This window comes from Glycine soja, chromosome 9 (assembly GCF_004193775.1).
Source record: "Glycine soja cultivar W05 chromosome 9, ASM419377v2, whole genome shotgun sequence".
Classification (NCBI taxonomy): Eukaryota; Viridiplantae; Streptophyta; class Magnoliopsida; order Fabales; family Fabaceae; genus Glycine; species Glycine soja.
Genome location: NC_041010.1, coordinates 46187836 through 46309731, shown reverse-complemented (window position 1 = coordinate 46309731; position 121896 = coordinate 46187836). Strand labels below are relative to the sequence as shown.

At 31.7% G+C, this 121896-nt stretch overlaps 11 protein-coding genes, 1 non-coding gene and 1 pseudogene across 16 annotated transcripts; 7 read left to right on the top strand and 6 right to left on the bottom strand.

Annotated features, from left to right (window-relative positions):
* Positions 1-627: 627 nt before the first annotated feature.
* LOC114425263 (polygalacturonate 4-alpha-galacturonosyltransferase-like) lies at positions 628-5615 on the bottom strand. Of its 2 annotated transcripts, none has more exons than XM_028392113.1 (10): positions 5284-5615; positions 4961-4995; positions 4552-4614; positions 4318-4443; positions 4144-4207; positions 4019-4065; positions 2842-3176; positions 2386-2743; positions 1606-2187; positions 628-1276 (listed from the first exon to the last, which is right to left on the bottom strand). In XM_028392113.1, the coding sequence occupies exons 1-10, from the start codon at positions 5393-5395 to the stop codon at positions 1001-1003; spliced, it is 1998 nt and encodes a 665-aa protein (XP_028247914.1). In that variant the 5' UTR covers positions 5396-5615; the 3' UTR covers positions 628-1000. The 2 variants fall into 2 exon arrangements, with proteins under 2 accessions (XP_028247914.1, XP_028247916.1); XM_028392115.1 differs by having other exon boundaries at positions 4552-4611.
* An 8106-nt stretch (positions 5616-13721) lies between these two features.
* On the top strand, positions 13722-18599 carry LOC114368559 (truncated transcription factor CAULIFLOWER A-like). The gene is made up of 8 exons (XM_028325778.1): positions 13722-13930; positions 15787-15856; positions 16385-16446; positions 16606-16705; positions 17068-17109; positions 17268-17360; positions 17441-17565; positions 18521-18599. Exons 1-8 carry the CDS (start codon positions 13743-13745, stop codon positions 18597-18599), a joined length of 759 nt encoding a protein of 252 aa, XP_028181579.1. The 5' UTR covers positions 13722-13742.
* Positions 18600-19934: 1335 nt separating this feature from the next.
* On the top strand, positions 19935-25864 carry LOC114367649 (probable fructokinase-7). The gene is made up of 7 exons (XM_028324833.1): positions 19935-20208; positions 22740-22942; positions 23628-23840; positions 24079-24276; positions 24570-24710; positions 25158-25274; positions 25545-25864. The coding sequence occupies exons 1-7, from the start codon at positions 20124-20126 to the stop codon at positions 25671-25673; spliced, it is 1086 nt and encodes a 361-aa protein (XP_028180634.1). The 5' UTR covers positions 19935-20123; the 3' UTR covers positions 25674-25864.
* Positions 25865-26262: 398 nt separating this feature from the next.
* LOC114425260 (MADS-box protein SOC1-like) lies at positions 26263-43464 on the bottom strand. Of its 3 annotated transcripts, none has more exons than XM_028392111.1 (9): positions 43377-43464; positions 42556-42652; positions 42232-42423; positions 35188-35269; positions 27929-27990; positions 27721-27820; positions 27596-27637; positions 26920-26961; positions 26263-26558 (listed from the first exon to the last, which is right to left on the bottom strand). In XM_028392111.1, the coding sequence occupies exons 3-9, from the start codon at positions 42411-42413 to the stop codon at positions 26433-26435; spliced, it is 636 nt and encodes a 211-aa protein (XP_028247912.1). In that variant the 5' UTR covers positions 42414-42423; positions 42556-42652; positions 43377-43464; the 3' UTR covers positions 26263-26432. The 3 variants fall into 3 exon arrangements, with proteins under 3 accessions (XP_028247912.1, XP_028247910.1, XP_028247911.1); XM_028392109.1 differs by lacking the exon at positions 43377-43464 and adding an exon at positions 43192-43349; XM_028392110.1 differs by lacking the exon at positions 43377-43464 and adding an exon at positions 42983-43182.
* A 13426-nt stretch (positions 43465-56890) lies between these two features.
* Positions 56891-64018, top strand: LOC114366979 (subtilisin-like protease SBT4.14). Its single transcript, XM_028324038.1, has 11 exons — positions 56891-57066; positions 57208-57299; positions 57509-57606; positions 57694-57837; positions 57965-58070; positions 60835-61348; positions 61804-61901; positions 61978-62202; positions 62335-62443; positions 62782-62995; positions 63326-64018. Exons 1-11 carry the CDS (start codon positions 56953-56955, stop codon positions 63856-63858), a joined length of 2247 nt encoding a protein of 748 aa, XP_028179839.1. The 5' UTR covers positions 56891-56952; the 3' UTR covers positions 63859-64018.
* LOC114369022 lies at positions 58842-58958 on the bottom strand. Its single transcript, XR_003657484.1, has one exon. It is a non-coding gene; the product is annotated as a U5 spliceosomal RNA (small nuclear RNA).
* On the bottom strand, positions 59720-59831 carry LOC114369034 (annotated as a pseudogene).
* Positions 64019-78523: 14505 nt separating the features above from the next.
* Positions 78524-85248, top strand: LOC114367509. Its single transcript, XM_028324699.1, has 8 exons — positions 78524-78590; positions 78750-79147; positions 79395-80053; positions 80137-80295; positions 82608-82709; positions 83132-83197; positions 83445-83872; positions 84443-85248. The coding sequence occupies exons 2-8, from the start codon at positions 78756-78758 to the stop codon at positions 85064-85066; spliced, it is 2430 nt and encodes an 809-aa protein (XP_028180500.1). The 5' UTR covers positions 78524-78590; positions 78750-78755; the 3' UTR covers positions 85067-85248.
* Positions 85249-87886: 2638 nt separating this feature from the next.
* Positions 87887-92353, top strand: LOC114367142 (putative disease resistance protein RGA4). Of its 2 annotated transcripts, none has more exons than XM_028324246.1 (3): positions 87887-91090; positions 91198-91262; positions 91989-92353. In XM_028324246.1, exon 1 carries the CDS (start codon positions 87929-87931, stop codon positions 90956-90958), a length of 3030 nt encoding a protein of 1009 aa, XP_028180047.1. In that variant the 5' UTR covers positions 87887-87928; the 3' UTR covers positions 90959-91090; positions 91198-91262; positions 91989-92353. The 2 variants fall into 2 exon arrangements, with proteins under 2 accessions (XP_028180047.1, XP_028180048.1); XM_028324247.1 differs by lacking the exon at positions 91989-92353 and adding an exon at positions 91616-91936.
* Positions 92354-93561: 1208 nt separating this feature from the next.
* LOC114368557 lies at positions 93562-95703 on the top strand. Its single transcript, XM_028325777.1, has 2 exons — positions 93562-93703; positions 95261-95703. Exons 1-2 carry the CDS (start codon positions 93562-93564, stop codon positions 95701-95703), a joined length of 585 nt encoding a protein of 194 aa, XP_028181578.1.
* A 2445-nt stretch (positions 95704-98148) lies between these two features.
* LOC114368556 lies at positions 98149-98954 on the top strand. The gene is made up of 2 exons (XM_028325776.1): positions 98149-98197; positions 98536-98954. The coding sequence occupies exons 1-2, from the start codon at positions 98149-98151 to the stop codon at positions 98952-98954; spliced, it is 468 nt and encodes a 155-aa protein (XP_028181577.1).
* Positions 98955-105887: 6933 nt separating this feature from the next.
* Positions 105888-111047, bottom strand: LOC114425733 (E3 ubiquitin-protein ligase At1g12760-like). The gene is made up of 5 exons (XM_028392684.1): positions 110350-111047; positions 109495-109614; positions 109258-109390; positions 107555-107716; positions 105888-106428 (listed from the first exon to the last, which is right to left on the bottom strand). Exons 1-5 carry the CDS (start codon positions 110868-110870, stop codon positions 106258-106260), a joined length of 1107 nt encoding a protein of 368 aa, XP_028248485.1. The 5' UTR covers positions 110871-111047; the 3' UTR covers positions 105888-106257.
* Positions 111048-114618: 3571 nt separating this feature from the next.
* On the bottom strand, positions 114619-119294 carry LOC114425258 (shaggy-related protein kinase theta-like). The gene is made up of 13 exons (XM_028392107.1): positions 119021-119294; positions 118258-118482; positions 117978-118070; positions 117664-117723; positions 117271-117543; positions 117049-117123; positions 116553-116609; positions 116329-116469; positions 115900-115950; positions 115699-115794; positions 115518-115601; positions 115217-115319; positions 114619-115140 (listed from the first exon to the last, which is right to left on the bottom strand). The coding sequence occupies exons 1-13, from the start codon at positions 119081-119083 to the stop codon at positions 115079-115081; spliced, it is 1383 nt and encodes a 460-aa protein (XP_028247908.1). The 5' UTR covers positions 119084-119294; the 3' UTR covers positions 114619-115078.
* Between the last annotated feature and the right edge of the window lie 2602 nt (positions 119295-121896).

Genomic DNA, 121896 nt, shown 5'->3' with positions numbered 1-121896 from the left:
TATATATATATATATATATATATATATATATATTAATAAAAGAGAGGGAAAACTGATAATTATAAATAATTAAATAAAAAGAGAGAGATGCAATGCATAAAGGAGAAAAAAAATGGTACCTTTTTATGAGGTAGGAATTAGGAGAACATAAGCAAAATCAAATTACAACAAAATGTATGGAATAGAATGGAAAAAGAAGGGAGAAATAAAGCATGGGAAGTAATAGATATAGTATGAGGAGCAAATGCTTAACAAAAAGAAAATTTTAAAAATGTCAAGAGAGCAAAAATAAGAACAAAAGAAATCAATTGAAGCAGATATGATTAATTATATCACTAAGCTACAATTCCTTTTCATAAATAATTATATTTAGTTTATGTAATATAACCCCTCACCCAGAAGTTTGATTAATTCTATTGAATTCCGTTTTCATCGCCTAATTAATTTCGGTTTGCTTAATTTTCTTCCTAATTTAATTAACTTTAGTTGCTCATTTTATCATGAACTAAGATAATTAAATAATCACACGATTATTGTGAGAGCAAATACTTGTCATTTTATCAATTCCTTATGACTCGTGCACTTGAAGAAAATTCAATACAATATGCAAACATAAAACATCAAATAGGTCTCGAAACTAAACAAGAAAGCTATTTGTGAAAGAATACATAAAAATTGTTATTCTATTTCTAGTCCAGTCTTACTATCAGAGTATTGTATACAATGAAGGGATTTTATAATAGCAAACAAGGTATACTACTTATGTACCTTGTTCCAAATCAGTGAGGGTAGTGTAAACAAATAAAATGAATTAAAGGCAAAAATAGTGACGGGGGAAAGACATGATGTAGGGGTAACCACTAAACAAGCATTGACCCAATCGCTTATACATTAGATCATAGCAAGGCACTTCACTTGAAATTGCCAAGATAGAAAGGAGATGGAGAGGGTATTGTGCAGAGAAAATGAGTGTTCTCTGCTTATGACTTAGTTGTGAGGATCATTCACGTAGCTTACAATTCTGAAGATAGGGATGATTAAATTTGACATATTTGGTCCAGTAAGACCGATACTTTGTCATGGCTATCTCTAACCACGGTTTCATATTACCATTGTAGTGTACGACTGCTGCATTATCAATCTCCGAGCGATCTACACTTGGATTGTAACCCAGACCGAGTACGTGCCATGATTTATTAAGTGGATGTGTTAATCCATAGAATGTCATCAGCCCTGGAGGCAATGTCCCCAGCTTCCACAGCACCCTGTCTTCATTCTGGAATCAAACAGGAAGAAAAGGGTCAGTGAAAGATCATTTGAAGTGGATTTGGCACCTCTAAAGAGTCTCACTTTAGAAAATAAAGTGGGTTATAACCATATACTGTAACATCAATGGTTGATGATGTAATAAGATGCATGGGCACATAATAACAAACTATGGAAGTTGTTAACATTACAACCGTCAATTTTTCAATCAATGGTTGTAATAGCACTTTATCATCTAAAGGGTAACTCTCCCTTTAGAGGAGTTAAATCTGTCTGTAGTCATCTTATTATGTAAGAACAGACATGTGATGTAAACCAATGTTATGTTCAACTGCTCACCAAATTCTGCCACTTGTGATATATGCCAGTGATGTCCTTCTTTTTCCACACCTTCAAATCAAACATGTTCATCCCGTATGCCCAACCACAAGCATTTGGATCAAAATTTTTTGCAATATGCGGATTTGAAAAGTTAAGGTACTTGTCAAATCGGTGAAAACTCTCTCCGCATGTTAAAACAGCACCATTTACTTTTCCATTAAGATTCACAGCCCATAATCCAGTCAAATCCTTCTGGACAACAATGTCATCATCAAGAAAAAGAATCTTATCCAACTTTGGATAAACTTGTGGAAGATAGAATCTCAGGTGGTTGAGCATTGACAGATATTTTGGATTTCTGTACTTGAGATTTGAAGCACCAGTAGTAGTTGGATGGCCTGCCTTGAAATAATACTCTTTCATTGTTGCAGATTCAAGCTGCCTCAAGACTGGGCAGTAGGATGAGTTCAACCACTTAAATTCATCAACATTTTCAACATTGATTGTAGCTTTTCCAGGAGGATTCAACAAAAACCACATGTTCATGGCTCCAAAATTTAGTTTATCAGTAACAAGGTGAAACACATGCTTCGAAGGATCCTGCAATGTTGAAGACACAAACATAAGATAATGAAGGCAAAGTTTAATTATATTATTTACTGAGTCAGGGATGCACTGCACAAACAAAATATGTCCGGGTTGTACAGTGCAAGCACAAATTATTCATCATCTATATAAAAGAATATCTATATAGACATGCACATACACACTGGTATGGTAAAAGACTGTTTAAGTCACCTTTGCATTCACAATAGTTGAGTTGACAACAACAGATGCAGCCAAGACATTGTCCGAGAACAGGGCATAATGATAGAGACTAGGATTCTCCAAATTCTCACTTCTGGGGAATTTTCTCTTTTCAAGAGGAAGGAGGTAGTAATCTATGGTAAGGCGCATAGATAAGCAGTGAATTCCATCCGGTATGGTCTTGGCAGCCAACTGACTAAGGAATGTGCTTTGTTTCTTCAATCCCCTAACCTGCTCATCAGCTGTTTGTAGCATTGCCCTCAATTTCCCAGTAACCAACTTGCAGTCATACAATTGCTCTTTTGCCTTGGAAAGAACTTGGCCCATAGTTTTGATTTTTTCATGATCACTACAGATAATTAAATATTTGATTAGTAAAGTTGGTTAATGGCTTAATGCAAAGCAAATGGATATCACTTTAGAGAAAATTGCTCATAGCTTTCATACCTGTGACGCATGTCAGCATCAGAAGTTGCCTCACCTAAAGCACGTTGACTTTCTTTAAGCTGAGATTCCAGTTCTTGGTACAGTTGAAGCTTGTTCTTCATCTTTGCTATACTCAAGTAAACCTTAGCCATAATGATTTGGTCTCGCATCAACCGTACTGTAGAATCAGCATTTTCATTCTCATTTTCTTTCCTCCAAATGTTGTATTTACCTAGAACTGCCGAATCAACAGATTTTGAGTGTTCAATAGCTGAATCTTCAAGTTTTACAATTACTTCATCATCCTGTTTTACCAACTCAGCAGCACGCTTTTCCTTCCTTTTCTCTACTAATTGCTGTAGAAGATATATACAAAGAACAAAACAAAGTTTATTTCCAGAATTGTTCTGTTGTTTCCAAAATAGAGTATCACTCCACAGTACAGACAAGACAACATTGAACTTTACACAAATCTTAGGGTTATTGGTATGCAGTTGCTTACTTGCTTTCAAGTCAAATGTATTTTGGAAGAATTACTTTAGGAAGAATAAGCTTTACATTTGGGAATAATCAGCCACAAGTTATAAGAATGAATTATTAGGATAGTCTTGGGTTAAATTACTTGAGTATAGATTTAATAGAGTTAACAAAATTTAATTTGAGATAACATTTTTGTTGGGTTGCAAGGAAAGCCTAATACCACAAAGATCTTTCATCAACAGACCAAATGAAAATCACACAAGTCATCTAATATAACCCAAAACCTTAAGGTATTAGGTGTACAAGTCATTGCAACTTATATGATACTCAAGTAACTCAACTTGGACATTCTTATTCCATGTGGAACTTTTTTCTTAAAATTGGCAGTCCAACAACTTATATTGTATGTATGGACAAAATGGTAATATTGCAATATGTCAAAGTATATTCTGGCACAACTTCATTTCAGCCGGAAGTAAAAAATGTCAGTCCGGCATGTTTGCCTACCATCATGTCAGGTTGGGGTTTGGGAAGGATTATATATATCAGCAGTGACTAGTGAGGTTGTTTCCATAACAGCCACAAACTCTGTGCCCCCCATGATACAAGGTGTGGCAAACTACCCCAGAATTCAAACTTACATATGTAAATGGTTTCCAAAAAAGCTGTATGCAAGTTAAAACAAGAAAAATATTCACGAATGATTAATGGTGCTTACCCTTCTTGATAGCTGAACAGGACTGTCAGTCCACTGAGCACGACCAACTGCATTCATAAAAAGTATTCAATAAGAAATTAAACCAAAATACACCATAGGCACATTACCCGACAATACGATACCACCTGAAAATCTTCCTTCCTTCCCATTTTGCTTCTCTTGTCTAAAATTGTCTGCTGGTTGGTTTAGCTATAATTAAAAATTAAAAAAGAAATGGATTATCACAGAGCAAAAGAATGCCATTTTTTCTTTAAACAGGAAATGAAAGCTTCTAGCAGAAGCATATCAGTTTTCCAAACCTGATTCATAGCATTTGAAGTCCTTAATCCAGCAACTCTCCATGAAGCAGACAGATTATTTTTTCTGAAACTCTCAAGACTCAAAGGCCCCACATCATTTGTATTGGACACAATAACATCAAGAACCTGAAACATAACATTTATTAGAATCCCAGGATGCAAATGAACTCTTACATAATAACATTACATGAAATACAGAACCAGGGTATAATGTAAATATCATCTTTCACTTGCCTCTTTCGAAAAAAGCGATTTAAGATCCTGCAGTGCCTGCCATTCTTTCAATTTGGCAACCTGCTACAGCCAACAAAATTAAAACAGACATAAAAAACAGCCAGAAGCTATATATATATATGTGGTCCTGTTTGGGTCAACTTCTCCATAAGCACTCATAGGAGAAGAAAATCAGAAAAGTAAAATGCACTGAGCTTTTTTATAAGCTAAAATCAACTTATGCACCTCAAATAAATAAATAAAAAAACGTCTACAAAATTAAGTGCATAAGTTGATTTTAGCTTATGCAAGAAGTTAAATTCATTTTACCTTTTTATTGTCTCCTTCTATAAGTGCTAATGAAGAATTGTATCCAAACAAGATCCTAATTATAAAACCAATAAACCCCAAAATGTACAACAGAGGCTACCTTTTCAATCGAAACAGCTGAATTATCACTTCGATCTGCAGAATGCATTTGAAGTAAGTAATTAAATTAAACCAACTTAAAACTTATAGGCATACGCATGGAACAAAAGCTCAAATGCAAATTAATCACAATAAATTAACATTATAACACCTCATTTCCGACAATTAGAAAGTCCCTAAGAAACAAAAATGGAGAATCCAAGCATGTAATATAGAATTCCTGTAAATCTGATTTATTGTTTGACACTCTACGTGGATGTGCCAACACTAGAAACAAAACTAATAATTGAAAACAAGTGAGATTTGAGAATGAGAGAATGAGACCGTGAAGGGGCGATACGAAGAAGAAGAAGAGAAGGGGCGCGAGGAGGCAGAGAAAGAGGAAAGCGAGAAGAGGGAAATGGGATCCCTTGGTTCTGTTGTTGTTCGGTGCCATTGCGGATCTCAATCCAAATCCAAATGCTTGCTTTCTTGCTTTTACTCCCTCGAATCCATCAGAGAGAGAGAGAGAGAGAGAGAGTAGTATGTGTGTGTGTGTGAAATGTGAATGTATGCTTTCCTTTTCTCTTCTGTTAGGAATTTCGGATGCGATTTTGGGTGGGTCTATTTCCAACTTGCCCTCGCTTTCCCCAGCTGTTTCTTTCTGTCTCTCACCTTCTCTCTTTCAAATTTTATTTTAAGGATCATAAAATAGTTCTGTGTAACTAAGATCTAAATTATAATTGTATCACTTATTCTATCACTTTTTTTAATTAATATATAAATGGTATGAAATTATAAATTCTAACATTAGATAAATGGTTGGTTTGAATGATAATAAATTTTATTTTTTAACTAAAGTTACATATTTGAATTATGTGTTATTGGTTAGGTTTTTAGGTAAGAATTAGTTTTTCATAGATATTCCGTATCAATATCATGAGTAAAAAATACATGCATCTTATTTAACCAATTAAGATAAATTTTATTTTTTAGATTATAAATATTGATACAAAGTAATCTCACAAGAAATGATGAGTAATTTTGATTAAAAATCATGAATATAAGATGGATATTTCTGGTTAAAGTAAATTTATTTCATACTTTTTATTATAAACCATCAGCATTTATTGAAAAAAGTTTGTGAATATTTTAAAATTAAACTTTATTTTATACCCTTTTAAACCATTTTAGGGCCCATCATTTTAAATGGTTGAATCTCCTTTATAAATCAAATGATATTCATAAAAAAAAAAAAAAAAACCCAAAAACATGAATATGCATGATTCCTAGTCCCCCACCCGCAAATTTACCATCAATTTGTGTAAGCAACGCTACTATGTGTTAATCTTGCACGACTGCATCATTGTTTGTGATTTTGATAAACTTGTAAAATTGATTTAGTTTATAAATAAATATTTTGAAATAAAATATATTTTAATTTTAATGATTTTACTAAATCCTCAATTAAGAAAATAAATGATAATCAAATACAAACACATAATTTAATATATTGAAAATTACATTTACAATAATTAAAAATTTGAAAAATAAATTACTCAATATTTATTATAACGAACGGTATTTTATTTTAATGTATTATAACAAATATTTTAAAAACATTCTTAGAAACTTTTATTTTAATTATGTACAATACCTGATTTTTAATTTTTTTTTTTGGTGAGATGGATTAAGAAGAGCGGCACACATAAAAAGTCTAATAACGCGTAGTGACAATCTTAATTACTACCCTGACATCAACAATGGAGTAGTAAAAGTCTGTGTGGTTCTTGACGTAATAACCAGTCCAATAAATAAACCAACAATTGCAACGGTGTTTTCTAATTTATTGACTTGTATGTAAAGCCACGGATACGTCTGAAGACAATATTGTTTTGATATAGTACTTTGTGATATGTAACTCGTTTCAATTTTAATTTTTATATTATTCTGTATATAGCTAAACAACACAAATAATTAAGAAATAACTACAAATATCAATTAACGTAGCAGGGAAGTTAGTGTCAATTCTGTGGCGTATAGACTTGCCAATGTGGGAGCTCGACTTCAAAATGCAAATGGAGGAATTCATATTATTCCCCCCTCTTATGTTTTAGATGCTTTTTTACGTGATCTAATTAACTTTTGTCAGCTGATTCTGCTTGTGCTTTAATTTTTTCATTCTACCAAAAAAATTCAATACCGTAAAATAATTTTATATTATCAATTAATTATAAAGTATTATTGATGTATGAAACATAGTAAAATAAATTAAAAAGGATTTTATTTAAAAATAAATAAAGTTTTAAAAAAATAATGAAAATTTTGTAATTAAATAAATAAAGAAATTTTTTATTAATTAAAATAATGTTTTTAAGTATAAAAAAATAAATATATTTCTTAGAAAATAAAAATGATATTTTATTTATTCATTTGATTTGAAGTAAAATAAAGTTTTTGTTTATAAAATAATAAAATAAAGAAAAATGAGTAAATAATAGACTAAAAGTATTCTAATTATAAATAGACATTTTAGGTCAATTTTTATATTTACATATATTTTTACAATCTCTTCCTCTCAAATTCATTTTTCCTTTATCTCTCAAAACCTTCTTTTTTTTTTTTTGCATATATTCAAATCTGTTCCAATAAAACCAGGATATTGGACTCGTTAATCGTTGGATCGTTATGCAATTTGAACACCAAGTTTGGAACTCATTTCAAAACATTTCGACCGTTGGGCTTTGCAAGGTGAGAGAAATGTCCATCGCATGTAACTTTCATTTTCCCATATATACCCAAACTTGTTCTAATAAAACTAAGATCCTGAACTTGTTAACTGTTAGATTATCATGAAATTTGAACACTAGGTTTAAAATTCATTTTCACACATATCCACCATTGGAATTTCAAAAGTAATATCTATGGAGGGAGAAATGATCATCGCAAGCAGATAGTGCAATTAAGGCTCTAATCTTTTCTCCTCTCTAACACTTGAAAACCCTAATAAAGAACCCAGAGCAAAAGCATGAGAAATCTTAGAAAACGCTAATGATGCCGCTATCACTATCGGACTACATAAGTGAACCCACTTAGAGGTAAGAGATGAGTTTATCGCAATTGAGATTAGAATGAACAGGTGTAGGAATCCTCAGAGGATCAAATTATGATTTATTTTAGGATGTTTATTGTATTATAATTCTTCATGTATGATTATAATTAAGAGATTGTAATATTAAAATCATGAAATTGTGATTAAAATTGTGTGTAAGTGATAAATTGAATATTTGATTAATTGTGAAATAACATATTGCTTTGAGATCATAACTTTATTATTGAAATTGAGTATAAGTGCAAAGTTGAACATGCATTAATTTGTGAGATACACGTAAACATGTGATGATGAATTCTGACATTATGAGATATTAAATTATGGACATAAGATATGATTGTGAATAAGTGTGTGGTTAATACCTGATGTGACAATATTTGTGTTATGGGTTGTGAGTTGTGAATTATACAATAACCGAATTGGTGTTTATCTTGAGAAAAGTGTTTATGCGCAAACTATTAAAGGAAAAATGTAGGGTTCCAGGTTACGAATCTAAAGTGTTAAATTTTAGCGCAATGTATTAAACGTGTTTAAAACACAAGTGTAAGATCGTGAGTATTGTATAATTCATGAGCAGTGTATGCATACAAAAGTTGTTTTAAGGGTTGGACCTGAATCAGGAAGGTGAGACCCTAACAGATTCTTCGGAGTCTAGGCCTTAGGGATAAAAACACTCAGTTTGAGTGCTCCTTTAAGCCTATGTTGATCCCATATGGTTGGGGCATTCTCGCAAAACAGAGTGACCCTGACTAGTCACCTTATGATTTTACTTAATGAGAGTGACCTGACATACCCATTGTGTGGTGTGTCTTGTTGTGTACTCCTAAGCGTCCCAGTATGATTTTTCACTGACATGATACCACATTATATATAGGCTTGAGTTTCAGTATAATTGTTGCATAATGCATATAAATTGTTTATTATGAAATTTGTGAGTGTTGTTACGTCTTGCTCGAGTGAGTGATTCATGTATAATGTGATTGATGATTTCTATAATGAAATTTAAATGATGAGGTAGTGAAGTGACGTGGATTGTATTAAGTTGAGTTATGTTATAAATAATTCTATAATGTATTTTGATTATATCTTTGTTTATTTGTATTTTATTTAGAAATGTGATAACTCACTTCCCATGTGTTGTTTGTGTTTAGATCATGTGATGATCTCAAACCTTGTATTTGTGGAAGCAAATGGCTAGGTGGATGACTTAAAAGAACATCATTCTAGAGGACGTTGTAACACAATGTTCTGATAGAATGTGACATTGAAGCATGAGTTTCTGTTACAATTGCATGATGTTTTGAATATGTTGTTTTATCTTATTTTATTTTGCTGCTTAACTTGCTTCCTTTTGTAAACTTGGACGGTCTTGTTTGAGCCGAATATGTTTTGAATAAGTTTTATCTGATAAAAGTGAAGTGAATGTGATCATTTTTTTCACGTGAATTTGTTTATGTGATTTGAATAAAATTGATTTAATTAAATTTTAAATTTTTATATATTTTTCTTAATTATATGTATGCCGGGATAAAGAGTGTCAAAATATAACTTTTAAGATATTTATCATAAAAGTTAATAAATTTATCATACATAGGAATATAAAATTCGATGATTATGCAAAGATATTTTGTATTATCAATATAAAATAGGGTAAATAGCTAATTTAACTCAACACTACATGTCTAAACCAGCTATGATGGATTGAAAATGGGATAAATAACCAAATTCATTCATGAAATTATAAGACACTGATATTCTTGAAAAATAAAAAAAAATCAAATTTAGTTTATTAATATGTAAAAAGTGTGATGAATTAATCTTGTAGATAATTTAATGACAAATTAGTTCATAAACTTATAACTTAATGTTAAATTGATCTTAAAAAATATAATTTATTATCAAATTAATTCTTGAACATTACAATTTAATAATAAAATAATCTTACAAATTTAACAACATAATTAATTTATTACATTTTTTGTATATTAAAAATTAATTTGTTGTGATGCTTTTTCATTGTCTTAATTTCAATCAACCTTTCTAGCCCAATCATTCTCAGGTCTAAAAGAATTTTAGAATTTTATAAAAAAACAGAAAGTCTTGGTAGAAGTTAAAATGATGGAAGGAGAAAGCGTTATCAAAATGATCAAATTATGTTTTCTTGACTTTATCACTTTAATTTATCTACATTGTAATAACAAAACGATCGGATCTTATTAAACATCTCTATAAAAAGCATATGATTTTTATAAGCAAAAGAAGAATTATATAAAAAAAAAAAAGCATATGGAATACTCCGACCCATACATAAAACAAGGTGGTCGAAATTAACCAAAATATTTTTATAAGCTAGAGAATCAATTGTACTAGTATGAGAATGTAAATTTTTTCCTAACAACCTTGCCTGAAAACCAAAACCAGAAACCGAACTTGACCATATTTAAGATGACAAGCACATCATATCCTTGAACACATTAGAAATTGACTTTTCTGTTATCCTTATTTTAACTGTCTTTATGTTGTTCATGTAGTTATATTAATATTTAATGTTGTGATTCAATTTTAAAATTATGTAATTTTCAAAGGATTTTAAAATTATGTAATTTTCAAAGGGTAACACAGATATGCTTAAAAAAGAGACAACAGAAAAACCAGATCTAAACACAAAACACACTATTCATTTCTTGTGAGTCAAATAGAGTATACCAGTACCACCGCATGTCATAAAATATAGAAGAATCTTTTGGTTTTCTTTCCCTGCATACACATGAAGTATACCTCATACCTCACGTAACACTGACCAAGAGGTAATAACTGCTTACATTAATAAATGACTTAATATCAATTAATTTTTAAATTATTTTAAATAATTCAATTTAATTTTTAAAAGATCCAATTTGATCCTTAAATTTTTTAAAATAAATTAATTTAATCTTAAAATTTTAAAAATATTTAATTTGATCATCAAATTTTTAAAAATGAATCAATTTGATCTCTAAATTATGTTAAATGGTTCAATTTGGTTCTTAAATTCTTAAAAATTTTGAGAACCAAATTGATTTATTTTAAGATTTTGAAAATTAAATTGATTTATTTTTATGAATTTAAGGATCAAATTAAAAAATATTAAAATTTAGGGATCAAATTAAACTTTTTAAAATACTATAAAAATGAAATTGATAATTAAGCTTTAATATCCGTCTTATGATAACTATGTTTAAGGTTTTTTTCTCACTGGTCAAGAAAACAAATATTCCAAGAGAATTATTATTTGTTAGAGAAAATTTTTACTAAAACATTATTGTTCTCTCTCTTGATTTCATATTAAGATTTTTAAGATAACATTTTTTATTACATGATAAAATTGGAATAGATATTTTAATATTTTATTGAAAAATAAAAATATCAGTCGATTTAAATTCTTTTTCAAATGTTAAAACTGCAATTATTTTAGGACTAGTAATGCTTTTTATTTTGCATAGTCTTCAATACCATTGTTGCAAAAAGGACAAAATGTCTTTAGGAAAATCAATAATCCCCCTCTTGTGCAGAGCTAATACCTATCTAACATTATTAATCTCTGAGAGAATGACAAGACCTTTAACGACACAGTACATTTCCAAAACTTATTGAAAGTAAAAAATCAATGCATATGGGCATATGATCGTTGAGTCTTGTGCACAGCCATATATGAAATGAAAGTTTGTTAACTCAAAAAAATATCACTATATATGTAAACATGTTTGTTTTAATTATGCTTTTGCACTTAATTGAACATTTTACAAACTTTGTGCAATTGTGGTTGCTTTCTGTGAGGATTGATGGAGTTGAAGTGAAAATCAATGACTTCCCACAGATTCCCTTGCCTATCTGGCTATCTCTGAAAGAAGGCCTGGTTAATTTGTCTTTCCATGACAGTGTTAAAGTAGCATTTATTTGCATTTTAGCCAAAATACTAACATTTCAAAATTGGGATCCAGGAACCTCTATTAATCGTTTTTTCCCAAAGAGTTAATTATTTGTTGTATGTTTGTCTCTTTGGAGTTGTTCAAATTCCAACCTTCTCTGTTGGAAAAAAAAAAGTCCAACCTTATCTACAATGACACACGGGTGAGGTTTTTTTATACTTTGCTGATCACACTCCTCATTTTTTCATTCTTTTATTAATTCCCACTTTCCAAATTTATCTTAATTTAAGAGTCTTTTCTAAAAGAAGTCAAAATTATGAATTATCTATGTTTGTTTGTACGCACAATGAAAGCTGAATGACAAAATAAAAGTGATTACTTTTTTTAATCAAGGACAAAATATAAAAGTTGAGTAAAAGTCACAGTTCAGCAAAAGAATTTCTCTGGCCTTCTCACATCTAATTGGAGCAAAAAAATTATTAGTTGCAAGCACTATAAAAAATTAAAAATTAGTCATGCAATTTAGTGATAAATTAAAATTGCTTTTTCTTCGTTAGAGTCACAGAAAATTTAGTGATGATTTTTTAAAATTTATATATAAATTGTTTCATCTCTAATGTTATTTTTTTTCTTGTAGCTAGCTAATAAATGAGAATCAGTTCCTATATATAAATGAATTATGTGAAGCTGAATATAGATGCAAGTTGTATGGGAAATTAATATTCGTTCCTACATTGGTTTTGCTAGGGTCTCTGATTAAATATCACAGTTGAATGGTTCTTTCGGTTAATTGGTTTTTCAAGCTTATTAGATGCATGGTTCTTGTGATCCTTTACATATACATGCTGAACCCACTGAAATAAAAAAGGGGTCTGGCTTGGCATGAAAGCTTTACTCACATTATTTGTACGTGAATTAAAGCAATAGTAGTGTGTACGTCGTCTCTTGGATATAAGTATTTGGTTAATTAATGAAATTCGTCATATGATAAAGAAATACTATCATCATATAAAATAATTTTTTCCCTATCTTTTGTTTCAATTTGTTTTGTTCCTTACCTATGGCAAAAAGCAGAGATGTGGACTACCTCCGGATATCCTAGGAATCGAATCATATGCAGTGTCCTATGAGGCTCTGACACACGCCTCTCTCTATTAATAGACTTACACACTGCATGATACTATCATTTAACTTAACCCAAAATACGTTCTATTAATTAAATTAATAATAATAAAATTTTAGAATACTCAGAATAAGCGGGGCGTTTTTTTTTTATTTCTATAATCTATAATTTTTATGGAACGAGCAGGGGGGAAAAATAAGTTAAAAAAACAAGGACAATATGAAGAACACAGCCATGCATATATATGGATGTTAACTTTTGCGTATGTAAAACTTGAGCCCTTGTCCTTGCAATTTATTTTTTTGTGTTTTTGTTTTTGGGGTAGAATCAATCGTTACAATGTGCCAATGTGGTGGTCCTTTAAATTTTAAAATTAATATATTAATGTTACAGTAAGATTTCAAATTAAAATTCCAATGTTTTATGCATATAAATGGTTCTAAAAACAGATATTATGAAAAAAAATAAAAATTCCCTTGGTTAGTTTTTTCTCCAAGTTTTCGGTCAACCTGCTGCAAGAGGAATGATTCATCATTAATTTCCTAGACGTACCCTTGTTCACATGGGGTTGATGCATACGTACGTGTGAATCTCTTATCTATTAACATAAACAAACAAGTCCACAACACAGAGAGATAGTGTGTTGGTGTGAGAAATTAAAATGGGTAGAGGAAGGGTTGAGCTGAAGAGGATTGAGAACAAAATAAATCGGCAAGTTACCTTCTCGAAAAGAAAGACAGGTTTGTTGAAGAAAGCCAAAGAGCTCTCAGTGCTGTGTGATGCTGAGGTCGCCCTTGTCATTTTCTCACCTCGTGGCAAGCTCTTCACCTTTCCAGACGATGCTCAAAGGTCTCTCTCTCTCATAATTGTAAACACCTTAAAAGCTAGTTTTTCTTTTCTTTTCAAATGTTTTTATGCACTTGGTTTTTTGGGTTTTTCTCATGCCCTTTTTCTTTCTTTTTTCTAGTTCCTTTTAACAAAATGGTCAGTACTTTCTCCTCCTCCTTCTTTTTATTTTCAAAACTCTTTGCATTTGATGTATTTAACTGCACAAACCCTAATTCTAACACTATTTTCACCCTTTTTTATTTATTTATTTGTGTGGCTAGCTATTTAATTCTATAATCATTTTCATGGTTTTCTTTCACTAACACGTACATGCATCTGTGATCTGAGTTCTGACAAACCCTCATGTTTTATCATACTTGGTCCTTTTTTTCTGGATTTTTTGTTCTCTATGACTCCCCCTTTAATTTGTTATTGGGGCCTGAGGGTTCCACTCGTGGAGGAAAAATCAGAGATTATACAGAAGAGAAGCATTATACATAGTTTGTTTTCTGTCACACTCACATATCATAATTACACCCCCCCCCCCCCCCCCTCTCTCTCTTAACTGGGATAAAATGCATTACTAATACAACAGTACAAATCTATGACGTTTTTCTTTCTCACAAAAAGAGAAAAATGAGGGGAAAAAAAGACAACAAAAAATAAAGAAAATCTTGCAATTATATGACATGAGAGGAACAATTTTTCTCACAAGCAGAGAAAAATGAAAAACACACACAGAGTTATATGATACGAGAGGTGCGATTATGTTCATGTTATGATTTAATCTTCAAATGGCAGCTCGAGGTATTTAGATTTATTTTTCCTTTTGAACTCATCATATTTTCTTGCTAAGAAAATAAAATATTAATTCCAATTCATGATCTTATGACAAAACACTTGTCATTCATGTGGATCTGTCTAGGGGGGAGGGGCAATTTTATATATTCCTCATAATAAAGAGAAAGTCTGTCTTTCTTTATTTTGGTTGAAAACAAATTACGGCGGATATTGGCAATAATTCAAAACAAAATCATTTAAAAATGTTTTTTTCTTTTTTAAAATCATATAATGTAAATTTTATGTAATTCTGGAGGAAAAAATAACATCTCTGGTTCCGATTGTAAATTGTATATAATTTTAATATAAAGAAGTATATCATACATAAATTTGCCCTTTCCTTTAATTCAACCCTAGCCTTTTGGTATTATTTATCCATCTCAAGATAAACCAATTAATCCAGTGTTCATCATCCACTTAAACTGTTATTCAATTCGTAGTTAAAAACTACAAAAATATACACTTAATTATATATTCTTCCAAAAATATGATGAAAGAAGTACTTGTTTTTGAAAATAAATTCATTTCGGCAAGAAATTTGAGAAAAATATTTTGATTGGAACTATCAATTGGTTTTGCATATATATTTGATATCTAACAAATATTGATAATAGACTATGTCATATTGTTACTATATAATTTTAGAATTTTCCTAATAACTTTAAACAAATAAATTAGAATTAGTTACTACAATGATATTACGCTTTTCATTTCCAATGAGAGAAACTGTTTAATATTATTAGTGAATCAAATTGAAAACTGTTCCTAATAACTTCATCTTCTTTTTTTTTTTTTTTATCGTTATAGATGCAAATACCTGGATAATATGATACATTAATAGGGTAGCAATATATGAATGAGTTTAGGAGGAACCAAAATAAACCCTCTCCTTTATATCACCCCCAACTCTTGACAAAAGAGGTTCAAGTTGGTTTTATTATCTTTGGATTTATTTTGTGGTTAAATGTCTCCTGTTCCTTATTGCATAGAACTATATATATATCATGAATTCTTACCGAATTTCTTTCAATTTTCAGTATTATAAAAACCTATGATCGATACCGGAAGTACTCTAATCAAGATGGCAATGTTGAACTTGAAAATCAGGTATGTGTATAATTTCATCTCTGCTCAAATTAATTTTTCACCTTAAGGACTCTTATAATAACTTATAGTCAACAGCAAATTAATTTAAAAGATAAATACATTAAGATGTGTCTCCAAACAACTAGATTAAATTCCATGAAAATCTTTGTCTATTAATCATCCCATCAATTGTATAATAATAATTTGAAGTTGATATATATGTTTGTTTTCTTTCTGTGGTCTTTTGACCTTAATTGTTAATGTGAATTTGACAGCTACTGAGTTAATAGAGCCTTTGTTACCTAAATGTACTTGAAATTATACGCATGCAATTAAAATCATGTTATTGTCTTTCAATAATTATTACATTTTTTTCACATGAAAATAATTTCATTCTTTTCTGAAAGATTACATAAAACATTGTCCTGTTTTTTAGGTTGTAGTACATTTCTTTAGTTTATTCTTAATTTTAATCCATATATAAAGCACTATAGTTAGCTAATCTTGTTAAAAATTATTCTGATGAATTTCTGTTTTGACAATCATCAGGGCTGGTACCAAGAAATGTCAAAACTAAATGAAAAGTATGAAGCTGTTCAAAAGACACAAAGGTTATAAATTATACTCTTTCTATATTATTGTTCTCGATTATAATAATTTCACACAGAAATTCAGATACATGTTTTTTAATCACATACAATATTCTAGGCGGAGATGGAGATTAGGATATTATATTTTTCTTTAATCTGCGATTTGATTGCATATATCAGGCGTTTGCATGGGGAAGATCTTGGACCACTGAGCATAAAAGAGTTGCAAATTCTTGAGGAGCAACTTGAAAAAGCTTTATCACAAGCTAGGCAGAGGAAGGTACGTGTAAATGTATAAGCCCTCTGTGCACTTCTATTGCTGTAATATAAAAGAGAGTAGGATCTTGTTCTTGTAATACAAATTTTTCATATTTATTTAATATTTTCAAATTACCACATCTAATGGTTAATATTAATCTTTGAAGTTAAAAATTACCGTTAATATTTTAAATTTGCTTCTTTTTTATTTTTTTTTAAAACATAACTATTAGATTATTTTACGTCAGAATAATTTTTTTTATCTATAACAAACTAGCCTTATAGGTACAAAAATAATTGGTTTCAATCAGTTTATGTACCGCAGCTAATTGATACGAACATGGATATTGGATGATAATGCCTGAAAAATTGTTCCATTTGCAGACACAACTGATTATTGAACATGTGGAAGAGCTTCGCCAAAAGGTAATTAATAAGAAAGGTTAAGTTAGTTTGTTTTCTTGTATAATTGTCTTTCTGTAATTTTTTAGAAATTAGTATATATTGTCTATGCATGGTTCTTTTTTATATTCATTTTGATGATTTATATACTAAACTTTGGTGTTCTCATTCATATCTCGCAGGAACGTCATCTTGAAGACCTTAGACTCAAGGTTTTGCACTATGACATCGACAACCAACAATTCCAGCATAACATGAATCATATTAGTGCAAATGCATGTCTCTCTATTCCTATTTTTTCTTTTTCATTTTCTATTCATTGATTATTTCATGCTTTTTGAAGCCTCCTTTTCAGCTTGAGCCTTATGGATTTAATCTCAAAGCAAGTCTGTGGGGCTCTACTTCCACTAGTGCTGCTGGAGATGGGAGCTTTCCCTTGCTGCCTTCCCAAACCTACCCTGAGCCTTTCTTGCAAATAGGGTATATTCAATTCGAGCCAAATTTCCTTTTATTCCTATTTATGTTATATATACCTCAAATTATATATATATATATATATATATATATATATATATATATATATATTATATACACACACACGCATGCATAATTTGCATAATTATGTGGCCTTTGAGTTTTGAAGTAGTTTCAGATTTCAATCTATGGTGGCTTCAGTGTTTCTGATTCAGCCAAACATGTTTGCATAAGACATATGGAAGAAAATTAATGTTTTTTAAACAAGCTGAATCTAGAATGTACTTGTGCAACTCTGTATAGAGCGGCGCTAACTGGCATGCATATTCGAATATATAAAGATGTGAAGTAATTTAATTTATGTGATTATAGACAGATCGAAATTAAAAAAAATAAAATTATCCATTTAAAAAATTAGGGTGTGTTTGGTTTATATTTTCATTTTCTGTTTTCATTTTTTAAAAACTGTTTTTATTTTTAAAATATTAGAATTCTAAAAACGTGTTTGATTTAACTTCTTGTTTTCTGTTTTCAAGAAATAAAAACACTGAAAATGTATTTTCAAAAGAAAATACATTTTTAGATTTACTTAAAATTACATTTTTTGTCATCGCGTTTTCATTATATTCAAAATGAGGTTCTGGTTTAAACTGAAAACATTAAAAACGAGATTTTATTGTTTTTAGTTTTTGGTTTGTTTGAAAAAATATTTTAACTGAAAATAAAAATAGAAATCCAACCAAACATATTTTCATCACCATTTTCTATTTCCAGTGAAAATGAAAAAAAAAACAATCAAAATCAAATATCCTTAGTAATTGAAAAGTTTAAACCTTTGGTTGAAATTGATAACATTGCAAGTATATCAAATTGGTATCAATAATCTCCAAAATATTTGAAGCAATGTCTTAAGCAAAAATGGTCCGAATAACTCATAATTAAACTCGTTACTTTCTTGCAGGTATTCTGTTCAAGGTGAGCCATCCATTGTCCCAAAGACCATGGCCAGTGAGACTAATTTTCAAGGATGGTTCCTCTGATTTAACATTAGATTATATGGTTTACTTTATTGTTTCTCTCTCTCTCTATATATATATATATATGACTTTTGGACTTGGGTTCTTATTGTTATTATGAAGAAAAAACATTTATCTTCCAGACTTGTGTGGGAAGTTTGCGGATTTCTATTCTGATACATATATATTGTCTATATATATATGACTTGTAACTTTGGGTCTTATTGCTATGCTTTTACTATTTCAATCAAGGATATTGTTGCTAGGTATCTATCTATGATTTTCTTTTAAGACCATCTTTTATTTCAATCTTTTTTTTAAACAATCTCCTTAATTAGTCCTTCTGTGGCTCTATCGGTTAAAGTAGCCAATGAATTGTAAAAAGAGGACGGTGGAAAGCCGAAGTATCCAAGGATTTACTTTTCATCTCATTTTTTTTTTTTGGTGTAACAATGCAGCTAATCAAGATAATAAACAATTAATACGCAAGTGAGTGTCAAGAGAGTTCAATTTTGTCAACAAACTGGATGAATTATTTTAAATCCCTTAACGTTATCTTTGATTATCACGATTAAAAAAATGGAAATAAGTAATAGACCATTCTTAAGTAATGCTAAAATATTTCTTCTAAAAAAAACAGTAATGCTAAAATACTAAAGCATAATAATAGCTTCAAGATATAGGAACGGCGAATTCAAGATCGAGGTTGTGGGCTATCCTCCTTCCTTCATTAACAATTTAAAAAGTTACAATCCTGAAATTTAATTATATAATCAGTGAGTTTGTTTAAATTTATATAAAAAACTTTAAAATAAATATTTTTTATATAATCATTTATTCAGCATATAGGTAACTATTTCTTCCTTTCTCAATCTTTATCTTTTACACACTACAAAAATGGTTGAAAATCAATTTGGACCCAAAATTAAAGCTCCCAATTAAACTGATCACATAGCAAATAATACATAGCTTTCTGCAAGTTTCTTGCCATTCATGACATCTTAAAACAGATTTAGTTTCCCATCCATTCACGAGGAAAATCATGGCTGTACAGAAAGAAAACATAGACATATAACAAAAAATAATAATGAGAATATAAAAAAAATATTGACAAAACGACTGGATTTGTTTAATATAATCTTAAAAATAGATCAAGTAAATAAATTTTAAAAATTATAATCAGAAATAATTTAAATTAGGGTAATAAAAAGATGTGGGGGGGGGGGGAGAAAGTAAACCAAACTATTCTTTTGCATGATTAGATTCGGAACAAAATGACTAAATGAAAACAACCAAATAAATAGTAAAAGGCCTTCAAATTGTAAGACAAATATTTTGAGATTTCCAACAAAACCGGATGGAAGGTAAAATATAGAAACAATGATTGATATGGCATGCTTTCCCTTTTCCCTTCCTTGATGACTCTTTGCTAATTTCTTTGCCAATGATGAACCACAATCATGTGTGAAATTATGAAACATCATCCATCATGTCCATGGTGATAAATTGGTGATAGCAGCTTTTCCAAAGGGTTTCTACAAACCCAACATGACAGGCTGTTGCTTCCCTGTGACCTTCCATCGGTCCGGTAGTCGCAGGGTCAGCTTCAGGCTTGTTAGAAGTTCCTCTTCCGGTATTGCTTAATTTTCCCACTTTTTTATTTTTTTAATTTCATTCATACCATCTTTTTATTTGTTTGTTTTGGTTGATTTCTATGTTAACTATGAACATGTTGATTTCGATTAAGATTTCTTGGTCTTGATACAATTTGGTTGGCTCTTTCCCTAGCTCCTTTGATACCCATTTTGATTATTAAGTGGTTATGCATTTTGGTCTTGTGAATTATTTGATTTTTAAGAATAATTAAAATTTGTTTGATTAGTTGTAAGAGTAAATTACATTTTCTTCTTTTAGATATATATAAATATTACATTATCTTTTCCTCTTGATGAAATTTACACTAACATTAAGGTATGGGATCACTTGCGAAGGACAAACGTATTATGGGTGTAAGTGGAGGAAAGAAACAATGATCGTTCCTAGAATATATAAAATGAGAATAAGTGATTTATGATAGCAATATCCATCCCTTTAAAAAATATAAAAAAAAATTGTAGCAATATCCATCAATCTACCTAATAGGGAAAGGGAATGTAGTTCCTGTGCAAAAGGAGTGTTGCTATGTGCACTCAACCAAATTGCTGGTACATCCAATAATTGCATAATTTTTCCGTTTTGTCATTTCATAAAATTGATATGGATTGGGTTAATCCATAAGCCTCATATGGATTAATCAACTGAGTTAATAGGTTAATTATGTTATAAAATAATTAATATCACTATATATAATACTAAAATTTCTAATATATAGTTAATGCGTATATAAATTATAGTAATAAGTTTTGTGATAATTAATTTTGATATAATAATTAATATGTTTATTAGTATGAGATTTGCGGATTGTTCAATTCATATCAGTTTTATAGAAGGGTAAAATGGAAAAATCACACAATTGCTTGGTGTACCAGCAATTTTGTAGGGTAGACATAGCAACGCCCATGCAAAAGTCATCATTAGAGGTATAAACCCAACAAGTGTTTATATTAGCCCAATTATTCTCGTAAAAAAATAAAAGCCCAATTGAAAGGTTACCGCACAAATAGGAAAATTATATAGTAGGGGATTCCACGAAATTGATAGAAAGTTGCTATTCTCACCTCCAAACTTAACTATTCTCGCCATCCATGTGAGTGGATTTTAACTGAATTAAGTATTTTTGTTGTACACATTACTTGTTGTACACATGTAAAATGGAATCTGTTACAATATTTGAGGTGGGAAATAAAACTATGCAACATAAATATGATTCCATTGTATAAGAGAATCATACTTTCAATCAATGTCTTTCATAAGTCTCTTTTAATTTAAAAGGACACTGATTTTTTTATTTCAGTATTACGGATTAACTTATCTTTATATTTTTTATATTTTTCTCCTTTTTTCACAAGTAGTAGGACAAAGGTTTTCCTCCTAGCTTCTAACCTTTCTATGACAATAACAAATCCAATTTCCTTTCCAACATCTCAAAACCACTTCAAATCGTTTTGCTCAACAAAAATCTAAAAACAAAATTCTTTCCTTTAGTAACAAAACACATATAAAAACATCATATAATTTGAATCGTCTATTAATCAATATACCTCATAGTTATGTTCAAACCATTGTCATTTTCCTCAATTGGGTTTCCTAAACCACTATCATCTGTTTTCTCACTATCCAAAGTACTTTAAGGTAAAAAAAAAAAAAACTAGATTACATAGACGAAAAAAAATATTTAAGCTAAAAAAAATCTTGAGCAAGATGCAATTAGGGTGGTGAGTGGTGACGGACAGAGGGTTCCCTCCATTCTCAATTTTTTTTTTCAATTTTTGTGTCATTGAGTTCGAATTACAAAGATCAAGAAACCCGTCTACTACTTTTGAATTGTTCTCGAATTTTTTTTTTACATATCGAACAAAACTTTCAAGGTTTCAGTCAATTTCCTCGATAACAAATGTTGTTCTTGAATCCCATTGAACTTAGATTGCAATTTCAAGAACATATAATTTATAACCACTATTAGATTTAAATAAGCCCCGATTGTTAGAATTTTAAATTAAAATAGTTAACAACATAGTATTAAACTGACCTAATCTATTGAATACCAACAATGAGATGTATAGTGAAAACTTTGTTAGGAGAGGTTATTTTCATTTTCTGCATATGCAAAGCTCTATGTTTTCAATTTGGGTAACCACAAATACATGTAGATGAAAACAGGAGCAACTTTTTGTAATTGCAATATGGGTTAATCTCATCACGATACTCGCAAATTCAATACAATTCATGTGGGCCTAAGTCCTTATAAGTTATGACATCTTCACAAGAATCACAACAAAGGTGAGGCACAAAGACCAGTGAAAATAATAGATGTTTCACTATATTTAACATTAAAAAATTCTGAATATTAGTCATATTAGATGTTAAACTAAGGAAAATTTTGTCTTTAAGAAATTAATTAGATGCTAAAATTGGTTGAAATTAAACAACATTAACTGCCGATGTTTGTCAAATTATGTCCAATTTCATAACAAGTAATTAATGAGTGGTACTTGTTATTTGTAGGTTCATCTAAACATCGGGGAAGAGAGAGTCATAAAGGGCCTCTGGTTGTTTGCTTTGGGGAGATGATGATCAATTTGGTCCCTACAGTAGCAAGAGTGTCCCTTGCAGATGCAACTGCCTATAAGAAATTCCCTTCTGGAGCCACTGCCAATGTTGCTGTTGGAATTTGTAGACTAGGAGGCTCAGCAGCTTTCATTGGCAAGGTGAAATTCTCGAGAATATAACATTAGCTATGTGCTCAATATATATTTTGGAACTATTTTTTCCCATTAATATTATTTTTATTGTTTGCAAGAACTCTTTATACAAAATCCTATTGCTGTTATTTACTGTGCCTTTGCATCAAATGTCTGAATCAGGCCTCGTTTAAACAAACTTCTCCGTAAGTATTTATAGGAGAAGAAAATACTACTAAAAAGATAAAATGAATTGAGCTTTTTGCTCAAGTTAAGATGAAATTATATACTTAATTTTATAAAAGCTATTTTTATTTAACTTTTAAAAAAGTTAAGGTGCACATATAGGTTGATTTGAGCTTATAGAGAAGCTCAAAACATTTACTTTCTTCTCCTATAAGTTCTTATAGAGAAATTTATTCAAATAGAGAATAATATTAAAAACAATTTGAACCTGTCTGTACACAGCGATGTGTTTTCTGGATAATGCCTAGCTTTTCAACCAGAACATTTTGTCGTTCCAAAGTTTTTTATCCCATCATAATTCAAGAGCAAAGAAATTTGGAATACATTACAATTTTCTATCTAATTTTTATTTGAAGTTTAACAAAGTTCCATGTTCAAGCAAAGTCTTTATATGTGAATCTTTCTTTCTTTTAATCTACCAGTGTCCATTTGTCTGACAACAGTGTCTTTAATATTTGCAAGGAAGGTGGGAAATGATGAATTTGGACATCTGTTATCTGATATTCTGAAACAAAATGGTGTTGACAATTCTGGCCTGCTCTTTGATGATCATGCAAGGACAGCGTTGGGATTTTATGCTCTTAAGAGTAATGGAGAACCTGAATTCATGTTTTACCGAAATCCAAGTTCTGATGTGCTCCTTCGTCCTGATGAAATTGATATGGACCTCATAAAGAAGGTAATATAATTAGTGCATTATGGAACCTAAGGAAATCCACCTGTTTCATTTCATCTTCCATAAATAACGGTTGAAATTGTATTTTCAAATGAAAAATTGGTTTTTGAAGTAAATAATACTTTTCAATAAAAAATGCTACAATTTATGTTCCACAAGTTGCTCCAAATCCATAGCTCTTAAATCAACATAATTGTGCATTTCAGTTATTTTGTTTCATCAAGTATCTTATGCTATGCAGGCCACAATATTTCATTATGGTTCAGTAAGTTTGATTAAGGAACCTTGTAGGTCAGCTCATCTTGCTGCAATGAATGCTGCTAAAGTGTCTGGCTGCTTCCTTTCTTATGCCCCAAATTTGGCATTGCCACTATGGCCATCAAAGGAGGCTGCTAGACAGGGCATTATGAGTGTCTGGAACTATGCCGACATCATTAAGGTACATGTTTCGTGCGTGCGTGCGCACGTGTGTGTGGATTCTCTAAATATACAAATAAGTACTTCAAAATGGTCTTTCAATGTCATTTTTTACATAAAATTGCCCTCCCAAAGGGACCCCAGTTGATGTCAAAATCTGAAATTTGAAGAACCAAATTTGTTCTTTATACTTGACATTGAAAGGCTATTTTGATGAATTGATGTTAGGAGGACCAAGTGATTACATGTGTTTTTTTGTGCTTGAAAATGGCTATTAACTCTATTTATCTACATACGGTCTGTTTTGAAGAACAGGTAAGTGTGGATGAAATTCGACTCTTGACTGAAGGTGATGATCCTTATGATGACACAGTGATCATGAAGAAGTTGCACCATTACAATCTCAAACTTCTGATTGTCACTGAAGGAGCACGAGGCTGTAGATACTACACCAAGGTTTTGATCCATAAACAAAATCTTGCATGATCTCTATTCTACTTATGTTCACAATGCTACAATAAATGTTACTGATAGGAACTTGGTAGAGTATTTAAATGTTTGATTCTCCCCCCCTTGACCTCTAGTTTTTAAGGGAGGATTCTCCAAGTGCTTGGCTGCTTATCAATTGGTATAAGAGATGATTTCTTATGTCGTGGCCGTTGTATACCATCAAATGGAGTATTTAAGTGCTAGGTTCTCCCCCAAATAGTTAGTTTTTAAGGGAGGTTCCACTAGTGATTGGATCTTATCAGTCACAGGGGCCAAGTCCTAAACACTATTTTAGTGTAAATATCTAATCCTAAATGCATAAAAATGGAGCTCAAATGTTTCCTCCCATCTATTTGCTAATCCAAAATTGGTTAGTTATGTTTAATCATATAGATGTTCCTTATTGTTGCACAGGACTTTAAAGGATGGGTTGCTGGTTTTGAGGTGGAAGCAATTGACACAACTGGAGCAGCTGATTCCTTTGTAGGAGGACTTTTGAGCATTGTGGCTGCTCACAATCACATTTATAAGGTGACAAATAGTACTTTTATATTGAGTTATCTAAGGGGGTTGCTTGAAATTCACGAATAAGATGCCTGCATGAAAACCTCAAGACATTTAGTTTCACATTGGGAATATTGATCCATTAACAAGCTCATACTTGGGATAATTTCATTTCAACATGTTTCATTGAATGTAAACTTTAAACTTTCTGTTTTTTTTATAATTCCAATTATCATCTATGATCCATGTAATTCCCAAGAAATTGAAGCTAAGAGTTCCTTCCTCTGCCATTTTTAGGATGAGAAAAGATTGAGGGAGGCTCTTGATTTTGCAAATGCTTGTGCTGCTTTCACAGTGACAGGTAGAGGAGCCATACCTTCTCTCCCCACAAAGGATGCTGTTCTCAGAATTATGTTCTCATACTAAAGTTCAAAGAGGAGTAGCACATTTGGCAATGTGCTTCCTAAATTGGTTAACTGTGAGGTGTTGAATTCAATTCATGTTAGTTGAGGCCTGTGGCATGTCCTAATTTTGAAATAGGATAACTTTCATTTGCCATAAGCATTTTAACAATTTGGTGAATACTAACATTTTATGAACTAATGTCTTGCTTATTACTTTTCTATTGTCAAATTTTAGATTCCTGTGTTTTTAAACAATTTATCTGGGAATTACACAAATTTTAAAATAGTTGACTCTAAACTGAAGCGGAGGAATTTTTTTTTTAATATTTTCTCTCTTAATATAAAATCAAAATAATATTAGTATCAGAGAAAAACATTTACATTGGATCCTTAGAAGATAAAAAGTCAACTTTAGGGAAAGAAAGTAATAAAATTTAATGATGTGAAATTTGCAAGCTAATTTTCCTATAAATGCACGCTATTATATATTTTTTTAATTGATGGAAATTGAAGACGATATCAAAAGATTTATATCACTCACATACCATGTTCAACTAATTGAATTAGATCCCTTTTGTGCATGCTATTATATATGAAAAGGGCTTCAGAAATGAGGAAAGGCAAACATATCAATAATTAAACCCTAATCATAAGGCTAGAAAGTTCTTTATATAATACAAGCGATAATATTATTCATCTCAGTATTAGGAAACATGTGATATTTATACATTGCAGTTGGGCTTCTTATTTGATATTTGCATAGGCAAGGATTAAATTATGTTCAATAGCTAGACCTGAGTAGTCCAATGAACAATTCAGTCTCCACTTCTGAACTTGGACTGCTTTCTGCATAGGGTTGAATTTCTTTCGGATCCTTTGTTGCTGGCTGTGGCTGGATACCACCATACTACAAGAGAATTTCAGTTAGTATTAGGTTTTCAGTCCAACTGAAAGGTTTCTAAAATACAAAAAAAAAAAAAAATTGTTAAAAATACACTCTCTGATGTATTCTTTTCAACACAATTATTTTTTCAATTGGGTGAAATTCATTTAAGTTCTAAGTTAATGATGTAATTTGCACCTATTTAATGATCAGTTTCATTTATTCTTTAAGACAACCTACATGAATTTCACTTAATAGTGGAATGTGTGTTGAAAAGAAAATGATAATAAAGAATGTATTGTTTGCATTCCTCCAAATCTAATACAAGTGCTCAACAATCATCTCCAAAATAAATTATAGACAGCTAACAAAAGTGTAATTTCACCTGCTCACACAGCCTAGCATTTTCAGCATATAGGGCTCTTTCCTGTATTGTAATCAAACACACTAGTTAGCACCTCTTTAATGTAATCCAAGCTGAGATTTCTTTATTTGTTTTTCTCAAGTTATGAAATCATGGGAAATAAAAACAACTTTCATTCTCTTTACAAAAAAATAAAGTCATGAACTCAGAATGATACAGAATTAAATTCAAACACAAAATATCAAGGAGTAATACTGATAACACCGGTTTCAGATGGCAATTAGTCACAACTATGCGGTTGTCCCCAGTTGGAATTGGACTTATGTTTGAAAAGGGTTCCAAATTTGTTTTTCTCCTCTTTTTGCAGTTTCAATTTTTGGTTAATATAAGGTCCAAATGACCTAACATGGAAGGTTGAAAAATCAATGATTGGGATTGTGATTAAATGCATAAACATGTATAATATATTATTTGTTTACTCTCTAAATCTAAATTAAAGTGAATCTCCAAACCTAGAAGAGCTAAATTTAAAGTAACCTTAAATGTACCACAATGAGGCTTATTGGATCACATAACCTGGAATCAAATACTCTTATAGAAGAAGTCAAGTTCCATAGGTTTACATTGGCATTTAACAAAATCAAATGAAAGATGGCATTCGCAAATTCAACTCCAACCAACTTTATGAACAACATACCTTCTCTTTTAGTTGATCAATTTGTTCCTTGTAAACCTGATTCTGAATAATAGAAAGTTGGGATTCAGATACTTATCAAATTAAAATATTAAAATAAAAAAAAATTATGAGCTTGTTAAGCTAACCTTTCTTGCACGAACACTGCTTACACTCCTTTCCAACTGTTGTTCTATCTGTTGCAGTTCTTCTAAAGAGCATGACCCCAAACCTTCTCCCAAGAGCTTCCTAAGGGATGAATAGTACAATGCAATATATTCTTTTTGTTGTGAGTGAAACCTAACAGTGAACACAACTAATTTGCGAAGATGGATAGAAAAGAAAGAGATGTTGAACCGTTTTGAAGCTTCAAGAAGCTCAATCTTCTTCATCAAGTTTGCTGTTTCTTGCTTCAAATGCTGCCACATATTACACGAGTTCATTCAGTCCTCAGCATTAATCTAAAGTTGAATGATTGTCTATGATAAAGAAAACAGTAAATAAAAATAGAAATAAAAGAAATGCCAATTACACAATACTCTTTATTCTCACTCTTGTTCATATCTAACATGCATACTGTAGGAATGTTCAAGACATGAGTGGAGGGTTTCTAGAATTTATGATTTTCAAGATTTATAAATAGTTTTGTTAGGGATTTCACGTTCCCTATTCTAAATGCGGCTGTCATGTTTAATGCATTTAGATTAGGCATTTAATTCAATGGGCTTCATTTTAAGTGGTGTGGTGTGCTTTGGTGAACCTATACCTTTCTAAAATTGGTGTGAATGTAATGAGTTGATACCAATAATGGCCATTAGGGATTTATAGGAACCCTAATTAACCATATAGAAGAAACTAATTGGTTATGGTCCATGATATATTCAATAACAACATATTTTTTCTTCTTTGCATTGGGAAGAGAGATGACAGTCTTATTAAGAAACTAAGGTAATTAGGAAGCCAATGCAATTTAGTTAAGGAAGAACACGTACCATTCCTTTTTTGTATGTGATTGATTATCAGAGATTCCACAATAGTTGACAACCAATTGTTATTGGTCCAGGTATTTATATAAATTTGTAGATTTATAAATATTTGATAATGTTGGACAATGGCCAACTGCAGGTATCTATTAATGTTTTGTTATTCATAATCTGGACAATTGATCTATGCTTTCCATAGCCTAAGGTCACAAGTGCACGTGTTCATAGGCTCGTTATGTTAATCTTGGAGAACAGTCGGCATTTCAGATTTGCATTGAGGTCCGAATTTTTCTTTCAAGGCAATGATTTTCACGACATAATGATATCTTTGAATAGGTGTTTTGTTTCTGTTTGCACTACTCATTTTTATTTTCCAACAGATAATATGGCAAGAAGTAGATCCTAGATTTTGGATGTTTTGTTATTGGATGTTTGCATCTTGAAACTTGACTAAAGTTTAAGAGTAAAGTTTTTGCCACTATAAGAGCAGGTCATCATATTTAGGATATGTGGTTTTTCATTAGTATTTTTAAGAATATGAGGAGGTAAAGTATGAGGAAGATCTCCATTAATAGGCCACAAGACAACCTTACAAATGAATTTGACACCAAATACAACTCAAAACTGTAAGACACTAGGTTTGTGAACCATTGTCATTTAGATTTTGATCAACATGTTTATTTCTATCCAATGTTGAACTTCTCACTCACACTTGCACTCTAATAACCTTCCTAATTAAGTTCCTAATTAAGTGTGAGTCACATGGTATGCTTCCTCAAGTGGAGTCTTTTCCAACCACAAGTATCCAATGGTGTTTATAGAGCTTAACTATTGCTGACAATAGCATAGATGTACTTAAAATTGATGATAATGAAACCAACCATTCCGAAATCAGTTTCAGATTCGGCTAATTTCCAGTGTTAGCTGAACTGAAGGTCAACTGAAGGCAAAAACTTCTAGTTAGAATCTGGCTAATTAGTTAAATTGGCCCGTTTGTTCAGTTGAAGTAAACTTACCAAAACACTCGATGTTGGCTGAATAGGGTTTGGGCAGCTGAATTGGAGAAATTATTGGGAAAAAATGTAAATTATATTAAACCCAAAATGATACAATAATAAACGGGGCATACCCCGCAGTTAAATAAAATCAAAAGTCTTCCTAATACAAGAAGACCTATATTAAAATGCTAAAACAAATACAACATGTGCGCTTGTCTATACATAAGAAACTTAATCTTGCTAATAACCTCTATTACAGAAAATTGATAATCTTCAAAAATCAGCTTGTTCCTAGACAGCCAAATGCAGTAGACTGTAATTGCTATAGCCAGACAACGTAATTTTCCTTGAACACCTGATGTGGATCTGCCCCTAATTAAAGAGTCAGTAATGCGCTGTAAAGAAGTGAAACGTCTGCGGAAAGGAGCCAAATCACGAATGTGAGCCCAAACTTGGAGAGATTTCCTGCAAGAAAAGAACAAATGAGCATTTGACTCAGGCTCATTTGAACATAAAGGACAGAGGGAACCCTTGTTCAAAAAAGCAACTTTGTCAAGAGTAAGCAGCCGATTCCTTTTAGCAAGCCACAAAATGAAAGACATCTTAGGGGGGATTGCTGGGTTCCATATAACAGAACACCAACTAACAGTAGGCTTGACACCTCTAATGTATTCATAGACTTTGCCAACAAACAACTGTTCATTGGTGCTCCAAGATTGAATCCTCTTTTTGGCCTCTTCCGTACTTTGCTCTTTAGAGATAATAAAGTCCCTTATTTGAATGATTTTCTTTATCAAAACTGAATCTGATGAAGAAGTATTGTAATTCCACACATCGCTCCCTCTGAAATAGTAATGGTGAACCCACCGAACCCATAGAGAATCTTTCTTACAATGAAAGTCCCACAGGATACGGGAAAGAAGCGCAAGGTTAAAAAGGCCTTGAGATTAAAAAGGCCTAAACCCCCTTCTTTTTTCGGAGAACAAACTACTGACCAAGCAACCAAGGGCTTGTTTTTGCCAATATCTGCTTTGCCCCACAGAAAATCACGGCACGAAGCGTTGATCCGATCCAGAACAGATTGCGGCAAAGGAAAAATCCCCATCCAGAAATTCACAATTCCTTGAATAACCGCTCTGATCAACTCTAACTTACCTGCATAAGATAAAGACTTTTTGCTTCATCCCTGAATCAGGCCAGTAATCTTGGAAAGCAAGGGAACATAATGACATACATTTAATCTAGATGATAAAAGGGGAACACCCAAGTATCTGAAAGGGAAGTCACCTAAGCTAAATCCAGTAAGCTGCTGAATATGAGAAAGCTCATGAGGCCTAATACCAGCTGAGTATATGGCAGATTTATCAGAGCTGATGGAAAGCCCTGAAACCCTATAGAAGTGCTGAAGCTTGGCAAACATAGTTGACACAGAAGGGATATCTCCTTTAGATAGAAGCATAATATCATCTGCAAAAGCCAAATGAGATAGCTGAATACTTGCACAGTTGGGATGAAATTTAAAATTGGCATCATCCTTGAGGCTGCTCATATCTCTGGAAAAGTACTCCAAACAGAGCACAAACAGATAAGGGGAGAGAGGATCCCCTTGTCTAAGACCCCGCTGCCCTTTGAAGTGACCATAAATGGATCCATTGACTGCCACACTAAAGAAAGTGGAAGAAACACATTCCATGATTCAAGTACAGAACTGGGCTGGGAAGCCAATGGACTTAAGCATCCAATCCAAGAATTCCCAGGAAATCGAATCATAAGCTTTATGCAAGTCAATTTTCAGGAGGCATCTCGGAGAGGATCTTTTTCGGGCATATTTGCGCAAGATCTCTTGAACTAGGAAGATGTTGTCCATCATCTTTCTATTCTTAATGAAAGCAATTTGAGTTTCCCCAATAATAGTCTCAAGCACTGGGGCTATGCGGTTGGCCAGAATTTTAGATACAATCTTGTATAACAAATTACAGCAAGATATGAGTCTAAAATGGTTAACCTGGGAGGCCTGATCATGCTTAGGAATAAGCGCAATAATAGCATGGTTGAGCTGCTTTAGAATTTTTCCAGTTGTAAAGAATTCATTAACCGCTGCAAAGATATCATCACCAATGATATTCCAAGCCTTCTTGAAGAATAAAACATTGAAACCATCTGGCCCAGGAGCTTTATTATTATCCATCACAGAAATAACGTTCCAAACCTCTTGCTTAGAAGTAGGACAAAGTAAGGCCGTAAAGCAATCGGTGGGAACCTTAGGACCCCTGTTGCAGATCAAAATGGAAGGAGTTTGGGTCAGCTCATGAGCACTAAACAAATTCCTAAAGTGATTCACAAAAGCAAGGACAATTTCATCTTGGGAGGAAGTGTTATGCCCATCCTCTAACCTTATGGCAGCAATAAACCGACTGTGTCTGTTGCGCTTGATTAAAGCATGAAAGAATTTGGAGCATTTATCAGCCTGCAGGAGATATTTGTTTTTGATGAGCTGAGCAAATTTCATAGACTCCGCTTTTCTAAGAATAATGGTCTGCCCTCTAGTGCGGTTTGCCAGAGCAAGAAGGGAAGGATCCTGAGGATTTTGCTTTAGAGAATTAAGCATACTGTTATATTCAGCCTCAGCTAGCTCTACTCGGTTGGAGATGTTGCTGAACTCCTGCTTAAAAAGATTCTTCAAGGGAGCTTTAAGAGCTTTCAATTTCTTACAGACCTTGAACATGCTACAGCCATGAATATTTTGCTTCCAGCCATCTGCAACAATTCTTAAGAAATTTGGATGATCCACAATAGCATTGTTGAATTTAAATGGAGAATTACCTCTAGGCACTACCAACTCAGTGGTGACAACTAGAAGAGTATGGTCTGAGATAGAAATAAACTCCATAACTTCACAAGCAGAATTTCCAAAGGAATTGAACCAGGCTTGGTTACATAAAGCTTTGTCTAGTTTGCTCCACACCCTGCCATTAGTCCACGTGTACAAGGGGCCATGAGTGTTGATGCTCCCCAACCCCAGGTCAGAATAGCAATCAACAAAATCTTGCAACTCATAAGCATTGGGCTCAGCTCCATTGAAACGGTCGGTGGGAGACAGAATGGAGTTGAAGTCACCAATGAGGAGCCAGGGGCAATTCATATTAGCATTGATACTATTCAGATTTATCCAAAGAGATCTTCTTGCCATAATGGAGTGAAGATCATAGATGAATGAAACCTGAAGGCGCTTGGCAGTGGTTTTACAATCAATAGCACAATGAATCAATTGGGCATTTGACTCCAAAACAGAAAGATGAATCTTATCCTGCTTCCAGAGGATAAGAATTCTGCCAGCATTATGAGAAGCGAAGTTATGGGTGAAGTGCCAGTCACTAAACTTTCTTCTCATGATTTCCTCAACTGAAGCTTTATTCAACTTTGTTTCCAACACAACCATGACATTAATTTCCTTCAGCGAAGGAAGTTCTGCATCGCATGATGCTTCAGAGGCAAATTAAAGCCTCTGATGTTCCAAGAGGCAATGATCATGGATTCGGACGGGAGGAAGCCTCCTCGACCCTAGCTATAGCTTTATGATTTCTTCCTCTTTGGACATCAGCTTGCATATCCTCAATACGGGTTGTCTTTATGAGTGGCACTTTTTTACTTTTTTTCTGGTGTTTTGTTTTCACCTGAACAAACCCCTCTTCTATAAGATCATTCAACTCAGTGTTCCCTGTTTCTTTGAGGTCAGAAGAATTCTGAAGGACAACAACATGATTTGCAACCAGAACATGTTTTCTGTGAGGAGGGACAGACAGATTAGTCTGGACATTCTTTGGATTATCAGAGGGGCCTGCTGTATTGGTATGTGGGGGCATTGCTGAATCACCCACTTGTGGCTGATCCAAGGTGGGGCAGGCTGTGATGAGAACAGGCTTATTTGTAGTGACAGTTTTACAATTAGTGAGGCGGTGCCCAATCATCTTGCAGTGAGTGCAAAAAGAAGGTCTATTTTCATACTCAATCTTTTGCACAAAAGTCTTCCCTGTAGGAAGTCTAAATCGCACTTCATCAATGAGCTCCAAAGAAGCATTAACCTCAACTAAAGCTCTAGCAAAAGAAATAGACCCCTTAGAAGCAGTAAGATGGTCAGATCGAATGGGCGAACCAATCTTGGACAGGATTTTCCCTAAGGCTTGAGGATTCCAAAGCTCCAGAGGTAGATTTCTGAGTTTAACCCAGACAGGGATCTTGCTGAGCTCCTCATTGCCAAAGTCAAAGAATGCTGACATAACTTTCAGCAGTAAGGGTCTTCGAAATATGAAGTAAGGACCTGCAGAGAGGACTTGGTTCAGATCGTCCTCAGACTCAAATTTAAACACCAATCAAACACTTTCATGACCCGACCTTAGCTCAATTGGAGAAATTATTACTTTTAGGACTTAGTTACCTTAGGTACTGATTGAAGGTTGGCCATTCGACTGATGAAGCCTTAACAGAATTGGCCAAGTCGTACTGAATTTTTCTAATTTTTTTCAATACTAAACGGATTAATTTGTGTAGCTTAATTAAAATATGAATCTGATAAAAAGCATAAGATTTCCCATGATTCTCGGATTTTTTTTTATCATAGATAATAGTTAAGATCAGCTAAAGATCATGCTCCCTTAAAAATAAATAATAAGCGGAATTTCTAACAGTTTGAAGTTCAAAAAGGTAGAGTGAAGAGTTGTTGGATACTTTAGATCATGCCTAAAATCAAGGAGAAGTTATCAACCATAAGAAAGATGGACCCACCACAACTTACTGAACTTACCATAGTCAGCCAAATTCAACTACCAATCACCCGGATTAGCATAGAATTTACTGAATATGGCCTTAATGTTACGTTTTAGGCAATTATAGATAGAAAAACTGGTTCAATAGATAATGAGTTCCTAACACAGTATAAATAAGCCTTGTACTGAATTTCACAAGACACTCAATCAAAATAATATCTATTTTATCCTGCATTATTTTTATTTTTTCCTTTATAGTTTTCATTTATCATTTTCGTTTATAATTTTCAACTTTTATTTTTGACGTAAATCCTCTTTATAGTTACCTACAAAAAGTACTTATTAAAGTAGCTTGGGAAAGAAGACCCCCTTCCCGATACTAGGTGGGTGTTTGGATCTACGTCCTCCAACAAATACCCACTTAACGGACACAAAAAATAAAATGAAGTAATTTTTTCAAGTTTCTGCGAATATTCATGCTAAACGTGGAGAGAGAAACTCCTGATCGATGTTTCTGAATTTTCTGCAAACAAACTGTCGCTTGATCATTATTTTAGAATCGTATTGGAGTAAGACTAGTCGATCCATTTGGTTAAAATTACTTTGCACGACCATAGAAGCACACGCAATTTTTTTTCTCCCCCAAAGAATTTGGAAAACAAAAAATCATTATGAGGAAGGGAAAAGTGTATGTAGGCATCTATATTAACCTGTGAGAACATTTTACAAAGCATTTGTGAGAATATCTAGAGGTATATTTGTAATATAATGTTTAATATTTAGATATTCTAGCAGCAGTTGAATACTAGATAATGAATAGGAATGCCAAACTATAACTACAAAACAACAAAAAGGGAAAGAGGTACAATAACCTGCATATTTTGTTCATCAGATCTGTTCACTGTTTGAGCACTCCTGTTATGCCTGCGGTATCGTTCAATTGTGTCCTGCATGCTGTTTCATGAAACTCAATATTACTATAAACAGATCGATCCATGGTCAAGAAAAATATGTAAGTAACCAGAATTTGCTTAAACATCAGAAAAGAGACATAGAACATATATATATAATCAGTGTCTTCCAAAGTTTCTTGCACGAAAAACAATTAACTACTATCTTTGAGAAATTGAAAATGGGAGAGGAAGTTTTCTATTTTGAGCGGGAGTGATATCCATTGATACTAGTAAAGTCATAAGTTATTACCTTGCTTAACTTGATAATACTTTATCTTGATGAAATTTAACTAATGGTATAACTCTAATGTATGTTCTAATTTCCTCCTCATTTTTTGGATATATTTTTTATTCTAGACTTTCGGTTAGGTTAGCCTAGGTTATGGGAGTCCTCCCCTATATGGATCAACACTTTGTCAAATTTTTTTTTCCAATATGGCACTTCTTTACCTATATTCAACTGACGTTTATTATTTAATTTTAGTTTGTATATTTTTGTTCATAATTATAAAAATGTCAATTTATTTTTATATTGTTTCATGTTTTTAATATTGTGTAAAGAAATGGTGAAAATAGCACATTTCCTTACTTTTACCATCTAACTTCACAATTATTATAACCATTCAAACCTTATTCTAAGCAATTATAACAAACTATTTTTGGGCTTTGATTTGGGGATGCGGCAGGTTACAAAAATATATTTTTTTTACAGAAATTCAAACCTTATTCTAAGCAATTATAACAAACTATTTTTGGGCTTTGATTTGGGGATGCGGCAGGTTACAAAAATATATTTTTTACACGAAGAAGAAATCTGGTCCTAACTCAATCCCAAAAACTAACTCAAAAGGTGAGGGTTGCCCTCATCTTATATACTATATCTTGATACTATCTCTAGTCCATGTGGGACTTGGGAGCTTGGATTTTTTTTTCCAAGTCACGAGACATTAGATGACCATATTTCAACTATTTTTGTTACATTCTTAGATAACAAAGCCAATGCCTTGAGTTCCAAGTTACCATTTTTAGTTAATTTTTCCTTATACATATATCACTATTTAATAAACCAGGTAAAATGCTTTGTTTTGTCTCTTAAGAACCTCAATTGTAAAAGCGACTTGAAAAGGCTAAATATAGTCTATAAATTTGGAGTTTTTTTTTTTTTTTTACAAAGATTGGATTTAGGTGTATCTCCTTCATACTATACTATACAATATTTGTGTGTTCTTTCTAATCATATTGTGTTTTTCCTCTCCATAAGAAAATATGTATATTTAATAATGTGTTGAAGTTATTCAAAGTTATAACTCAAACCTGAGTGCAAGCTGACTTGAACTATCTAGAAGTTCATGTCATCATTTCAAATGTTTTCTCTTTTAAGTTTGTAATTTGTGTTTCAAAATTATTGCGTAATAGTAAGAAGCAATTGGATTGGGGAAAAAAAAGGATAGTTCTTTAATATGTATAGGATAGACAGTGCTTATATTGAATCTGAAAGCAAATGTGTGACAGAGGAATTTGGCATGAGAAAAACATTACCATAAAGTGGATGTTGTGGAAATATTTAAATATTGAAATTAAAGAAATAAAAAAACACGAAACTCTTTAAAAATAAGACATGAATAGCCCTGACTCCTGAGGTTTTGAAATATCTCTTTATTTCACATTTTTTGGATAAATAAATTAGTTAAATAAATTCTCTTTCTTTTTGTTGGCTTCAAATTATTAAAAACTACATCATTCATATCTTCGTAATTACACGTTGATTAAATAATTATTTAAAAGATTTATCTTAAAAAAATATATATCTTATAGTATGATCGATTTTTTCTCTAAAAAAATTAGATACCCGTACAACATGCAGGTTCATATCTGATTATATTTTTTTAAATAAGAAATCTGGTTATACTTTAAATCAAACTGAGGTGACAACTTACAATTTGTAAATATTCAGCTCATATTCCAAAGCTGTGGCACACATGCACAAAAGTACATAGAAAATGAGCACTGAACACGGATCCAATTCCTCTGAAGTAAACAATTCACTTTAAAGGTAAAATAAGTCATTTTGGAATTTATATAAAAATCAACTATTGATTTTAAATGTACATAATTTTTTTATAAATGTGTTGAAATACCAATCGATAATTTTTGCATCAACGCTTAAAATTAATTTTGCACTTTCACGTTATAGGAAGCAATATCCAATAAACAAACTATCCAAAAATTTGAACAAGATTTTTTCAAATTATTGACTATTGTTTAGAATTTTCACCCCATAATTATATCCGACTAGCTTCACAACCAAAACCCTACCCAATCATAATTAAGTGTTGAATACTTCGTTGAAGTCAATCTGACACCGACTATTGTTTTGAAGAACCGTATACCAAGCCAAAGCTTGATACATGAAATTAAGCTACTGTTTGTAAACACGCCTAATGTGCCACAACTTGGATTCAATATAATTCCACCGTATGCATTCTTTTCTAATAGATAGGAAGGCTGAAATTTTGATATTTGATATATGGTGTAAAAGGGTACAAACATCCTTTGTACTTATTTATAATGAGATTTTTTTTAGCAAAAGGAAAACAAAAATTAATTCCACCTAGCTTGTTACAAGTTACTATATAAGTTTTTGGAAATTTATTTTGGTTGGTTTGTTAAGAGTTCTATGTAGGCATGTTGATAAATTATAATTGGAAGCAAAGGATTTTCACCTGAATAAGAGTAAGGCAAAGCATATGCATTACAATTTTACCAAGAAAGAACAAAGAGAACAATGACTTGGAAATAAAAATTGAAGATGTCATACCATAGGTTTCTGAGTTCAGCTATCTAGAATCACTATTACAAAATAATGGGAAAATGAATTAAATGCCACACATTGTATACAAGTTAGGGTAGTTAAAATGGAGAAAGGTATCACGGTTATTTGTGACTGCTAAATACCCTATCAAACTCAAAGGATGCAGCCAACTATACTCTACAAGTGAATGCTGAATTTTAAAGGGAGAATAAGGGGAAAATGTGAGAATAGCATAAATGAATATATTAAAGTAAATGTGTCGAGATAAAAGGAAAAAAAATTGATGGAATACAGAAAGATTGCAATGGAAAAGATATAAGTGAGACATATACTGAGCAAAATACTAAAGGAAATCAGTTAAGGTGATTTTGTCGCATGCAAAGAAAGCTATTGGAGGCACCGGTCAAGAGATTAGATGGTATGTTTTAGTCCTATAAAAAGAGATTAAGAAGGACAGTACACAGAATTATTAAAAGGGGATTTTATGATGAACAATATCTTCAAAAATTTGGTTTTTAGTTGAGACTAATGTCATTGTACGATTCATATATTCGATTTCATTTAATTAGTGAGATAAGAGTATTAGTCTCCACGGATATATTAATCAGTCCTTAATTAGAACTACATTGACAGATTCCGAACTTGTCTAAAGCTAGTTGTATTACGTATGATTAGAATAGCCCTTGCCTTCAGCGTTAATAATATCCTTTTACTTTAAAAAATTATATATATTCTCAAATTGTAATTCAAAGCAAACAGAAGTGAATAGTTGCAAATTCTCATAATTCAGCTCAAACTCATCAGGTGGCAGTAGCACACAAGAAGAAAAAGGTCACAGAAGTTGCATGAAAAACTGGCACAAAAGATAGTAATCACAGTCAAAACCCTAGCTTGGTTGAATTAATTCGAAGGGCCAGTTTCACATGCCAAGCCTTGATCAGTAATTCGACGTTCAAATTATTAGTCTTAATGCTGTTGTGGCACAACTCAGATTAATACACTTTAATTTCACTTACAACTAACAATATAAGGTTTTATTTAAAATAATAATAGTAATAATAATTGTGTGCAATTTTCTTGCCTCCATATAGCACAAAATAATTGTCACAAGCAGCCAACCAACAAGCTGCTAAGCCCTTACACTAAAGAAAGAAGGAAAAAAAAAACACTTGTCTCGATTATATAAAAGAATGAGACTGCTAAGAAATTGTTTAATATCTAGTGGTGTTGTTGAAAGGAATGCCGTTTGACAGTTCACGTGAGAGGAAACCTACATGTTTATTGTTTAGCAACACAATGTACTAGCTAGAAAGTAAATTTTGAAAAAGTTAAAAAAGGAGTAACTTTTATAAACGAATAAAATTTATATATATCAAAAGTGATCCTGCGAATCATTTAAACAAAACTAAATTATGAAATATCATTTTTAAAGGCAGAATCATCATTTTCACATCAACTCTTCCAAGTTAAATCTTTTAAATCAATTCGATCAAAATGAAAAATATACACTACTTTGCTACAAAGTACAAACTAGTAATGCAAGCCGAGCAGAGTTATGACTTAATAGCAAATATATATAGGCCAAATGTGGAAAGTTATAGAAAAAAAATAATTTATTACACAGCTTAGTTTAAAAGTTGTTTAGCTAAAAGACATTATTTCTTCCAAAAAAAAGGCTAAAAGACATTATTGGAAATACAATTCAGTGTTCAATCTTAATCTGAATTAGTACATTTGAACTGTGAATCACATGAGAAGCCAAGAAAAGCAAACAAAAATATTTATATGACATCTAGTCTTAGAGCTTGAATAAATTAACTTTTAGCTTTTTCTTTGGAGAAAAATATGAGCTTCATCATATGTCTATCAACTATTAATCTTAAAATAAACCCTACTAGCTTACCTTCCTTTCTCTAAGGGGGCAAGGATTATGTGTAATTTATTTTCTTTATGTATTTTAATTATTATAAATATTCTCTTTTCAACTTGTTGAAGATCAAAAGGAAGTAGGTTCACCAGCACAATGACTCAACAAGAGCCACATACATGTAATAAGATCTATTACCACATTTTAGCCCTTTATCTGTGGAAGTTTTTTTGTTGTTGAGGGAATCATGCACAAAAAAACATGCAAGTTGATATTAACGACATTTAAAACAATAATCGCTTTAAGCCAGAAATAAAAATCATAGGAAGGATAGAAGAAATATATTAATGTATATAATTTAATTTCTTTTACTACAAAACTTAAGAGAGCTTCTGATAAGTTGCAGTTACCCTGAAAACAGTGCAACTTTAAAGCAAAAATAGTAGCATATCATGCCTCAGTCATTCAATGATCATATGGTTGAAATAATCCTACAAACATACAATGCTACATTGCAATTTTAACTACATGTTCCATAACTTCATCAATAATATATTTTAGTCAACCTCATTTAATAGGATAAGACTTTGATGTATTTTTAATTCCTAATAAAATATTTTCAATTGTACCTTTTATGCAACTCAACAAGAAAGAGAAAAGGGAAAGGGAAAGTACACGTACAGATAAGTATGGTTTTCAAATTATGTTTTTGAGAAACCACTCACACATCATACTTAGTTACTAATGACTATATATAACTATGGTTATTAAACAAATGCATCAGACAACCAAACCTAATTAAATAACAACAGTTTGCAGTTTCAACTATATATAATCTAGAAGTTCTTGCTATTTTAATAATAATAATGAAAACATAAACAACCTCGTGAGGTTAGTGTGCCTTTAGTTGTTTTGAAAACTGTGGTGATACACCGTACATTATTTCATGGAACTTCACAAGCTCCTCGCTGATGGAGTTTTATTTTTCCTTTTCTTTTGACAAACTATATCAGTTGAACAAAGTTGGTTCACTTTGTTGAGTCATATTACAAGTTTGAATCATGAGACTCATTTCTTCAACCCAAAAATAATATTAATTTATTGATGGAGAAAGATAATATTGGAGCCATATAATCATAGTTATGTAGTGCAAGTCATTATATAGAGTCCTTTCTCTCTCTATTATGTGTCTCTCACGAAATTAGATGTCAGTATTTTAGTACATATGATACAGTGCTCTATAACCTCCATGCATGTGATGATGGCTCCTTTTCCATTATTGAAGGAAACAAGTACATCAACTTTCAGAATTTTTCCTCTTTATACTATAAGTTCGCCCTTTTATTCAATTACAAAAATGAAATAATGGAGGAAACAATAATGATATTTTGACACCACTATGAAAGTATGCAACCACCATGTTAATGTAACGAGAGATCTAACGTACGAGAAATGAAAAAAGTGGTAAAGAAAGATGTAAGTGGAAAATGAGGTATGGAAAGATTCCTATAGAGGAAAGTTTAAAAACTTTGACAGACGCTACCTTACTCCCACCCACTGCACAAAGTGTAAGTATTCTGAAATTTTAAACAATTGGTATTCAAATCCAAAAGTCAAGTTTAAGCATAGTTAAAGAAAGGTGGAATTAGCTTCAATGCACATGTAATTAATTAAAACGCTTTGGTGATTTGTATCTCTAGTCTTTGGCACAACTTGTGCTTAAGATTATTAGCTCTTTACATCAATAAAATTTGTAGCTTATAATCAAAAATAAAAATTAAAACACCATTGAGATTAGCAACTAATTAAGCCATTTAATGTCATCAAATATTCAAGATTTCAAGTGTTTTCGTAAATCACTTCAACACTTGAATGTAAAATCAAAGTCTTACTCTAAACTGAATTGCTCAACTCCTCAAAGCACCAAAAGAAAAAAGAAAGAAAAGGCTTCAAATTAGACTCCTTAGGTACTATTCATACCCAACAGTACTTTTAAGGTTAGGATTAAAAAATAGAGAAAAAAATCAAATAACTCTCCCCGTATCTCATTACACTTCTGAGATTATGATGAAGATCTTTAGTACTGTTGAGTCCGTATATGGTGTAATTAATAACACATACATATATCTAAATGAAATTTACTTGCTAAAAAATTGAAAGGAACCTTTGCATGAAGAGAAAAAAAAAAGTACTATTATATTTAGCATATGCAGCGCAATCACACAAAGCAACAATTTGTAACAGAAAAAGAAATGTTATGAGGATCCATATATTATAAACATACCTTGAGCTTGCAAATTCATAAAGCTTTCCTCTTGGAGAGAAAATGATGAGAGCAACCTCAGCATCACAAAGAACAGAAAGTTCAAAGGCCTTCTTCAGCAACCCATTACGCCGCTTTGAAAAGGTGACTTGCCTGCTTGTGGCGTTCTCTATGCGCCTCAGCTGAGTCTTTCCTCTCACCATCTCTAAACACCTTTAATGTGTGAATCAACACCAACAAAGAGAGAGAAAAAAATATGAATAATATTTAGAAGGAAAAAAAAGACTCTTCTCTTTCACTAAACTGAAACAAGTTGACTATATGGTATCTCAAAGGGGTCCTAACCAAGTAGAATGAACCCAAAAGAAACTATGCTTTCTTGTGTGAGAGGTTTCCACCAAAATTGAGCCTTCTCCAAGCAAGATTTGAAGGCCCAAAAAAGCTGAAACATAAAGAAGACTCCATCACATGAGAATCAAACATCAAAAGACAACCATTAAAAGCCAAAACAATTGTTGTGTAAACCTTGCAATATGGAGGATGTGAAGAGGGAAAAGTGAAACTAAAGCATGAAAACAAGCAGAAGAATAATAACCATTTAACACAGAGCCCAGATATATGCAGATTTTAAGGAAACAAAAGTAGCAGTAACTTTACATGACTTCCCAAAAATAAGGATCTAAAATCCAAGAAACATAAATCCCTGAGATGGGTTTTCTTTTTTGCACATGAAAAAAGTATATATGATTGATTGAAAATTGATTATTCTTACCAGCTAGAAAAAAGGGGAAAAAAAAAAAAGCAACTTGAAATTATAGTAGTTGTCAATAAGCCAAGAGATGAGGAGGGTTTGTCAAAGGGGAATCAGATTTGCACCAAATTAGCAAAAATCCCAGAAATCTTTTGACCAGTGAAGAGAAAATAAGGCACAGAAAAGGGAAGGAAATTTGAAGAGTTTTTGGAGAATGAAAAGAGAAATACCCCAAAAGAGAGGGTAGCTAGCAAAGGAGTGCAGAGAAAAACTCAGAAAAAGTGGAATAGCAAGGCATATAGTATAGACTAATCAGACCAAGCTTTCCTTATTCATCCACCTATCCCCAATTGATTCCCCCAGCCTCACCATATTAAGAAACAAAATTGTTTTATGGTAATAGAAAAATTGAAACCTCATCCTTTTCTTGATTTGGTAAAAACCAAGTCCATGGTCCAAAACAGAAAACGTTCTAGTGGTGTTAATAAAAGGGGGAACGGAAGGGGATATATTAGTATTAAAAATATTAAAATGACACCCCCAAAATTGAATCAATAATAGTAATAATAAAAAGGGGAAAGGAAATAAATAAAAAAAATAATAGAATATTATTTTATGACTCATTTGGGAAAATTAAAATGAAAATTAAGTAGTGGTAGGAGAGAGAATGTTACGGCACCGCCTGTCCATGTTACAGGCCACCACAACATAATTATGCGTCCAGCCATGTCATTCCACCTGGGAAGAATTTTCACACTGTTGTAGTCTTGGTTAAAATTTTTGATGCTATGTCACAAACCCAACATGATATTAGGATTTTTAATGTAACATTCAGTTTTTTAAAAATAAATTAAAAAATATTTTTATTTAAAATAAATTAAGTTTTAAAAAAATATGAGATTTTTATAATTAAATAAATAAAGAGAAATAATTTTATTAATTAAAATAATGATTTGAAGAAAAATAAAAAAAAATATTTTATTTATTCATTTGATAGGAAATAAAATAGAGATCATTTTATATAATAGAAAAAACTAAATAAAAGGTCCATAATACCTAACTATAAATAGAAACTTAATAGGTCATTCTTTGTAGTTTACTACATATATTTATGCTCCCTATTCCTTTTAAATCCGTTTTTCTTTCTTTCTTTTCTAAAATCCTCTCTTTTTTTGACATACACTCAAATATATCTCATTAAAATGATAATCCTAAACTCATTAATCATTGGATTGTCATGAAATTTGAACACGTGGTTTGGAACTTATTTTTACACACACTCACCGTTGTGATTTTCAAGATAATATTTGTAGTAGAAGAAATGTCCATCACACTGAGATTTTTCTTTTCCAGCAAACACTCAAAGACCTGTCCCAATAAAACAATGATCCCAAACTCGTCAACCATTGGATCATCGTGAAATTGGTACACCACCTTGGGAACCCTTTTTCACATATTCTAACAGTTTTGATTTGCAAAATAATCTTTTTGTAGAGAGAAATTAGTCTCGTATGTTGACAGTAAAATGGAGGCTACAATCACTTCCCTTTCTCTCTAATGTTTAGAAATCCTAACAGAGCAAGTGGAGAAAAAAGTTGAGAATTCTTAAGAAACTGCTAGAGACACCGCTATCACTGTCGGACTACACACGTGAGCCCGCTTAGAGGTGAAGGATGAGTTTATCGCAATTGGGGTTAAAATGAACATGTGTAGGAATCCTTAGAGAATTAAATTGAGATTTCTTTTAGGATGTTTATTGAATTGTAATTTTTCCTTTATGATTATAAATACAATATTGTTGTGTTTGATGGACCAATTGATGTACTTATGCAAATTGGTTGATAAAATTGAGTGTTCTTGGTGTTTTCGTGTTTTTAACCTAGAATTTTGATTTATTGATTTTGATATAATTGTATGAAATTGTTTGAGGGATTTTACTTTTGTGAGAAACATTTTTGTATAAATTGTTTATACTTTAGACAAGATTTGCTAGATTGGTATGATAAAATGTTATATTGAGATTATGAAGTTGTGATTAAAATTGTGCCTAAGTGATAAATTGAATGTGTGATGAATTGTGAGATAACATGTTGCTTTGAGATTATAACATTGTTATTGGGATTGAGTATAAGTGCAAAGTTGAACATGCGTTGATTTGTGAGATACACGTAAACATGTGATGGTGGATTGTGACGTTATGATATGTTAAAATTGTGGACATGAAATTTGGTTGTGAATAGGTGTGTGGTTAACACTTATGTGACAATACTTGTGTTGTGAGCTGTGAATTATACAATAATCGAACTGGTGTTTACCTTGAGAAAAATGTTTATGCATAGTGTTAAAGGGAAAGTGTAGGATTTCTAGTTAGAAACCTAAAGTGTTAAATTGTAGGGCAATGTGTTAAATGTGTTTAAAACACGAGTGTAAGGTCGTGGGTATTATATAATTCATGAGTAGTGTCTATGTGCAAAAAATATATTTAGGGGTTGGACCTGAATCAAGAAGGTGAGACTCTAACGGATTATTCGGAGTCTAGGCCTTGGGGTAAAGACACTTGGTTTGAGTGTTTCTTTAAGCCTATGTTGATCCCATATGGTTGGAGCATTCTCACAAAACAGAGTGACCCTGATTGGTCACCTTATGATTTTACTTAGTGAAAGTGACCTAACATACCTTGTGTAGTGTGTCTTGTTATGTACTTCTAAGCACCACAATGTGATTTTTCACATACATAATACCACATTGCATATATGTTTGAGTCTTAGTATAATTGTTACATAACACTTGCTAATTATTTATTATGAAATTGATGAGTGTTATTACGTCTTCCCCTGAGTGTGTGATTCATGTGTAATGTGATTGATAATTGAAAAATAAATTTTAAATGATAAAGTGGTGAAGTGACATAAATTGTATTAAGTTGAGTTATGTTATAAATACTTCCATAATTTATTTTGATCATGCCTTTTTTTATTTGTACTTTTTTTAGAAATGTGACAACCCACTTCGTGTGTGTTATTTGTGTTGGATCGTGTAGTGATCTCGAACCTTGTGTTTGTGGAAACATATGACTAGGTGAATGACTTTAAAGAACTTCGCGTTAGAGGACGCTGGAACACAATGCTCTGATAGGATATGACATTAGGGATGAGTTTTTATTTTAATTGCATGATGTTATTTTATTTTATTTTACCTCACTGATTTAATAAATTTTTTTTGTAAACTTTGACGGCCTTATTCTGAGCCGGATATGTTTTTAATAAGTTTTATTTGGTAATATTAAAGCAAATGTGATCCTTTTACTCACATGAACTCATTTATGTTAATTGGAAAAAAAAATCATTTTAGTTAATTTCGTATTTTTATATATTTTTCTTACTTATATGTATGTCGGGATAGAAGATGTCATATTTAACATGAAACAAAATAATGTCATTCACTTTGTTTCCTTAAAATAGGAATATCATTATTCGATAACAAAAATGGGTATACGCATTGTGTCTTGCTACTCTTTGGCATGTAATACGAAGCTAAAACTCAATCTTGGTTTGATAAATTTCTTGGTGGTATCATTAAAAAAATTATATTGTTCAGATAACCACTTCTATTTTGGGGTATTTGATTTATATATATGTCATCAATAATATTTACTCAAAAAATACATTTTGCTACTATTTATGGTTGCTATCAACACCCAACTGAATAACAAAAATATCACTACTAATATCAAATTCCTTTGTTTTTGTACTCCTTTGTTTCTGATTTATGTGTCATGTACAGTATTATCAATCTAATTTTTTCCATTCACACTTCACATTTGTTCTACTACCCTTCGAAGGTGGGTTTCTAGAAATTAATTTGTGATTTTATTAGATTTTAACATTTTGTGTAAAGTTTTTGTCTTGAACACTAATTGATTTTTTCAGAAAACACATTTTCATTGGATAATTGTTTTTAAATCACTCATGTTTCTCATAAAACAACTATTTGGTTGTCCTATCCCAAATGATCATATGCCTAAAGTTGTGTTGATTATAGATTGCAAATGGGTCTGTCATAGACATGGTTATGTGCAGGCTGAGAATGAAGGGGGTTTCCTAAAGTCACAAGAATAGTATACTCCATGCATCTCTATTAATTTGGTTATATGTGCAGAACAAAATTTTGATACAATTGTATACTAAACTTATTGAGATGTTAATCTTTTTATATGTTTATTTATGCTTTACCATTTAATAATAATAACTTTTATATTGTAAATGGAATTTAGAAATAATGAGTGAAGATCAATAGAATTGGGATGAAATGATTAAAACAATGACGAAGATTAATAAAAAATCAAAGAAAATGTTCAACACTGCCTATATCAAGGATCAAGTTAGCAATTTATTCTGATATCATATGTTCAACATTCTCATATCTAAGATAAACTTAATGTTAATTTCAGGATGTGTTGAGTACCATGTATTCATTTATGAAAAGTGCAAAATTCACTTAATTTGGAAGGAATTACGGAATGCAATATTGTTTACAATTATTAGAGGAGGTCTGTAAAAACTGAATGCTGATGAAGGACTTTTGCAGAATAACAGAATTTGGAAGTTGGGATGCAAATTATATCTGAGTTCCTAGGTGCAACATCTAACTTTGTTTTGTTTTAATTTTTTTTTTAATTTAAGTACAATATACTATATTAATATATGTAAACTTTTGTTTATAACTCTTGATGGCATATTTTATGGGAAATGATGCTTGAGATGTTTTTACAAACAATCTTTTTTATCAACTTATTATTTTGTGTGGATAGAGTTTATTATACAAAATATATTATATATTTTAATTTTATTACATTTAATTTTCATTTACTTCTTTTTAATGATGATTTATGTTTTATTTTTTAAGTTTTTACAACTTTAAATAATAAGATGTGTTAAGTATCATTATAATTGATTTTCAACTCATAAATATTTGTTAACATGTGAAATATTGTATTTTGTATTTTGCTTGATTTTCAACTCAGTTTTAACTTTTTCACGTGAAATGTTGTATCGTATATTAATTTTAATTGTCCTTTATTAAGTTCTACAACATTATAACTAAATATGTATAATTATATTATAAATTTTATAACCTACTCATGTGGACGCACGGATATTGAACCGGTAAAAAGGAGAAAGGGAATAAATAAATAAAATTAATAGAATATTATTTTATGACTTATTTGGGAAAATGAGAATGAAAATTGAGTGGTGGTAGGAGAGAGAATGTGAGGCTCCAGTTGCAGGTGCATGAAGTGTGGGACAGGGAACACACTTAAAAAGTAAGAGAAATAGTACGATGGTAGAAACACATCAACCTCGTCCGTACGATGACGTACCTCAGGAGCCAATGAGATATCGATAACACACCACCATGTCATCAAAGTCTTTGTGGCATAGAGATTTTAAATTATTGTACCGTATTATTATTACGTTTCAGATAGGAGTGGAATCTTATTCTAGTCTCCCAAATCGTTGACATTAAATCATTTTTTTAAGAATATTTTAGTACTATTTAAAAAAAAGTGAAAGATATTTTACAAATTTGAATGTTAAGAAAAATTGTAAAATTAAAAATAAAATTCACTTGCATTTATAATTTTATGAATTATTAGATGTATTTTATACTTTTTTTTAGAGAAGATGCATTTTATACTTGAACCTTTTTAAAAATGGTTTTATACTTAAACCTATATAACATAGGTATATGTATCTATACAGATATTCACACAAAAAAAATCTATAGATAGATATTAAAAAAAGAGTATTTTATTAAATGTAAAAAGTATCATAACAACGTATATATATATATATATATATATATATATATATATATATATATATATATATATATATATATAATTTTGGATAGATCAACTACACGAAATTTTATTGTTTTTAATACAAAATTAATTTTTGATTGATGTTATTTAAATAATTTTAATTTTGTTAAATATTTTTTAAGATAAAATATTAAATATAAATTATTTCAGAATAATTTATTTTGTGATTAACTTTAAAAATAAGATCTATGATAATTGATAGATAATAAATTCCGCAAACATTTTAATAACATTTTATTGTCTCACGTGTATAAATAAGATTTGGTTGAAAGAAACAAAAATTATTTTAATAATTATATGTTTGGAGAGTTAATCTTATTTTCAGATAAGAAATCTTGTTTTTAGAAAAAAGAAAAAAAAACTTTAAGTTTGTAAGTTTTGATTTTTCGTGACTAGTTGTAAGTTTTAATTTAAAACATAGACTTTCTCATCAAATGTCATTTAGACTTATTTTTGCTGCTGGAAACGTGATTTATGCAGCAAACCTATTAGGCTAATATACGTAATTGATGTGTAAAATACAGATTGGGTTGTTTGTGTTGGGGTTTTACAATCAACGTTGCGTTGTTTGAAAAAATTGTACAAGAGATTGACAAATTAAGTATTGGTGATGATGGGTTAAAACCACCGTCAACTAGTAAACAGTAGAGATTGTGTTCGAAATGGGATTGTTTTGAGTTCAAATTAACCTTATCAACTTATTAAATTGATTAGTGTGTCCAATTAGATCAATTTCTAACGTAGTTGAGACGTCAAGTTTTCTTTAGTATTCGTATATAGAAGGGAAAGATCAATAAAGTAAAAACTCATTATTTGCTACATATTTATAAAATTATAAATAAAAAAATACATAAACTGAATATCTTTAGGAGAAAGCAATTGAGATTCATTTAAAATATTAACTTCTACTGTATGTTCTTTCATATAAATAAATTTAGGAATCAAAATATCAAACAATTGATCACATATTTTAAAAAATATATTACCGATTAATTATACCATATCATATTAATAAAAGAATTTTGGATTATATATAATAATAATAATAATAATAATAATAATAATAATAAGATAACACTCTAAACAAATGTTTTTAACTCTAAATATATTGCTTTGAAAATAAAATATGTTTTCTAAAGAAATAAAACAAACCATCTTAAGCCATTCTGGATTTTCATATAAACAATTAAAATATGTTTTCACTCAAAAGTGTCCTATGAGTGTTTTTTTTCTTCTTTTCATATTAGAGCGTCCAATACTTGTTTTTATAAGAGCGTCCAATGTGTGTTTCTATGCAATACCTTTTTTAAGCACTATGCAATACCTTTAAACTACCTTTTAAGAGTCTTTGGCGGAAAAATTTTAAAATTATGAAAAATTTTAAAATTATGAAAAATTTTAAATATTGAAATTCTTTTATTTGAATAAAAAAAATAGAATTATGAAGATAAAAAAAAATATAAAGGAAAGAGAAAATAAAATTAATATATTAAAAAAAAAGAATATGATACATCACGGCAAGTACAGGAAAATTAGAACATAATGGTTTACCCCACCATATACTCGACCACACCATTGACCTTCTCTTCAAACATAATAGGTAACTGTGTGCAAAGCATGTTGCAGAGAGAGAAAGAAGTGGAAAATTAGGTTCTCCGCCACCCTCCAATGCGCCGCTCTTGCCACTCCTGCCAAGCCCTTCCTTACGGCGGTAGACAGTACAACATACACGAGCGGATCAACGAGCTCCAAAGTCGTTTTTTTTTCGATTTTTTTTGTAGTATTTTTTTGAATTGGGAGTTTGTTTTTTGAGGGGTGGGGATGAAGGTTGATGACAAAAGGCAACAGAAGGAAAGCTCTTGGGCAGGGATGGGTTGATGAAACAAGAGACAACGAGCGATGGATCTGGCACGATGGTGTTACGTAAATGTGTCCTTCTTTTTTGGAATCAGAGGCAGCGATGTACGAGGTGGGTTCTGTTTTTTGAGGGAGTGGGGATTAATTTCGTCATTATTTTTGCATTGATTAGAGGATGAGAGCAAATGTTCATTTGCAATTCCACCATAGGAGGTTGAAGATGCTTCACATGAACTTGTTTATTAAATAAGATTAAATAAAAATAAGGTTTAATTACCCATTTAGTCCCTATACTTTTCAAATTTATCCATTTTAGTTCCCATAGTTAATAAGTGATATTTTTAGTCTATGTAGATTATTAATACCTATCGTTAAAATTGTTTAACACCGTTAAATTATTGTTATCGACCGTCCTTCTCTGGAGCTCTCTCTTCCGGGAGGCCCCCGTCTTGCAACGGATATTGCACTTCCACCCCACCTTCATCGTCGGCGTCGGCTGCAAAATCGGCGTCGTAGTCGACTTCTCCGACACATGCAAAGGCGAGAAATGGAGAGGAAGGTTTTGACGGCATGATGTATGGCGGGGCTTTTCGTTTGAGACATAGCACTCAACGATGATGAATTTGAACCCGTGATAGTTGCAAACCCGTGATTGTTGTTGCCATTGGAATCAAATAAGGACTCAAGGTTTATACCTGATTGAGGGGTGGTTGTAATCATTGTTGACGACATTGGAAGAATAGATCTATGGTGAAAATGAGATGGAGGGAAGCGGCGACGAGAATGAAAAGAAACAAAATATTTGTCATCATTGTTGAGTGCTATGTCTCAGACGGAAAATCCATCCGTACATCATTCCGTCAAAATCTTCCTCTCCATTTCTTGCCTTTGCATGTGTCAGAGAGGTCGATGGTGACACCGATTTTGTAGCGGGCGCCTATGATGAGGGTGGGGGCGGAAATGTATTATCCGTTGCAAGGCGGGGGGCCTCCCGGAAGAGAGGGAACTCCGGGGAAGGACAATCGGCAACAATAATTTAACGATGTTAGACAATATTAACAGTAGGGACCTATCGGAAATTAAATGGTAAACTACAGGGATTAAAAAAATCACTTATTAACTATAGGAACTAAAATGAAAAAAGTCATTTATTAACTATAGGAACTAAAATAAATATAGGGACTAAATAGATAATTAAACCTAAAAACAATTAGTGACGAGTTTAAAATACTAGTACTAACAATTCTAAACCACCAAAAACTGTAAAATTTGTATTATGTTTATATCACATTAACGTCATTGGTCTTAGATTTGGACACAAACATCAAATTAAATCTATTTTAAAAATTAAAGAATTAAATTAAAATTTTTAAAAATAAGATGATTAAATAAATTTATAAAATAAATTAAATAACCAAAATAATAATTCAACATTATTATTATTTTGAACTTAGTGCACCCCCAAGCAAAGGAAGAAGGTCAATTTATCAGTTGAGTAGTCCTTTGTTGTATGTTAAAGAAGAAGAATTAAATAGTCAAAATACCTTTTAAGTGAATTTCCAGTTCAACAATTTGTCATCTTTACTCTATCCTCCATATAAGACATGTCATTTCAAGTTCTTGTGAAGAGAAGCCTCATGCATTATTTATTGAAGAATCGGAATAGGAATATCTCATCTCTGAACAAATATTTTCTCTCAAGCATATAAGGGAACACTTTATCGAAGATTGAAGGAGAATCGATAGCATGGACATCTGAACAATGCCTAATCAATCTATTAACTTAATTTCATACATTTTTTTGTAATGGTAAAGCTTTCTATCGAAACGTTGGTTTTATATACTTAATTTTTGAGTTATCTCTTGTAAAAGAACCTTGTGATCTTGTGAAAGATTGAAGAGACTTAGTTATAAAAAATATTTGGGTAAATAATCTCGAGCTAATATTACATTGTTGTAAGGCCTAAAAAAATGATACAAAATACTCAGTGTAAACACTTTTGTTTAACATAATTTAAAATAATTGAATCTATTCATAATATTATTGAACTTGAATTACTTGATTAAGTTTATAAGGTTTGAATGTTTTATGATAATTAATTAAAACTCCTTAGGTGATAACTATAATTTTATGAGAATTATAAAAATTCAAATAAAATGACTAAAAAATTATTTAAGCTTTTTTTTTATTATAATTTTTTTAAATTAAAATTAATAATTATTTTTCTATATTTAAGGTTAAAAAAACGTGAATTATGTTGAAACGATTAAATAATTGAACACTGCAAATCGTGGTCCCTCTTCTGTATCCGATGCACGGAATCTAATCAACGGCCAAAAAGTGAACACTGCAAATCGCTAGAACAGAATCTCTCTCTGGATGGACGTCGGAGACCAACCAAACGATGTAGTAACTATCACACTTTTTTTATTAATATTGTTTTAAAATGAATTACGGTTTTTTTTTTGCTGATTTAAATAAATTACGGGTACATATTATTAAATAGTAGTAGTATAATGTACTAGTTGATATGAAATGTAGTATATTTAATTAATAATAAATAATATATAATGAATAAGATTTGTTCACGAGTATATTAGCGAAAGTATACTTCTTAAAAAATGAAATAATTCTAGATTCTTAATGTACTATTTTTTCATTTTTAAAATAAACTAAAGTTTTTATGTGATCAACTACTCTAATTTCTATAAAACTTCTTTGATCAGCTCTTTTTTATTTACAGTAACAAAAAAAATGTTGCCCACGCAGTGTACAAAAGTAACAAAACTTTCATCCTTAATTTTTTTCGTTTATTTTATTTTCTTTATATTTTATTAAATTATTATCTAAAATTTGAAATAATTTTTATTTGTAAATAAACATATAATGAAAAAACACAAAATAAAAAAAAACGAAAAGAAAATAAAAATATTAAGAATGGAAAAAAATATTTAAAAAATAGATGACCTGCAAACCACTAAACATAAAAACCCATTTTCAAAGTTTTCAAATTTAAGATAATGTCCATAAATAAATAATGAAAAAATACAAGAAAAAGAAGAAAAAAAACAAAACAAAAAAAGAAAATGAAAAAATATATTAGAGATATGCCAAAAAAATAAATAAATACAAAAGACACAAATACATGACGCATGAACCAGTAAAAAAAAATCCTTTTCCTCGTACATGTATTTTTTGTTTAGTGGCTCATGCCTTTGTGTCTTTTTATATTATTTTCTTAATGTTTTCAATGTTTTTCATTCTCCTTTTCATTTTGTTGTTTTTCTTCCTTTTTATTTTACATTTTTCATTATTTATTTATGTATTTATAAACATTATTTTATTTTTTTAATTTGATAATTTAAAAAATAAATAAAAAGATGAAGAAAATAATTTTTTTTATTTATGAACTCATCCGAGCCTAACCGCGACAAGCGTAGTGCGAAAAGAGAACCTCAATAGCCTTCGGCTGGAGCGGACCAGCGAAAAAAATTAGACAACAAATATAACCTACATGATTTTATAATGAAAATCTACTTTAACTATTTATTTATAGCTTTTAAAAATTTACTTATTTATAAGAAAAAAAATCCAAAAATAAATTTTGATGAATGTGTTGGATGATTCTTACGGATTGACAATTACAAATTGAGAATCTGTAAGTTTCATACAGATTCGTAATATTCAACTTTAAGTTGCAGAGAGAAAAACTTACCTCATTCATCATTGGACCGCAACACCCACCATAAAATGACAATTACAATTATGAATTGCAAATGAACCACGTGATAATGCACTTTTATCAAACCAACCACAAGAAATAAACAGGGGTAAAATTAAAATTTTAAAAATTATGTTAGGTGTAAAAGAATTTATGTTGGGTGCATGAAGAAAAACCTTTTGATATATTCTATTATTCTACTGTTTTTTTTTTTTGTTACAAGCATTTTCTTATTCTAGTATTCACGTATAAAAACTAATGTTGTTTTTGTCCGGCATTTACTTATTCTAAAATTCATACATAAAAACTATTTTTTAAAATATATGTAAATGACGGAAATATTATTATTATTATTTTTATTATATAGGATTGCTAAAGTAGTTTCTGTTAAATAATTTGAAAATAAGATATATTAAATTGTAATATAGGTAAACTAAATTTTAATTAAATTTATATATTGTGTTATAGTAACCGTAATATGTTTTTTGGCTTTTTGGTTTATTATATTTTTAAAGTATTATTTTCTTCTGAATGTTGTACATGTAATTGTTACCTTTATAGCTTAGACTTTTTAAAGTACTTGTAGTTAAATTCGAAAAAATGGGATACATTTTTATAAATTTAATTGGTGTTAAATTGGTAATAAACAGAGGAATTAAATTGATTGTATTTTAGTTAATGTAACATTTATTTTGTGCTTTAATTTAGCAGTAGTATATTTTTAAATAATATTTAAGTATTAATGTTATAAATATACTAGCTATTTTTATTGTGTAGAATTTTTAAATCATAGTTAATTTGAAAAACAGAGAGATTTTTTTTATAAAGGAATATTAGTAACATTTTCTACGACATGCGTTTTTTGAAACTCTTTATTTGTATGTCTCATTAAACGAGGTAAATTTGATTCCTATTTAATTTGTAAATCTTATTTAAATTTCAATCTATTGTAAAAAAAAAAAGGCATGTCAAAAAGACTATATCGAAAACTATATTATTAGCATTGCATTTTATCGAGAGATGGCTAAATTTTTCATCAGCTAGGTAGTTATATTAAGTTTTCCATAAATATTACTAACATTATTAAAATTCATTGCAAAATAGTAAAATTTGTTTCAAATTATATTTGTCGTGAATGGTAAATTAGTTCTTCCCAGTACTGCAATACACTTGTTTTTATTTGTCTTTTAAAAATAAGCGTATAAGTTGTTGAGTCATTATAATTTTAGGGCGCTGTATCCAAACTACTTTCATGATTTATTGTACACAATATTTCAATACTTCCCTCTAACGTTATGTTATATTCATTATTTTGAGCATCGTAATAAACATTTTATTAAAAATTATGCGATACTCACAAAAAGTGAAAAAGTTAGTTACTATATCCAACACCAACTGCTCTTGTATGGGAAACATGAGTTGCTTTTAGGATTGTTTCCACAGTTAATTACTATTTCGATAGCAACTAGAAAGATGGTTTTACAATAAATTTCTTGATTTATATTTAACTTCACTAAACAAGCTTGAATATTAAATCAATAGACAAATATGTTCATGGGAGATTTTAAAAACGTGTAGGTTGGTGTAGGAGTAACTAATATTGTAGCATTCGGGTTTTTATTCCCTCTATATTCTTCCCTCATATACTTAATGCATAATAAGAAGAGAATGTTAGACAATACCAAAATTTTAATCTCAATGTGTGTCTCATTTGGGTTAAACTTGAAGCTAAGCCCATTAAACACAAGTAATCAGTGCGGTACGGCTAAACGCTTGCATTGGAATTCAAGGAATAGGTGTTCATAATGTCAAGGGCTCTTTGTTTTTAAGCAATATCTCTACTGTACTTGACAGTGATGTGCGTCTTAGATGTTATACATTAAAATTCTCATTCTCTTCTGAAAATTAATTGCTGGGAAAATTGAGTACGAAATTTGTTAGTTGATGAAGCACGTTATGGGGCATGAAATCACAATGCAATTTAGAGAATATTTTCTAGGCACATTATGTTAGCCCTTAGCATGTGTCTAGGCCAAAAATATTACCAATCTTAAACCCCCAAGACACAAGAAATTGGAGCTTTATGTATGCATTTCATGCTTAGCAATAATAGCTAATAAAAATGTACAAGTTAAATAAACACTACAAATTATTGAATAACAAGATGAGAAATTAATCTGCATGGACCACAAGTTATGAGTCTCCTATAGAGATCATAACATCAAATGAGTTTTTAATCACAAACGATAACAACAAACCGTAAAGAAAATTGAGAATGTTAATACAAGTTTCACTTGAGGAAGCAATCCATGCTCCATATTTGACACTGACTTGGCCAAAGATGGACTCAGAAATTCCTAATCTTTCTTACAAGCTTCCCCAACCAAATTAGACCATAAAAATTGTATGTAAGAAGCAAACTAGTTGTATTAGGCTTTCTTATCCTTTCTTTTGCTAACTTTCAAATGGTATATAAGCTTCTTCTTAGAGTCTGTTTGGCCATGTTTTAGTGTCTCAAAAGCCAAAGCATGCTACTACTAAATATGTTTCTAAAGAGACATACAAAATCCTTTTCTCTCCTTTGGCTTCGATTATTGCTAATCTTGCTGAGCATTGCTTCAGTTAATGGAAATGAGCAGAAGGCATTTGATTTCTTCTCCCTTTTCATTCCTTATTAGCAATAGATCTATTTGATTTGTTTCATATTAAAACTTCTAACCTCTAGCATGCATGTTAATCGTTGCTTTCGTTATGAGCTTAACCATTATTTGACTTGTTTGCAGAACTTTTACATTGTTTTTTTGGGAGCTCATACAGAGAGCAGAGGCAATGCACTTGACACTTATTTAAATGTTCTATCTGCTGTGAAGGAGAGGTAATCAAACCAACTCACAAACACTTCTTATATTTCTCTCTTCAAGCACACAAAAATGAACTATATATGTTGCTCTCATTCAATCAAATTCTCCCTAGTTCTTAAAAAGCAAAACCACCCTCTTAAACCATGTGAGAAGCATTTTTTTTGTATTCTCTCTTTTATTCCTTTGGCTTAAATCATTTGGATTTTCGTTTGTGCTTACTTAGCTTCCTTGAAGCAAAAGAATCCATGGTATATAGTTACACAAAGACCTTAAATGCATTTGCTGCAAAACTGTCAGAGGATGAAGCAAAGAAGTTATCTGGTATGGATAGTTTTCAATTTTCTCTAGCTCATTCATCTTTCTTTTAAATACTATATATTATGTTATTAACCCTTTTTGCATGTGTAGCCATGGATGAAGTGCTCTTGGTGTTTCAAAACCAGTACCGCCAGCTGCACACAACAAGATCATGGAACTTCATCGGGTTACCTACAACTGCTAAGAGAAGATTGAAATCCGAGAGTGACATAATTGTTGCTCTTTTGGATACAGGTTCATCTTGGCTTTGTTCCCAATTTCAATTTCTTCTTTGTGCATTATTGTACTTAATGTGAGATATTATATGAATGGTACTTCTTAATTTAATTGTAAAAATTGTGTCTCAATATTGGTGAGGCAGGGTTCACGCCTGAGTCTAAAAGCTTCAAGGATGATGGGTTTGGTCCTCCACCAGCAAGATGGAAAGGATCTTGTGGCCACTATGCAAATTTCTCAGGCTGCAATAAGTAAATTCTCTTTCTTTGTTTACATTGTGTCACTGCATTCTTAGTGAATAGTTTGCAATTACATACAGAATCTTAACAATTTTACTTTATAAACCAGACGAAAATGAAGTAAACTATATACACCATCAAACACTTATTTTCAATAGCATTATGCAACAACATACAAAAATCACTCCATCGTAAACCCACTTGTAGTGAAATCAAGCTCGTTAAATCAAATTCATGCATAGCGAAATTTCAAAAATATAATCCAAGCCCACATTATTCTTTTAGTTTTAATTTTTAAAAATCTGCATTTTCACATTTAGAAAAGGAACTTGTTTTTATGTCATAATTGACATGAGAATGAAGTTTTCCAAAATAAAAAAAACGAGGACGATTTTTGAAAAAAAAAATGATCTAAATCAACTAAGTCTATTCTAGTTGACTTGTAATAAATCTTGACTTTCAACTAGAACTAAACCAATCACAACAAAATACAAGAATGGTCTTGTCAAGCAAATATTTAATTTCTTTCCAAAAGTAACCATAAAAAACACAGGAATTTTTTAGAAAAGCAATAAGGAACTTCATTTCAGAGCTAAGATATACTGATTTAAGATTTATCATCAAAATGCTTGCAGAAATTTTAGCTAGATGCTGTTTTTTTAATTTATAACTAAAATGGATTTTGAAGACAAGTTTAACTGAATTTCACAAATATACTGACCTTTTAAAGAGACAAGTATGCCGCTGGTTTAAGAAATCCAAACTTTTAAACTCAAGTTGCAGAACCTTTCAAAAGAAAGACTCTTCCAAAAATTGGCATATGCCACTGTAAGTGAGAAGCACACAGTATTCTTTAGTAAAAGGCGAAAGAATAGTTGGCTCTGTGCTTATCACACGACTCCATGACTAGTATCAGAAAAATTCTTTCATTTTATAGCATAAGTAGTTCAGTTTCACTAAATACACTACTCGATGTGGACTTTTGTAAGAAACAAAGAAGCAAACCCTCTTTCAGTTTTTTCATCTCTGGGGCCTCTATTGTCCCAGTCCTCCCTCATGCCCTGTTGAATGTTTAATCTTTTCAGTATCAGTCTTTCTAAATCTCAAGATCCCAAAATAAAGGACAAAGCAGAAATTTGGCCTCGAAGCTCTGCTTCTGCAGAAAGAGACCAACACATAGTGCATAGTGCCTGCCTGCCTGGTGAATGTCCAAGAAATCGATGCTTCAGACTTTGCTCACTGTTGTTTCCACACATTACCTAGATAATTAGGATTCTCCTTGCAGCATACATTACCACAGCTAAATTTTCCTTTACCCACAAAATCCTTCACAAAGATCCAATTATTAGTGAAACAGCTGAAGTGCAGATCATCCGATTCAATTAACATGTTAGAGAACAAAAAAAAAAAAATCAATTGTAAGAGAATGTTTGGAAAAAACTATTTGTATTTTGGATATAAATCTCTGTAAAATTATTTTAACACACTATTGTTGAAATTAATCCTGTCATACGCAAGGTTTTGTTATAAGCCACTGTAATATCAATTTCAAAACAAAGGCAAATGATACTAGTTGTACTGAAAAATCTATATAACAAATTTATTAAGCACTTGAAAGTTCAATAACAAGGTTAAATATACCAAAATCAAAAGAAAATTGACAAAACTAGATTCTAGACAAAACTTTTGAAACTCATGTTGCAGTGACAACAAACACACGATATTCTTTAGTAAAAGGTGAAAGAATAGTTCACTTTATGCTTATCACACGGCTTCGTAATCTGCCTAATAAAAAGTCCATCGTTTTATAGCATAAGTAGTTCACTTTCACTTAGTACACTACTTGATGTGGGCCTAGTAATAAACATAGATCGGACCACATTCACTTAAGTAGTTCACTTTCACTTACTCTGTTCTCTATCAGCTGTGGTGCCTCTGATGTTACAGTCCTCCTTCATTCACTGTTAAGAACGCCTAATCTTTCTCTCTCTTTCGGAACTTATTATCACATTGTTTCTAGATCTTAATATCACAAAACAGAAAGAAGAAGGAATTTGGCAATGAAGCTCTGCTAAATTTGGTCTTGAAGTTCTGCTTCTGCAGAAAAAGACTAACACACAGTGCCAGGTTAATCACCCAAAAAATTAATGCTTCAGACTTTGCTAACACTAATAGTTGCTTCCACACATTACCTAGATTATTAGGATTCTTCTTGAACCATTAAAACACATCAGAAGTACATTCTGGAAGAAATTTACCTGTACCCCCATAAATGGATGTATGTTATCTTTCACAAATATTTTATTCATAGCAAATCAACTAAGAGCTAGTCACGCTAGTTAAAATTAATCTTGTCATTTGCAAGGATTTGTTCTATGCCATTGTAATATTGATAAAATAAAGCTATACAACTGCCTTGAGTCCTTGACTAATGCAAAGGATAACAATTATCCTGAAAAGCAAAAATAAAAATAAAAATCCTATATATATTAATATAGATAAAAATAAACGAACACTTTCAAATACCTCTATTTTGTTAGGTATTATGTACCAGTTACGCATAAATCCTTGCTATTAAACCCTTGAAAGTACAATAAGGAGGTTTCTCTTAGTTCTTATTCACAATCCACTGTTAAGTCGGGGAGTGTAATGTAGATACTAGATACTATTGATCTGCATGTTTTCAACATTAACTTGACAAATTTATGAATGGCTTAGCTTAAGATCTAACTTGTGAATTCCATCTGCATGTCAACTCTTTGTGGCAAACTTGAAGAAAGATTATAGGAGCCAAGTACTTCAAGGCTGATGGAAACCCTGATCCATCAGACATACTCTCTCCTGTGGATGCTGATGGCCATGGCACTCACACTGCATCAACTGTTGCAGGCAATCTGGTCCCAAATGCAAATCTCTTCGGGTTGGCCAACGGAACTGCTCGTGGCGCCGTGCCATCGGCTAGGTTGGCAATTTACAAAGTTTGCTGGTCATCTAGTGGATGTGCAGACATGGACATACTTGCTGCATTTGATGCTGCTATACATGATGGTGTGGATGTAATATCTATTTCCATAGGTGGAGGGAATCCTAGTTATGTTGAAGACTCTATATCAATTGGTGCATTCCATGCCATGAGGAAAGGTATAATCACAGTGGCCTCAGCTGGAAATTCTGGTCCAAGCCTGGGAACTGTAACCAATACTGCACCATGGATTGTAACTGTAGCAGCTAGTGGCATTGACAGGACCTTTAGGAGCACTGTACAGTTGGGAAATGGAAAAAATGTTTCTGTAAGTTTCTTTCCTTTGCCATTCACATATTCTGAAAGACTAAAAGTAATTTTATCAATACTTCACCAAAACTATAATACTTTGTTACTCTCCCATTAATCAAATTTTCATTTCATGACCAAGGTTTACATATACTACTATGATAAATTTAAATTGGAAATTGGAATGGGTAATAACTGAGATTTCGATGTGGTGTAGATTCTATCAGTGTAGCAGGTGGCATGCATGTAACTTGTGGCATGATTCAGTGATCCATTTAAGTATAACTTGTGAATGATAAGGATTTTACAGAATGCAAGACGAAATAATTAGTTGTAGGAATATTAAACAAAATTCGCATAACATATCACAAGTCATGTGGTTCTATTAACAACCAATGTGACCTTCTGTGTCTTGTTAAGAATTTTTTGTCATTAATTTACATGTGTATACATCTAATAGTGGAGGAGGTGCAGGGGGTAGGTGTGAATTGTTTCGATCCAAAAGGAAAACAGTACCCTCTTATCAATGGGGTTGATGCTGCCAAAGACTCAAAAGACAAGGAGGATGCTGGGTAATTTTCCATTGATTGTAAATAGCACTTAGTAGATTGTTCAACATTAACAAGGAACATTTTGATGCACTGACAGATTCTGCTACGAAGGCACATTACAGCCAAATAAAGTGAAGGGAAAGCTTGTTTATTGCAAATTAGGAACATGGGGCACTGAATCGGTTGTGAAAGGAATTGGGGGAATTGGTACTTTAATAGAAAGTGACCAATATCCTGATGTTGCTCAAATTTTCATGGCACCTGCTACCATTGTGACTAGTGGCACAGGTGACACTATTACCAAATATATACAATCCACAAGGTAAAGCAAGCTCTTATTTGTTCTTTGAATAACTTCTCACATCGATATATAGGTATCAATTTGTTACAAAATAAATCCTTTGACCGGATTATCTCATACTTTCAATTTTACATGAATTATTGTTCAACTAAGATCACCATCAGCAGTGATATACAAGAGCCGTGAAATGCAAATGCAAGCTCCATTTACTGCTTCATTTTCATCTAGAGGCCCAAATCCAGGATCCCAAAATGTTCTTAAGGTACTAATACTACTAGAGTAGTGCTAGCTACACACTTTTTTTTAACACGCACTTTATTATTGATTAAAATTTATTAATAACTATAAATCAGGAGAGATAATCATTAAGTGAAAAGTGAAGATCACCAAAATTTGTAATTTTCAATAAATTATGACCAATAATAGAGAATGTGTTCAAAAGAGTGTGTCAGTTTATTTTACTAGCATTTCTCATACTGATATTTGCAGGTTTTCATCCTTCTATAGCTGGTGCTCCTTCTCTATTTTGCTTGTAGTTATGACCATAAGCTAGGCTGGTATTTAATGAACTGAGGGTCTTTTATAATCTATTTGATGCAGCCTGATGTTGCAGCTCCTGGCCTTGACATCTTGGCATCTTATACTCTCAGGAAGTCACTCACTGGTTTGAAAGGGGACACTCAATTTTCAGAATTTATTCTAATGTCTGGGACTTCCATGGCATGTCCTCATGTTGCTGGAGTAGCATCTTATGTGAAGTCATTTCACCCACATTGGACTCCGGCTGCAATTAGGTCTGCTATTATCACCACAGGTAAGATTAAATCCTATTTCCACTTTTCTTAGTTTTAGTTTATTTGTTTATATCATATGCCCAAGTTGAAGGCCTTGCATCATAAGTATGGAATAATCATTATATGTACTGGCAATGTAGAAGATTTATACATGGCCATCTAATCACAAATCATAAAAAATTATAAGTTAGTTAATTTTTACAATAATTATCTTAAAAGTTATGCTAATGATGATTTCTGATTGATTGATAATATATTTTTTTCACACTGACAAGGCATAGAAATTAAACTCTAAAAGTCAACTTTACATTTTTTGAGATTGATGACTTGTTTTTATAATATTTGTCAAGCAAAACCAATGAGCAAGAGAGTTAACAATGAGGCAGAATTTGCCTATGGTGCTGGTCAATTGAACCCAAGAAGTGCTGTGAGCCCTGGTCTAGTCTATGACATGGATGCCTTAGGTTATATCCAGTTCTTATGCCATGAGGGTTACAAAGGTTCCAGTTTATCAGCTTTAGTTGGTTCACCTGTAAATTGCTCCTCTTTGCTTCCTGGTCTTGGCCATGATGCTATCAACTACCCCACAATGCAATTGAGTCTGGAAAGCAACAAAGGCACAAGAGTAGGAGTTTTCAGAAGAACAGTGACCAATGTAGGTCCTGCTCCAACCATCTATAATGCCACCGTTAGATCACCTAAGGGAGTGGAAATCACAGTGAAGCCAACTAGCCTCACTTTTTCTAAAACCATGCAGAAAAGGAGCTTCAAAGTAGTTGTGAAAGCCACATCTATTGGAAGTGAGAAAATTGTATCAGGCTCCCTTATATGGAGAAGCCCACGTTACATTGTAAGGAGCCCTATAGTTATCAACAATCCATAAGGTTACAGTTAGCATTGGCCTAACTATGCTCATAAAGTTGCCTTCGTAGCACTTGTTTTGCATAATGTATTGTTGACATTTTGTTTATCATGTGATTACAAATATCTCTTGCAGTCTGTATCCAATACAATCGTCAAATAAAAATGGTGTTATAGTTTCACATTCAAGCTTCATGGTAAGTCCAAATAGAGGGCATGATAGAACAAAATTGGAAGCCCTTTGTTAACATTTTAATGAGTTTAATTTATGGATTATATTTAAAAGGTTAAATTACTCTCTTGATCTTATGTAAATTTTTTAGTAGGTCTTTAAACTTATTTTTATTGGGTCATCAATCATGTAATTTATTTATTTGTAATTGAGTCTTTAGAATTTTAAAATTGCTATAAATTATCATATTTTGATACTTTCAGGCTACTATAAACAAAGTTCCTAAAAAGTTTTTAAATCTCTTAGCTACTAAAAAATTCCTAAATAATTTAAGGATTAAATGAGTAAATTAACTTATTTAGAACTATAGAATTGATTATTTGTGGTAACATTTATACATTTGTGGATTAAATTGATCATTTTGAAAATATAAGGACTAAATTATCAGCAAATGCATAATTTAGCAATTAAATAAGCTATTTAGAAACTAAACAATGGGTGATAGGAAAGTTTTTATCTTGGTACTCTTTTTGTATATGGGTTTAAGCTATTGTTGCAAAAATGGGTGATTACAACCATCATTAAGAATCTCATCCTTAAACAAAACATGCAAAATGTGAAATATGAGGATTTTTTTTTATATATTTCTAGAATCACTTCGTGCACTTTCCATATTTCTTTCAGAATGATCATTCTGGAAGTAATATGAGAAGTTTAGGAAGCAATTGCTCGAAATATGATGAAGAGAAAGTGTACCCTTTAAAAAGAGAAGTGTTTGTAATAGGTACTTGTTTAAGTTGCTTCTCTCATTTTTTGAAAAAAGAAAAGATTGTGGCATCATTTTCTTGACTAAACATTGTGGATTGGTTTTATAATTTTAATAGGGGTTTTGCTATTCTGACCCCATTGTATGCTCTTCCCACCTTCATCTTTTAAAAGGAGAAAAGATAATCTACCCTCCCATTAATTCTCTATACCCTTTCTCCTTCCCCTCCCTTATTGAAAGCCATTTTGCAGCACACCCGACCCTTTTACCCTTCGTTTTTATTCTCGGCCTCCTTAACCTTGTTTTGCGTTGCTTGTAACCCCATTTTGTGGCACACTTCAGACCACCATTTCATTTTCAGCTGTTGTTGTTGTTGGTTGGCTTTTGCTTCTATTTTCGCTTGGGGAACAAATTAGAATTGCAATTCTGTTATGTATCTGGGTATTTTTTAAATAAAAATTAATGGTTGAATTGATTGTGATTCCGTTGTCATATTTTCAACAAAAACACGTTTTCGTTATCAAAGTTGTTCTCATTTCTGCTAAACAAACTACACAATGAAAAGGTGAATCTATTATATAATTTGTCCAATGAAAATTGGATTTCATTGTGTAAGTGGTGAAAATTAACAACTCATAAAAAACATGCATGATTTCGTTGACAAAATTACACAACAAATTTGTGTTTCCATTGACTAGTTGATTTTTGCCATTGTGTAGTTTTGTCAACAAAATTACGTTTCTGCCAAGGGTGTTTTTGAAATTCAAAAAAGCCAAAGAAATGATGGTGTGGAAAGAGCAGAAATGTGGGTGAGAATGGAAAAGCCCAGTCTGAAGCCTAGGTGTCTTGATGGCCTTTTAACGCCTTTGTGGGTGTTCGTACTCCTTTCATGCATTTTCGAGCATGTCGCAATCTTCTTGTAATTATTTAGTCGAAGCTTTCTTTGGGCACATCTTGTTCTTAAACCAAAATCCTTTTTTCCGCACTAACATTTATGTTGCTTATGGAAGAAATGCTATATTTGATATTCATAAGTCAATTGATGCTTTGGGGCATAAATTAGATGTATTTCTATTATTAAAAAAAAGATGCATTTATATATATTTTTTATTTTAGAGAGTAATGTTGTATTTTTTTTTCTATAGACCACATGTAACTTTCTATGTAACAATTTTATTTGAATCTGAAAGAATCAATATAATTTGAACCGGATAAAATCAATATAGACAACAAAGTTGGTAAGATAAAAGATGATCCAAATTACTGTAAAAAAAAAATATGATCCCAAAACGCCAGCTTGAGACTTGAGGGAGAGAGAACAGTTATTGACGCAGCCCAGTTAACAGAAATTTGACTGACGCGGAGGAGAAGAAAGTTGCAATAATAAGAGATACGTTACTGAATTCAGACATGACAAGTCAACACATGATTTGGAAGCATTAATTACATGCATTTAAATAATTTATGAAGCATTAATTCTATATATATGGTACAATATCTTATAGTAGTAGTATTTTGTAATACTTTATATAGAAATATTAAATGAAAATATTATATTTAATTTCTCCAAAATAAAATAAAAAAAACAGTACTTAATGCCTTTTAATATATTGACTATAAAATAATATTATTGTTGACCAATGACTGACCACCACTCCGACGCCCTGCAAACTTAATTCATGAAATTATGCTAATTAATGGCTTGAATTTAGACTTTGGCCATTATATAGGAATGTAGGTGATCTTGGTCATTTCATGGTCTTTGACTTCTCAATATATTGATAATTGATGTGCATAAATAGATTATGTAATTAAAATATATAAGAATTAATAATATTTTTTTATTTTTATTGTTTCTTTCTGTGTGAATCATTGAAATTTCGATATTCTATGAGTTTTTGTGCAGTAAGTGCCTTAAACTACTAATTCATACTGTTTTGGTGGTTTTTATTTTGTAGAAATACAAGCAAGAGATAGGAAGAAAAGTTGAAGCCTAAAGATTTACACTTAACACACTAGGCTCGCTTAGCGAGCTGTTATCACTTAGCGAGTTGTTGTCGCTTAGCGAGAAGGTTTTCGCTTAGCGTGAAGAAGCAGCTTGGAGAATCTGAAGTCATGTGAAGGAACGCTTAGCACACGTAGCGTTCAACCACTTACTCGTGCTTAGCGCGTTCAGCGCGTATTTGCGAAATCTCAAGCTCATGATGATTTTCAAGTGAAAAAGATAGAGAGAAAAAGTTGTTCATGTTTAGATAAGAATAGAGTCCTAAAACTTGAGCTAGAGGAAGAAGACAATCATTGGGAGCCAATCCTCTTCTCGGATTCATCTTCATTCCTTGTCCCTTCATCTATTACACCCTTTTGTACAGTTAAGCCCTTCATGGTCATAAAGGGCTAAACAACCCATTGTTGGGGAGCTTTCCACCAAACTCTCTTGATGTAAAGATTCTTACTATCTATTTAATATTATTAGTAGTTTCATTGTCTCTTTATGTGTTTATTTCCATGTAATTGGTCTGATTATTCATGTATATGCTATGTTAGGGTTTAAGCATTGAGAAATGTGGTCAATCCTTTGAACTAGGAAGAGCATCTAAAATGTTTCATCACTAGGGATAGTGTGAAGTGATTTAGCCGATTTATACATCTTTATTAATCATGCAGTTCAACTAATTTAGTTCTTGAGGGATTAAGAAAGGAAGCAGAGGAATTAGGCTCTCTCATGTGAGGAATCACGGTTAGAATACCTTAAATGTAGGTGATAACTAGAGTACTATTAAATAGAGAAAAATTAATTAATTTACGTCAAGAGAGGTACCGGTAGAAAGCCCCTAACATAATCAACTCCTGCATTCACATTCCTAGCTTCACCATTCTCAGTATTTGTTTTCTTTGCTCAGTCTTAATTTTAAATCATATAATTGTGTAATTTGTGAACAAAATGATTCAATTTGCATTCCTTAAATTCATTCATTGACCGCACACAAATTGAGTATACACTATCTTGAATATAAACAAAATTCATGCGAAAATGATACTCGATCTTATCATTTTAAATTACTATTTAAATGAATTGGTACACTTGTGAATGAGTTAACATATATATCAAAGAATCCCAAATTCTGAATATCAACTCTTTAGTCTGTTCACCATATATATCAGAGAGTGACGTTCGGGTACCAGATAAAAGATATGCTTATTTCCTTTTACTAGTATGTTTTTTCTTTTCCTGTAATTTTGTCATCCCCTTTTCTATGCAAGCATCTTCCTTATTTAATTTTGGTTCTGAATTTCAGATTTCATTGTAGTTGCAGCTGTCCAAAGGTTTAATTTTTTTTTTTCTAGTGCTGGTAAAATGATGCATCCACGTCTGTAAGATTTTACTGACCCATTGTTTTTAGCTGAGTGGAGTTCTAATTAAGAAAGGTTTTTCATCTGGTTGAGCACACACAGTTTTGAAAGCCAGAAAATTATCACGATTTTTTTGATTAATTATATTATATATATTTCAGTTTCTACCGATGAAGACCTCATCTAATAATCCAGTAATTCAGTTTGGGTCGATTCTATACATGTTAAGGGTTTTTATTTTCCTGCAAAAGTTCGCATAATATTTTTATACCTCTAACTTCTAAGAAATTAAAAATAAATTATACAATTTATTAACTTAAATTAAAATATTTTACATAATATAATGTTTTATTTTTGCTGATCGATATAATTTCTTTCTTACAAATGGAGATAGTTAAGAAAAAAAAATCAGTTCTCTAAATTATTGTGATTAATTAATTCTTGTTAATATATTCTATAAGTATCTTTTGCTAGATTTTTAGACCTCTTTTGAGATTCTAAATTGTAACTGCAAGCATTGAGCCAAAATTAAAGGACATGAAATATTATTTGTGACTGAGAGACTCATATATGACTTCTTGATTGAATGATTTATATTATTAAAAGAAAAACAATATTTTGTCAGATATGTGACTTCATTAATTCCAAGCATAAGTTTCCTGTTAGGATTTTGTGATTTGCATTTGCCTGTTGACGAGAAAGTTAAAATGATCATGTAGTGAAACATCTAACACATTAATTGGCAGGAAGCATATTTAAGCAATGACGAATAGCAATAGAAGAGACTGGAATGAACTATCCTATGAGATTCTAGTAACAATCTTGATGTTCCTCAATGTGGGGGACATTGCAGCAGCCTCGATGGTTAACAAAATCTGGAATAAAGCTTGTCACGACCCGTCTCTTTGGCACACCCTCGATCTATCCATACGAAGCTCTTACTGTCTCTTCTGAGTAGATCAGATCGTGGATGGCTAGTTCATCGCTGCTGCTGAAAGGTATAACATTAATTTCTCTTATTCTTATAATTACCCTTTGTACATGCATGTGGGTTATTATATATACAACCTTCTGAAACAATATTTACAAAGTCAAAATAATGATAAGGGATGTATATGATCTGGCCGAGGGGATCCCACACGGCTCCTCTCTTCTCCAGAATTCATACATCGATCCCTTATCAGTATATGAACAATTATCTCTCGAGGACAGATTTGGTAATAGTATATATAAGCTCTTTGGTATTATAAAACGTATACGTGTCTTCTTTTGTAGGATGCCAAATCTGAAATGACTAGTTCTACCAAAGAAGGGTGACTTCACGAAAGTAGCAGTGGATATGGCAATGAAGTTATGGGTAAGCCTTGAATCCATTACCCTTACCTCTGTTGTCTCCAGACATGACATATTTCCCACAATTCTCGAATACTGCAAGAAAATCACCGAGATGAAATTTTCTTGCGGATACATCTTTGACGTAAAGCATTCTGAAGCCATGGCTAAGTGCACCCCAAACTTGAAGGTATTAAGTATTCGGGTCATAGTAGCGACCATGACGGCTTTGTGCTGTGTGCTTACTTCCTTGGAACATTTGGAGGGTGAATGTCTGTCATTGTTTCCTTCTGAGTAGATCAGATCGTGGAACCGTTGTTGTGGGTATTCGTGATATACAAAACCATTTGCCTCCTTCGAGTGTGGGAAAGCTAATATATTGTGAAGAAGGAAAGTGCCTTAGGTGCAAAAATGGATGTGACACTACTCCTATCAGGCAACCATATGGACCCTTGAGGATATATGGCGGGAGGATGAGATTAACTCTCTCGAACATTAATCTATCTGAATATGCTTTCTTAGTGCAGCATCATCAACCTAGTCATTAATTTGTATCTCAGTTGTTTTTTTCCCAAAGTCCAAACATATTTTCTGGTGCAGTTAGCCTATCCATTTACTGGGATAAGACTATGATTGTTAATTGTTGATTTGGCTAAGGATTTATATAAGTACTTATGCCGGGAAAATATTTATGTGCTATTATTGATCAAACAAATTTATGAATTATGTGCATGATTTTGTTTGAGAGTCCATAACACAGGTACATTCTGGCAGTAAACTGCAAAATTTGTTGGATAATAATGTATCATCTAAAAATATTTCAAAAATTTGTTAATGGTAAAATTTTATAGAACTTTGCAAGGGAAAATATAAACCAATTTCTGAAAATACATTTTACTCCTTTACCGAAGTTGCAAAAGCCCTTTCACTAATCAAAGCTAGTTAGCACCCATAAACTTTCTACTTATATCGGTTTGCAACCTTTTCCAAAGACAAATTAAGATTTAAAGATTTCTAATTAACTGTCTCAATCATCTCTCGCTTCAAAATATCAGTGTTCACTGTGAATGTTGCATGCTTGATAATAATGCATATGGCTACCGAAGGTGAGCTTCCTATTTCAGGAGTGGCTTTTGTGACTTTAATTAAGGCGCCAACTAGACTGTGCAGTTTAGAAGATTTCAGCCGTTTGATTATTTTAACCAGCATGTTAGAAAATCTAGTGCTGTAAATTTTGGTTGCTATTGCTAACATCATCGTTATGAAGCAGCTAAATGAGAGGAAGCGGTAAGGGACCTAGAAATACTCTACTTTATTAGTTCAGGGTTCATACTACCATTAGCTTATACTTTCCCTGCCATATATTTTGATAGTGATATCTTCTTATGAACTAAATCTTGTTGCATGTAGTATGATGAAACAGAAAGAAGAGAAATGGCAAAGAATTCGTTGGAGAGATACACACATTATTATGATCGGTGGACAAGCAACCAATCTGTATGCACTACTCCATACTTTTCCTATTCAGTATCATATATCTCTATTTTTTATCTACACCGTTCAAATTTACTATTTCATTTTTTGTTTTCTAGAATTCCTTTGGTGTAAGGGTATATGATTAATTTTCTCTTTCTAGCAGTCAAGGCAAAAAGCTCTTGCAGATCTACACCAGATGCAAATTGTTCATATATGTTATGCATACTTTTCTTTTTTGTTTTTGATAACTACTATGTGAAGGTATATTTTATGATTAAGTCATATAACAATTGTTGGATTTTCCTCTTTTACTACTTCTTTTTGTGTAAACCGCTAGGATTTTGACACCACCTAAATTTTTGTCTAATACGTGTTTAAACGGGTGAATTCATATTATTTTGGTGGTGTATTTTTGTAGAAACACAGAATAAAACTTGGAACAGAAGTTGATGGTCTGGAGACTCTCATTCAGCGAACTAAGCACACCCAGCGCGTCGCACTTGCTTAGCAGGCAACATTCGCTTAGCGCGAGGAAGTCACATGGAAAGTCTGATATCACGTGAAGGTGTGCTTAACGCGTGACCACTAACTCCTTGCTCATCACGCAGATGTGCTTAGCGTGAGGTCGCAAAAAATAACCGAACAAAATTGTGCTTTAAAGGGGAGAAAGGAAGGGGAAATAAATTATTAATTCATTTGTTCAGCATCCCACAGAGAGCAAAGGCGAGGATTCATGCAAGAAGAAGAAACATCAACCGTTAGGAGTCATTCCTTTCTTTCATTTCCATTCTTTTCCCTTTCCTTCACCCCTCTCCACCCTTTTGCAATTATAAAGTCTCTCATGACAATGAAAAGCTAAATCACCTATTGTTGAGAGTTTAGCAATCAAACACTTTTGATGTACTGACTCTTATTATCTATTTAATGTTGTTTCAATTTCATTATCTCTTTTTTGTACTTATTTTTATGCTTGTGGCTTGATCATCCATATTCATGTTATGTTTTAGGGTTTGGACATTGAAAAATGTTTATCTCTTAAGAACTGAAAAAGAATATCTAAACAATTCATCTCTATGAATAGAATGACATTATTTAACTTGTTATACATATCTCCATTAATAATGCAATTTAACTAGTTTATCTCTTAAGGGGTTAGAGATAAATTAGGTAAATTAGACTCTTTCATGTGAGAAATCATGACTAGAGTATATGAGTAGATGTAGGTGGTAATTGGAATAATAATAAATAGAAAAAATCATTAACATTGCATCAAATGTACTTTTTGTAGGCTAAGCCCCAACATATTCGTATTTTGCATCAATCGTTGTTTCACCGCTCTGAGTGTTAGATAATTAGTTTAATTTTATGTCAATTTACTTTTAATGTTCTCTCTCACAAATAATTAAATCAATTCATTAATTGCTTAAAAATTGGATAGAGAGAACGTACTCCGAGTACAAACAAAGTTCTCGTGAACTCGATACTCGGACTTACATTTTATTTTACTACTTGAACAAATTGGTATACTTGTCAATGAGTTATCAGTTTTCACCCATCTTTCCCCCTCCCTCCTCTTCCCAAAGTTTTTGTTTTAGCTTGTGAGTGATTTTGACAACTAAAGTGAACTGCACTAGGATAATCTGATTTTTAAGCATGTTTTGCAACATTTAGGAACAATGGAATGTGAAATTGCAAATTCTTGTTTTCCCTTTTAATGAATCAGGAAAATAAAAATATTAAAGCACTAGGTAAATCTGGCTTCTCAGCATGTTTTGCAACTTTCAGGAATAATGGAATGTGATGTTGCAAATTTTAATTTTTCTTGTAATAAACCAGGAAAGTAAAAATGTTAAATTATTCATTCTTTCATTGTAATAAAGAATTGAACCTTGGAATAATTTTTGGTTATATAATTAACTGACTAAAAATAACTTGCCCAGATCTTAGTCTTTCCAGCATTCCTCATAGTTGCAAAAAAAAAAAAAAATTCTTAAAACTTTTATGCTTCTTTCTTAGTCTTTTGATTATTTCACTCAAGTGTTTGTCCCAACAGATGAGGCAGAATCTAGTTTGGGGAAAACCTAATATTATTTTCAGGTGTATGCTTTAAACTTTTGTCATTTACATGTTTAATTAAAGAAAGCTCAAAAGATTATGTTTTCTGCTATGCTTTTAACTGAAAACTTTGGAATTTTATGTTACAAGTAGAAATCTAGAGAGGCTTGTAAAAGAGAACGAAGGTAATATTTGTAGCTAAAATGCACATTTGTTTTCTTTACTTCAATTTATTACCTTATCCTATTAAAGTTATTCTATTATAGCTTTTATGACCATAGCATGGTAGTTTCTATGAGCTGATTTTATTTACTAAGAGGATAAATTTTTGTCATATGGATAGTGGCATGTTAATACTGTGAATTTCTAATTTGATGCTGGGGGATAACTAGGTGAAGAGATAAGAGATTAATTGTAGTGCTTTCTTTAGTCCTGAACTCTTATTTTGTCTTGGATTTGGACAACGACTGAGACTGATGACACAACTTGATAAGCAGGATTTTCTTTTATGATTTTTCTATGAAAATGTATGTAAAAGAAAGGGAATTATCCTGAGAGATATACCTTGACAACTAGGAAAAAAATGATAGATGTGTTCATGATTTTATCTGTAAGTGTTGAATGATTTCATGGAATAGTTTTTGTTAATTGTTGGTATTATCCCATAAGTTTTTCTTATTGGTTCCTCTATGTGTTTACACTGATTTCTCTATTTAAGTGCATCTCAAGACACGAGCATCCAAAACTTAATTGAAAGCACCCCGTCAGCTAAAATTCTCATATATGTTCACACATGATCGATTCATTAACTTAATATTTATTCATTTTTTATGAAATAAATTCAAGGGTTTAGTTTTTTTATATATTGTCAACAACCAAATATTGTATTTAAGGTATTATGGTGTTATTCTTTATTAAAATTATCATTTCACCTAGATAATTATTCTTAATTTTAGTTATAAGAAAGTGATTATTATAATATAATCTTCATATTAATTAAACAATCATTCCAATTATTTTTTATAATACTATATCTAGGTTTCATTTTAAATGATAAGGATGCTTAATTTTAAATAATAGTTAAGATTAAAAGTAAACAGGAATACATAACATTCAACTGAAAAGATTTTAGAAAGAAATATGCAAATTGACAACTTTAAACCCATAGGATTAGGTAATAATAGCGGTGTGAATTATTACATGTTGGGGCGGTTAAAAGCAGTCAATAATTGCAAGTTGAATAAAGGTTAATACCGACGGTAATTTGAAATGTGTCAAAAGCTGTTTATGACACGGGTAGTTTTGACAGGTTTTTCAACTGTTAAAAATATTATGTGATAATTTTTAACTTTCATAAATACATTTTTAGTCATCAAAAATTATAATTTTTTTAGTGTCTTTTCATTTATACTAGAGCTGTAGTTATTTTTTATGGAAGTGGCCATAATGGTTACAAGGACATTCCAAAAACAAAAATTACTTGGAATTAAAAGTTATTAAATCTTGTTTTAAATGTTATATATAAAATGATTTTTAATTGATTAATAGTTTAAAATAGTTTAACTTACTATGGTCGGATTAGCTAGTGATAGAGGGGGTTTGACTAGAATGCATGACATCATAGATTTTAACATGTGCGTCCAATGTGCAAAATTTTTATACAATATTATATTTAAATAAAAGTTAAATTAATCTGTATATAGGTCATTGAACTGTTTCGTAATTTTTAATTAGATTTCTGAAATATTAGTTTTTAATTGAACCCCTGAACTTATAATAGAACTTGCAAAGATGAGAATATTGACATGAAAAGGTAGAATTAATACTCAGCGCGAACTTGCAAATATAACAATACTGAATTCAGAAGCAGGCAATAGATGCTTGAGAACAATATTGTAAAAATCCGAGGATAATTTCATAATTATACTCTGTAGGTCCCTAAGTAGTTGAAATATTTTAATAAGATTCCTAAATAACTTTTTCAGAACTGCAATAAAAATCAAAACCAGATCTGTATATTTGCTTCAGATCGGTGTCTCTGCTTTGGATCCGTCTGAGAAGAGAACCGCTTGCAGTTTTGATGTCGGAGAGGTTCCTCTTTGGTGACGACCATGACGTTAAGTTCTCCGAGAGAGCGGCCAAGGAAACAAAGGAAGAAGGGTAAATGTCATGAGAAAAGATAACAAGAAAAAGATATCAGCTATTGATTAAAATTGATTAAATTAGTTACTTGATTCCTGATTTTTTTGTTTTTATAGTTTGAAAGTGGTGTTTTTAATTTTTATAATTTATATTTTAATTTTCTTTTAATTTTTATAATTTTAAAAGTAATTTTTTAATTTTTATTTTAATATTTTTTTAATTTCTATAATTTGAAAGTAATTTTTTTAGTTTATATATTTTATATTTTAATTTTATTTTAATTCTTACCATCAAAATATGAATAATATTATCAATTATAATTAACTATAAAAATATTAATAAGTAATTCATAACTAATTTATTGTAAGATAATTTGTAATAAAAAATAATTGATAATTTATAACTAATTTGTAACTAATTATTTTTATATAATTTTCTATAATAAAGACTAAAAAGTAATTAAAATACAAATTATAAGAACTAAAAATATCACTTTTAAACTATATGAATTAAAAGAAAATTAAAATACAAATTATAAGGATTAAAAAAAATATTTTTAAATCATATGAACTAAAAAAAAATTAAACTGTAAACTATAGAGATTAAAAAATAACTTTCAAATTATAAAAATTAATAAAATAAAAATCATTCTAGCAGAAAAAATTATTAGGTGATTCTCCACTGTTAAATTTGTATAATTAGTTGTATCGATATATTTATGTACTATAAAAAATAACAACATATTCTTTAATATATATTTTTACAACACTACTATATCGTACTAATCTGTTAGCACGAAACAATGAACTTTTTTTTTTGCCACTTACGGTTTTTTTCTTTCCCTAATTTAATTTAAAATAAAAAATAAAAAATGATGAGCCTTAGCAGAATTAGAAACTCCCGCGCTCCTATTCTATGGTTCTCTATACTTGCATGAACGAAAGAGTGACATGCAGAATTTTGGCACAGTATACAGAGTATGCATCAGTACGTTCAATTCCTTTAAGCATGTATTCTGTCTACATAATAACTGAAAACTGATTCACATCCTAAACCAATGTGCACATTATTTGAAAATCTTCACCTAGCCTGCCCTCCCTTCCATAGACCGTATCACTCCTTTCTCCCTGTAACCACTGCTAGCTAATAAGTAAATATATATGGAAATGATTCAATTAAGGACAACTTTAATTATCCCATCAATAATGAGCATGAATATCAAGAATTCAATCCAGCCATTGTAAGTACCATTGCACAAATCTAATTGGAGTAAGGATTCAATAATTGAATATGTAACTGCAGTAATAACAATTATAGGATTGACGGGTGTTTTATTCCTTGTGGTCAATACATGCTTGGTTTGGTACGTTCCAGGATAACGGAATTCAAATGGTTTTTGCATGCAGCAAAAGCTATATAATCATCTTTCTCTTTTAGTAATACGATTTCCAAAAACTGTTTCCTTCAGGTCAATATATGCTTGGAAAATAGGTTTAGAATCGCAAAAGAGACAATGGGTAGTACACGTGCAGTGGAATGAATAAACTTTTCAAATTAGTTTGCTTTAATATTACTTTATACATCCCTGGATTCTTGGGAAATAAGTTTGAGATAAAGGGTTGCCTTGAATTAACTTGGTCATCACATTTTTTTTTCTTCCATTTTTTGAGTGTCTTGCTTTTTCTGTATCGACTTTCACTTTAAGTTGGTATTTTAAATAATAAAAAAACAATACGTTCTTGAAAATTTGTTTTTTGCATGAAGTTTAGCTGTTTCAAGTACAATAACGTGAAGCCAGTAAAAAAAGTAGAATAGCGTGAAGTTGAGTTAAAGTAGAGTGTTCTCTTTTACTTAGATTCAAGGTGCCTTTTTTACTAGACAAGTCTTTAATTTGTTGTGTTGCGCAGGCCTTTAGTGGAGATTCCCCTCGATACACTGCTTGAGTCTCCCTCAAGACTCCACCCCACCACAACAACTTGGTCCGGTTGGTGGGGTTCTATTTAAGACACAAAGGAACACATTTTGGTGTACGAATAATAAGCTTTTGTTGTGTTATGGATTGCATAATCCCTAAGCCTTTTCCCTTTTTTGTACAGGTTTTGGATAAGCTAATTTGTATATGCTTTTTTCTCTTCCAAAATTTGGTGTTCCGATAAATCAAAGGGGTTATAACTAATATAGAAAATTTGAAATTAATAAAAGAAAAAGGAGGTACTTAAGGAGTTGTTGCGGCGCAGAAAGCACAAGCCTTAATTATTTAATTTCTTGATTTATTTACCCAGTATACTTTTCTAACTTAATAAAGGTCCCATTATATACATATGACATACCAGTGAAATTGGTCCTCAAAGTTTAAAAAATATATAAATTTAGTCACTTTTTTCCTAAACATTCATCATGATTTTTATACTCAAAAGAGACTAAATTTACATATTAAGTTTGAAGAATAATTTTTTATATGTAAATAGACCTTAACCAAATTCATTACCTAAAAAGATTATGTACATTTTTCGTTTAATTCTTATCATACAAATATGACTAATGATACATATAAGAAAAAAATATTTCCTGGTAAATATATGCATTATATAATGTCACTAAACTAGTAGTAACTTTAACGTTTGAAACATCGACTTTGTTGGATATTTAAATAAAAAAGAAATAAAAATGCATTTCCTTACATAACTATAACACATCGATATCTAATAAGTATAAACACTTTTTTTTTTTGAAAATAGTTAAGTTTGTTCTCAAAAGTGTGAGGCATTATCACTTTAATATTTAAAAGTAATTAATAAAATGTAAAAAAGACTTTGCGAGTACAATTCATTATTCATCTTAATTTAAAATTGAAGAAGTTGCGTAACTTAAGTGATAATATTATCATGCTTTTAATAACTAAAGTATTAGTGACAATAAATAATTAAATTTAAAGACTTATTTGATAACACGGAGAGTTACTTTGAATTCTTTCTTTCTTTCAAACACTAATATATATAACAATATTTTACACTTTTAGCAACTAAAATTAATTGTGGCTTATCCTTTCTCATTTCTTTCCATCTTTTTTCTTATCATATCATTTAATTTATCTTATCTACAAAAATTTCTCTCTTAGTTGGTATTAGCATGTATTCACGAAACATTTTTCTCCCCATAGTAGGGTTAGGGTTCTTGTTCATCTTTTATCGAAAGGACGAAATCTTACATCCTATTTTCCCTGTGAAGTTTTCTTAATTTCCTTTTCTTATGTTCTTTTTGAACAATCTTTAATTAGGAAGAAGACTATATAAGCGAGTTAATTGACATACAAATGAACATATATCCTGTTTACTGGAAGCATCTCCCTTTAATTAAAGTCACAATTACACATTATAAATATGATGCCCTTTATCCTGATCGAAAGCACCCTTTTGTCTATTGTTGTTTAATCCATTCAACCACATTCAGCCGACACAAGGTATGATAATTATAACACAATTCCTGATAATTTAATTTCTCAAACGCCTCTTCTTTGTAATCTCGCTTCATTGTGATCAATGTTCAATCACTCCCATTTTATTTTGTTGTTATTAATTGTTGTTGTTGTTTTGATACTGTAATGATCATGAGCATGCAGATCATAATGTCAGAAGCACCTGCAAGCATTCCATCGAATGCAATCGTTGTTGAAGTACTGAATAGAGAGAATTACTCAAACTGGAGCGCGCTTGTGAGGAACTACTTGATAGGCAACGGTCTCTGGTACGATATTATTCAGGATAAGGATGATGAAAAAGAAGTGCCTTATATTGAGGACAATGATGAAGACCCAAAAAATCATATTGAAGGCAATGATAAAGGTTCAAAGCCTCGTTTTCAGGGCAACTTTATTGAAGCTCTAAAGCCTCCATTTCCAATGCCTTCTCCGCAGGATGAAGAAGATCCAGAACAGTCTTATATTGAAGGCAATGATGAAAATCAAACATCGAAAAAGAAGAATGAAAACGATTCAACAAAATCAACGTCTGCCAAAGAGTAAGATAAATAGAGCTCAAACTTTCAATTTATTAATAAAATTTAGACTAAATTACAATAACACTTCTTAAGATTCCATGTAATCATACAAGTATTTCTGTTTTTTTAATCATTACATTCAAAAGAGTAAAATTACGTGTAATTTGATATAAAAAGAACTCAGAAAATTGATTTGTTATTAAATTTTTGGTATAGATATTTATTTCCCCACAATATATAAGAAGTGTTTAATTTGTGGGTTGAAAAGGTCCAGGAGTCGAAAATGGGAATACAAAAACCGCAGGGCTTTACACGCCATTCAACTCTCTTGTGGGAAGGCAGTGGGGCAAATAAAAGAGTGCAAAACAGCCAAAGAGGCGTGGAAGCATTTGAAGACGTCGTTCAGCGAAGACGTTTACGCCCACTACGATTCAAAGCAATCACGCTTTTTTAGCGAACTTATACTCCAAACTAACGTGAGGAAAGGGTTCCTGGACGACGCGAAAGAGAGCATCAGCATCTCCCCTGAAGATATTTTCACAAAATCCCCGGAGGGGAAGACCGTGCTTCATGTTGCAGTGGAAGCGGGACACGTGGAAATTGTGAAGATATTGGTTGAAATGGGGAAGAAAACGTTGGTGAAAATGCAAGACAAGAAGGGGTACACAGCGCTGGCTCTAGCAGCTAAGTTAACAGACAATAAGGAGATGGTAGAGTGTATGGTGGAGATTGGAGGGGATGAGCTGCTATCCATAGCGGCCAAAGAAGGTCCAGTTTATGAGATTCCGGTGCTTCTGGCTTCAGCTAGAGGCCACAAAAAAATGACTAGATTTCTTTTCAACAACACCCCCTGGCCCCTCCTACGCCGAAACCGTTGGCAATGCGCTCTTGTGCTTCTTTCTCGATGCATCTACAATGAGATATTTGGTAAGCCTACTAAATAAGATATCAGCGACTTGATTCGCTTCAGCCATGCATGAGTTATTTAGTTGCTTTTTGTCTGGGTACAGATGTTGCCGCAGCAATAATCCAACACCCTGATGCACAACGAATGCCTCTTAATGATGAAGCAAAAAACTTACGGCCCATATATGCATTAGCCCACATGCCTTCAGCTTTTCGCAGTGCAGAAACCAGACTTCATTGGTGCCAGCTTTTAATTTATAATGGTACGTCCAACCTTTCACATACATGGCTTATTAACTATTACACTTAAATATTTTTTTTTAGTCTTTCTTAAAAAAATATTTTTTACTCTCTATATTTATATTTAAAATAGTAGTAGCATATTTTGATTTTCTTTTTTCATTTTCGTGGACCATATTTTTTTTTGTTTCATTGTGATTCTTGTCACTATAGGTTTATGCAATTTAACGAAAAATATTTATAGAGACCAAAATAAAAAAAAATGAAAATAATAAGATACAAAATTAGTAATCAAATTTAAGAGGACCAACATGAAAATATATTAAGCTAAATTTATACATTAAAAAATCTCAAATACCTTGTCCTCAACCAAGGCATCATTGGCTCAATCTCAAGTAAGATATTTTTAGTTCAATTTTGATTAAGACATCTTCAACTCAATCTCAATTAAGATATCTTAAGATTAGTCTCTAGCAAATCATTTTCCTTTTGACCTCAACCAAAGTATCTACAACCATATCTCAATTAGAGTATATATCTTTAACTTGACCTCAACTAGACTAATTTCACCTTAGCCTTAGTTAGGAAACCTTCACCTTGATCTTAACTAGGGCATCTTTAAGTCAGACTTGGCCAAAACATCTTTAGTGTAACATCCTCTATCCCACACATATATGTACTAATAATAAAAAGAATAAGAATGTGAAATTAATTAAAAAAAAAATTAAAACACATTTAAATAATAGCATTTTAAAAGGATAAAAGGCTCACATTCACTTTTCTAACATCATAATGGAATGTGTCCAAATAAATAATAAAATCATCTCGGCTCAAAACAAGATAGTCCAAAACTTTATGCAATTAATATAAAAATATATGTTCCAATGTCACATCTTATCAGAACATTGTGTTCTAGCGCCCTCTAACATGAGGTTCTCCATAGTCATTCACCTAATCATTTACTCTCACGAACACAAAGTTCGAGATCATCACAGAATCCAAATACAAACAGCACACAAAGAGTGAGTTATCACATTCCTAAATATTAGAGAGAAACGGAGCAACATAGATATATATATATATCATATAAACAAAATACAATTTACTTAAACACAACTCACGTCATTCCATTAGCTTTTACATATTCCATTCAACCCATGGTTGAAAACTAGTGATTGGTTTTTATCTATAAAAATTTTGGATTTGCTCAAAATGATCAAATTATATCCGGTCTTGTTTTCACTTTTCCAATAATTTTAGATACAATTTTAAAATTTGAATGCTTTGATTGATAATGAGTTAAACTATTAGATACTTTATCTTTTTGATATTTTATGAAATCTAATGTCTATTCAATGACAGTGTAAAATAATTTTACATTATCATTCAATCATAAATTATCATTTAAATTATTTTAAGATAATTATTTTAAAAGTCAACAAACTTTTCATACATGTAGATTATGATTGGATGATTATATAAAACTTTTTACATTGTCAGTATGATTATTTTTCTCTATTTTCTATTTGTTTCTTGATTTTTTCAAATTTTATAAATATATTATTATGTTAGTTTGTTAACCAAACTAACCTAATGTAAACCAACCCAATTATAAGGTTTAGATTGGGGTGGGTTACTTGAAAAAAAAAAAAAAAGAGCAAATTCAATCCAGCACAATTATATTTCATTGGATTAGATTTTAAATTAAATCAAACTCAATCCAACTCAAGTTACTTATATTCTTATTAAAAATATATTCAAGTTTGATTTTTTTACTGCAAATTTATTCTCAATTTCATTAGTTAAAAGGAAATATTATGATTTGATATATGATGCATAATATGGTATATTAGATATATGATAATGATACTAACTACATATATAAGATTGTCTATATTCATGAATATGCTTTGTGTGATAAATATTTGATAGTCTTAATCACCTAGAATCGTCTCAGTGGCAAGAAATTTTTATAGTGTAGTGTTCTGTGTGAGTTGTCTGGTTTCCCACGCAGTGAGATAGCTGCAAAAAGAACTTTAAGTTTGTCATTATACACACAAAATAAATTGATTTTACTTAAGATTGATTCTTATAAATATAAAAAATATAGATACTAAAGAAAACTTTGTACGTAACTTTTGTTATATAGCTAGATTTCACGATTCACGTATACGTTTATTGGTTATTAAATTAGTAAGAAATTTAAAAATAATTAACCATATTATTAAAAGTAATCTAGTAATTATTATTTTGAGGGGTTTGAGTTTGACAAGTACACAATTTGAAGTATATATAGAAATAACATTTCTCCGATCCTAACAGCTTTTTGTTACAGTTTTGAGAGTAGAGGACCAAAATAATAATAAAAGCATCGAGATCGTATTCCATGAGCCCGATGAAATAGAAAGGCCATATGTTACGACACATACTTTACCAGGTTTGTTTCTAATTCGTCCTTACTTAACTAAAAGAGAAGTTCATTAAATATAGTTTTAACTTTTTATTGTAAAGTAAAGTAAATCTCATGTTAGTTCTGTTAATAACGTGTATATTTTAATAATAATAATAATACAGTACATTAAATGCTTTAATATGATTTTTTAATACAAATAAAAAACTAATATTATTATTAAAAATGAGAACTATAAGTATAAAGTATAAAAACATTACATGTGACTTAATTAAGTAGTTAGACAAAATAGAGTCACGTCTTGTGAGATACTTAATACCACTATATAACAAGGAAAACTCAAATATAAATTTAACTTTTTTTTTCTCTCTCATAATATCATTTGTTATATTTCATATTTTTGTATCATAATAGTTGTTGTAAAAAATAAAACTTTTCTGCAATGCCAGGTTTAGGTCGACTTTTTGGACGATTTCAACTGTTCGTTCAAACTTTAATAATTTCAAATTTTGAAGGTACGTAAAATCATGAATATTCCATCTTTCTCAATTTTAATATAATTTTATTTAATATTCTAGGAAATATATTAAAAATAAAATTATATATTTAATTAAATACTAAATATAAATATAAAAATATAAAATTTAAATAATGCCCGGGTTTTAAAATCTAGTGCATCGGTAAATGATTTTTACCATGCTTTTTAAGGCTTTTGGGTAATTGATTAAAGTGCCTGTTAATTATATTTTTCAATGTTTTCAGTTATTCAGAAAATACATGAGAAGAAAATGAACCACTACCATGCAATGGAGATTTTAAATTGCTTGTGCGAAAGAATACCAACGATGGTTGAAGAAGAGTTGCGTGAGGCGTCAGCATACGACGCAATGTTACAGGCAGCCAAGAATGGAATTACGGAGTTCATAGAGTCAATGAAAGGTGCAAATCCTGACCTTTTGTTAGCCATGGATGAAAGTAAAAGAGGCATATTTGCACATGCAATTGTGAATCGTCAAGAAGGGGTCTTTAACCTCATACACGACATAGAGACTAAAGAGATTTTTACATCTTGTGAAGATGCATTAAAAAATAACTTGTTGCACATTGCAGCAGAATTAGCGCCTTCCCGTTACCTTGACCGCATATCCAATGCAGCTCTGCAAATGCAAAGAGAACTTCAGTGGTTTCAGGTAGGCAATTAAATCCAATTCATTATATATTCTTGAGTTTTGATACCATGAAAAATACTAACAACATGTTCTTTTGTTCTTTTGTTCTTTTGTGCACATTCTTTCTAATTGGTTGAATAAAATTAAACGCAAGAGCTTCTACAAAAGTTAACAGCATACACTCTTGGATAAATTTTTCCAGGAGTATTTATATGAAAGAAAATAAAAAGATAAAATGAAATAAGCTTATTTCATAAGATAAAATTAGTTTATGCATAACTTAATTATAAAAAAAAAATATTTTACTTTTCCAAAATAATTGATTTTAATTCTTGCATAAACTAATTTTAGATTGTGAGAGATTTATTTTATTTTTTCTTATACATAAATTAATTTTAGATTTTGAGAGAAACTCATTCTGTTTTCATGCATAAACTAATATGTAGAACTTGATACTACTTTCAATCCAAAACCTTAGAACATTATGTTTGTGGATTTTTTTTTTTTTTAATTATATGTTGTTCAATTTGTCTAACACAAGATTTCACTTTCATAAGTATGAATATTTTCGGCATAATGGATTGCATGCAGGAGGTAAAGAAGGTTGTGCCTCGGTGGTGCCATGAAGCCAAAGATGGAAATGATAAGACGGCATCTGAAGTATTTACCGATGAGCATAAGGAGCTTCTGAAAAGAGGTCAGCAATGGGCGAAAGAGACGGCAGGTGCTTTCACACTAGTGGGCACTCTCATCATAACCATGATGTTTGCTGCAGCCTTCACTGCCCCAGGGGGTAACGATGATAAACATGGCACACCCGTCTTCTTAGGTGAAAGCACATTTACGTTCTTCATCGTATCAGACGCTATATCCCTCATCACATCTTCATCATCGGTGTTGATGTTTATTGGAATTCTCACATCGCGTTATGCTGAGCAAGATTTCATCAAGTGGTTGCCCATGAAGTTACTCTTTGGTCTTGTTACCTTATTTTTGTCTGTGGCATCCATGATGTGTACATTTTGTGCTGCACTTGCTTTGATGCTAAAGGGATACTACAGGATTGTAATAGCAGCCATGTGGCTTGCACTTCTTCCAATCCTTGTGTTCGTACCTTCTCTGTTACGTCTCACCTCAGAGATTTCCCGATCTACTGTGAGATTTGATAAGCTTGCTGCAAAGAAGAAAAAGAATAGGGATTCGGGGTCAATGTAGCTGTTTTTTGATTTTTCCTTTGTGTATGCAATGTCGATCGATCTTGTTCAAACTTTAATAGGCTGTATTTAGATGGGCATGGGATTCTTTGTTACATTTTGGGGTGTTCTGGAGTGGACTGAACAGATTCACTTGTGCTTCAATCAAAGGCTTTATTCATTAATAAAAATGTTTAGCTTATAAAAAAAATTGGGTTTTGTTTACACTCAAAATCATTACATGTCATTCCTACCGCTCCAGGGGGGTTACGAAGGATAATTATGTAGGGTGGGAATTATTTGGCCCTAGCTTAAAAAGAAGAAAATATGACTCTTTTATTTGTGTGTAAACAGGTAATTAAGCAACAATAATAAGAATCAATCCAAATTATGAAGCAGACATCATGATGTAATGAAGAAACACACTGAAAAATTATTTGTTTAGGCTTAAGATCTCACGGGTTAATGGTACGGAAAGCAGAAAGCTCAAACAACCTTAATACTATCAATTGGTAACAGGCATTGTTTGGAAATTGGAAATTTGGTTCCTCCGTTGTAGAAACGGCCCATGAGCCGAGTAATTATCCAACCCCAGGTAGTGCTGGCTCTTTGTGGTTGATTTTGAAGCCACTCCTAATCATCATCCTTCAATGTGAAAGGAAAGAGCCTCATTAATCTGATGGCTTCCTCAGAGACATCTTAAAACACATTCACCGTCTCACAAATCTCTAAAAAGTTTGAGATATGAGAGTATTAGGATTCTCTATCCTATTCCTACCTCCCCAGAGAAGGGGTCTTGCCTCAAGAGACTCAAATGTGCTAGATTAACTTGAAAATTATTGGCTACAGTAATATATGGGAGGATTAATTAACAACAATGAGTCGTCCTTGGTGAACCCTAGTTGTTGCAATAGCCGCCAAGAGTTTGTCTTGGCTGCTCAGGAGGTGGTTTGTTCTTCCGCCATTTTGGTTTTTCAAATTGCCTAGAGTACTTTTTCTTAAAATTAAAGGAAGTTAGTGAGGAGTAGATAAATACATGAGAAACTTGTGTAATTTTACAAAATCTTAGAGATAATTAGTGTAATTTATTCATTTTTTTAATTTAGTTTTAACATCATGAACTTTTCATTTTCTCTACTTTAGATTTTTTTTTAATGGTTGCTGCATGCTAAACCGTTTCTTGAATCTTGACAATAATATTATTAAACAGTTTGTTAATTAGTGCATTGAAAATCTTTCAAGAATTAAAGTACTTTGAAACTATAATATTTAATATACTAACAAAGTTAAAAGTATAAATGTTTTTTTTTTAAATTATAATAATTGCACTAAGAATATTTATTAATATATCTTATTCTTAAATTTAATTATTTATCATATTTATTAAGGAATTGTTTCAAAACTTTTAATAAATGTATACAGTGAGCTAATAAAAGTATTGTGATATTTTCATATTATTAAAAAATTTCTTCCATTTCAGAAAAAATGGATTCTCAACTATTATAATAAAAAAAATTGACAAAAGGCCAAAATCATTCATGAGAAATATTGCTTTCTGGATTTTTTTTAGAATTACATACCAAACATGAAAACTAATAACTTATTAAAAAACTAAATATGAAAACTAACATTCCAAATTAAATTCAAATTTTGGAGAAATTAAAATTTGTTTACCTACGAAACGTTCACAATAAATAAAATATAAGGAGACGATAAAAATATTTTGTTTATTAACTTAACTCACTTACCTCTTGATGCAAAACATAGTTTTGACGATTGATCATAGATTTAAAAAACTATTATCGAATTATTCAAATATAATTGTTAAAAATTATTCAAGTTTTCCCAAAGAAATAAATAAAAAAATCCTAAACCTTGAAATGTAGAAAAAGTGACAGATCATGGGGACCCTTCATCTGAAACTTATTTTGCAAGGATGTATAAAGGAATAAAGCAAACTAATTTGAAAAGCTAATTAACTTAACTAGTTTACGTACACACAGTCTCTTTTGTGATTCTGAACATATTCTGGAAGCATGGAACTGAAGCCAACACAACAGTTAATATTGAAATTAGTATTATAAAAAGAAAAGAGGATGACTTTGGAGTCACCATGCATAAACCAATTCATGAATTGTATTGGAACCAAACCAAACGAAACAAAAAAATTCTACAATCCCTGTTGAAATATACTCGATCTGATGAAGTCCATTTCATAGACTTTGCTATAGACTCTGATTAGTTTAACTTCAAGTGACACCACTTCCCTCTTTATCCAAACATAATTGAAGCATTTATCTGAAAAATTATACTGCTGTAATTTAACTTTCCATATTACGGAGAAAAAATACCAAATTTAAAAACTAAAAATATAACAAATTAGCATAAAATGAATGGAGAAGACTTGTCTAGTAAAAAAGAGAACATAAATCAAACTATCAAAGTAAGAAGGAACATTGTACCTTAATTCAACTTCACGTTGTTCTAATTGAACTCCATGCGTAACTAATTTTCATGAATGTAATGAAAAATTTTCGTATTCAGAATATCATCTTTTCTACAAGTGAAAAAAAGATGAAGAGAAGTAAGACTCTAAAAGGAATGGAAAGAAATGTGACGACCAAGTTAATTCATGGTAACCCTTGATCCGAAACTTAATTTCCAAGGATGTATAAAGGAATAAAGCAAACTAATTTAAAAAGCAAACTTAGTTTACGCACTGTCTTTTTTGTGATTCTAAACCTATTCTGGAAGCATGGAACTGAAGGGAACACAACAGTTATTGAAATTAGTATTATAAAAAGAAAAGGGTATTATCTTGGAGTCACCATGCAAAAACCTATTCAATTGTGTTGAAACCAAACCAAACCAAACAAAGCCAAAAATGTCTGCAATCCCTGTTACCAATACCATCTCTGAAATCATGGAGAGGATGTCTTCTTTCCGTGGTTTTGGCCAAAACATCACTGAAAATATCAAACACCATCTCACTGCCATCCAAAACAAATGTTTGGGTTCAGCAAAGCTTGACCTAAGTGACCCCAAAACGAAAAAATGGTTGGGACAAGTCACCGAGTTGTTCTACTTAGTCGATGATCTCTGCGCCAAGGCTGCTCTGCTTTCAAAGCAGAGGAAGATGATGCCATTGTTCCCTACGTGCAACCTTAAACCACTGCTCCAACTCAGGAAAATCGAAAAGCAGCTGGCACGGGAAGTGGCACCAATGAAGAATGTCAAAATGTTGCCAATCCGGGATGTAGAGGAGGAAAAAGAAGCAGAAACCGTGGTGCGAGGTTATGTCAAGGAAAAAATTATGAAAAGCATCTTGGACAGGAAGAAAGGTGTTGTTCGAGCGGTTGTGATTTTTGGGATTACAGGGTTAGAGAAGGGAAAAGTTACTGAATATGCTTGCGAAGATGAGAATGTGAAAAGTGGCTTTGACGTGGTGGTGCCGATTGACGGTCTGCACCTCGAGCAGCATTTTGCTGATTCTGTGGTGGATCGTGTGAAGCATGAATTAGAGGCGAAGAAGAAAAAGGACTCTGGTGAGGGAAAAGGATTCTTTGTGGTTCTGGATGATTTTCACAATGAGAACCATGGGGAATGGCTTCAATTGATGACGAAACTGAAGGAGGCAGCACAAGCACACACATCAACTGGAGGTGGTGTATTACTTGTAACTACACGGAATGAAGCCGTACTTAAATCTGTGAATCATACATTTTTTTCAGTTCGCTGTTATCAGTTTGATAGCTTGGATCTTTCCGAGTCACAGCCTTTGTTTGAGAAAATTGTAGGAACAAGGGCGACGACAATTGGATCAAAGACCAAAGGCGATTTGCTAGAGCACATGTGTGGAGGAATCCTCGGAGCAGTAAAATCAATGGCAAGGCTAGTGAGGTCCCAGAATCCAACTACCGAATCAGATATAAATGCATTGAAGGATGAATTTGTACAGGAGATGCTGTTGAAATATTACAGTGAGTTCGACCTCCCCTCTTGGCGTCTAAGACAGTGCTTTGCTTATTCTTTATTTAGATTCTATCCTTCAACTGATTTTGTGAAGGAGTTTGTGAAGGAGGAGGAGCTAATTAGGCTTTGGATGGCGGAGGGATTTCTGGGACACTCTTCTTCTCAACATGAACCAGAAGATTTGGGTCATGAGTGTATACAAGAATTCCTCCGTAGGTCAATATTCAGTTCTCAAGAAGATGGATGCATCAGCATTAACAAAAGTAAAGCCCTAACAATAATCTTGGCTGGCAACGACAGAGTGTACATGGAGGACAACGGCACCACCGACGACAATATTCGCCGACTGTTGAAGGGTTCCAACATGGATGTTTCAACAGGCAACTTCAGATCCCTCTTTAAAAACAATAAAAGTGTGCGCACCTTTCTTCTAGAAGAAAAGCAACAACGGGTTCCAGACCAGGTGATGTTAAGCTGGCTTGCGTGTGATGCAATTTTGTCAGCATTCACGAGGCTGCGCGTGCTGACTCTGAAAGATTTAGGCATGAAGGTGTTGCCGGCTTCAATTGGGGACTTGAAGAGTTTGAGATATGTCGATTTGTCTCGCAACAACTTCAACAAACTTCCCATTTGCATAGGTGAGCTGCAGCATTTGCAGACCTTGCTGTTGTTCCACTGTCTCAAGCTGAGAGAACTGCCGGATGAAGTGCACCATTTTCCGAGTCTGAGTCATCTGGACGTGGACAAATGCATGAATCTGATGCACATGCCGTCCGCGTTAAAGAAACTGACTTGGCTTCGGTCATTGCCCCATTTCGTGACCAGCAAGCGCAACGGCCTTGAGGAACTCCTTCATCTCAATCAGCTCAGGGGAGATTTGGAGATTTCACACCTGGAGCGTTTCAAATGTAAAGGATCAAGTTCAAATAATGGAAAGGATCATGATCATCCTATCTACTTGAAAGAGAAGCAACATCTTGAAGGCCTCACCTTGAGGTGGAATCATGATGATGAGAAAAAGAAGCACTCATTGGAGGACTACCAATTACAAAATCTGGAACCACATCCAAATTTGAAAAGATTGTTCATTATAGGCTATCCAGGTAATCAATTTCCAACTTGCTTGTTATCCCTCAAGAACCTTGTTGAGATTAGTTTGTACAACTGCCCCAAATGGAAACATCTCCCTATAGTGGACCAGCCCCTTATAAAAAAACTCACACTCGTGAGTTTGGCCGATCTAGAGTTCATAACAGATATGGACAATAGTTTGGAGGAGCTGCCACTAGAACGAGTGAGAATATTGGACTGCCCAAACCTCACGAGTTGGGGGAATCCGGAAACATGCAATACTACTGCATTCAGTGGTGCCTTATCAGAATTGGTAGTGGAATACTGTCCCAAGCTGGATAGTATGCCTCTGTTTCCTAAGATTAAAAATAAGCTAGTTTTAGATCACTCCAGCATGAAACCGTTGTTGAACACCCTAGGATACAAATCAGATACTTCTCCTCCCCTATCTGAATTAAAACAATTGACCGTTAATGGTTGCGAAGATTTGAAGTCCAATATCAAAGGTTGGAAACATCTCAGCAAACTTGAGACTTTGCATATTTCTAACTGTACGCAGATCAATTTGCCGAGTGAGGAATGGAAGGGTTTGAAGGGACTGACTGATCTGGTCATAGAGGATATACCAGATCTAAAGTCACTTCCAGAAGAAATAAAACACCTTGCCTCTGAGGGATCTCTGGATAGTCTTGAGATAAAGAGTTGTCATGAGTTAACGACGATGCTGGATTTTGGCGAATACCTCCACTCCTTTGCATATATATTAATTGAAGATTGTCCCAATTTAGATTCATTGCCTGATAGCTACAAAGACAACTTTTTCACACCATTGAAAATCCAAAACTGCCCATTGTTGAAGGATTCATACTAAAGCAAATCAAAGATTCCGCAGAGCTAGAGTAGAATTTGACCATCAAATTCTAACAAATTCAGTTCAAAACATGAATTCAAGCACTAGTATTTATTTTGTACCTATTTGAACCAATGCGGGACACTTCGTTGGGTAAGTGATCAATCCCATTTCTAACATGTACGATTCAAGCACTATTATCCCCCCTTTTTTACCTTACATTTGTCTTAATATTGCTTTTAATGGTGGTTGACTTGTAGGATATATTCAAAAGACAAACAAGACGGGAGATTCAAAAGAAGAGAGTTTAGGTGCATTTTGAAATGTATTAATTCATTTCTTTTATGAATTTACTCATGGCCTTTAATTATTTTAGCATTTGTTCTTTGTACAACTTTTTAGTTGTTATTTGTATAAAATTACCCTAATTCATTTTTAGCACACACATACATATGGAGAAAAACTAACAACAATTTTTTTATACATTATTTTCAACATATATATATATATATATATATATATATATATATTTATTATTGAATGAAATTTACAACTGTTATAGGTTTCACTTCTTACTAGGTCTTACTCGTGATTTTGTAGTTTATAATAAATTTTAACTAATAGTAGAGATTATAAAAAAAATGGTATATTAAAGATTGCATTTTTTTTTTTTGCTAGAAGCAAAGGTATATATCTCAAAAGCCAGAAACCATGAGACTAATCCTCGAGCCCCGTAGAGATCACCAAAGTGGATTTTGTGTCTCCTAAAAGTAATTGTCATGAATGATTTTGAATTTTGTTTAAGGAAATGTCCATTTTATTTTCCTAAACTTGTATTAATGAAAACTTTAGTCTTGAAATTTTAAAAGGATGTATAACTCAATCTCCCTTTTATTAATTTAATTATACTTTTAGTTCTCTTTCTTTTCCATTGTCTCAAATTTTGTCCCTAATTTTTGTTTTTTTGCACTATTAGTCCCCATACTAATTTAAATTTAGCGAATTTGGTTCAAATGGCATGATGATGTATCCTATTATTATTTTTTGTCAGCAATAATTACTTCATTAAAATGCACAAGATGTGCTCAGACAGAATACATAAAAGGTCCATCTGTTCATCATTTCGACAGAAACACATGGCTCAACAACAAAACAAAAGCTTATAAAAAGGTCCCCCACAACAAAGAGCATCAACATTGTCAAGTGAATAATTGTTCTCCACTGGACCCTACAACAACCCCCATTTCCAAAGAGGCCGGATCTTAGCCTATACACCACCGAAATGCATAAAGGAAGATTCGGACCTATATAAGTTATGGCGATTGCATTGTCTACCAATATGAATACACATATCCACTTCATCTATGTACCTGTCACTTACAGCCAGCAATTTATGAAGCCTTATTACATGATTTATGATGTGGATTTACTGCATCATGTGACATTTTTTAATTGTTGCTATTTGATTGCACTTTTTATGGGAATACTTGTCGGAATTAGGACCTCACCTAACTATTTCAATTAAAAAGATTAATTTGAGACGATTTTGATCTAAAACATAGGGAAAAGGTGGGAAGTTTTTCACGATTTGAAACAGAATCCAATTGATTTCTAAACTAAGAAGACCTCTCCCTGTGTTTTGATTCTTTTTTTTTTTCATAAATCAGAAATATATGTTCTTTACCCAAAATATACACAACGTGTGTATTTAAACGCCTTGCTTCAAAGTTTAGCAGGCACACTACACCAGAATTTGTTTTTACCATCAATATAACCTTTACCAGCCATATAAATCCTTTAGCGACAATTAACCACCCAGGGTCGGTAAAAGTATTACCATAGCTTATAGCGAATGCTGGTAAAGACCCATTCATGCGGAAAAATAAAACTTTTACCGGCAATGATACTGGCAGTTTTTAGGCCACAAAAGACCATTTTTAAATTACTCATTTCTTACCCGGGGCAGTTCACATAAGAGGATCTTTATTTTTTGAGGGATGTTTAACTTCCATATTGGCATCCATCGCCCTTCAACATGGAAAGAAGAATTATCTATCAACTTCCCCGTAACATGAAAATAAGCGGACTTCACTGAATATATTGGCATATCCATAAAAATAAAAAAAAAATAAAAAGAGTGTATTGGCATAGAAATAATATTTTTGGACATATTGCTGATTGAAAATTTCAGCAAGGAAAGATGTGCGCCACTTGCATTGTGGGGTCAATATATAAGGCCACATACTCTTTAAGTGTTACCATTTCTATTATACTAAACAAACCGTTACAGGTAATTTTGTTACGAAATTATAATCAAATTCTCTACAGAATAATTAGAATTATTGGCATGTAAAGAAAACATATAGAGAAAGATTAAACTGTCATTTTAAAAAAGAGAGAGAGATTGAATTGCATTCTTTTAAAATTTAAAGACTAAAGTTCTCATGAATATAAGTTCAGGAAAATAAAATGAAAATTTCCTTAAACAAAATTCAAACTCATACATTACAAAGAAATGTAAGTGCTTTTGTGTGGTCTGCAAACATATATATGTGACTATATGACATATAAATGACATACAAAGCTACTAATAAACATTGTACAATCATTATATTGAAGTGGAAATGGAGATGCCTCACAGATCATTCAGCTATTACAGTACAAATACGGTCCTTTTCAAGTTCTTGAATCCCAACATAGAAATGGATTCTCAAGAGCCTCCAATATATCCAAGGCTAATTGTAAACCGGGCAGCAAGCAAGGATGGTTCGAGGATTTTGTAATTAGGCAAGTTGACTGTAGCAATGACACAAACCTTCTGGTCTGACTTGGATTGGGGACCGAAGTCTAAAAGATAGCTTTCCAAGATTGTATCAGGTTGTAGAGAACAACAATCATCATTCCATCTCAGAACTGGCCCTTAGAACAGAACAGGGGATATCGTGGAAGTGGAGCTGGAGGCAACCACTCTTTGCTTGGGAAAAGGATCAACTACATGTTTGATGACAATGTTACATCAAGTAATTTTGTAGGATCACACAGCAGATACTTGGTCGTGGAAATTGAGTGGGGCCAATGACTATGTTTATGTTACATCAAATATGTTTCTATTGTAATTAGTCAAGGCTAAAATAAAATTCACTAATTTATCAAGAAATAAACACAAAATTTGTTAATTTATCATAGACTAAAATAAAATATCAAGGATCAAAAATAAAATTATTATTTTATTAGGGACTCAAAATAATAAAAATTTATTATGAATAAAAAATATATTTAAGTCATAATTAAATAAATAAAAAAAATGCATTTCCTTACTTAACTAGTTCAAAAAAGGTATTTTGTGTCTAAACTTGAAAGTAGTTGGGTGTAACTTGTTTTGAGATATATAACTGTTGTTGAAAGTTCAAATAAAATGTTGTAGTAATTTATAATAATTTAGTGTAAAAATATCCAAAAAAAAAAGATGACACCAAGGCTTGTCTTTCATCTAATTATCACGTCAAATCACTTATGGTATCTAGAATTCTCTCTCTTGGTGTCTATTAGTATGTATTCACAAAACAAATTGAGTAATGATATTTGGTCACCCTCATATTTTAGACACTCCATTGACATATATCATTCATATGGGTCTATCTTTCTCTTTGTCACATTAAATATGTACCTGTTGTAGTTATCACTTTTTTCTATTATTCCTTTCTCTCTATAGGTGTATATTAGCACATATAATGTCCAAGAAACATTAATTTTCTTCCTTACAGGTTCTTGTTCGTCTTCTATGGAAAGGAAGAAATCTTACATGCTGTTTGCTTTGTGAAATTTTCTTTCCTTTTCTTTATTTTTTCTTCCTTTTGAACATTATTCTGGAAGAAGACTAAGCAAATAAATTGATATAAAAATTAACGTGTTCTGTTTAGTAGAAGCATCTCCCCTTTGATTAAAGCTAGTGTTAGGTGCTGGGTTTGTTGTTGCTGGTTTCGAGGGTCCAGCAAAGAAGAAGAAGAGAACAAGATAGCGCTTGGAATTCAAGGACCAAACTGCCTCCTAAAGCAAGGAGAAGGAAAAGGATTCTGATACTTTTTTTTCATATCTGCAGAAGCGCTATTACAGTCATATATACAGTAGATATCGGAGAACAAGAGTCCGATCGACAATTCAAAACGGAAAGATAAGCAAATCAGAGAATATCCTAACAGCACAGTATTCCCATTATTCTCCACTACCTAAGGCACTATCTACAAGATCCTAACCTACTCCCTACCACGGGCCTCCTCACGTACGGTTACGCTCTTCATTCATGCTCCTTCACGTACGGTGCAGAATGGGAAAACAAAAACCGCAGGGCCTTACACGCCATTCAACTCTCGTGTGGGAAGGCACTGGGCCAAATCAGAAACTTCAAAACAGCCAAAGAGGAATGGAAACACTTGAAGACATCCTTCAGCAAAGACATGAAAGCGCACCACGTTTCGGGACAAACGTGCTTGTTAGACCCATGCACAAGGCCTCTCCAAATTTACTTGAAGAAAGGCTTCTTGGAAGAGGCGAAACTGAACATCAACGTCGCCCCTCGTGATATCTTCTCCAAGTCTCGAGAAGACGGAAGGACCGCTCTTCACGTCGCGGTGGCGAGGACGGGGAAGCGACGGTTGCTGAGAATGCGAGACAAGAAGGGCTACACAGCGCTCGCTCTAGCGGCAAAATTAACAGACAATAAGGAGATGGCGGAGTGGAAGAGCAGCCAAAGCAGAAGAAGGAATTAATGAGATTCCCGTGCTTCTGGCTTCAGCTAAGTGACACAGAAATGACTCGATATCTTTTCAGCCACACTCCCTGGTCCCTCTTGAGCCGTAACATTTGGGAATACGGTGTTGTGCTTCTTTCGCGATTCATCTACAATGAAATATTTGTTAACACCTTGGATTTTTTTTTTTACGAAAGATTCAATAATTAACATTCTTGATGAGTTACTTAATTATTTGAATTTTGTCATTGTACAACAGATGTTGCCGTAGCAATACTCCAAGACCCCCTTGCAAGAGAAATGGCCCTTGGTCATCCAAACAAAGACCTTCGCCCAATATGCATTAGCCCACATGCCTGATGCATTTCCCAGTACAGGAACCAAACTTAATTGGTTGAAGCAGTTCATTTAAGTTGGTTTTTAATGGATAAAGACAATGTTACAAAACACAGACAATAATATGTAAATATTTTAGAGAGAAACAAATTGTAAGAGTTATCTTTATTCAGCTACCAACACAATATATTTATAATGCTTGTAGCAAAAATAGAACAACTGATTAAGATAAAACAGAAATATTTTCTCCTAAAATTTAAGAACTACTTTTCTGGAATTTAATAATCACTACTTTAACCAATAAGTCTTATTCAACAAGTGAAATAATAAAAGATAAAGATATCACATGCAGTCTATACATCAATTTTCTTAACACTCCTCCTTGTTTTAGGATCTGTAAAGTCTTAATTTCTTTCTTAAAAACTCAAACTTACTAATCAGTAGTGGCTTGGTGAATAAGTCTGCAACCTGAATTTCTGTTTTGCAATATTTGTCTTCAAATACAACTTTAAATCCTTGTTTAATTAGTTGGCCGACATTTAACATTTTGGTCAATTTCAAAAACGAATAGGACATCAACAATACATCTAGTGCCAGCAGAACTTGTAATTACAATTGTCCCCTTTCCTTTAACTGAGATATAATCACCATTATCAATTCTGACTTTGGTGACATTTGTTGGCCTCAAATCTTTGAAGGTGCTCTGTCAAAGGTCATGTGATTGAGTTAAACTGATTAAGTTGTGAAGCAACCATTATGATATAAAAATGTATTTCAAATTCGGTTTTTCTATTATAGGCACTGAATAATATTTTAAGAAATTAAAAATATTTTTTTATTGAAAATACTGATTAAGTTATACTGTTAGTTTTCTTACTATTCTTGAAATTGATTTTCTTTTTTTAATTATCAAATTTGATCTCACTTTTTAATTAACTGTATAACCTTTGTCCATTTTTAACTTGACATCCAACGTAAATGTTGACATGATGCTCCACTACACAACCATATCAACATTTCTATTAAATATTTGACCTCAAGCTAATAGACCAAAACTGTACGGTTAAAACAGAAAATTTGCAGGGAAAAATGAGAGGATTAAGTTCATTAAATAACAATGATAAGAGGCCAAAAATACAATTAAATTAAGAACATATATTTATTATATTAAAAACATAAACCATTGAATATTTATATTTTTAATAGTAATTAAAAATAAGAAGTAACCGTGTATTTAACGTTCATTAAGTTAAACTTGGTTCTGTAAAAAAAAAGTTTAACTTGGTTCACAATATTTATAGAAATAAATAACATTTCTCCCAATATATTTTTGTTACAGTATCAATGGAAGAATTTTAATATATTTAACGTACATTATCAATGGAAGAATCCAGATCGTAATCCATGAGCCCCGTGAAACAGAAAGGCCACGCATTATGACACATACTTTAACAGGTTTGTTTCTAATTAATTCTTACTTAAATCAGTGCTACCCTATTTTTGGTGGAAATAAAAGAGAGAAACAAATAAACAAGGAAAGCTAAATAGAGAAAGTGATATAAAAATTTGAAGGTAAAATGACGTAAAATGAGATAGAAAAAGTGACATATCCTTTTTTTATTCAAACATACTGTAATGTGTGGAGTAAAAAAGGAAGAGAGAGATGGAAAAAGTGAAGTAATGAGAGATAGAAAAGAAAGTATATGTTCAATATTTTGTTCTAAAATAGCATAGTGGTGCCTGAAATAGACTTTCTTCAACTCTTTATTAATCTATAGTAAACTCTCATATATATTAGTCTGTTAATAAACAATATATTTAATAAAACTAACATAAAAAGTAATAAAAGACAGTACTAATATGAGAAAAAAACAATAACAATCCTTAAATCAAAATTGGAAATATCTAACCATTGAGATTAAAATCCTGTTATAAACACCTTTTGTAAGACTCTAATGTTGCTATTATCACTCTCTTTGTTATCCTTATTACTAGCCCACCATTATCACTATGGTCACCTCCACACCCATCATCACCACCATCACTAACTATTATATATTGTTATATTGTTTCCACTTGCCGTTACAATTATGATTTTCACTACCGTTGTTGTCATCATATGATGACAATGGTTGACCACTACGATAATGATGAAGATAGTGATCATGATGATGATGGTCTTATGATAAATGTTTATAATTAAGTTTTAATTTCAATGGCATATTATCTTTATTATTTATCCATTATTATATCTTTCATTTCGATTCATATTTTTGTATGGTATAAGAACTGTTACAAAAAAAAATGTTCTACAAGAGTATAATTACTTTCTTCTTGCAATGCTAGGTTTAGATGGACTTCGACAATTTCAACAGTTTGTTCAAACCTCAATACTTTTAAAATTTTCTGGTATGTACGTGAATACTTCCAGCTAACTTAATATGTTGTTTATCTCTGTTGCTCCCATACATTTTGCCCTGTGTAATTGCTTAAAGTTCTTGTTAAATGTTTTCAGTATTTCAGAAAATGTATGAGGAGAAAATGAACCACCACCTTGTACTTGAGATTCTAAGTTGCTTATGCAAAAGAATATCAGAAATGTCCGACGCATACCTGAGTGACACGTCAGCACATGATGCAATGTTACAGGCAGTCAAGAATGGAATTACTGAGTTCATGGGATCAATGAGATATGAAAATGCTGAACTTTTGTTAGCCATGGACGAAAGTAACAGAGGCATATTTGCACATGCAATTCTGAATCGTCAAGAAGAAGTGTTCCAACTCATACACGATATAGAGAATAAAGAGTTGTTTACATCCAGTCAGGATACGTTAGGAAATAACTTGTTGCACATTGCAGCAAAGTTAGGGCCACCTCGTTCCCTTGATCGCATATCCAATGCAGCTCTGCAGATGCAAACAGAAGTTTAGTGGTTCCAGGTAATCAAACCCAATCCGTTATTTATTACGTTGCACATGTTTTGATTCACGTTAAATGATTTAGAATTGCATTGAATTGTTGGTTTCATATTTTTAATTAGGTAACTACTACATATATAACATGTAACTAATTCTTAACGTGGAACCAAACATGATTTCATGTTGAGGAATTGATTAATACATGAACAGCTATTTTACAATTAAGAACAGCGCTGCTTCTTTTTTTCTTATCATATATATCATATAAACTACTATCAGTCAATTTAAATTGACAGTGAAGACCCAAAAACCTCATATTCCATCATGATTTTCCACCACATCAGATGCTAGCTAAGCATTAAGGATATCATAATTCTTTTAATGTAGTTCATCGTGTTTTCAAACACACACTATATTTATACTTCACTCTCTTTTTTTCCCTTATCCGTGATTATTTTCCCATTACAAATCGTGATGCTATACCATTGTTGTAAAAGTGATAAGAAAAAAGGAAGCTTAAAAGGGCACACCCTGTTGATAAATATTTGTGTTTTAATTTAAAATTTATAAATATATATTAATTCTATTTTATAAAATAAAATATTTATTTTAGATTTTCTTAAGATTTTGTTTTAATGAGTCAAACTAATTTGTTAGATTTGTTTTGACAATTGTAGGTTAGTTTCCAACGGTCATATTTCCAACGGTCATATTTTGTTGTTGCAAAATGTCTATATATTCTCTTTCCTCCTTTCTAAAAACATGACAGAACAACAGTCTCATCTTTTTCTCCCAAAATTTTCTATTTTTTCTCTTATAAAATAATTTATTTCTTGAGAGTAAGAGCATTAGTGTTCATAAGGTTCGGGGATCCTTTCGCTGCACACGATCGGAATCAACGGGTTGTCGTATCTTGGGAGAGGAGCGCAATCAGAATTTCTTACCCGTGCAGTGGGGGCGTTTTCTCTCTAAAGATAGCGTTTACGCGCTTCAACCCAGACTATTTAATTCTTTTCCTTAATTTAATTTTTTTTCTTGTGCTTATTGTATGTTATAATGCATTATTAATGTGCTGTCAATTAAATTTAATTTGCTACTACTATTTTGTTATTTAATTCAAGATTGTGCATCTTCTTCGTATTTATTTTCTTTCATTTTTATTTTATTTTTCCAACAGTCTTAGAGAGAAAAATTGTTTTAGAGAGAAAATGTTTTATACTTTCTTCTTGCATAGTCTTTTTTGCAGTAGCATGATGTTGTATCAAAATATCTATAATGGATATGATTAAGTTCCTTTCTAGTAAGCATGAAAAATTAATGGATGAAAACACAATGCATGATGTTCCATTAAAAATGTTTTATTATATTATTTCATTTCCTTAAATTTTACATAAGTGAGAGATTGTTGAAAAATATTTTCTTATAATTTGAAATTTAAAATATATTTTCTTCATTAATGATGGTTTTGAAGAGAAAATGCTTTTAGAATTAGTTTATGTGAAAAACTAAAAGCATATTTCTAATTTCATTCCTATATGATTAGAAAATTATCTTTTACTTGGTCAAATGATCTTGTGAACACAAGTCTTTAAAATCAGGACATTTGTTGTTTGGTTTTTAATTTTTATTGTTTAACGTTATTATTACTACTGCAAGTATTTTGTTGTTACATGTTGACTGATTGTCTCTTTATTTATAACTCATTGATAAAAGATAAGCCTGTGAAAATATAATACAAAAATAATAAAATAAACACTTTGGTGAAACTTTATATTTTGCATGTCGTATTCTTAAAAGAGTACCTTATAAACAAAAGAAAAATCTTTATGAGCTATGGAGAAAAAGAGAACCAAATCTGAAATATCTTAAAGTGTGGGGGTGTCTAGTAAAGGTTAATATCCCTATTAATAAGAAAAGGAAAATTGAAAAAAAATATTAATTATATTTTGTTGGATATTTTTTACATAATACTACTTATAGATTCTTAGTTATTAATTCAGAAGTATATGAAATTTCTAATGGTACTATTATGGAGTCTAGAGATGTGACTTTCTTTGAAAATATTTTTTCTTGAAAAATAAATTGTTAAATCTTTGTATGGTTTGAAACAAGCTCCAAAGCATTGACACAAAAGTTTGATTAAGTTATTCTTTTGTATGATTTTCAAATTAATGATAGTGATAAATATGTGTATGTGAAACAATTTGATGATAATAGATGTGTCATTTTATGTTTGTATCTGGATGACATATTGATATTTGGTGGTAATATGCATTTTATAAATTATGTGAAGTCCTTATTGTTTAGAAACTTTGACATAAAAGACCTTGGTCAAGTAGATGTGATTTTGGGAATTAAGCTTATAAAGAAAAATGATGGCATGACTTTTACCCAATCTTATTATGTTGAAAAGCTATTGAAGAAGTTTAATTATTTTAATGTGAAACATGCTTTTACTCCTTATGACTCATCCATGAAGTTAAAGAAAAATTTGAGTAAAGGAATTTCTTCACATAAATATTCTCAAAGTATTGGTTCTTTGTTGCATTTGACAAACTTCTCTAGGCCTGACATTGCATATGCAGTTGGTAGATTAGGAAGGTATACTAATAATCCTGATCATTCTCATTGGATTGCATTAGAAAGAGTTTTTAGATACTTAAAAGGAACCATCAATTATGGCATTCATTATACATGTTTTCCTGCATTGAGGGGTTTAATGATGCAAATTGGATTTCTGATTCTGATGAAATAAATTGACAAGTGATTATGTCTTTGCTTTTTAGCTGGTTGTGCAGTATCATGAAAATCTACTAGACAAATTATTATTTCACATGAAAGCAAAAATTATTGCTTTAAATACTGCTACTAGTGAGGCTGAATTTCTTAAAAATGTATTATGTGATTTGTCATTGTTAAATAAGCGTATACCTCCAATTCCAATGCATTGTGATAGTCAAATTGCTATATCTAAAGTAACAAGCAAAATTTTGATGAAAAAAGAAGACACTTAAGAGTGAGACATAAGTCTATTAGAAATTTGATTTCTCATGGTGTCATTTCTCTTGACTTTGTCAGGTCATAAAATAATATTGCGGATCCGCTTACAAAAAGGTTGACATGTCAACAAGTATTTGAGTCGTCGAGAGGAATGAGATTAAAGCCCATTATTTAGTTACAACAATGGACATCCGTCTCCGTGTGATTGGTGATCCCATGAATGGAGTTCAACAGGTAACAACGAAATTGTTTGTTGACTAAAGTACACCAAAATGAAATTTGACGGAGCTGTTCCGTTTCTCATTCCTATGACGAGGTGTATTATAAATTGTGGCAATATTAAGGTTGAGGTATTTAAATATGTGTATTTTTGGTTTAAAAAAAATACCTCTTAATGAATCCGATGACAATTATTGTAGGGGTGGGGGTCACAACCCACTCTTTGAGGATTCACCTAGTGAGTGTGGTGGTGGAGCTGCCACTGTGAGATTTGGGCTAATCTCTAAGTGACACTCACGAAACAAGATACAAGCTCAAGGCCGTGTAACGCGCTACCACTGATTAGAACCTAATTGAACACCAATATTGTAGGGGTTGTGTACTAAAGTCCGGTTAAAGAATATGTATTTCAAGACAATCAAGTCACTACATTTTTCTCGGATGGAAGTTCATAAACACTAGGTATAAGGCTCAAACCCGGAAGGTTCCTTATACCGAAATACAATATTACATGCTCTTTCTCTTATGTTTTTATACAAATTATCTTTCAGAAAATATATTTTAAAATTTTAAATTATGTGGGAGAATGTTGATAAATATTTGTGTTTTAATTTAAAATTTATAAATATATATTAATTCTATTTTATAAAATAAAATATTTATTTTAGATTTTCTTAAGATTTTGTTTTAATGAGTCAAACTAGTTTGTTAGATTTGTTTTGACAATTGTAGGTTAGTTTCCAACGGTCATATTTTGTTGTTGCAAAATGCCTATATATTCTCTTTCCTCCTTTCTAAAAACATGACAGAACAACAGTCTCATCTTTTTCTCCCAAAATTTTCTATTTCTTCTCTTATAAAATAATTTATTTCTTGAGAGTAAGAGCATTAGTGTTCATAAGGTTCGGGGATCCTTTCGCTGCACACGATCGGAACCAACGGGTTGTCGTATCTTGGGAGAGGAGCGCAATCAGAATTTCTTATCCGTGCAGTGGGGGCGTTTTCTCTCTAAGGATAACGTTTACGCGCTTCAACCCAGGCTATTTAATTTTTTCCCTTAATTTAATTTTTTTTCTTGTGCTTATTGTATGTTATAATGCATTATTAATGTGCTGTCAATTAAATTTAATTTGCTACTGCTATTTTGTTATTTAATTCAAGACTGTGCATCTTCTTCGTATTTATTTTCTTTCATTTTTATTTTATTTTTCCAACACACCCATCTTGTTAGGTAAAGACATTCACGTCTTCTTCATCGGTGTTGATGTTTATTGGAATTCTCACATAGCGTTACGCTGAGGATGATTTCCTCACCAACTTGCCTTTAAAGTTGCTCTTTGGCTTAGTCACCTTGTTTTTTTTCTGTGGCATCCATGATGTGTGCACTTTGTGCTGCGCTTGATTTGATGCTAGAGGGATAGTACCGAATTGTAATAGCAGCCATGTGGCTTGCACTTCTTCCGATCTTGGTGTCCGTACCCTTTCTGCTGCATCTCACCTTGGACTTTTTCCATTCTACCGTGAGATTTGATAAGCTCAATGCAAAGAAGAAAATCAAAGAATTATGGATTCATGGTTAGTGTAGCAGTTTGTTTTTCCTTGTGTATTTAATATATGCGCCACTATATATATGCAATGCCTATCATGGGATACTGATGTAATATTTTGTGTAGATAGGGGCTTCGTACGATTCTTAATTGTGTTGCATTTTTGGGTGTTTTGTGCTGAGTCTACTGACTATATATTCACTCGTATAAAAGCCATGGGTCTTAGTTTGGAGACATCAATAAAATTGTTTTGCTCTCCTCGATATCACTTCAAATTCTTCACTAGGATGTTCTTGCCTCTGAATAAATACATTATAGATTTTTATTTTTTTTTTGCTTTTTTTTTATAGCAAGTGTAGAATTATTGAATTCTTTTATTATAATTTTAATCGATAAGTTTATCCAGACAAAACAGAAACGAATTCTTAAATTTGTTGATATCATGCATTAGTGCAGTCATATTAATTAAAATTACTTAATTTAATTATTTTTATGTATCTTAATGCTTTAACTATTTGTTTATATATATATATATATATATATAGGAACAAGAAGAAATATTACTTAACAATTTGAAATACACAAATTCACTCTTTTATGATGATATAAATAAAGATTTATCGAAAGAAATTTATCTTTTTACAGTGGAAAGTTATTAAATTAAGTAATATAAATTAAAAAGTGAACTCTAAACTAGAAGGAAAAAAGCACACGTTCTTACTTGTCTTTTTCTAAACTAAAACCCATAAATCATCTCACACCATGCATAGAGATCACAATTATGTCAGCCGAAAACCTCTGCATGAACGGGAAGCCAGTCAAAAACGAAGCATACGTCGTCGTTCACACGCAGTCACGCACCAAATTCTTCACAACGAGGACGCAAACGAAAGAAGAAGGTGGGAGTAAGAGCAACAACAACAACCCTTCATGGAACGGGAAGTTCATGCCAACGACTGCATCACGATGGAGGTGCAATGCAAGACGTGGTTCGTCTTTTGGATGGGAAGGGTCGGAGAAACGGGGTTATCAATTTCTCGGTAAGGGTGCTGAAGGAATCTGCAGAGTCTGAATCTTTGGTGGAGATTCAAAATAATTTGAGAGGGTTTGGGATGCAACTGTCGATGGGTGGGGATGATGATTCTAGCGGAATTGTTACTGGGATTCCAGTTTTCTGGAATTACCCTCTCAATATTCCAAGATGCATGAGTATATATATGTAATTTGGAAGAAAAAAAAAAAGAAATCTTGACTAAACTTTTGTTATTTGTAAGAATCTAAAGAATAAAAAATAAGTACCAGAAAATTTATAATAATTTACTTATCCTTATTTAACAATTAAGTTAGATTCCTTTATTCTTCTTGATTAGATTGAAGTAATTTGTAATGTGAGCATGTTCACATTGTTTAGTTTCTGACACTAGTGTGTATAAAAACTACAAGAAGTGTTTCACGATCGAAGAGTTATGTTCACTTTGTTGACCTCTCTTTTTGTATTAATAATTTGTTGACCTCTTCATTTCGGGTAATATAAGCCTCTAATTTATACATTGAACAATGCCTTTGGTATACAAAAAGAACAAAAAGGCATGTGTTTTAAATTTTCGTATATGTATAATTGGTTTGATTCGATTTCTTCTACTATTAAAGATTTAAGGATGGAATTGTATGAAAAAATCGTTAAGGGATGCAAAGCTAGCCCTTTTTTTCTACTTCCATTCCAATATGTTATATATTTTGAGAGAGAAAAAGTTCCTGATGATTAATGCATGGGGTCTCAATTATTTAATAAAAATAAAACTTTATTACGATTTCCGAGGGTAACTCAACATATTTTTAGGCCTACAGTAAATTTTGATCTTAGGAACTGAGGAAGTAACAGAAAAACTAGAGACCTTGATAGGTTGTACCCTCCCAGATTCAAACTGAGTATGTATTTCTCTCAATTTTCCTGTACTTAACTATATAAGGTGGTTGGTTTATTTGTGTCATGTGCTGGATAATTCAATGGTTAGGCTTTTGGCAGGGATGTATTTGTCATGTGTTGGTTAATCACCAGGAAAATGACCAAAATAGTGTCCAATTAATCACCTTCAATAAGATGCATGATTATTAATGCTCCAAAGTTAAAACCCAATTTATTCATTATTCACCACATAAAGTGACTCAAAGCTGCTGATTCTGTTTTCTGTGAGATTTATCGAACATGGCACTTATATTTTCTATACTAAAATTACAGCACCAACAATATACACGGATTTGGATATATTCTCATTCTAGCCTCCATGACCTTGTCATTTAAAGAGATACAGTTATACACAATAGGTTTGGGACCTTGTGCAATAAATGTGACTTCTAATATAGGACACTGTGTCTACCTGATCATGTCATCAGCTGAAATGAGAGAACTCAAATTCATATTAGTTAATACACATTCTGCTGGAAACAAACTGTTCCCAATATGGTTAGGGGAGGAATATACACAGCACTGTGGTTGATGTGAATAGGGTTCTGTTCACGTAATCAATGCAATGCAAAAGGGAACTAGTTCAAACTTCTTGATGGTGGTTGCCAGTCCTCAAAATGTTAAACTTGCAGAGAGGGCAAGTAGCATTGATTAGCAGCCATTTGTCTATGCATGTGCAGTGAAAATGGTGATTGCAAGGAAGTTCTCTGAGCTCAGCACCATCATCATAGGCAGAAAGGCAGATGCAGCATTCCTGTTATTATTCCACAACCATTCATGTCAGAAGTGGGATTAGTTAAGCAAAACTGAAATTTGCAGTTCCAAAATTGGGAAAGTGAAACAATCCATCAGCCCATATAGCTAGGAGGGCTAGCAGAAACAGCATACTAAGCATTAAAGTAAGCAACATGAACTCGGCTTTAAGAACAAAAGTCTGAAGTACAACCAATAAGAAACTATATTTTAAATATTTTACTATGACACGATTCAGATATTATTGTGCAAATGTTATGAGGAAAAATCATCCCATAACTTTCTACATATCTTCTTACTTCCTAAATGAAAAAAGCATTAAATATTTGTTTTAGTTTCAAAGACATTAATGCATTTATCTTTTCGTTATATATACTTTTTATAAAGTATCAAGAGGATATCGTAGGAACATGGAGCAAGGCTCTATACATGTGCACAAGAGCTTACTTACAATTTTACAACTGGCTAGCTAGTATCCAGAACATTATGCTGATATTTTCAAATTTGTAAAATTTTTATAAATAAAAAATATTAAAATTATATTAAAAATATGTATAATTAACATAAATAAATAAATAATAGACTTAATTATGATTTTATTCCTTGAATTTGAGGTGTCTTCTTTTTTTAGTTCCTACAATTTAGAATCATTTTTTGTCCTTGAATTTTAAAAAATTACTCTTTTTAGTCTCTTGCATGATAAATTGACACTTTATGACAATTTTTAACTGTCATAAATTAATTTTATATTTTAGTCGCTTGAATTTATATTTTAAAACTGTCATAAAATGCTAAAAAATCACCACAAAATACTAAAAACCACCATAAAATATTAATTTATTATGTCAAAGACTAAAAAAACAGTTTGTCAAAATTCAGGACTAAAAAAAATATTTCTAAATTTCAGGACTAAAAAAACACCCCAAATTCAGGAACTAAAACATTAATTAAGTCCTCATCTTAAAATATGTACAATTAACTTAAATAAATAGAAAACATAAGTAACTTAAATTTAAGCGGAAAAAATAATTTTAAAAAATTAATGAGAGAGAGAGTGTGTGTGTGTGTTTCGAAGCATAACATTTTGAAAGATAGGATCATTCTTTTTTACCAAACTAGCAACTTACTGCATCTTCTAAGGCAATAACATGTTCGGTGGCTGTCTCACTCTCAGATTCGGTCATTATTCCTCTTGAAGATTCTTCAATATCACCTTCTTTCTTAAATTCCTTTATTATTATGAACTTATATTTTGGCAACTGCTCAATCTCTTCCTTCGTTGCCCCTTCCTGTTACCACATCAAAGGTCATAATTAAGTCTGAAAACTTGGAGCTGTAAAAAATAAAAAGTCCGAAAACTTGGAAGAAAAAAGAATATAAAAAATGAAAAAAAAGGAATTAGACAAAATTGAAAATAAATCTATGTTGGTATAAAATATTACTGCTTGATGAATTTGTTGAAATCAAAGGGATTTAGGTAGGGAAGGAGAAAAGGGAGAATTTTTTAATAATATAACATATTAACTATCATAAGGTAATGATGCCTTACAGAATACAATGCTCTACAGCTCGTTCGCTAGTTCTTTTATTTTAACTAAAAGATATTATGTGTAATTATCATAATTATGCAAGCTTTATTTAGGGGGAAAAAAGGAGATGAAAAAAAACTATTTTACTATTTTTTTGCAAAAGCTAAAAATTTAGCTTAAAAAATGAGGAACTCGAGAGATTTGTGTTTGATTTTTAAAAATGATATTTTTTCCTTTCAAAAAAAAAAACTAGTGTTTTGTAGAATAATTTTCAAAACTAATGTTTAGTAGGGTGTGAAAAAGAGAGTAAATGGGGAAAGATGGGACGGCACAATGAAGAACATGTCAGAGTAATAAAAAACTGAAAGTAAAAAATCAAAACAATCTAGAATTATTTTTTTCATTTTAAAAACTGAAAAAATGTACTACTTTTGAAAATAGATTTCAAAGACTACTCTTATCAAACATCTCGGTTTTCAAAAACAGAAAATAGTTTTCAAAAACAAGAAATAAAGCAAGCCCTACCTTTTTTAAGCTTAAATAAACATGCCATTTTAGTAATAGAAAACTCTTATTCTACGATAATCACTTCCAAGAAATCATCTGATATACTCTACAATGTTCTAATTCACAATAATGATATTATGAGATATTTTCTAGATATTTCAACAGAATCATAGTAGTTCCTCATAAAAAAATAAAAAAGAGTCCTAGTAGGTTTAGAACATATGTGAATTAAACCTTAGAGAAGGATACTCTAGTTTACAATGAAAATATGATGTCAATTACAGGTCAGAATTTAACTTGCATGATTCAAAATGCACACATACTACTAGCAAGAGAGACCAATATACACAAGACAATAACGAAAGACCAATAACTCAGTATTCATATCCTCCTAAACATATCAACGAAAGCATTAACTGTCCTTTTGATGAATTTTTAAATCTTATAAGGTTTCAGTAAACCAAAACAAAAATATTTTCACTTAATTGATTATATTAAGAATTTCCCCAAAAAGTTTAAATTCAACACTGTTGTTCGTATAATAGACATACAAAACATCCCCTCCACCCCATCCCTACTGACATTTAACTGGTTCTTGTTCCCTCTAATGATCATTTGTTTTGCTTCAATTTTCTAACTAATGAAACCCACTGCACAGACATGCAACATTGACCACTGGCTACTCATTCCAAAATTTCATTTTTCCCATTTAGGAAATGAACAGGTATAAAACTTGAGTGATCTCAAAATAACCTCTAGACCAAAAAACTAAAATTAGGGAAAAGCTTATTCACCTGATCTGCCACCACATACAGAATGGCAAGTATGCACGGCAGACAACAGCAAACAGCGATTCCAATAAGACATGCAACAGCAACACAGATGAGTACAATCATGACGTCGAAAGAAAGAAATGTGATACAGAGCCTGCATAACACAAACATGAATGGTGATTACAAAATGTGGCAAGGCAGAATACTACATAAAGAGAACAATTTAACAAATAAATATTGTTCCAAATTCCAACTAACCAGTAAAGCTGAGGTGAATCCCTTGTCAAACTCTGGCCACCAGCAGTTACCCAGTAGAACCCAACAATCCACCATATGAATGAAAGCATGGTATTTGCAGACTCAATGTGTTTTGTGATGCTGACAAAACAATGAACAATAAATTAACAAGCATGCATAAGGTAAAAAACAAACAGTTCTACACCCAACCTAGAATGCTAAATACAGCAAAGCATTGACTACACTCACAAGACGATACTCTCAATTATGACACAATGCATAAGTAGAGAATGAAAATGGACCAATGCATCAAGGCATGACACAATGCATAATATTGGATGATTGAAACCTTGTGAATTTTCATTTCGTCCCTCCCTACCACTTCCATTCATTGTCACTCTAACCGCACATAGTCTAGAATGATACTTCTTGCACATCACCAAGGCATACACCTCCTCCCATAACAGGTAGTAGAAAAATTAGAGCATGACAAGCAGGAAACAAGGCGAAACCAGCTGTACTCAGATGGCAAAAGCCTCACACTCGTGAAGTAACACCTATAGTACTGTAGTTTGTACTCATCACATGAATTTGCACATAGAAACAGGACATCTACCATTGCCTTTTCTCAATTTTAAGGTCCATCTTTTCCACAACTAATAATCAATATATCAAGTATCCTTTGTTAGAGGCAATCATGGTTGAGTCGGCAAAATCACTATGAACGACAACTTTCTCCTAGTATTTAACGCGCAGTTGCATACCACGAATAGAACAACTCACGCCAATTAATCTACGCACGGTGTTCGATTAATTGTAATTGACTACACTAATGCAAAGTAAGTAAGTAACTAATGACACACCAAGAGGTGGTACCTGTTTCCGTCACCCTCGAGAAACTGTTCCGAAGGATAAAACTCTTCATCACTCTCAGAACTGAAGCTCCATTCAACGTTAGAACCGGAGTGGGTCCCACTAATTGTTGTTGTTCTTCTTCTTGTGAACTCAGCAACGACGCAGAGAGAGTGCAACGCGCCCTGCAGCAGGTACCCCACAATCCACGCCCTGAGTGGCACGCAGGGGTCCTCGTCGGCGCTGAGCGCGAGAACCGACGCGCCGATCGCGAGGAACGCGGCGTTCCACGCGACGTCGAGCGCCACCACCGGCCGCGAGTACGCCCACTCGCTCTGCCGGCCCTCCACCTCCGCCGCTGCAGCCTCCCGCACACGCACCGACGGCTCCCGGAGCATCATGCGCCGCCCGCTCGCACGCCGGAAGAAGGTCGCCGCCGTGCGCAGAGACGGCGGCGCGCGGCGGCGGCTCCGGGGGAGGAACGGTGCGGTGTCCAACAGAGGAGGGGAAGGGGGGGAAGATGATGATGGGTTTGAGTTTTGCATTGGAACGGATATTGAAAGTTGAAACTTGAAACTGTTTGGGTTTGAGAGAAGAAAAAAAGAGTTATTGTTTTGTTTTGTAATTGTTGAGTTGAATCTGGGAATGGGATCTTTGAACAGTTCCAGTGAGCTTTTGGAGTCACAAGAAAGATGGGTTTTGTATTGGTTCTGAATTCTGACTTTTCTCTCTGTTTTTGGACTACAGTTAATTAATACATGAAATAAATAAGGTAAGAAATTAAGAATGTGTTTTTCTGGCTCAATTTTGGTCAAATTTCATATTAATTTTTAGATTTGAAAATTAATGATTTTTTATTTTTTTTTATTTTTTATATGAATAATCCATGTTGTTATTTAATGAAAATTTTATTACATAAATTATTAACATAAAATTCTAATACTACAAAAAAGTCTACTTTTGACCAATAGTTAAAAAACTAAAGCCCATTTTACCCAATAAATAAATTCAGAGAATTTAGATGAGGCTAAATAAAGAACAAAAACTGCTATAGTTTATTTCATATTTCAGTTTTTATATATTTTTCAATTGAAACAGTGTAATTCAATGAAAGCCAAAAAAAAATCAAGAAAAAAAAGGGTTCGATTGGGATTTTCTGCATTTTTGGGATTTCTGGATTTTGACATGGAATCCGTTGAGAGTAATTTGTTTTTGTGATAACTACTAGTACTACTTAACATCTAAAAATCTTTACAAAAAATAATATAGCACTGAATATTAATCTTTATAAAATAACTTTGAATTCTTAATAAAAATCTCAAGAGATTTATAATCAAAACTTTCAATAAATAATTATTGGTTGTTAAGAAATTCAAAAACCTTTCCTACGCATATGAGCTCAATTCAATGACCTGGAAATGGATTATTTGGGAACGAGGAATGTAAAACTTGGTGGTATTTTGTTGCTTGATTGTATGCATGAGGTTTATAATAGGAATCTTAAACTTCGAATTCGATATTTTTTAGGTTGGATTTAATTTAACATTTAAGGGACACAAAGACAGAGAGAACTAACGTGGAGCGTGGACTTTTCAATGCTGCGAGCCAGTTTTGTAGAGCTGTCTTGAACAGAGCTATTTTTTATCTGTTAGTACGTATGTGATAACGTGGTTCAATAATTCAATTGAAAATTCTTAACTTGATCAACTTTTATTTTTTATCACTTGTGTGTTTTTACAGAATAATCCTTCATAACATATTTGACTTGTTCATTTTTTTAATTAAAAAGAATTTAGATGAGTTGAGGTATGAATTGGCAAGATGAATTAAGCGCCGTCATTGTGGGAAATGAGTTTTTGTTTTTACCAACTCAAATCAACTTTTATTGACGTGGGTATTTTTTTATCAATGAGATAAGAAAATGGGTTGTATTTTATTTTTATAATTAAATTAAGAAATAAGAAGAAAATAATTCATAAAATAAAATTAATGATATAATAAAGGCAGATAAAAAAAAGTTAGTAGTATTTTCATTGCAAGTAAAATTCACTTGCTTATTACAAGTAAATGCTTTATTAATTAAATTAAACTGAGTATTTTTAAGACTTCCTGTTCTGCAAATACTAGGGTCACTTTTTTTTTTATTTAAATGAAAGGAAGTCAAAGAAACAAGAGATTAACCGACTAACAAATGTTGAAAAGTTCAACCACAGTACATTGTTTAACGCTATTGTTTTGGCATACATTTTGAAATTTTTCATAGAAATGAATGTACAAAATAATTAGACTAAGATTCATATGTAAATTTCATTAATTTCATTTTACTTATATATTTTTTAATAACTTGATATTGTCGCATTAAAACAAAAAATAACATGTTACATTACAACATCTATAATCCAACAACTCACTTTGAGGTTCTTAAATGGATCTCACATTTACATATTATCTATATCTACTTTTTATAATTTAAGAATCTTACCTCTCCAATCCAATAACTCTACAAATTTTATTAAATGGGTTCAATGCATTTAAGATAGTATAACCCACACTTTAATTATTAGGAGTGTAACTGATTTGAATTGAGTTGAATTTAGTCTAATTCTCAATACATTCCAATTAAATTTAGTCGGATTGAGTTGGGTGAGAGATGCCGTGTCCAAGATTCGTGCGATGAATCTTTGCATCAGTTTACCCAGTTATAAATTTCATTGAAACTTTGTTTGAGGATTAATTCCTCTCTTGGTTGTTGCTTTGTACTCTTTTTTTTTTTTTTCTTTTATGCGTTGCATGACTCTTTTGCTTAAAAAAAAAAAAGTCTGATGCAACTGTATGGAAGGCACTCCTTGGTGCATGTAGAGTGCATGGTAACTTAGAATTGGGACAGTGGGCAGCTACAAATCTTTTTGAGTTGGAACCCATGAATGCTATGCCTTACATATGTTATGTTGTCTAACATGTATTCTGCCGTGCATACATTCATTTATGAAGATAGAGGACATCCAAGGGAAGCTGAGATTTATTCCAAGATTGATGAAATTATAAGAAGAATTAAGGAAGCTGGTTATGTTCCATATATGAATTTTTCATTGCATGAGATGGATAGAGACGGAAAGGAGGCTGGTCTTGCTTATCACAGTGAGAAACTGGCTGTTGCTTTTGGATTACTTGCTTCTCCACCAGGTGCACCAATTCGGATATTTAAGAATCTTAGAGTTTGCGGAGATTGTCATTCTGTCATGAAATATATATATCAGGAGTTTTCACTCATCATATCATATTGAGGGATTCAACTTGTTTTCATCATTTTAAGGAAGGAGAATGTTCATGTGGGGATTACTGCTAGGATTTCATTTTAATCTTAATACTTGTCTTTCATACAGATTCAAGGAGAATTGATACATGATAGTTTCAAGCTTATAGGACAGTGACAAAAAATTTGCTTTGTTTCTGTTGTACTATCATCAAGGTTAAATTCATTTTTATGATGTTTGAAGTTCGAACATATAGATGAAGAAATAAACCTTGTTCTAGGATATTAAGAGCTTAATGTATACAGACATGGATTTTGAGACAGAGGAAGCAAAACTAGTTTTTATTAATTAAAATTTGAAGCAAGTTGTACAAAAGATAGACATTTTTATTTTTCTAATTTAATGTCTCTGTATGGGCTGCAAAATGATGAACGGCAATATCTTCCACGACTAATAGTTTGTTTCATTAAATATTTGCATCAGTGAAGAATCTAGCCAATAAATATAAGACAAATTGACAAAATGCGTTCCTCTATCCAATGAGAATATTCATTTCTTTATTCAGAGATAACTTTCTGAAATTAATTTATTTTTATCCAGTTTGTGGCTGCTACCTACAACTAAAACGGTATAAATTATAACAATATATGTTTTGGATTAAGGGAAAGTAATTTCTCTCTTTAGATACCAAAAAATTAGTTTCTACTAGAGAATGGTTAATCCTCTGTGCTTAAATGGAAGAAATTTGTCCTTGTTTATTTTAGATATTTCGTATGATCAGCGTACTTCATATTCAGATGTATCTGAAAGAACTTATTTACCACTTTTCTAGATTTATCTTATAATATAAATATAAATGTTTTGAAAAGGAATTGAAAATAACTTATCTTTTTAAGTTATTTTTAGCTTATTTAAATAAGCTTTATATTTTTGCCGGGCTTTAAATAAGCTGTTTAGGATAGCTTATGAAAATAACTTACGTGAAAATAGTTTAACTTTGTTTTATCTTTGATTATACAAATAACTTATCCATGAAAACTTATATAATAAGCTCTTGTTTACCCAAACACATCAACAAAGAAGAAAGGACTTCATTGTTACAAAAGTAACAAAAACAAAATAAAAAGGGGTCAAAAAAAAGATGCCTACTCATCTGATGATTTCACATAGTCCACTTTAAGAAACAAGCAGCTTGAACTATATGAAACATGAGCAAAGAATTGCAAGAACTCATTATCTTTTACAAATGAGGCATGCATCAATCACAAACTACTTAAAAAATGGTTACAACCCCATCACCAGGCAGTACTACTTCATCCACGGGATTGTGGCGTGTGGGTCCTTGATAAATAAGCTACATGGTTTTAAGGTTCCTATGAGCTGTATAGTCAATGATTGTGCAAGGTGGACTACAGAGACCTAGACTGTTAGGGATGGTAGCATTGCTGGTGTGGTTATCTATTCATCCAAAAACCCATGTACAAAGCTCAAGAATGAATTCAACTTCTTGCATGCTCAGGAATGAGACGCCTACGCAACTCATCGGGTGCATCCGCCAGTTCTGCATTGTTTTTTTAAATTAAGTAATGGTAAATGATTTAATTTAACAGATAATGGTAAGCTTGTCACCAACTTACCTTGAGCAGTGAAGTTGAACAATGGAGGCAATGGTCGCCCATTTGGCAAGCATGCATTTGGTTCTCGCAGATCATCAAAGAAAGGGTGTGCACATGCTTCCAACTGCAACAGAAAATAATCATTAGCACAACAGAATAACCAAAGAAAATTGAATATCTTCCTAACTTCTATAATATGAAACTATGTAAAACATGGATAAAGCTAAGTATAATTTTTTCAACATATAAATCTTCATTAGTGTGACTGCATATATAATTAAGCTACAAAAGGTGACATTACTAGAAGAAAATTAAAACTTACAGCAGTGCATCGTAGATTCGGTGAATACTGAAGCATCCTTGACACTAGATCCACTGCTTCTGAAGGCATCTTCTTGTGAAAAACCTGATATAAATAATCAATCAGATCTCTGACTGGAACTATTTATCAATTACAAATTGAATATACTCCGGGAACAAATGGGGAGTAAAGAATTGCTAACCTTATGCCATGGGTGTGCTTTTATCTGAGGAAACTTAAATTCGGTGTAATTTGGATTCATGCACTTTATTTCTTCTCTGGTTGGTGTTCCCAAGATCTATAGTGGACATAATTACACTCAGATTCAATGATCCAAAACCAACAGGATGCAACTTTCAAGAACCTTATAAAGCACAAGGATAAAGAACACAATAAACTTTACCTTAATGATCTCTACCAATTGATCAACCCCACTCTCTCCGGGAAACATTGGCTGCAAATAGCACAACATAGTCATAGATAAGCATTAATCTAAAAATGTGTCATTTATTCAATAAGAGCTAATTAGTGGCTTCCAGGAAGGAATTATCTTATAAGAAAAATACATTGGACAACTGGCATTATAGTCACTGCATGTTACTTCTTGCAGTACTTGATTACTAAAGAAAGAAAAGCCACAAGAGAACATTTTCACATAAACGAGTACCCACCAAAAAACTACAGAGCAGTATTAAATAGGAAATATCACCCAAGAATGAAGAAACAATTAAGAACTTTCGGTGTGAACTTAAAGGAAATTCAATTTTTACAAAAGAAATAGAAATTCCCTCTACATATGAGATGGAGAGACAGAAATAATATAAATTCTCACATGTCCTAGAAGAAGCTCAGCCAACACACAACCAGCAGACCAAATATCAATAGCAGTTGTGTATTCTGTTGCACCAAATATAAGTTCTGGAGCTCTATAATACCGCGAGCATATATACGATATGTTGGGTTCGCCAGGCACCTATAGCGCAATAATATCACAAGCTCAGGCACAAACTATTGTACAACTTTCAAATTGATAAGGAAAAACGAAAATAAACTTACCAACATCTTTGCACTCCCAAAATCACATACTTTTAACTGATGAGTCTGGGGATTAACCTGTGACATGCAATCACGTCAGATCAAAACACTTTGGTATTATAAAGAAGGATTCCAAGCAATATATACTATGTCAAAATAATCATTATAAAAATTTATTAAAATCTACAATGAGCAGAACCAATCACTCACAGACCATACATTAAACAGCAAGATCTGGTAAATCCTTCCATAGAGAATAACAAAATAAACAGAATGTGGCACAGTTGACTGTCTAGCTATTAATTCTTCCAAGCAATAACATGGTAGATTTATAACTTACAAGCGTCTGCCGCCAGGCAAGATTTAAATGAGGTTTACCATGCATATTTCATATTGATCAATTGATTTAATTAATGGTATTAAGCATCAAACTGGGAATAATCATTTCCCGTGATTGCAAGAAATAAATAAAATATGGTTCACAAACAAGGAAATTTTAAGAAAAATAAATTCTTACCAATAGATTCTGGGGTTTGATGTCCCGATGGCAGACTCCAATCACATGATGCAAATAATTTAAACCCCGACATATCTATGAGAGTGTTGGCAAGATCAATCAATAACAGCACAAAAGTAATAAGCTCAAAGTAAATAACCGAATACTATAAGCATGATCAGGGAAACTTAACCAAAAATTAAAAAAAAAAAAAGGTCAATCAATTTAAAATTTCTAGATTACCTGGTATGTATACAGTTGCACATTAATGATAGGCATATGTTGGTGCATTCTGACATAGTGCTTTGAAACTCTGTAGACAGTTTCAGGTACATACTCCAAAACTAGGTTAAGGTACAAATCATCTTTCTCAGCAGTTGAATAGAAACAGTGTTTTAGTCTGAGAACATTAGTATGGTCAAGCATTCGCATAACCTGCAGTTCCCTATTCTTATATCTCTTGTCTTGCAACACTTTTTTTATTGCAACTGCTTCACCAGTTTCAAGGCACTTAGCCTACAGTAAATTCAAAGCGAAGTGGATAAGCAAAGAAAGTAACTAGATAAACCCATAGAACAGTGAAGCAAAGGATCAATTCCTACGAGTAAAGAAATACTGCAAAATAAATATCAATACCTGATAAACAACACCAAAAGAACCAGTGCCAACCACACGTTCTGCTATGTATGAGATTGTCTGAGCCAGGCAAAAATCAAGTTATATATGCAAAAATATTTCATAGCAACCCATTAATACAAGTAACTATGTAAAAAAAATATTTCATGCTAAACCATTAATACAGGTGATATCACCTTATAATAACATATACCAAGTAGTGTAATACATAAATACTGAATTTAAGAAAAGGGGTTTTCAGAATCTAATTCCATGAAATAAAATTTACAAAAGGGGAAGTAACAGAGGAATAAAGGAACTCATGGGATCAATACCCGCTTTGGTTGTCCGTCTCGACCTCCAATAGCAGTTGTAATAATTTCACCGGTTTCTGTTCCATTACCACTCACAATAGTTGCTTCCATATCCTGCACAAAGAAAATCATTTACCATACTCAGTGATTGCATTTAAGAAGAAAAAAAACAGCTTTACAAAAACTAACTAGTATGCTACTTTGCAATGGATACATAAATGATTTTACATATATAGAAGTATCACGGTGACGACTAACACAAACATCAAAAGAAAACAAGAAAATGAATCACAATATATACCTTCTCATTGTTGTTTTTGCCTTTGTCATCTCCAATCTTCATTTCATTTAATTCTTTTGGAAGCTGATAATAACCTGACTTCTCAGTTCTAGGCACTGAAGGAACATTGGAATCTACATGGTGTTCCTGATCTTTTCCGCACCTCTCATTAGGATATGTTTCCTCATTGACCTTTCCTTCGGTGTCTTGATCAAACTTTGCTCTTTTTGTGGTACAATCCCCTCCCTGAAAAGAAATGGTTTGAATTAAATTAAAAGTACTCTGACAATGACCAACAAAAATCTCTAACAATCATGTCAATCTCACACAAAGCTTGTGCCCTCATTACCTTAGACAATCAGGTGAATCCCAAGAAGTGCAAAAAAAAAATGACACATTTTGAAAAGCAGAACACAAATAGTCAGATTATAAACCTTTTCAAATCAAATAAAGCTATATCTGAAATTCAAAATAAAATAAAAAAAAATAATGATCAAAATCACAATCACCTAGACAAAAGGTAAATCATTCACATTTGAAATAAATGACATCAACAAAGGGTGCTAAAACAAATTCATAACCATATTAAAAAAAATAAAGAAAATCTTATGTCTAACAAAAGCATCATTCCACATTTCCCAATAATCTAAAACAACGAACATGTTCACTCCATGATCAACGTTGGCGTGTCCATTTTCCCAACAACCAAATGAAAAAAAAAATGAAACTTTGTCCAAAAATTAAAATTTTGATTGGGAAAATAAATAAGAGATGTTAAGCTTACAGGATCTGATGAAATGGAAGTCCTCCCAGAAGCAATGCTTTTCAACCTTCGCATCACATTCATGGCTATGGATTCTTCCAACCCCAACAATCCAACTCAATCCACAACCTAAATACCCTCAAATCCCACCAAAGTTTTGTTTTTTTTTTTTTTGTGTCAAAAACAGAAGACAAAAACACAAAGAGAAAGAGAGAGAAAGAAAAACCTAACCCTTCTCTCTCTTCTCTTACCACAGCTTCCTGCAAATACAAAACCAACAAGCAAAATGGAGCCAGACAACACAGATCTTATGAACCCCATTTCTTAAAATTGGGTGACAGGTGGAATTTTCAGTTTTTTTTTAACAATTAATTAATGAGTTTCTCAATTTTCTATGGTCAAACTTCCATCAATTCCAATCATTCCAGCTTCAAAGTTTGTACCTCAGTCAAACGTAAGATGCGGACCGTTGATCGGTCATTGATGGAATTTGAACGGTTATGATCTTCTTGTTTTGACACGAAAGTTGGTGTTCGGTAATTTGAAGTTACGTAATTGCCCTTGATTTTGGATTTAATAACGGAAAAGGGATCCTCAGACAACGATGAGGTATAAACGGAATATTTGGGGGGAATTACCGAATTAACGTGTTTTTACATGAATCATGCGGCATTTTAAGACAATAAAGAAAAGGACAAGGTTCAAAAGCAAACAAATTTAGTTGACAACAATTTCTTTGGAAGGTCATTATATTTTTTAAAAATAATTTATTTTAATTTTAGCATCATAGATGAGAAGATGTTTCAAGATTATTCATCCTAACTTCCTTAGACAGGCAAAAAGAGGTATTATCTTAACAATAAGACGATACAATAAACTGTTGAAATGAAAAAAAAAAATAACTTTAAAAAAATCACAATTTAATCACGTTTCTGCTTAGCAAAAATAGGCAAAAGGATAATAGATAGAAGGCACACACAAAGGTTTGTCTCCACAATTTAAGGCCATGTCTAATTCTTAAGAGTGTTGTACAAAGTTTAGGCTAAAATTTAATTTTAGTACTTTTATTTTCTTAAAAAATTATGATTTAATCTCTTAATATTTTAATCAAGATATTTTATTTTTTTACTTTTAAAAAACATGTAATTTTAGTCCGTGATTGATTTCAAACATTAAATGACTTTAATTAACAATAACAATTACTTCCAATTTCCCAACTTAATTTTCATTTTAATTTTCAATTCTATCATTTTAAGTTTATTTTATTAACAATAATTACTTTATCAAATACATAGTCCTTATGAAAAAAATGATTTATTATTTGACGACACTTTATATTATATTGGTAATTTTTATTGATCAATATGATTAAAGAATATGATCTTTTCTTAAAATTAATATCCAACTTAATTATCCTTGGTGAAACCTAGGACATAATATTATTTTAACATAAAAAATATGATTTTTTTTCTTTTTAGACATGTTATGTTATTTTTCAATCATAAACTATTGCTTTATGCACTAATCTTTAAATTTATGTATATAAAGTAGATTATCACAACATAGCAGTCCAAACCATCATATCGGAACATATATATAAAAGACTTAAATATATTTTGTATTTCTGAAAATTTTAATAGATTTTACATTTTTGTTCCTAAAAAATTATTTTGTATTTTATCTGCGTTATTGTGTTGGCTCTTTTAAGTAGTTCTAAAAATACTTTTTAGATTTTTCTATTGGTACCTAATTTATTTATTTCTATCAAAACTATATGTTTTCATTAGATGGTGACATCTCAAGTCAAGAGAATCAATGTAATGCTAGGGACCAAATAAAAAATAAAAAATTCAAGCACTAAATGTAAAAAAATATATATATTAAAAGTCAAATGCGAAATTTATAAATGTTTTAAGTACCAAAAACATATTTAAGCATATATAAAAATATTTTATTTGAACAATTCAAAATTTGAAACTATAATAACAACAAACTTATACTAGTCATCAAAAACGATATAATGTTTACATTAATAGTATGCAATAGCAGTCAAAAAATTAATAGTGTAGTATGCAATAATGTATCATTTTTATTTCTCTTCCTTGCTTGACATCATCTAGAAGGCACCATACATCATCACCTTTGAAAAAAGAAAATAATGTCTAAAACTAGTCCTAACTAATAAGAAGAAATGAAAGTTATCTTTAAGCTGGATGAGTTGAGTGTGAGTGTCTTTAGCAATAGGCTAAAGTTTCTTGCAAGTTGATCACATAAATATGGATTAACAAGTTGAGCTTGAGCATGGTCTTCTTTTGGTTCCTTAACCATATAATTAAGAACTACATGATCTTCATTAGACGGAAAGATATGGAAAAAATAAAAGAGAAAGAAAACAAATGAAGGTAGCATAAGGTCACAACTAATTGAGACATAGAAAACAAAAGATGAATGAAAGGGTTATGAAATTAGAACAGTTACAGATGCAACTAAGGAAACAAAAAAATTATTTTATGGGTTGGTTTGAGAAAAAGATTTTGCAAAACATCAAGTGATAAAAATAAAACAATTGCAAAACAAGCTTTTTCAAAAAAAGAATTTAATAAGTTGTTAAAGCAATGAAAATTTGGAAAGTGATAAAATAAAGAGGGAATGGGCCCATCTGATGGTAGGAATCTGCATCTCCTGGTTGATTTCACTATTGATTCAAATGACTAGTCTTAACATCTTTACTTGATGATCCATCAGTGTTAAATTAGTTGAGCATCATCTCGCATTAACGCTCCTCATAGTGGCTGTGAGATACATACACGTAACACAATAGTAAAAGACTGAGGCCAATGTTGCGTTTGATGTTCGGCTGAGAAATTGAGTGAGGGAGGTTAGGATCTCTCTTGTTC

Bases quoted from the DNA above. Each gene is read 5' to 3' on its own strand.
- LOC114368559 (XM_028325778.1), top strand. From the start codon at position 13,743: ATGGGTAGAGGAAGGGTTGAGCTGAAGAGGATTGAGAACAAAATAAAT. The intron at 17,110-17,267 runs GTAATTAATAAG...CATATCTCGCAG, and splicing joins TGGAAGAGCTTCGCCAAAAG to GAACGTCATCTTGAAGACCT. The intron at 17,566-18,520 runs GTATATTCAATT...ACTTTCTTGCAG, and splicing joins GAGCCTTTCTTGCAAATAGG to GTATTCTGTTCAAGGTGAGC.
- LOC114367142 (XM_028324246.1), top strand. From the start codon at position 87,929: ATGTCTGCAATCCCTGTTACCAATACCATCTCTGAAATCATGGAGAGG.
- LOC114368556 (XM_028325776.1), top strand. From the start codon at position 98,149: ATGGTTGACCACTACGATAATGATGAAGATAGTGATCATGATGATGAT. The intron at 98,198-98,535 runs GTCTTATGATAA...AAATGTTTTCAG, and splicing joins TAGTGATCATGATGATGATG to TATTTCAGAAAATGTATGAG.
- LOC114366979 (XM_028324038.1), top strand. From the start codon at position 56,953: ATGCTACTACTAAATATGTTTCTAAAGAGACATACAAAATCCTTTTCT. The intron at 62,203-62,334 runs GTAAAGCAAGCT...TGTTCAACTAAG, and splicing joins AAATATATACAATCCACAAG to ATCACCATCAGCAGTGATAT. The intron at 62,996-63,325 runs GTAAGATTAAAT...ATATTTGTCAAG, and splicing joins GTCTGCTATTATCACCACAG to CAAAACCAATGAGCAAGAGA.
- LOC114425733 (XM_028392684.1), bottom strand. From the start codon at position 110,870: ATGCAAAACTCAAACCCATCATCATCTTCCCCCCCTTCCCCTCCTCTG. The intron at 109,615-110,349 runs GTACCACCTCTT...TTGTTTTGTCAG, and splicing joins CTCGAGGGTGACGGAAACAG to CATCACAAAACACATTGAGT. The intron at 106,429-107,554 runs GTAAGTTGCTAG...GAATAATAACAG, and splicing joins TTATTGCCTTAGAAGATGCA to GAATGCTGCATCTGCCTTTC.
- LOC114425258 (XM_028392107.1), bottom strand. From the start codon at position 119,083: ATGAATGTGATGCGAAGGTTGAAAAGCATTGCTTCTGGGAGGACTTCC. The intron at 117,124-117,270 runs GTAATCTAGAAA...ACACTCTCATAG, and splicing joins TGCAACTGTATACATACCAG to ATATGTCGGGGTTTAAATTA. The intron at 115,602-115,698 runs GTTAGCAATTCT...TATTTATATCAG, and splicing joins AAGCACACCCATGGCATAAG to GTTTTTCACAAGAAGATGCC.
- LOC114425260 (XM_028392111.1), bottom strand. From the start codon at position 42,413: ATGGTGAGAGGAAAGACTCAGCTGAGGCGCATAGAGAACGCCACAAGC. The intron at 27,821-27,928 runs GTTCAACATCTC...TTCATCCCTTAG, and splicing joins CTTCTTGAAGCTTCAAAACG to GAAGCTCTTGGGAGAAGGTT. The intron at 26,559-26,919 runs GTGAAATTACAC...ATTCTCTTGTAG, and splicing joins ATGCTAGGCTGTGTGAGCAG to TATGGTGGTATCCAGCCACA.
- LOC114425263 (XM_028392113.1), bottom strand. From the start codon at position 5,395: ATGGCACCGAACAACAACAGAACCAAGGGATCCCATTTCCCTCTTCTC. The intron at 4,615-4,960 runs GTAGCCTCTGTT...TGTTGGCTGTAG, and splicing joins CAGCTGTTTCGATTGAAAAG to CAGGTTGCCAAATTGAAAGA. The intron at 2,188-2,385 runs GTGACTTAAACA...TCAACATTGCAG, and splicing joins CAACTATTGTGAATGCAAAG to GATCCTTCGAAGCATGTGTT.
- LOC114368557 (XM_028325777.1), top strand. From the start codon at position 93,562: ATGGAGATGCCTCACAGATCATTCAGCTATTACAGTACAAATACGGTC. The intron at 93,704-95,260 runs GTTCGAGGATTT...CGTACGGTGCAG, and splicing joins CCGGGCAGCAAGCAAGGATG to AATGGGAAAACAAAAACCGC.
- LOC114367509 (XM_028324699.1), top strand. From the start codon at position 78,756: ATGTCAGAAGCACCTGCAAGCATTCCATCGAATGCAATCGTTGTTGAA. The intron at 82,710-83,131 runs GTTTGTTTCTAA...CTGCAATGCCAG, and splicing joins TACGACACATACTTTACCAG to GTTTAGGTCGACTTTTTGGA. The intron at 83,198-83,444 runs GTACGTAAAATC...CAATGTTTTCAG, and splicing joins AATAATTTCAAATTTTGAAG to TTATTCAGAAAATACATGAG.
- LOC114367649 (XM_028324833.1), top strand. From the start codon at position 20,124: ATGACAGGCTGTTGCTTCCCTGTGACCTTCCATCGGTCCGGTAGTCGC. The intron at 24,711-25,157 runs GTTTTGATCCAT...ATTGTTGCACAG, and splicing joins GCTGTAGATACTACACCAAG to GACTTTAAAGGATGGGTTGC. The intron at 25,275-25,544 runs GTGACAAATAGT...TGCCATTTTTAG, and splicing joins CTCACAATCACATTTATAAG to GATGAGAAAAGATTGAGGGA.